Consider the following 144,179-nt stretch of genomic DNA (forward strand, 5'->3'; position numbering starts at 1 on the left):
AGAAGAAAAATAATTCCACGAAACTCACCTCCATTGTGGGTAATTACTCAAGTCTTAACTTCTCTCCTCGTTTTACCTTCTATTTTTAATTTTTCACAGTCTTCTCATGGTTACTTTTTATGGTCAGTTCAGAGTTTTCAGCTGTAATCTGCAGGTGAGATAGACTATGGAGAATTTATTCCATTTTGGCCAGTGCCAAAATCAATACAAAACTTTGAAGCACGTAGCAATTCTTGGACCCTCCCAAAGACGAGGGTGTTGTTAGATTGCTTACTAATCCCTAAGCAAATATCTGAAAGTCTAGTTGTTTCTTTTCTACTACAACTGCATAGAAATAAATTTAATCCCCAGATTATTCCCCAACCAACTTTCTCTTAGAGCAAAAGATGGAGAGATGGTCATATTCTAATTGACCTAATCTATTCGGTAAACTGAGGACTAAGGGAGGAATAGGATTTAGCCAGATCACTGGAGGGAGAAGAGAATTCTACACTGCCCTTGAGTTTGACAGGGACTCTCTGGAAGGCGAGTCCTCTGTGCTTTGTGTTCATGCATTTGGCTGGATCTCCACACTGATGTATGTTTTCATCTCTAGCAAGTTCAGATAGCAAATGAAAAGTGCATATATCCTACCCAACATAATAAAAAGAGATTACTTTTTTTTAAATAAAATAGAAAAGACAACTGTACATAGTTAACACTCTCACCACTTAAAAAAAAAAATAATGCAACCAATATATCCCCTGAAGGTAAAATGAAGTTAAACACAGTGAGGTTCAATTGATCCTCCCCATTCTAGAAGTCAGCAGGATAGGAGCCCCCTCAGCTATTAGAATTCCCAAGACCTTGGTCAGGTTTGTGGCCTGTTCCTGGTCATCTGGGTCCACACCAAATGAAAGGTCTGAGAGGGGAAGTGAAAGGGCACGAGAGGAAAGTACAAATGAGGGCACTTTGGGCGACGTCAGTAACGCTTATTAAACCACAGTCGTAATCTAGAAACCCCCCTCTCCGGCCCCGGGGTCAGTTTCTGTTGTCATATATAATAGTCAGGGGTTCAACAAAAAAGTATGAGACATATCATATGGCAAAAAAAATTTCAGTTTGGACAGACAAAGCAGTCTTCAGGGCCAGATTTGGATACAACACAAATGTTAGAACTACCAAAGAATTTAAAATAACTATGATTAGTATGTTAAAGGCTTTTATGAAACATGTAGACAGCATGCAAGATAGGTAATTTCAGGAGAGAGCTTATAACAGTAAGAATGGGTTAGATTAGAAACAGCGGGGAGGGTACAGCTCAAATGGCACAATGAAGGGCTTGAGGGACAGGGATGGGGTTGGAACGTTTACTGAGCAGCGGCTGCCTCCCTCGTTCATCCACAGCTCCAGGATTAAAGGGAACGCTGCATTTTTCTGCGCACTCCTTTTTGTGTTTGTGAAAGAGGAGTGCGTGGATGAAAAAGGGATCTCAGGCAGGATGCGTCATTTTTGATAAAATCAATTGAACCACCACAAAACCTACAGAAGCAGCCAGGATTTGGCGAGGATTACCCGGCGCCTGCCCGGGCCTGGAGGGTCCCATTCCCCCCAAGGCTAAGACATCCTTGTTGACTGCGGAAGCGCAAAGCATCAGTGGAGGGTGCGGGTCTGCATCTCGCCAGAGCAAGAGAAAAGGTCAAAAGGCCTCGATCTGTAAATCAGCACCTCCTTTTCCAACTGGTATGGATTCAAATCCGACCTGGAATCCACTGGCTCAGGGGCGCACCGCCACCTCCTCCCTCCTGGGGTGGAGGCGGCCTAGCCCACAAGCCTGCAAATAGGGCTCCATCTCGTCCCACGTCCAAGGCCCTTTGCACAACAACTCTCTGGCGCTGACTAGTGACTTGGATCTCCTGTCGACAACCAGGAGAGGACAAGGAGTGTATTCGAGGGGCAGTTTGGGCAGACTCTTAATCTGGGCTTCATAGAAATAATCTGACATGGAATTTTTTTTAAAGACATGGAATTTTTAAATTAGATGACTATGTCAGGAATTCTACTGATGAAAAAATAGTTGTTTGGATTGAAGTTATGGCCTCATGGCTCCCCTATATGAAACCCCTAATTCCAGAACTCGTTGCTATAAATTACTTAATAAGAAAATGCATGAAAGAGTAAAGACAAAGTAGCAAGTTTTGTCCAAAATGACTTAAAAATGTCAGAGCCTGGAAATGAGTTAAATGAATTTGGGTTATGTAAAATTTGAGCACATTTCTACATGAGACGTCTTTTTTCATAAAGAAGTAAATATCATTATCTTAAGAATATATAAAGATAAATTTATTTCAGACGGTCTTACTATGAACAATTTGTCTCCTCTTTCATGAATTTGATATTGTATGCTTTTCTTAAATCGATTCGATTATTTGTATTTATTCTTTACCTGTTTAGAAAGTTTTCACTGTATTGATTGCTACCTTTTAAAATATCAAGGAATTCTATCTTTTCACAATAACTATGATTTTTTTCTGTTAAAAAATCAATGTGTCTAGTAAAAAATGTAAGTGGTGCTACAGAAAAATATTGAATCAAAGATAGTAAATAAAGACTTAATGTCCACGGATCAGGCAAAAGCCGTTCAGGTGAACCCCTCCAGCCCAGAAGTCCTGGCCCCTGAGCAGAGGTGAGAAAAGAGGGCTGCCCTCAGACCCTTCTGCAGGTCTGGAGACTCCCAGCCCCAGCCTCTCCTCGGGTTCAAGGGCGCTGCATGGAGTCCCCGTGGGAGCTTAGGCTCTGCCCAGGTTCTGGCATCATCGCTGCCTGGAGCCGCCTCCTTCCCAAGAAACCCTCCCTCTCAGAAGAAGGCGTACATTTTCAGGAGAAGGTGTTCCAGCGGCGGCTGGGAGCGTCCAGGGCCATCGCAGGGGTCAGTGGGTGCCCGCCCGAGGGAGGAGCGCTGGGCGCGGCAGCGCTCGGGACACCCGGATCCCAGGAGCTACGCGAGGGATGCGTGCCGCCCCTTCAGCGTGCCAGATCCCACGCCGGCCTGGGAAAGATCTTAACTTCTGTCGGGCCAGGGGTCCCCGACGCAGGGAAGGGAATTAGGAGGACGTGGATGGCCACGGAGGACAGTCATTTTCCAGGATGTGAAACGGGATGCTCTTAAGGAGCCCAGAAATCTTTTTGTCCCCAAGTGCCTGGAGGTGCCAAGGAGTCCCGGATGTCCCTTAGGACACTGGACGCGGGACTGAGATGATTCGAGTGTCAGAACAGAGGTCGGGTCTGTGGGCGGTGTCTGCGTGTCCTGGAGATATTTGATACTGGAAGCAGAGGCGCGGGACCATTAAATTGGCGGGGATTCGCCAGACCTTTGTGGCTGCGACCTCAGCTCGGGCTCCCTTATCTAGCTCTGCCGGCGCCTAAACCCTGAGGGTTCCGCGTGCCTTTCTGCTCTTCCTGGGCGAGGCTCCAGGCGGGCTCCTTTCCCAGCGCGTCCCGCAGGCACAGGGAACCCCAGGGAGACGCCCGCGCAGGGCAATGTCCCAGGCGAGGTGCGGCCGGCAGGGGGCAGGCGAGCGGCGGGAGGGTGCTCCCAGCGCAGGTCTTCCTCTCCGGTAAATACAGCGGGGATTTCCTGATTTAAAAAACAAACACAACAATCTCTGACTATAATACTGTTTATCTTAATCTATTTCTTTAAATAATAATCTATTAACAAGTGCTGACTGCCATATAAAATATGAAGGAGAAGAAAACTTATGCCAAATGTTGGCAAGGATGTGGAGGAACAAACTCTTGTTCATTGCTGGTGGGAATGCGACATGGTACAGCCGCTTGGGAAGACAGTTTGGCGGTTCTTACAAAACCAAACATGCTTTTGTCCAGCAGTCTCTCTGTTATTTGCACAAAGGAGTAGAAAATAACCCTACCAAAAACCTGTACACGGATGTTTGCAGCAGCTTTATTCATAATTGGTAAAACATGGAGGCCACCAAGATGTCCTTCAGTAGGTGCAGGGAAAAATAAACCATGGTACATCCAGACAACGGAATGTTACCAGTACTGAAAAGAAAGGTGCTAACAAGCCACAAAAAGATGCGGAGGAATCCTACTGCATACTACTAAGTGAAAAAAGCCAATCTGAAACGGCTACATGCTGTATGATTCCCACTTTATGACATTCTGGAAATGGCAAAACTATGGAGACAGTAAAAATATCAGTGGTTACCAGTGGTTGGGGGAGGGAGGGTGGAGCACAGACAACTTTCAGGGCAGTGAAAACACTCTGTATATACTATGAAGGTGGATACATGTCAGTAAACATTTATTCAAACTCATAGGATGCATAGCAACAAGTAAGCCCTAATGCACACCATGGATTTGGTGATAATGTGTCAATGTAGTTTCATTGACTGTAACAAATGTACCTCTTCAGTGCAGAATGTTGCTTGTGGGGGAGGCTGTGCATGTGGGGGGGGGGGCGGCAGGCAGGTTATGGGAATCCCCTTATTTCCACTCAATTTTGCTATGAACTTAAAACTGCTCTAAAAAAGTTTAAAAATCTATTTTAAAAAAATTTAGAGGTTGCCTTTAGAAATCAAGTGTGTCAATGGCCTCAAAATTCTGGCCTATTTACAATAAAACATCCAAAATAATGATTTCCTTGAAGAGACAATGAGATTGAATATGATCAGTTAAAACAAAATCAACTTATTTTTCATATGTTTTTAAAAATGCATAACTACATATTTGCTTGAAAAATATCACCCAGATAGAAGTCATTGTTAATCTACAATATTTTCCAGTCTCCCATTGTTGCATCTTAATTTAATATTTTCTTAAGAATGTATGCCCCAAATGAGAAATCTAATTACTTTTATTCTCACCAGTCTTCCAGAAACAAGTAGTTAATATTTAAATACTGCAACAATAGAAAAAATAACAAAGTTAATTTAAAAAACCAGTTTCTTTTAACTAAAAAAACCTTAATACTAGTTAAAGATAGAGAAAAAAAGACTTCTACTTCTTAAGATGGAGTAACGGAGACTGGGTTCACCCTCCTGAATGATGCAGAACTGCACGAATTTGTGTCTTATAGATACATACCCATGTTATAATGAATACATGAACATACACACACACACAAATGTGGAACACCAGAAGTTACAATTACATGGGTAAGTATGACTTTTTCTTGTGGTATAAAACCCTTTTAAAATAACTGATTATTTAATCAAAAATCGTAACAGTGTTATGAAGGTTTCATAATTATGTAAATGTGAAATATATAACAAACGTTAAAAAGTTTGGGAGAGGGGAGGGTGTAGCTCAGTGGTAGAGTACTGCTTAGCTTTCTGACCTGACCAGCGACCCGGATACATTGTACAGTAACTCAGTGTGTACGGGGCAGTGTGAATGGTGTGAGCCCGTCTGAAAAGTACAGTCATAAAATGATACATGCCACATTGTTAAACCCCGGTTGCCACTGGGTGTCAAAATTATTGCTTTGTTTTATTTACTATTTTTATTTGGCTTTTTAATTTTCTTCTTTCTGTTTTTCTTCTTTCTTATTCATGTTTTCTTATTTTTATAAAAATGTAATCTATTTGTCTCTTTTTAAGGTTCTTTTTAAGAAGTGAAAGAAAAAAAATAGACAACAGGGTTTGGGGAAGCGATCCCCACTGACCAAGTATACTAAGGTCGAAGCAACCCTGACATGAGTAAACAGAGAGGGAAGTAGAACTTTGCTGCAGCAAACCCTCCCCTTGTGGGAACGCAGGCACAAGCCCTTTCTCCAGGTCTGGCTAGATGCTCACCGAGAATTGCTCTCCTGATTGCCCTCCAAGCATTAAACACCAATGAATTTAAAATATCCACGGAGGGGGAGGGTATAGCTCAGTGGTAGACTGCATGCCTAGCATGCATGAGGTCGTGCGTTTAAATCCCAGTACCTCCATTAAATCAATCAATAAACCTAATTACCTCCCCCCATTTAAAAAAATTAAATTAAAAAAATTAAACATCAATGGAACCCAAAATCTCCAAGTATCTATATTGTTAAATTTAATTCCACAAATTTGATGATTTGATTGGGCTGAACACTCAATATGTTCCAGGTAAGATTTTGTTTACAAACATTGTCTTGAGCCTCCCAAGCCCTCTCTGGGCCAGAGTTATGTTCCCTTGTTACTAATAAGGAAATAGAGCCAGTGAATTTTAAAACACTTTCTAGAGGCCCTCCACCAATAAGTGGCCTCCTTTAACTTTCAGACTCGAAAGCACACATTTTAACTTAAGCACATAACAATTTAAAGTATTTGAAGTCAGGGCAAACACTTCCATAAGCTTCACTTTTAGTAGAGGCCTGATCTTCCAACAAAAGGTGGGTCAAATTCAATTATCCAATTCCCACTGTAAACATCCAGACCCACTGCCTCTCCCCTCTTCTTCCATGCTCTCTAGTCTGAAATGCAGTCGTTATGACATAATGCATTCTAAAGCATATTTACCTGCTATTTTCAGATTTTTCTGTTCTCTTCTGGACCCAAGCTACCTGGGTCCAGACCTGGTAGGCTCCCAGGTCAATTACTTAATAGCTGTGTGACTTTGGACAAGTTGCTGACCCTCTCTGTACCTTCTCTCCTCCTTGGCAAAGCTTATTATTTGTAATAATAACAGGACCTCTTTCTTCAATGGATTGAGATAATTAAATTAGTCAATGCTCAACTCGTGCTACCTTCTTCATCATTTTGTTTCTCACCTACACTGATGTGGGTTTTTTGTTTGCTTGTTTTTGCTGATGGGGGAAGGTAATTAGATTTGTTTGTTTGTTTGTCTGGAGGAGCTGGGGATTGAACCCAGCACCTTGTGCATGCAGAGCACGCACTCTACCACTGAGCTGTACCCTTCCCCACTGAGCTGTACCCTCCCCCATAGTGTTTATTTTTAATGCACTCAAAATCTGGTAAAGTAACTTTCCCCTTACGACTTCTTTTCAAAAATTTCCTGGTCATTCATGTACCTTCTCCCATAATGATTAGCTGAACACATTTTTTTAGAATCCCTGACCCATAGAAGGCTGAGAGCCCATCTAGATAGCCTCCTGAGAACCTCTTCTTCACCCGCACCCCTCTCTTCCCTCCAGGGAATTACCTTCATCGGACAAGTTCCCCCGAGGGAGTCCTGCCCTACCCGCACTGCCCCATGAAGGCTTCTTGAAGGCCCCAGGGTAAGCACCTCCCGGGAGATTTGTCAGATTTGTCGAATGTCTATCTGCATAGTCGGGGTGCTGGTAGCTGTTGGAGTCTCGTCCTTTGGCTCCTTCTTTGGGTTCACAGAACTGTTGGGAGACAGATGCCTGACAGAAAAAAAAAATATCTGACTTCCTGGGTAGACTTACCTGCAAAATGAGCAAACTTATTGTATTAAAATATTAGACAATAAAAGACAAAGATATTAAAATGATAGTGACACTCACAGAACTCCAGTGGTCACTGTTAAGAGTGTGAAAGAAGGGGATGTAAGCAGCGAAGCTGACACACAAAAGTACTGCATGTGGAGATTCATTGTCGTACAACGGAATCAAGTTACAGATCCTTCTGTCTCAAGGATCCCTTGTTCTACACTTTTGAGCCACAGCCAATGCTGTCATCCTTCCTGTGCCTAACCCCTCGCCGCTACTCATCTGCTCTCCCTCTCTACAAATTTGTCATTTCAAGAAGTTTTGATAAATGGGAATATATAGTATGAAACATTTTGAGACTGACTTTTTAACTCAGCATAATTCCCTTGTGATCCACCTGAGTTTTGCATGTATTTATACTCTGTTCCTTTTTATTGCTGAGTAGTCTTTCATGGTATGGAGGTACCATGGTTGGTTTGACCGCTCACCCATTGAAGGACAGTTGAGTTGCTTCCAGTTTACGGCTATTGTGAAGATAAACTATATACTATACACATTCATATATGTGTGTGTGTCTGTGTTTGTGCAAACATAAACCTATTTCATAGCTCCAGAATAAATGTCCAGGAGTTCCAAAAATGGGTTGTAGTTTTGTCAGAAACTGCCATCCTCTTTTCCAGACACACTGTACCATTTTGCATTCCCACCAACAACGTGTGAGTGATCTGGTTCCTTTACATCCTTGCCAGCATTTGGTGGTGGTACTATTTTAGCCATTCTGAAAGATGTGCTGTGACATCTCACTGTGGTTTCACCGTGCACTTCCGTAATGGCTAATGATTTTTACTATATTTTTCTGTGCTTATTTAAGCATCTGTATCATTTTCAGTAAAATGTCCATTCATGCCTTTCGCCTAGTTTCTAATTGAATAGCTTGTTTTCTTACTGTTGAGTTTTTAGAACTCTTCATGTGTTCTAAATTCAAGTCCCTTGTCAGGTATGTGGTGTGCAAAATGATTTATCCTAGTCTGTAATTTGTCTTTTCAAAATATCTACAGGGTCTTTCCCAGGGCAGAGTTTTTAATTTTGATGAAGTCCAATTTAATTTTTTTTTCCTTTCTGTGGATTGTGATTTTTGTTGTCAAGCCTAAAATTTTGCTGAGCATTGGCTCCCCAGGATAGTTTTTCTTTTTTTTTTTTCTTAAAAGTTTTATAGTCTTACATTTTGCATTTAAGACTGTGATCCATTTAAGTTATTTTTTGTACAAGGTGTGAATTTAGGTCAAGGTTCATTTTTGTGCCTATGAAAACCCAGTTGCTCCAGCACCATTTTTTGAAAAGGCTATTCATCCCCCTTTGATTGGTTTATGCACCCTTTTAAGAAATCAGTTGGGTATTTGTATGGACCCATTTTTTTTTAATAAAATTAAAACTTAATATTTATCAGTTATGGAAGTTTAGTATTTTTAAATAAAACATACTTCTGAAAATAGAATAAAACACTTTCCCAGGTCTAATGGGCCAATATGCATAGTGCTGCTTCCTTTAAAATATTAAAATGGAAAATAATTTAAGCCACTAAAATGATCAGCCAAGACTATACGTACTAAAAACCTATTGAGTTATATTGCTTTTTTCTATACATTAGAATTTGTTTTAAAATGCCCATTATAATCCTTGAATAAACAGTGTCTTAGTTCAGCGGCTGAAATTGATGCACTACCGCCACCTGGTGGAAATAACCTCCTTTTACAGGCTATTATTAAAAACACTGAAGGTGTGTAATCCTTGCAGGAGCCATTTTCTGCTTTCTCAGTTTCTTAAATCTGTTGTAACTTCAGATCTTTTTTCCTTTCTTAAAAATAGTCGTAGATGTTTGCCTCAAGAAATTTTATTTGTGGTGATATATTTTAATAGATAGTTTAATTTATTAAATAATGTGTCAGATATTAATCATTCTGATTAAAATTAAAACTACAAGCAGAATTTTTTCCTATGAAAATAAAAGTTGATTCTAAAAGTTATATAAACATTAGAAGTGTTAAAAAATATACCAATTAATCTTGAAGAACATATTTTGAAGGAATACACAATCAAGTAATATTTGACAAGGGACTGAAGAATACTCAATGGAAAAGAGAGTTTCTTTAATAAATGGTGCTGGGGAACCGTGTTCAATATCTTGTAACTTATGGTGAAGGAGAATGTGAACACAAATATATGTATGTTCATGTATGACTGAAGCATTGTGCTGTACACCAGAAATTGGCACAATATTGTAAACTGACTATACTTCAATAAATACACACACACACACACACACATATATATACAAGAAAAATCCTTTTAAATGGTGCTGGGGAAATTGGACACTCACATGTAAAAGAATGAAACTGGACCCTTGCCTCACACCACTCATAAAAACTAACTAGGAATGGATTAAAGACATAAATACAAGACCTGAAACTCCTAGAAAAAAAACACTAATAAAAAGTTCCTTGACGTGAGTCTTGGCAGTGATTTTTTTTTTTTTTTTTTTTTTTTTTTGGCTATGACACCTAAAACACAAGCAACAAAATAGAAAACAAGTGGGACTACATCAAACTAAAAAGCTTCTACACAGCAAAAGAAACAATCAACAAAGTGAAAAGACAACTACAGAATGGGAAAGTATATTTGCCAACCATGTATCTAATAAGGGGGTTAACATCCAAAATATATCATAAACTTAACAGCAAAAAATAATAACAACAATAATCAAATTAAAAATGGACAAAAGACTTGAATAGACATTTTTCCAAATAAAATATATGAATGACCAACAGGTACAATATGAAAAGAAGCTTAACTTCACTAGTCATTAGGAAAATGCAAATCAGAAGCCATAATGAGATACCACCTCATGCCTGTTAGACTGGCCATCAGCAAAAGATAAGAGAACAAGTCCTGGCCAGGATGTGAAGAAAAGGGGACCCTTGTGTCCTGTTGGTGGGATTGTGAACTGGGTACAGCTACTGTGGAAAACAGTACAGAGAAAGAGATCAGATTTGTAGTTACCAGAGGCGGCGGGTGGGGAGCAGGGGGAACTGGAAGAAGATGGCCAAAAGCTGCAAACTTCCAATTATAAAGAAGTACTAGGGATGTAATGAACCATACGATGTAGTTAACACGGCTGTGTGATATACAGGAAATTTAAGGGAGTAAATCCTAAGAGTTCTCATCACACGGAAAAACATTTTTCTTTCTTTTTTTTTTTTTTTTGGTGTAGTCTATTCTACAATTTTGAAATCCCAGTCTATCCCTTCCCACCCTCCACCCCCCTGGTAACCACAAGTCTGTATTCTCTGTCTGTGAGTCTATTTCTGTCCTTTATTTACGCTTTGTTTTTTGTTTGTTTGTTTGTTTTTGTTTTTGTTTTTTAGATTCCACATATGAGCGATCTCATATGGTATTTTTCTTTCTCTTTCTGGCTTACTTCACTTAGAATGACATTCTCCAGGAGCATCCATGTTGCTGCAAATGGCATTATGTTGTCGGTTTTTATGGCTGAGTAGTATTCCATTGTATAAATATACCACCTCTTCTTTATCCAGTCACCTGTTGATGGACATTTAGGCTGTTTCCATGTTTTGGCTATGGTAAATAGTGCTGCTATGAACATTGGGGTGCAGGTGTCATCCTGAAGTAGATTTCCTTCTGGATACAAGCCCAGGAGTGGGATTCCTGGGTCATATGGTAAGTCTATTCCTAGTCTTTTGAGGAATCTCCACACTGTTTTCCATAGTGGCTGCACCAAACTGCATTCCCACCAGCAGTGTAGGAGGGTTCCCCTTTCTCCACAGCCTCTCCAGCATTTGTCATTTTTGAATGACGGCCATTCTGACTGGTGTGAGGTGATACCTCATTGTAGTTTTGATTTGCATTTCTCTGATAATTAGTGATATTGAGCATTTTTTCATGTGCTTTTTGATCATTTGTATGTCTTCCTTGGAGAATTGCTTGTTTAGGTCTTCTGCCCATTTTTGGATTGGGTTGTTTATTTTTTTCTTATTGAGTCGTATGAGCTGCTTATATATTCTGGAGATCAAGCCTTTGTCGGTTTCACTTGCAAAAATTTTCTCCCATTCCGTAGGTTTTCTTCTTGTTTTATTTCTGGTTTCCTTTGCTGTGCAGAAGCTTGTAAGTTTCATTAGGTCCCATTTGTTTATTCTTGCTTTTATTTCTTCTAGGAGAAAATTTTTGAGATGTATGTCAGATAATGTTTTGCCTATGTTTTCCTCTAGGAGGTTTATTGTATCTTGTCTTATGTTTAAGTCTTTAATCCATTTTGAGTTGATTTTTGTATATGGTGTAAGGGAGTGTTCTAGCTTCATTGTTTTACATGCTGCTGTCCAGTTTTCCCAACACCATTTGCTGAAGAGACTGTCTTTATTCCAATGTATATTCTTGCCTCCTTTGTCAAAGATGAGTTGACCAAAAGTTTGTGGGTTCATTCCTGGGCTCTCTATTCTGTTCCATTGGTCTATATGTCTGTTTTGGTACCAATACCATGCTGTCTTGATGACTGTAGCTCTATAGTATTGTCTGAAGTCTGGGAGAGTTATTCCTCCAGCCTCTTTCTTTCTCTTCAGTAATGCTTTGTCAATTCTAGGTCTTTGATGGTTCCATATGAATTTTATTATGATTTTTTCTAGTTCTGTGAAATATGTCCTGGGTAATTGGATAGGGATTGCATTAAATCTGTAGATTGCCTTGGGCAGTGTGACCATTTTAACAATATTGATTCTTCCAATCCAAGAGCATGGAATATCTTTCCATTTTTTAAAGTCTTCTTTAATTTCCTTCATCAATGGTTTATAGTTTTCTGTGTATAATTCTTTCACCTCCTTGGTTAGATTTATTCCCAGATATTTTATTACTTTGGGTGCTATTTTAAAGGGGATTGTTTCTTTACTTTCTTCTTCTGTTGATTTGTCATTAGTGTAAAGAAATGCAACTGATTTTTGAACGTTAATTTTGTAACCTGCTACCTTGCTGAATTCTTCAATCAGCTCTAGTAGCTTTTGTGTGGACCTTTTTAGGGTTTTCTATATATAGTAACATGTCATCAGCATATAATGACACTTTTACCTCTTCTTTTCCAATTTGGATCCCTTTTATTTCTTTCTCTTGCCTGACTGCTGTGGCTAGGACTTCCAGGACTATGTTGAATAGGAGTGGTGATAGTGGGCATCCTTGTCTTGTCCCAGATTTTAGTGGGAAGCTTTTGAGTTTTTCACCGTTGAGTACTGTGCTGGCTGTAGGTTTGTCATATATAGCTTTTATTATGTTGAGATATGTTCCCTCTATACCCACTTTGGCGAGAGTTTTTATCATAAATGGGTGTTGAATTTTATCAAATGCTTTTTCTGCATCGATTGAGATGATCATGTGGTTTTTGTCCTTTCTCTTGTTGATGTGATGTATTACACTGATTGATTTGCGTATGTTGAACCAGCCTTGTGTCCCTGGGATGAACCCCACTTGGTCATGCTGTATAATCTTTTTTATGTGTTGTTGGATTCTATGAATACTTTGAATATCTTATTTCAATCTACCCAAATTTAGAGTAAATACAACACTATCTTTATCCCCTTGGTATTTTCTATCATTAAAAAAAAAACACTTCACCTTCTTTTCTTTCTTTTTTTTGCTTTTTTTTTTATTGCATCTGTATGAGATAATTGATGCTAACTAAACTTATTGTAGTAGTCATCTTACAAATATGGATTTTTCACCTTGAACTTATGCAGTGATATATGTCAATTATATTTCAATAAAACTGGGGTGGGGAAGCAAAGGATGGGAAGTTATGTAAACCTATTTTGAAATCATTTAAAAACTCAAGGCTTTGTGCTAACAAATTCTTAAACATGATATACATGTATTTTCTGATTAAGTTATATTAAAATTTTTTAATTAAAAAATAATAATAAAGTCTACCTTTTCGATAAAGCAAGGCAAAGGCTTCTTGGCCAGTCTGGATGGGGCCTGTGAACACCATGCTCAGGGACCATGTGGTGGATGAAGTAGTTCCTGTGTGGCAAGAATTGTCTGCATGGCTTGTTCTGAGTAGGGTTTAAGATTTCTGGGGCAAGAAGCAAGAAAAAAGTCAGTGTTCATCCAAGAAGAAAAATGTCCTCTGAATTTTCCTACTTGGATTCTGTGAACTCAAGCCTGAAATGTATTATAACATAACTACTTATTATAATTATTATAATAAATGTTAACATTTGAGTAATAATATTGCCAAATATGAAAGGGAGAAAGTACTGTTTTACCATGACACGTTTTGGGAAATAGAGGCTCATGTGTATAAGCCTCTCTTCCAATTAACCTTTCAGGTTACTTACCCTCAAATCCATTCCATTAAAAAATACGTGTGTGCTAATTGAGATATAACTTCTAACCCGACAGAGAAAGACAGTGGATCTTGGCTGAGTCCACGGTTTCTGGCTCAAGTGACTGTGCCTGAAACGTAGGAAGGAAAGCAACTATCTTTTTTCCTTTTTCTTCTTTTTAAACAGCATTGTTGAAGCATGATTGACATACACTCAACTGCCCATTTTTAAACTGCACAATTCGGTAAGCTTTGACATGTGTATACGTGGTAAACACATCACCGCAATCAGTATAGCACACACCCATCACCTAAAAGCTCCCCCGGCCCTCCACGTTGCTCTTTGCAGGCAGCCACTGATCTGCTTTCTGTCACTAGAGACTAGTTTGTATTTTCTAGAACTGTATATAAATGGGTCAATCAGCGAATGTTGCTTGCAGAATAGAACCTAACAGATACCAAAAGCTGGGCCAATAATGATGTAGGTTACAGGTGATACGGTGCACAATGGAAGTTTTTTTTTTTTTAAATACAGCAGTATTTTGTTATACTCTGTATTGCAGATTAAATTACATGGTACCTCATTTTTTTTTCTTTTGGTATAAAAAACACTAAATTATACTGTGGATATGAATGTCAGTGCCTTCATACACTTTTAGTTATCATATTTCTGAAAATTCTTACTGATATTTATCCCTTTAAAAAGAAACACCAAAAGAACCCTACTTTGATAGAGAAGGAATTTGAAAATGAAAAAAAAAAAGCCAAATCAACTTTTAAAGGACTTTTAACTGTTTAGAAATATGGAATAGAGAATAATCAACTTCTAAGACATCCAAACTTTTCCACACTGGAAATAAAATTGTATGAAATTATTATTACTCTAAGTTTGTAAATATTTGCAAATTGGACACAGAAGTTTGCAAAATTGTCGGTTTACATTTTTTATCTAAATTGGACAGATTTGGGTAACTCACTCTAATTTTCTCCTCTAGTGAGGAGTCTCTCTAATTTTCTTCTAAATGTATACAATGTGTATATAGGATTGTGTGTATTGTGCTTTTTCCACCAATTAAAAGTAGACTGAATGGGAAGTGAATTGCTTTGTCTCTTCAAAATGAATGGAGTTGCACTTCAGTTAAATTCCTGTCTAGAGTCTGCCACCCAGGCTTTGTGAATGAGGCAGACCGGGATTCCATCCAGTTCAATGGCTTGAGCCCCTAACAATGACTTTCCCGATCCAGAGATCATTCTGTGAAGGCATGCTACCTGCTGCTCCCCGGAAGAGCCGAAACCACTGAATCCCTGTCATTTGACGTCTTCTAAATACAGGACTTCAAAAAGTCAACAACATGAGTAAGTTGAGAAGAATAAACCCTCACTTTTAATTAAATTTTGCACAGTTTGCGTAACTGTATTCTTATAGGACAAATGCCAGTAACTATAAATCCCTACCCACTAGGGTATTAGTAGAAAAACCCTCAGTTCAGGTGTCCTGAGGACTGTCTTGTCGGCTGGGTTTCTGGTTCAGGCCCTCTTCCTTTGTTTGATCTGTTTGTCCTGGTACTCTGGTCTCCTTCTGTGTCCATATGATATGCCCTAAGCTGGCGATAAAACTGTATCAGAGCTGATATACTAATTGCAGAGGTGATTGTAATAGAAGATTCACGTAGAACAATTTAATTGAATGTTGAAAGGCTCACAAACTTGCAAAAAGTTGCAATCTAGTGCAAAGATTATTTCTTTTTCCAAAACCATTGAAGAGTAAGTTGTTGACCCCAAAACCATGACCACTGAATACTGTAGCAGGTATTTCCTACAAATAAGGGATTATTCCCACATAACCACAATACAACCATCAAGGTCAGAAGTTTAACACTGATGCCTTCCTGTCACTTTATCCTTAGACCCTAATCCGTAGTTGCCAGTTATCCCAATAATGTCCTTTACAACAAAAGCATTCAATTCAGAAGCTCGAGTTCCATTTATTTGTCATGTCTCTTTAGTTCATTTATTTCAGAACAGTTCAAATCTTAACTTTCACACCCTTAATAATTTTGAAGATGAAGGGCCAGATATTTTGTAGAATCTCTTAAAATGATTTTGTCTGTTTCCTCATAATTATAAATAGATTATGCATCTTTGGCCAGAAAGTCACAAAAGTGGTGCTGTCTAATGGTGCATGATTTTGATGGACCCATTATTGGTGATGTTTATTTAGGTCACTTGTTTAAGGTGGTGTCTGCCAGGTTTCCCCACTTTAAAGTTACTTTTTCCCTTTTGATTTAAATATATAAGTGGCTAGGTATTTGGAAGCTATGGAAATAGCATATTTCTCATTAAATTTATTCAGTTATTTATTATTATTTCAATTTATTCATTGATAACCATTTGGACTCATGATTTCCAGTTTTATTCAGTGAGTTATAATTAGCTACATGCACTGTTTATTTTGATGTCAAATTATCCCAGATTTGATCAATGGCAGTGCCTTCAGGATGCTCTCCCTGTCCTTTTGTCATGTCTCCATCATTTCTTGAGCATTTCCTTAATTAATGGCACAACACGATGTTCCAGACTTATCTTGCATTTCCTGTGCCACAGCTCTGGAATAAACCATTTCTCCAAAGATCCTTGATCCATTGAGTGGAAAATGATATTTAGAAGCCAAGATATAGAAGATTAATGTGTTCACTGCTACTGGAATATGGTTCTGCCAGGTCCTCTCAGCAGACAAAGCTGAAGAACATATGTGTATATGTTTTTTGTTCGTTTGTTTTTTTAGATTCCACATAAGTGAGATTATATGGTATTTAACTTTTCCTGTGTGACTTACTGACTTACTTCACTTAGCATGATGTCCTCAAGGTCCATCTATGTTGTCACAAATGACAAGATTTCATTCTTTTTATGGCTTAATTATATATATGTGTGTATAGATATATATATGTGCGTGTATATATATATATGTTTTCTTTATCCATTTATTCATCGATGTACATTTTAGTTGCTTCCATATTTTGGTTACTGAAAATAATGCTGCAGTGGACATGGGGGTGCAGATGTCTTTTCAAATTAATGTTTTTGTTTCTTTGGCTAGATACAGAAGTGGAATTGCTGGATCATATGGTAATTCTATTTTTAATTTTTTGAAGAGTTGTCATTACAGGTGAACACCCTTTCCCAATGACTGCAAAGCAAGTATCCAAAGCAATTTTTAAAGTCAAAGGTGAATAGTAATCACCTCACTCTAAATTCTGAATTTATAGATGAGTTTTAAATTTGATTTCACCAAAACTTATCAAATAAGAAAAGATATAAAATTTAGGAAAGCTGATTGCCCAAGAGGGTAGAGTCTTTCTCTTTGGCTGTATTTTGATGGGGAGGGGGTGGGGGGTTTCCTACAAGCCAATAAATTGCAAGGACAGACTCTTTCTTCTCTAAGTAATATAGAAAATGCAACATTTTGATGGTAAGATGCTGGCTTTAGAGGATACCTGCTCACCACACGAAGATGACGAGGAGAATGACCTGGATAACGGTCCTGGGATCTATCTTTCCATGTTGATTGGAACTGATGCTTTTTAAATCTTTTTGAGGAGAAACTTGTGACAATTTCTACAGTTGGCTACAATCACCCTTTGATTTTTTTGGACAGTTAGTCCACCTTTACTTACTTACTTAGTTCCAAGGTCTTTTATCGTATTTTCAATATCCAAGCTACACTAAGATATTTTGTTCCAGCTTAAAGGAATTTTTATAAAATATGCTAATAACATTCTTATTTATGAAGAAAAGAATTTAAGGAGAAGTGAATTAACTGCCTCTGTTGATGTATGGCCAGCCCACCCAAGATGGCCGTCCTCTTGCTCTCTGTGCATCCCCTGTTCGACCAGGGCCTGCTTCACCTGCACCCTGCTAATGGGACTGCCTTCCTGCATTCCTGCCCCAGGCCCCAGCTGGTGATTGTCCTTATCAAAGGGGCAGTGAGGGGTGTGTCCTTCTGCTGGTTTCCCTGGTAACTAATGAGCCAACCTGATGCCTTCTGGCCACACACAGTGGGGAGTCACTCCAGGACCTCGTGTCAGACCTGTAAGCTCCCCCACCTCCTAAACCACCGATGTCTCTGTCACTACTCCGGGCTCTTTCTCTGGTCCTGAAGCTGGGCCGGTACAGGCCTCGTGCACCTGTGAGGTGCAGCCCAACGGTTTGTTAGAGATTTCCTTTTGCTCTGGAAGAATGACCTGTGTTTTCGGAAATGGGGTAAATTGGTTGTTAAAATTTTGGTCTCCGTGAAAGCCAGAGAGCATCCACGGAGCATTATCTCACACCCCCTTGGACCGCACCGTGGGACTCCTACCCTTTGTCTCTTCTTCCCTTGATCTTTCTCACCCTCTTTCTCTGTGTGAATCAAAGTCAGCAATAACTTCACCACTCGGCCATCTGAAAACCTCTTTCACTTACTCAGGAATAGCCTTACTTGATTGGAGCCAAGAAAAAAGAAAAAGGCATTCTGCGTGAGAGCAGGTCGCAGTGAGAAGCCTGGCAAATGTCTGTCATCCTTTCTTAGGGTCTGAGATTCAGAGAGCAGAGAATAAGCACCGCATCGTAAATACGGGCAGTGCAGTTTAGGGAATGATAGGGTTGAAACTTATTATGGGTGGGGCTTGCAAAATGGGACTTATATTTTATATAATTCTAATATACAATTCTATCATTATGAATTATATTGCCTTTGTAAAATAGGAATTATGTTTTATACAATTCTAATATAGAATTCTATTATAAATTATACTGCCCTTGGTCACTCTAGCTGGTCAAGGAGAGGTACCAGTTAATAAGAGAGTCTCAGCTCACTGGAGTAAAAACATGAAATAATATCAGCTTTTCCAATAACTGCATCCAATTATAAAATTGTTGAATTCCCTTTTCTTGCCATTGTGTCTTGTTAGCAAGCCATGGATAGTACTGTGGGAGAAGGCCAGGAATTTTCTCGGCCACTGGCCATTTACTGATGCCTTCTCCATCTGTAGGCATACGGGTGTACCGCACTGGCACTGGGAGAGCATGGTACCACAGCCGCCCTCTGGTGTTGTCTGCTTCTTTGTGATGCTAGTGGCCTCTGCTGATGAGGTTGTTTCCTGGTCTCTGTGCATTTGGTTTGCATGTGTGTCCTTAGTCTCTTCCCTTGAAGGGAGGTGAGGTTCAAAGGCTAGATCAAGCAAGTTTAGTTGCCACTCTAAGGAATCTGAATTTCATTTTTTAGTTTAATGAGAAAGCTTTGAAGGATTTTTAATAATAGCGTGATCTGACTGCCACTTTAGGAAGCAAGCTCCACTGAGTCAAAGATTGTCACTACAGGAGCAACACTGGGGGAAGAGGCCAGTTAGGGGTCTGTTGCAGAAGTCTAGATGAGAGATGACTGTGGTTAGGGTTACATGAATACTGACTGGTGAAGCGGCTGGATTCATGATATATTTTGATTGCAGAAGCAACAGAACTTTTTGGTGGATTGGATGCCAGGTGTGAAAGAAAAAGAAGAGTGAAGGGCCAGAGGTGCACCAAAAATCTACATGACAGCCATTAAAACCACTGCAGAAGGTGGGAGAATATGCTCAGCTGGGGACAATGATGGGAATAGAAAGCAAATGATGCAATCAGAGGGTAGCAATGTCAAAAGGGAACACGCAGCGAATAATGATGGCAAAGCAAAGGTCCATCCTTCCTCTCTGACCCCATGGGTCTTTATGAGACTCATTTCTACCTCCCCATGAGGTGGGAATTTTTTTGGTTTTAGGGAAAAAGGTATCCTCATGTAAAAATAGGAGGCAGGTAAGATGGAATAGAGAAAGGGCTATAGGAAGAAAGCTCAAGAATCTAGAGAGATTGACTCATAATCTAATGATACTGAAGGTACACAGGGACTGAGGATGTAAATGAGGACAGGCAATGGGAGTGTTGGAAGAAAAAGCACGAGGGGTCCCCTGATCCTAGCACTGTTAGGTAAAGGCTGTCATGGAAAATAGGCTGAAGGTACCTGTTAATGGTAAGGGATGAGGAATACTGAAAAGGAAAACTTGGTTTAAAAGCCAAATAGTATAGCTTACCAGTGCCAAGGTTCCACCTGGAATGTTAGCATCATGGTACACACACCTGGATGGATAGGAGGACAAGAGTTGGGGTCCTCTCTGTTTTACCCTTTACCTTGGTGGGTCTTTTCTAATTTCTACATTTACTGTTGAGTAGAGTAATTGTGACATCAGAAGGAAGTCATCCAATCATGGTTTTCTGCTTTTCTTTTAAAATTTCTTCTCACTTACTTTTAATAGTTTTTTATACTTTTCCCCCCTGTACTTCTGTCTCACTTCTCACCTGTTTGGTAGGTTATGGTATACCATACAATATCCTAACATTCTAACATCTTTTTTTTTTCTTCTTTTTTTCTAATGTCTTATTTTAAGTTTGAAGCTAATTTGGGCGGGTTTTGGTGCCAGGATTTTAGAAATACTCAGCTGGAATGTGTCAGTTGTCATGAATCTCAGCCATCATGACATCAACCTTTCACGTTTTTGGAAGGTGAACACCGCTGTGTGGATGACCTTGCAATATCAGTAATGGCATCATGTCTATATCTGTACAGTTAGCATCTAGATGATCCCTTTTTTGTGAAAGATAAGGCAACATCTTCAGATAAAACATGAAATTTGACACTAGACATTATTTCTTCTACATTAAATCTTAATTATTGGCGTGTTTATTAAGAAATTGACATACCCTGCTTTATTAGTACATACGTTTTCAGACGTTGCTGTGACCCATTTGTTGGTGATTTGAACTTTAAAGTTACAAGAATGCCTCTTCTAGGATGTGAGAAGTGGTGGGGGGAAGATTATATAAGAACAGTTTAACTTTATGAATGGAGAAGACAGTGAGTTCTGTCTTGCCCTTGTTGACTAAAATAACTGCACAGCCTAAAAGTTGAGAGTTATGTTTTATTTGGTGGGAGGACTCGAGCCGGGATGACAGCCTCTCAGATCGCTTGGAGGGACTGCTCCAAAGAGATAGGGGAGGAGCCAGGATATATAGGAGCTTTACAACAGACCAGGTAGTTGGAACAATAAAAGGTTACTTGTTATCTAAAGAAAACCAGGCATCTCAAGTGAAAGAATTTAGTGCTTTTCTATGTATGGGAGGAAATAAACATATGGGCTCATCAATTTCATTCCTTTGACAAGCACCTAGCTATCTAGGGCCAGTCTCCTGTCCTTTCTTATCCTGAGTACCCTCAGAGTGCACCATTGTGAGTGGCTGCAGAGGCTGGGCTGCAGGCTTGTCTTCACTGGGGGGTGGCAGCTGCAGCTGATGACTTGATGGCTTCAGCATTCTTTGCCGATGTGGTTTACAGTATTTTTTGTTCACACTCTGAATAATGAGCAAGTCAAATGTGTTAAACAGCTTCACTGAAAGATTGATTTTCCAATACTAAAAGTTTCCTATGCATTTTTTAGCTTTGAAGACTGAAAGTGGTTGGCATAAATCAACAATGTTGCTTTGTAAAGTATGCTTTCTAAGATGCAAATATCTTCTAAGGTGCTAATAATTAGAAACTCTGATAGCAGCCTTCTGTTATAAGCTTAGCTAAGAAGATGGAATAATTCATCTGTATCTATATTTTAAATAAGGCCAAAGACTTGCTGAACCAACTAACTGGACTTTTTATAATGGATTTTCAAGCTAAAGATGGCAGATGCCACCTGTTAAGGCAGCGACAACCTTCACATTTAAGGTAATACTGCTCCTTCTTAGGACTTCTTACATTTAACTCTTACATTTTTTATTACATTTTAATAATTCAATACTTGCCTTCTCATTGTGTTTCTCATTGTATTAGGAAGGCCACACAACACATTGTGTTATACTTCCCTTTGGACTAGGAAGCCTACAGGCTTCCTAAAGGCAAGAACCATATCTTCAGAATTTTTCACAATGTCTGGAATTCTATAGCCTCTCAATAAATACTGAATAAATCAATAATCTAATTTTAATTCGGGAAGATAAATCAAATTGGGAAACTGTGCTAATTAATACACTGATTTCTTCTATTAGTCAACATTTAATTAGCTATAAAAATTGGGACAGTAGTAAAAAACAAATTTCACAAATAATTTAGGCTTCTTTTTTTTAAACATGAGAAAATCAAGCAAAATTTAATCACACGTATACGTGAGAGAGACCCAAAAGAACTGAATAACCACCCAAAATGGCCAAAACCCTTTCTGTAAATACCATCTTTAGCTAAAGACAAAACAGAATGTTGGGACTGGTGGTTTGGGACTTCAAAGGGAAGAAAGGCAATTCACACTGAGATAGAAAGTAAATGTTTGATTGAAAAAATGTTTGCTGGGCCGTGCAGAGACGATGGGACAGAGAGGAATTTTAAGACTTTGTTAGCCCCCTCCCTTCCTACCACACCTAGTTCGTACTATACTATCTACAGTGACAGCTCCAATCCAGGAACAGGTCCTCTGTCTACGTTCTTTTAGGCAGTTACAGGGAAGATCCATTTATTCCTGAGTCTTTGAGGTTAATTGTTCTCACCTAGAAATAGTACACAAGCCAAAGAGTCAGTTTGGGGTGGCAAATCTTACTCTTCTACAGTCCTGCCTTTGAAACATCTTTTGAGAAGTTTCACAGTCCACATGTTGAGTTGATAGATTGCTTTATCTCTTCAAGCCACTTTCTTAGTTCTGACAATAGGTCAGATCACGTACTTATTTCAGGAGAGCAATCAAGTATTTAATCAGATGCATTTTTATTTCCAGAGAGCAATCAAGAAATAGATGCATTTCTAGAGACAAAAGAAAAACAAAGGTTAATAGTTGAAGCACATTGCAAACCCGGTGTCTGAGTCCAGAGAGTTGCCAGTTGAGAAGATTTCTACATGTTACTTAGGGTTGAAGCGTCTTTTGTAGGTTGAGATGTCTCTCATGATGTCATCAGGTGTTCAGGTAATGTTCTGAATGTTTACACAGCGACAGGCACAGCGAGGGTCAAGCACGGGCTATTGTGGTGAGCTCCCTTGCGTTTATATCAGGCTGTTCAGCTTCAGTTTGTAGGGCTTCAGGGAAAGGGCAGCTTTAGTTCTCAATGATTCTGAGTGAAAAGTGGGAGAAAAATTGTTAATGTTCGTTTGAAGAAACAAGAAGAATTCAGGACTCAGTCTAGTTTTCAGATGAAAGAACAAAACCTCAAAGCTGATGAACAGAACTTTGAATCTCATATTCATAACTGTGTGTTACAATTTCTACTGAAACACAATTTTTTTCCCTTCTAAAATCAGCCTCATTTCTACCAAAGAAAGCCAAATTAAAACGAATTTGTTTGCAAAGTAAGTTTAGTTTCATTAATATTGCCAGATTATGTACGTAAGTCCAGGAAGAATAGCCATTGACCACATAGGCTCTTTTAAACCCTCTGCTGGAACTTCTCATAAGGAATCTCCAGACTGAATTTTTAATAGCCTATCAAGGCCAGCAAGCCAGGCCACGGATTTACCATCAGACCTGTGTGTAGTAGTATCCATAGATTTGGATAAATTTCTCTCTTCTTGAGATTCCAAACCCCAAATATCCTGAGGTTCTTGCATCTGCCAGGAAGTGACCTTCCTTACTCACCTAAAGCTGCTGGGAACCTGTAAAGCAAGGTACCTGATTTTCTAAGAGAATTTGTGTCTCCATAAAGTCAATGTCAGTTCCTTAAAGCTGTCTGGTCATATCTCATTTGATGCATATTCTCAAATATGACATTCTAGTCGAAGCCTTGGTAATATAACGAACATCTCCAATTGTGTCCTTTCACAAGGAGAACAGATTATTAATGAATTTATGTACATAGCTATATTGACATAAAAATAAGAATACTCAGTATGACTTTCCAAATTCTGGAGGGATCAGGTAGGGAGAACAAAGATAAATGCTTCAATTCTGCTTACAAAAGTGTAACTTACCAAATTGCTGTATGTCACTACGTAAGAGGAAAAGTTTCCTCATATCTGGAAAATAAAGACTAAAAAGCCAGTAATATTTCAGACGAAAGTCATAAAAATTATAATCATCTTTATCAGTTCATTCAGTCATTGATGTAACTAATTCTTCTTGCTCTTGGCCTTTTGTTACCCGTTTTAGGAAGCCATCAGTTTTTACATTTCAGTTCTCTAATTTGTTACCTAGTTCGGTGGCATGGCCTGAAGGTTATCAGAAACCTACCTTTCTCCTACAACACTTCTACAAAAGTCCTGAAGGAAAAAAATGTCAGCTATGCCCATCAACAATTACACTGCAAAAAAAGAAATCAGACTTTTCTAGCAACTTGTTAGGAGCAAAGAAAAGTGCCTTTGTTGCTGGTGGATCCAACCGGTGTTCCAGGTTCTTGTCCCGTCCCAGAAAGAATTCAGGGACAAGACTTAGAGGTTGAAAAAAGTAAAGTAAGGATTTATTAAAGAATAGACAGTTGAGTCTCAAGGGGAGAGCGGGCAGGCTCAGGTGAGTGGCTGCCCACAGTTTCTTTGGCAAGTTGATTACACAGGATGTAAAAATGAATGGGCGGAATATTTACTGGGGAGGGAAGAGCCTGATTATCATCCCAACTCCACCTTCCCAAAGGGAGGAGGGATTTTCGTCCTTATTTAGTCTGGATTGGAAGTGTCATGGCATCGGTGCATGATGGGTACTTCTGATCTGCAAGGCTAATTTTATTGAAATGAGGGCATAATGAACAAAAGGTTACATTCGGACGCTGGAAATTCCTGCCTTTTCTGACCTTTCTTTGTTGGTCTCCAGGCCAAAAGGTGTGGCCCCTCATCAGCCCAAAGATTCCTGCTTTTCTTTCTCTGCCCAGGGACCCCCTGGTGCTTACATGATGTATGTTTTCCTGCATTTGGCCTGTGCCCCTCCTTTCTGCCCAATTCCTGCCCTTTGCTTTGTGTCCCCCTTTCTCTGCTCATATCTAGCTATCTGCCTGCTCTAACACCTTAAGTAAGGTCAGTATGGCTTCAGACAACGCAGTGTAGTTGGGGGTATTACCAGAGATGCACTATCCTCTTCATAGCCCCTCGGCAGACAGCTTTGCTCTGGCTGCGAAACTGCTTTCAGTCAGATACGGGGAATCCGTTAGTGGATGCTAAAGACTTCCTCTAGGCTGAAATGGCTGAATGAAGAAGGTGTCCTGTTTTGGGGGGCCACCATCTTATAAACCTTCTTATCTCTTTTAAAGAAAAAGTCTGGGATAAACATGATAGATAGCAGGGGGAAGCAGGGAGGGTGACATTTGTTGAATACCTACCATCAGTTATGGTGCAAGGCACTTTCATGGTTAATATTAATTTGAACCTACAACATTCCAGTGAGGTAGGGGAAAAGCCCAGATACAGAAGAAGAAACTGACAATTACAGAAATTTGGAGGCTTGTTCAGGGAAAGGAAAACAAAAGAACCCAATCCCATCAGTTCGGATGTTGTAGGTGGCTGAAAAGCACGTGGTTAAGGAGCAGCCAGGACCAGAAATGCTCCCCAAGTGTGACCAGTTAGAAATTAGCCAGAATCTGGCAGGAAGGTAATCAACACGGAAGGAAAAGCAGTAGTTAAATGCATTTGCTGCCAAAATTGAGCAGTTCCTGGAAAGAGGCTGGTAAGCAGAGTTTTTCAGGGAACACTTCGGGACATGTTCAGCTGCTCCTTCCCACCCCAGGCTGACTTTGTCCAGGAGCAACAGAATGGACGTTGCCGGCCAACAGGAAGATTGTCTCCTCCCCTTGCAGGGCTTCCTCTCTCCCCTCCAAACCCCCCGGGGCTCACAGGGGCCAGGAGTTTGGGGCCGATTTCCACTCGCTTCTGGACGGAGCTGGAGGGCAGGGGCGGGGCTTTGCGCCCGGTCGGCGGCGGCCGAGGTGGGCGGCGACCTGGGCGTCCCCCGCGTCCCCGGGCGCGCGCTTTCCGCTCTCCCGCGCTCCCGAACCTCGCACCGGCGGCCGGCGTCTCACGCTCAGCCCCGCCGAAGCCATGGCCAAGTCCAGGGGTCGTCCGCACCTGTGGATGTGCTTGGCTGCAGCGCTGGCCTCTTTCCTGGGCGGATTTCTGGTGGGTAAGTGTACCGACCCGACCCCGGGGCCGGGGCCGGCGCCGCCGCCCGCAGCCGCCCCTCCGCGGAGGAGCCGGGAGCCGGGGCTGCGGGGCTGGGCTGCGCGCGGGGCGCCCTGGCCGGCCGAGCGCCCGGCCCGGCGAGCTCCGCCGCTTCAGCCTTCCTAGTAGAGGGTGGCCGAAGTTCAAGTGTGTTAAATGCGCACCGCCTGCACGGTACTGTTAAGGGCGGCTGCAAGGGCAGTTTAGAGTTGCCACTATCCGCAGGGGTGAAAAAGGTGATTTCACTTCCAAGCATCGTTAAGGAGGCAAAACTTGTAGCGAATATGGGCAGCGCTGCAAAAAGCTGCCGTTCCGTAATCATTTATCACGTAAATGTTTGTGGAATGCTCCCTGTGTGTGAGGCGCTGCGCTCTGACCCAGACCCCGGGGGGGAACAGGAAAGCCAGAGGCCCGTGTGATGCGTGACACGTGGGGAAGCGAAAAGCTACCCCTCCTCCAGACTCCTTTAACCGGCTCAGAATTAGCAGCAGAATTGTAAGGTTTTCTGCATCTGTGTGACTTTTTTTTTTTGTTATTGTTGTCAAGCTCACCATGATGTATTTCTCGGATAAGGGCTGTTTGGGGGGGGGGGCTTCTAGTTTTGTAAAGTCAAAAGCAGTTATGTGTGTCTGTAGTGTGCATACGTGTTTGTATTCTCCCTCCAGGCTGGCTTAGTAAGCCTCTCAAAGAAACAGCCACTTCAGTGGGCCCTCACCAAAATGTAAGGGGCGAACTGCTGTCTGAGATGAAAGCTGAAAATATTAAATCATTTCTTCGGTAAGTTTGTTTTGCATATTTGATGTTAAAGTGTTTAAAATATTGCAGAGAACTGTATCAAAACTGACTATATTCATGTGAGTAATCTTGTTTGTGTGAAATTACATGATAATACATAAATTCATGGTTGTTGAAAATGTTCCTTTATATCACTCTTTAGGTAAAATCTATTTGAATGTTGCAAGAGTAAGTCTTCCCTAACTTAATGTGCAGAAAAAGTATCTGGTTGCTTTATTAAGAGATGTTTCAACTTCATGTAACTTTGGACTGCAACTGAATGTTATTCTTTGTTCACTGTGCCAGGGTTTAATCTGTGATTTTATTTAAAAGTCATACTCTGTCAGGAAGATTAAGATGGTTGTAAACTCTGATTTAGAGGAAAGGAGATTAAAGCTTCATATTCTGTCTGCCACAAATTAAACCTTTATCCCATGTTGCAAACATAAGTAACACAAATAGGACAAAATGAAAACAAAAGAATCAGTGGAAATCTGCCAGTCTCCTAACAAGAGAAAAAATAACTTTCAGGGGAGTAATTATGAACTCCTTAAAGGCAGTTACCATGACATTTATTTTTATATTCAGACTCTTTCAGAGGAGTATCATAAAAAGTTTTATTGAAGTATAATTTACATAAAATAAACTGCATATAAATCCTACAATTTGGGAGTATTGACAGATGTGTAATATACTCATCAGAACACCTCCTCAATCAGAATACAGAAAATTTACAACATGCCCTTTGCAGTTTATTTTTCCCTTCCCTCCCTTACCATGGACTCCTTTGCATTTTCTAGAATTTTATATAAACAGAATCATACAGTATGTGCTATTTTGTGTCTTCTTTCTTTAAAAAAATTTTTTTTGAGGGAGGGAGGTAATTAGGTTTCATGATACCTTATTATGGTTTTAATGTACGTTCCCCTTGTGGCTAATGATACTGAACATCTTTTTCCAGGGCTTATTCACTGTCTGAAAACCATCTTCAGTGAAATTCCTGTTCCCGTCTTTGACCTGTTCTCTATTTGGATAGTTCCTTTTTATTTTGTTTTTTCCTCTTGTCCTATCGAGCTTTGAGAGTTCTTTGTATTTCCTAGATACAAGTCTTTTGTTGGCCTTGTGATGTACAGATATTTTTCCCAGTCTGTTATTTGTCTTTTCACATCTTAACAGGGTCATTTGCAGGTCAGAAGTGTTTAATTTTAATGAGGTTTAATTTATCAGTTTTCCCTTCTATGGATCATGCTTTGGGTTCAGGTCTGAGAACTCTGTGACGCGTCCTAGATCCCTTTTCTCCTCTTTTTTCCCATCGCCACATTTTATAGTTTACGTTTTACATTACAGTGTATGATTCTTTATAGAGCTAATTTTTGCATAAGGTGTCATGTTTGGCTGAGGGTCATTCTTCTACCTGTGGACGTCCAGCCGCTCTCGCCCCGTTTGTTGAAAGGCTGTCCTTCTTCCACTTAATTGCTTCTGCTCCTGTGTCAATAATCAGTTGGGCATATTTGTGGGAGTCTGTTTCTGGGCTCTCCGATGCTCTACTGATCTTTGTGTCTTCTCTCTGCAGCACCACACTGCCTTGATTATTGAAGCTACGTGGTAAGCCGTAACAAGGCATTGACTGATTCCTCCCACTGTGTTCTTTTAAACAATTGTTTTAGCTATTCTATATCATTTGCCTTTTAATATAAAATATATAATAAATATGTATATGTCTGGAAAAATTCTTGCTGGGATTTCGATAATAATTGCATTAATTTTATAGAGCAATTTAGGAGTGCTTGGCATTTTTACTATGTCTAGTCTTTCAATCCATGAACATGGTAAGTCTCTCCAATTATTTAGGTCTTCCTTTATCAACATTTTGCAATTTTCAGGATGCAGATCCTATACACGTATTGTTATATTTATATCAAACTATGTCATTTTCTTTGCAGCAAATGTAAATCATACTGTGTTTAATTTCAGATTTCATATGTTTGTTGTTAGTATATAGAAACACTGTTGATTTTGCGTCCTGTGACCTGCCTAAACTCATGTCCTAGTTCTAGGAGTTTTTGTAGATTCATTAGGATTTATTTTCTGTGTAAGAAATCAGGCCATCTTCAGTTTTATTTCTCTGTTTCCAAACTGTATGCCATATGTATATGCGTTTGTCCCTGTTGTGCTGATTGTAATTCCGATACTGTGTTGAATAAAAATGATGAGAGCAAACATTCTTTCCCTGTTTCTAATCTTAGCGAGAAGCAATCAGAGTTTCACCATTAAGTCTGATGTTATCTGTAGTTTTTTTGGTAGAAACTCTTTATCAGGTTAAGGAAATGCGCCTCTATTGCAGGATTGCTAAAAGGGTTTTATTTTAATCATGAATGGGTATTTGTGGGTTCTGGCCAGCAGAAGTCCCACCGAGACAGAATTACTCGAGACTGTGGAAAAAGTCAAGAGAGCTAGAGGGAGTTGGGAGCCAACTCCACGAGCCTCTCAAATGCTCCCACATTTATTGTGTGCAATCAAAGGAGAAATCACTAACAGTTGTGTAATGGAATGCAGGAATTTAGGGAAAGACAGGGTGGGATGGAGATTGTAGAAGTCACTAAGAGTACAAAGGCTTTGTTTATCTTTAGGGAAGTCACGGGGAGAGGGGAACGAGGTACATTCTTATAGATACCTTAGAGCAGACCTCCAGACCGGCCAGGTCCCATCCTGGGACAGAAGACTATCTAACAGCAGGCACGCCCAGTGTTTATAGCTGAGGGCCTGGGTTGCAATGAGCAGAGTGCTATCTAAAACCTCACCTATGCGAGCAAGGCATCCTCTCTGCTTTTTACGGCAAGAAGACCGGAGTGCGGATGCACAGGCACCTGCTTGCAAGGCAGTTATTGAGCACATTTGTTCTTCTTTAAGGAGACAAGCGGCTGGGGTCTGTTACAACTTGTTAACCCAATCATGGGCTCCCACAGGTATTAATATTGTGTCCAGTGGGAAAAAATGAAAAACATGAGAGCTGTGAGTTCTGTTTTATTTGGGGCTTACTGATGACTGTAGCCCAGGAGATGGCCTCAGATAGCTCTGTGGAGCTGCTCCGAAGAGGGGGTGGGTGGAAGTTGGTACACATGTGGTTTTGGTGAAGGGGGTACGTACAATCAAGCACACATCTCGGCAGACAGTGACTGCTGGTCATGGGGAGGCTGCTGCTGGTCATGAGGAGCAGATGTCTCCATTAAGGATTTTAGTGCTTCTCCAGCTATGAGAAGATGCAAAAAATTGGGTTCATAAAATTTTCTCCTGAAAACATCTAAGGATTGTTAGGCCTGGTCTACCATTTTTCCCAGAGCATAGAGTTCCTCATTCCTGCTCTCTACCCTGAATTCCTTTCGGGTGTGTTGGAGCTAGGCTACTGCAGTGGCTAATGACCTAGCCCTTGGAGTGCTGGATGGTGAGGGACACTCTAGTTGGCGGTTGTCAGGTGGTTTTTCTGCATTAATTTATATGATCACAAGACTGTCCTTATTTTCTTCCTTGCTGGTTAATATGTTGATACCTTTATTTCTTTACTGATGTAAAGAAATGGTGTTACAAAATGCTCCAGGAATGTGAAATCGTCTATTTCCCCCATTAATTCCATGAAATTTTGCATTATATATTATGAAACTTATTTATTAGGCATACGTACATTAATATTGTTATGTGTTCAAGACAGGACTAACTTTTATATTTGTGAAATGTCTTTCTTTATCTTTGGTAATAATTTCTATCTTTAAGTCTATTATATTTTGTATAAATTAAGCCACATCAGCTTCCTTACACTTACATTTGCATGATATATCTTCTTCCACCCACTTACTTTTAAAATAAACCTTCAGTAGAGAGCATATAATTGCCACATGCTATTTTATTAATTTTGGTAGTCTGTGCCTTTTAATTTGAGAATTTAGTCTGTTAACTTAGAATGTAACTATTGATATGGTTAAAGTTAGGTCTGCCACTTTATTCTCTGTTCCCTTTGTTTTTGTTCCTTTACTTCTTATTTTCTGTCTTTTTTTTTTTTGGTAGTGAGGAGAGCATTTGAAATTTTATTTCATTTCAGTTAATCTTTTGACTATACCTTCTTGCACTGATTTTTTTTTTAAGTTAGTCTTCTAGAGATTCCATTATACCTCTCTAATGCTTCACTCTAGTTTTACAGTTACTGTTGTACCGTTCAACATAAAATACAGAAAACTCACATTTCTGTTTGTCCATTTACCCTCTTCTCTACCATCCTTTATGTGATAGCTATCAAAAATATCCTATATGCATACAATATAAAACCTCACTAAATAATGTTATAATTTTTTTCTTTGAACAGTTATATGTCTTGGAAACCAATTAAGAGTTAAATATCTGAGAAATATAAAACACTATTTTTGTTGTTGTTGTTGTTGTTATTGCCAGTGGTCTATTTGTTTCTGGCAATTTAGGTTATCCTATGGTACTTTTATTTATTCTGAATAATTTTCTTAAGCATTTCCTGGGTCTGGTGGTGACCAAGTCTCTTAGTTTTTCTTCACCTGTAAAATCTTCATTTCACCTTAATTTTTGAAGCACGTTTTTCTTGCATATAGAATTCTAAGATGACCTTGTTTCTCCTTGTTTCAGAACTTTGAATGTTCTTTCACTGTTTTCTGGCTGGTATTTGCATTCAGCGGAAAGTCCACAGTCTTTTAAGTTAAATACCACACGTCTTTAATTTTCGGCAGCTTTACTGTGTGCCAGGCATAGTTTTCTTCCAGTTTATTCTGTTTATGGCTCTCTGAGCTTTTTGACTGTGTAAACTTACGTCTTTCGCTGCTTTTAGGAAGGTGGTGTTCATTATTTCTTAAAATTTTCTGCAGCATTTTTTCTCTTCTCTCCTTCTGAGACTCTAGTCAAATCCAAGAATCAAATGAACAAGGTGACCTGCATACAGAATAGTGTATTTCCTCCCCGTCTCTGTCCTGTGATTTGATGAGAGCACAGAGTTCCGTCTTACTTTCGATGGGTGAACTAGAGTGAACTCTCGTAAAGAGGAATGAAAGCAGCTATACTGTTCTTATGAAATCTGAGCTTGTTTATGATGGAGGCACATCAGATATCAGGAAACCAAAATAAAAATGTCTCGTTTGAGCTGCTTGTTTGGAGAGATAGGGAAAGAATCTGTAGGCAGTAAGATGGATGTCGTTTGAAGAAAGACTCACTCATTTCTCATGCAATACATTATAAATGGCAGATTGTCTAATTAAATGAGACAATGCTTATATCTAAAAATGTTCAAGAGAGCAGGTAAAATTTAACACTGTTGAACTCTATCTGCAACATATCATGATGTGTCCAAAAGAAGTCACCTAGAAAATTACATCAGGTGTCCGAAGCAACAAGTGGTGATGCTCTTGACCTAAGATTAACATTTATGTCTGTTTATTTTAGCCCTGCTTTGATGTGTAATACAGCACAAGGTGATAAGCTGTGTATGAATAGTGCATGATGTTGTCTTGTTGGAGTTGGGTTTTCTTTCCTTTACATCCAACTGAAGATAGAAATTGCACACCAAGAATGATGACAAGAATAGAGGTAGAGTGAAACACACTGAATTAGAGGCCCAAGACTTTAGTGAATGACGAAGGAGTGACCACAGTTTTGAAAGCACCTAGAAGGCATGGGAGGCGGTGGCTTTTGGTATGAGCTTTAAAAGAGTTGTTATTTTTGGACAAAGAAAAAAGAAAACCATTTGAAAGAGCCAGTGGAGCGGAAGAAGGACTCCTAGCTGATCATCCGGCCCTGAGACACGGGGGAGCATGTGGAATAAGAGAGCTTGCTGGTGAGCAGGGTCCTCTCAGGAAACCAGTTAATGCCCGGAGTCAAGCAAACATTCAGAGAGGGCCCTGAGGCAATATAATTGTTGATAGAGTAGACGTTTATGGCCAGTGAAAGAGTCTTGGAGGGGAAGGAGGGATTCAAGATTGGTTTAAAGGGATTAATGGAGTGGGAGCTGGTTTCTCCGCAGCCACTTTCTTGTTGGCAGGGCCACCATTGATCGTGGTCGCCCTCCCCCGGGAAGGCATGTGTTCAGTGAGGGTTACCTTCCTTGCAGCCCGGGAATCTCTTGACTGGTCCACAATCCAATCATTATGACTTCCTTCGGGCAAAGGTTAGTTTGAGAAGAGGTATATGGCCCCGTTGTGCCTGATGAAGTGGGAAAAAAATTGAGCTGAGACCCTCTATAAAAAGGGTCTGTTTTCCTCTGTTAAAAGAAACAGAAGAGGAAATAGCTGTTCTTGTTTGTACTTGTTTCTCCTGAACATCACAGCATGAGTATGTGATGCCTGGAGCTGCAGTGTCCAACTTGGGACCATAAGGACAAATTCAGTGAAGTTATACCCTGGTGCTCTTTTTTTTTTTTTTTTTTGCACCTCTGTATTTCATTTCCGTGGATTGCCTGTAAGATGACAGGCAGAACTTCTTACTTCCATCTTAATGTCAGGAAATACACTTCTCCCCCCCCCCCCCCGATTGTGAGAATGCTATTTGCTCATTATAGAAAATAAAACAATAATGAATTATGTAAAGTTGAATTTAAATAGCCCTAGCTGCTCTGGCTTTCCTAAACCTATAAAATAACTTCTGTCTATAAACACATTAATACCTTTTTTTTTTTTTACAAATATTGCAAGATACTAAATATCAGTAACTTGCAGTTTTGATTCAATGATGTAGAAGTGGAAAGCTTTACAGAAGAGAAGATGCTTGAGGAGTCCTAATGGTTGGTTAATAGCTTACAGGTGGGAAAGGTGAATGACAAGAAGTGGTGATACAGGGAGATTCATGTAAATAGGATGATATTTACATCTGAGAGAAGACCTTGTGCAAAGGCTCAAAAGGTGGTCAAAAGGTGGAGACGTGTTGGTATATTAAATGATACAGAGCAGAGAAGTTTATAAGGTGAGTGATGGGAAATGAAGTGTCTCCATTTGAAAGGATGGATCAGATAGAAAAGGCTGAGATGCCGCGCTCAGTGTGAACTTTGTAATGCAGGGTGGAGGGAGCCACAGAAGGGTTTTAAGCAATTCATTGATCAATATGATCAGATCAGTGATTTAAAAAGAAAAGAAAACTCGCAATTTCTCAAGGTGTGATGGCTGCAACTTTCAGATTCTAGCGTTGGAATTTAATAGAAAATAATGAACAAGTTATTTAACTACTCTGTTTCCTCATTTGTAAAATGGGGACAGTGGGAGAAGGGTTGTGAGGAAGAAATGAGATATACCCGGTTAAGATCCTGGCATATAGTAAGTTTTCAGTAAGTACTGATTTTCCTTTTACTGCTGATCTTACTTGGCTGTCCTGTGGTTGACAAAAAAAGCAATTTACAGATGTATTATTGCCATGCTTATGGAGGGAGGGGGTTTGGGAAACTTGTGTTGAAGTATTGTTCACCTCAAGCAAAGTGGATTTCATTCAGAACTATGTGAAGTCACTTAACTGTTTCAAGTCATTTAGACCCAGGACCAAGAGAGCAGTGCCCAAATTCAATTCAGCCAAACTGTATGGTGTAATTCCTGGAGAACAGGCAAGAGCTGAGCACCAGAGAATATAAAATAAAAATGCGTGGACTTTAACAATTGCATGCAATAGGATGAAAACAGCTCTAGAAATGTATGTTAACAAGACTGCCTGGCAAACCTGATCTATTCTGAATTTTCTGAATGTATGTCGTCTTTTACCTCCCACTTTTATTTTCATCTTAGTTCTTTTACAGCACTACCTCATCTGGCAGGGACAGAACAAAATTTACTACTTGCCAAGAAAATCCAAACCCAGTGGAAGGAGTTTGGACTGGATTCAGCCGATTTGGTTCATTATGATGTTCTCCTGTCTTATCCTAACATGACGAATGCCAACTATATATCAGTCATGGATGAGCATGGAATTGAGGTGATGCAGAATTGTTGGTACTTCTTGTACTTTATAACTCCACCTTTTTATGTGAATTGGATTTAGGGTCAGGTAAAACTAGAAATTTGATAATTTATTTTATTTTTATTTATTTATTTTTTTACAAAAGTTAATAAGGTGCAAATGAATTATTTGGTGTTTGCTATGTGTTAGGCACAGGACTAGTCGTGAGGCCAGAATGAAGAGTAGGACATGGTTTCTTTGCTTAGATAAAGTCAGGCAGACATTGGAACACATTTCAGATCAATATGGTAAGTGCTAGTGAAGAGGGTGACTAGGGTTCTCTACGCAGAAAAAGGTCACTCAGCGCTGCCTGGGAGTTAGAGAAGGCTTCCTGGAAGAGCTGATAGGTGAGTCATGAGAGATCCTAAGCCACATGAAAAAGCAAAGGTAAGAGCATTCCAGGCAGAAGAGAAAATATTGGCAAACGCTTAGAGACATACTGTTCAGTATTGTTGGGGGAACTTAAAAAGGTTTTCTGTATTTCAAGAGAGTAAAATACACAAAGTGGGCCTAGAGATTATCATACTAAGTGAGGTAAGTCAAAGATCCCACTTATATGTGGGATCTAAGTAGTAGAAATGAATTTATTTATAAAACAGAAACAGACTTACACACATAGAAACAAATTTATGGTTACTAAAGGGGAAGGGCAAAGGAGGGATGAATTGGGAGTATCAGATTAACCGATGCACACAACCATGTATAAAATACATAAACAAGGATTTACTGCAGCACAGGAGACTACATTCAATACCTTGTAATAAACTATAATGGAAGATGATTGAAAAAAGAATATATATATATATGAATCACTTTTCTGTACACATGAGACTAACACAATATTGTAAATCAACTATACTACAATAAAGAAGTCATCACGTTGTACACTTTAATTATATTATAGCATTGTCAATTATACCTCAGTAAAGCTGGAAAAAAAAGAATTCAAAGTAGGCTATGATAAGAGAGAAACCAGTATATATGTTTTGGGGATGGGTCATAGAAGGACTTATACTCTGTCCTAAGGAGCTTAGAATTCAACATCAGTCAATGGGAACCATTGACAAATCCTAAGCAATGGAAGGATGTGGCAGGGAGGCATTGTAGGTAGTTTGGACCGTATGCAGGTTAGACCTGGACTACGCAAGGGGCTGAAGTTGGAGTCTTAAGACAATAGACCAGTAAAAGATGATAAAGCACTGAGTTGGGATGTTAGCAGGAATGAGGAAGAGGGATGGATCTGAGACATAGCTAGGAAGCAGTGTTAGCGGGACTTGATGAGCGATGGACTGGAGGAAGGAGGTGAAGACAGAGTTCAGGATGACTCCCGGGTGTCCGGCGTGGGTGGCTGGCGGTGATGCTGTTCATAGTGGTAGGGAATGCAGACCCAGAAGCACCTGGGATGACAGAAGATAAATTCAAATTTAGATGTATTGAGTTTGGACATGCAAACTGAAGTGTCTCAGGCCCTTAAATATACAAGTCTGGAACTGGGGCTTCATAAGTATGTTAGCTATGAATAATATTCTGAGAGTCAGTGAAATCTCAGGAAGTTTAAAATGAGGCAAGCAGTGGACTGGGGATTTGAATGCATTTGAAATAAAAGGGGCCCACAAAGAAAGCTGAAAAAAAAAGTTGGAGAAGGAGGGGAATCATGACAGTGCCACCTTTGAAGCCCTGTTTTTATACTTAAGAGGGGAACTTCTAGTTACATGAGATTGCATGCACTTATAGACGTTTCTACTACTTTGAAGACAATAATAATGATAAACCTCATTCTCATCATTGCCAATGGAATTTATCTATTTAATTATAGAACCTCATTTCAGGATACTTGCGGGCAAAGTGCATTATTCTTTTTTTTTAATTGAAGTAATAGTTGATTTACAATATGTTAGTTTCAGGTGTACAGCATAGTGATTCAGTTATATATATATATGTATATATATATATATATATACACACATACTTCAGAGTGTTTTCCGTTATAGGTTATTATTAGATATTGAATATTGTTACCTGTGTTATACAGTAAATCCTTATTGTGTATCTATTTTATATATAATAGTGTGTATCTATTAATACCATGCTCTTAATTTAACCCCCTTCCCACCTTTTTCCCTTTGGTAACCATAAATTTGTTTTCTATGTTTATGAGTCTGCTTCTGTCTTGTATACAGATTCATTTGTATTATTTTTTAGATTCCACATAGAAGTGATATTGTGTAATATTTGTCTTTCTCTGTCTGACTTACTTCACTTAGAATGATATTCTCTAGGTCCAGCCATCCATGCTGCTGCTGCAAATGGCATTATTTTATTCTTTTTTATGGCTGAATAATATTCCATTGCATGTAGGTACATATATTTCATTGTGTGTGTATATGTATATACCTCATCTTCTTTACCCAGTCATCTGTTGATGGACACTTAGGTTGCTTCCATGTCTCAGCTATTGTAACTAGTGCTGCTGTGAACATTGGGGTGCACGTATCTTTTCAAGTTAGAGTTTTTGTCTTTTCCAGATATTCAGCCAGGAGTGGGCTTGCTGGATCATATAGTAGCTCTATTTTTATTTTTTTGAGGAAACTCCATACTGTTTTCCATAGTGGCTGTACTGGTTTACATTCTCACCAACAGTGTAGGAGGGTTCCCTTTTCTCCATAGTCTCTCTGGCATTTGTTATTTGCAGCCTTTTTGATGATGGCCCTTCTGACTGGTGTGAGATGATACCTCATTGTGGTTTTGATTTGCATTTCCCTGATTAGTGGTGGTGAGCATCTTTTCATGTGCCTGTTTGCCAACTGTATGTCTTCTTTGGAGAAATGTCTATTTAGGTCTCCTGCCCACAAAATGTGTTATTCTTTAAAAATGATCTGGACTACTTCTAACTTGATGTGTTTCAATTCTTGCTAGATTTTCAAAACATCATACCTTGAGCCACCACCAGAGGGATATGAGAATGTTACCAATATTGTACCGCCATATAACGCTTTCTCACCCCAAGGTGTGCCAGAGGTAAAATAAAAGACATTTTTTATTCAACTCTTTAAACCTTGCTTTGTTATATAAAACCTAAGTAGAAGACCAAAACCGAGGAGATTAATTGGATCATACATGCTGACTCATACTTTGTTCAGTGATGTATGTACTGTCCATAAAAATAATTAAAAAAAAATAAAAAGAAAAAAATAAAATAAATACATAAAAATCAGACCCTGATGAAACAGATGCCACTCTTTGAAGTAACAGAGAAACTGCTGAACATGCCTTTAATTCAGTAAGGGCAACAGATACTTTTACAAGGTTTTTTTCTTTGTTCATAGTCTTTGTTACAGATTTATAGGTCTGATTTTATAGATCATATTACAGAAGTTCTTAAGTCAATACCATGGTTGGAAATTAAACATAGTTAGAATTTTTTAAATTACTTTTATTTATCCGGTTTCTGTGGTTCAGTGTACACTGATAATTTCTTCATAACAGAACACACTGTTTAAAATGTTTTATATATTGTCCTTTTTTGTTTTTTAAACTTTGAGGATACTGAAATATTTTTTAAAGACTTAACACAGAATTAGCATGTATCTATTTATTAAGCCCAAGACAGGGAAGATAACTTTTGATGATGCAGTATTGTGGAACAAACTTATTCTTTGGTTTTCTCTTTAATTATAGCAGTATTATATATTTTTTGTTTAGTTTAATTTTTGTTTTCCTACAGGGAGAGCTTGTATATGTGAACTATGCTCGTACTGAAGATTTTTTCAAGCTAGAAAGGGAGATGAACATCAGCTGTACTGGAAAGATTGTTATTGCAAGATATGGGAAAATCTTCAGAGGAAATAAAGTATTGTGTTATTTACTTTTATAGAGAGAAGAAGATAAGATATAAGCTATAAATATAAATGATCAGCTTGCATTACAGTTTCCAAAATTGCTTTAGATGTATATAAATTTGCTGTTTTTTTTGTTGGCACAAAAAATCCTGTCACATACCTATAAAGGAAAATTATTTTTAATAATTTTATTACCAAAGCAATATTTGTTTAATTTAATGGAAGGAGTTTTATATAAAGTAAAAAGTGAAAATTACCCCTGCATTGCTCAATTTCATTGCCCACACGTAATCAATTTTAACAATTCTTTCCAGACCTAGTTCTATGAAATATGAATTTAAATATGTGTCTACTTACTCATTCTGTGAATAACTTATGTTTTTTTTTTTTTTTTACAAAGAGAGCATCAGGCACTATATGCTGCATAGCTTCATTTTTTCACTCAGCAGTAATTCAAGGGCATTCTTCCACACCCACACGTTGAGAGCTGCGCAATGAAATGGTGGAGTGCGTGGGTGTCTAGATGCATGCAACCTGGGTTCTGGGCTGGTCTGGTGTCCCTATTCTCTACAACTTTTACTGTGAACAAGTTACTTCTTTGCCAGTGTTTCCTCATGTATGAACTAGGAATGGTCATGATAGCACTAATCTCAGAATCCTCATTAGAATTAATCGACATTATGTCTGAAAGCACTTAACATAGTTACTGGTGCTTGGTAATTTCTTGATAACTGCTTATTGAGTAAATACTTTGTTATTTTAGATGGCAGCATAATATTTCACAGAATTGATAAGCAGTTTATTTAATCATTCCTCTGTTGACAGATGCCTGGCTTGTCTTAAATTTGTTACTATTATGAGTAATTCTGTTGTGAACATCTTTGTCCCTGTGTACTTGAACCTTTGTGTGAAGAGTTTTGTAGTATAGATTTGCTCCTAGGGGTTGAATGGCTAAATCATAGTGTACAGTTGACCCTTGAACGACACGAGTTTAAACTGCCTTGGTCCACTGATAAATACAGACATTTTTGAAAAGTAAACACTGCAGTACTACATGGCTGTTGGTTGGTTGAATCTATACATGCAGAGGAATGGCAGATATGGAGGGGCGGCTGTAAGTTATACTCACATTAACCTCTGCATTGTTCAAGGGTTTAATTGTATATTATTTCAAAAGTTTAATAGGCATCAACAAATTGCACTTCAAAAATTTGTGACAGATTGTACTCTGATAATACAAGAGTGCTTTCTGAGGATTGGAAAGTGTTTGAGTTGATTGGGACTGATGGTTAGCTATCATTTGCTACAATACTTCTGGTAATGAAGAATTCAGTATCTTACAGGATTGATTTTCCTATTTGTGGTCAGTTTGGATTGTTAGAAAAGTGTTTGCAAAACACTTTGGGCAATGTTTCACACACTACAACTGTTCTATGTAGAAGTGTAAATTATCTCCACACAGAAAAGGCAGTAATTTGTTTGGAGTTATGTTGAATAAATGAGAGTTGTTAGGTCTACCAAGAGAGAAATTATATTCAAGGCAAAGAGAAATGAATGTGTAACAGCATGATAAAAAAGCAGCGTGTAGGTTTCCTTACATTATTAAACCGATTTTCTATTAGACAGGTAAGTCAATCATCTGACCTTTCTACACTATAAATTGCACGTTACCCCCACAGGTTAAAAATGCCATGCTAGCAGGAGCCATCGGAATCATCTTGTACTCAGATCCAGCTGACTACTCTGCCCCTGGGGTGCAGCCGTATCCCAAAGGATGGAACCTTCCTGGAACAACAGCCCAGAGGGGGAATGTGCTAAATTTGAATGGTGCTGGTGACCCGCTCACTCCAGGCTATCCAGCTAAAGGTAAGGGATGAGCCCTTTTAGAAGGCATATAAATAAGCATCTATAGAATGACATCAAAACTTTGTGCAATTATATTTGGGATTGCTGTGGCTAGGAGTTCAAAAGCCTTTCTCTTGTATGACTTTAGTTTTAAATTTTCCTGAGGTGTGGACATGGAGAGGAGAGGGGTCAGTTCAGTTCTCTACCTTTAGTAAAGGTTCAGAAACACAGATCCTCATGTCCAAAGTAATACTACTCTTAACCAAACTAGAACTTAGGATTCCTGAATTGCCCAGTGGTTTTATTCTTCTCTAGATCACACAGTTGTATTTTAAAAAATACCGATGAGTTTTTATTGTGTGTGTTATTTAATATGTAGAATGTGAAAAGTTTTGACATTAGTGTAATCACTTCCAAGGTTAAGAAAAGAACATATCCATTACCCAGAAGTTTCCTCTCATCTCTGTAAAGCTTTCCTTTAAACCCTTCCTACCTACTTCCTTGCCAGTCCCTAGGCACTCATTGATTTGCTTTCTGTCAGCATAATTATTTTGAGATCTATGTATGTTGACATCTGTATCGGTATTTCATTTCTTTTTTTTGCTGCATAGTATTCCATTGGATGGATAATCTACAGTTTGTTTATTCATTTACTTGTTGGAAGCTTGGATTGCTTTTAGTTTTGGGGATATTACACATTAAGCTGTTATGGGCAGTTGTATGCAAGTCATTTTGTATATGTATGCTTTTATTTCTCTTGAGTAAATACATGGAAATGGAATGGCTGGATAATGAGAGATGTATAACTTTTTAAGAAATTAAATGTAATCTTTCTCTGTTAAGTAGCTGTAGGTTTTTAATAGTTTTTTTTTGCATCTGTGCATCAGTTTTGCATAGATAGTCATGTCATCTGCAAATAAAGACAGTTTTATTTCTTTATTTCCAATCTGGATTTTCTTTTCTTATTGTAATGGCTAGTGCCTCTAGAATATTGTTGAAAAAAGTTGTTAGAGTAGATATTCTTACCTTGATCCTGTCCCAAAGATTGTTCCAGTCTTTTTCCGTTAGCTGTAGGTTTTTAAGTAGATTCTTTTTGTCAAATTGAGGAAATCCGCTTCTGTTCTAAAGTGCTACAGGTTTTTATCTTAGCACATTTATCAGTACATACTGGATTTTGTCAGATGCTTTTACTGCATCTACTAAAATGATGCTTAAGTTGTTATTATTTACTTTTGTTCAATTATACAGATTGATTTTTGAATATTAAACCAAAACAACCTAGGATAAACCTTACTTGGTCACAATGTATTATTCTTTTATATATTGTTGGTATATTGTGGGATTAGTGCTAAAATTTTATTAAGAATCTGTCTTTAGTCATAAGGGATATTCTTCTATAAGTTTATTTTCTTGTAATATCTCTGTCTCATTTTGGCATCAGCGTACCATTGGCCTCAGGGAATGAGTTAGAAACTATTTCATCTTCATTTTTCTGTAAGTGTTTATATAGAATGGGTTTGATTTTGTCTGTTATGTTGGTAGAATTCTTCAGTGAATTCATATGGGTGGGTCTGACATTTTGTTGGTCAGAATGTTTTAAACTACCAATTCAATTTCTTTAATAGATGTGGCTGTTTAGGTTATCTATTTATTCTTTGTTTGTTTTAATTGAAGTATCATCAGTTACAATGTGTCAATTTCTGGTGTACAGCATAGTGTTTCAGTCATACAGAGACATACATATATTCATTTCCATGTTCTTTTTCATTATAGGTTACTACAAGATGTTTAATATAGTTGACTGTGCTATACAGTATAAACTTGCTATTTATCTACTTCATATATAGTAGTTAGTATCTGCAAATCTCGAACTCCCAGTTTATTCTTACCCACTCCCTTCCCGCCCCTGTACAATGGAATACTACTCAGCCATAAAAAATAATAAAATAATGCCATTTGCAGCAACATGGATGGACCTAAAGATTGTCATTCTAAGTGAAGTAAGCCAGAAAGAAAATAGAAAAATACCAACAGCATAGTTTAGTCATGCATATACACATACATATTCCTTTTCATATTCTTTTTAATTATAGGTTACTGTAAAATATTGAATATAGCTCCCTGTGCTATACAGAAGAAATTTGTAGCTTCTTGATTTTACATATAGTAGTAGTATTTGCACATCTTGAATTCCCATTAATCCCTTCCCACTCCAAGGTTATCTACTTTTGAGTGAGCTTTGGTAGTTTGTCTCTTTCAAAGGTTTTGTCCTTTTCATCTAAGTTGTCGAATTTATGGGCATACAGTTTATAATATTCTGTTTTTATTCCTGATATTGACAATTTATACATTTTTTATTCTTTTCCTGATCTGTCTTGCTGGGGATTTATCAATTTTATTAATCCTCTCAGAGAACCACCTTTGGATTTCATTGATAATCTTTATCATTTTTCTGTTTCCTGTCGCTTAGATTTCTGCTCTGATTTTTAGTATATCCTTTCTCCTGCTTATTTTTGCTTTATTTGCTCTTTTTCTAGTTTCTTAAGGTGGAATCTGATGTCATTTGTTTGATATCTCTCTTTTTTTCTAAGATAGGTATTTTAATGCTCTATACAATTCAATTTTGGCTGAAAGCCAATGTTCGCATTAGGTTTTAAGCCTGACAATACTTTTCAGTCTTCCTTTAAGGAGATTATTGTATTACTGTTTGAATGACATCTTTATAACTTACTCCCAATATCTCATAAATTCTTTAAAATTTTTTTTTCAGTTATCTCTAGTTTCAGAATCTGCAACATATTTTCCAGGCATCTGGTCAACTGAAGCTTCTCTAGATATCCTTGAAGAAATAAAATATTCTTGTAAAATTTAAGAGAATTATATGAAATGTCAAACAAGTTTGTAATATATAATTCCTGTAATTGATTTTACATTAAAATGTAAATGATTTAATTTCTTACTGTTGAATTGAATAGACCATATTAGGTAAAATAATCATTGACTTTGGAGAACTTTAAATTTTTAATATAATTTCAAACATATAGCAGATCTGCAATGGTAATAAAAGAAATTCCTTTATCCCCCTTGCTCATATTCTTCCTTTGGTTTCATTTTATGCTGTTGTCTTTTTTAGAGTATACGTTTAGACTTGATGTTGAAGACGGAGTGGGAATCCCCCAGATCCCTGTGCATCCCATTGGATATAATGATGCAGAAGTATTACTACGGTACGGTTTTCTCATTGGATTTGAGAATGAAATACTTTACATTAATACGTCCATTTTCTCTTCTAAAGCCAGTGTAACCTAATTATGTTAAAAGTAACATCTTGTACCAGAATTACCCCTGCAGAGCACATCTTTTTATTCTCTAAGAAGAGCAGTCAGTTTAGTGACTAAGAAATAATAAGAAAACATTGCTGTGTTTGCTACAAATGAAAGTCTCCAAAGCAAAACTATGTCCAAAGATAAAAGTACAGATTTGAGGTTTTCCAAATAGTTAGATTTTCTTAGATTTGATACTTGTATTTGACCTGCATTTTACAAATGTGATCATGCCCACCATTTACTGGATATGTGACCTTGTACTGGCTACTCAGTCTTTCTGTGATTCAGTTTCCTTCTCCATAAAAGGAAGAAATAGCTTCTCCCTGATAGAGTTAGTGTAAGTAGATGAGGTCATGTGTGTCACTATCTATAATATGATACACATTCAAGTAAAGTTTGCTCTTATTGTATTCAAAACTGTTGTTCCTTTTCAGATTTCCTAACTTCTACTTTTTAATGTATGTCCCAATACAACTTAATAATTGCTTTATGAGTGGCTACTGTGTAATCAGCAGCTTCTCTAGAAAGTAATTTCTTTTCCTTAACGCAGTCATGAAATTCGTCTGTTTGGAATTTCCTGGACCTCATGGAAAGAGGCTGATGCTTCCCGTTGTCCCTCTCTGTTTTGTTTTTTCCTTAGCTCTTGTCACTAACACAGGAAGTGTTTTCCTTATTTTATCTCAGCTATCGCTCTTGCCCCCATGTAAGCTCCACGAGGGAAGGGAATTTTACAGTACTCGGCACCTACTAAATCCTCAGTAGACACGTGTTAAATGAGTGAAATACCTCATCGTCACACTTTATGATTCCTTCTGTCGTGGTGCTCAGCTTTTTTCTGTGATTTTCATTTTCCCTTGACAGCTACCTGGGAGGCGCTGCTCCACCAGATGCGAGCTGGAAGGGAAGCCTTGATGTGGATTACAATATCGGACCTGGCTTTACAGGGCATGGTTCTTTCAGGTAATGTCACATCACTTCAGTATCCTGGAAAAGTTTTATGTTTAATGAAACAATACCTAGATAGGTCTTCTGCCCAATGTATTTTGTTTATCTTCTTTTTCTCATTTTTCATAATAAACAATTGATCTTTTGTATCACTTAAAAAGTTCTTATGGATGGATGTATTAAATTCTTATTCCAACAGCGATAGCACATTTGTTTCGTGGATCTTAAAAATTACTCCATTTGAGTAACACGTTTAACGTTTTAACTTTCCTTTTCAACTAACATTTTAAAACAGTGTTTCAGGTAACTGTCAGAAAGCTATGCATGCAAAACGCTAGGTTAACTTAAGGGAAGGAATAGAAGAGAAGAGAGAAAGGAGCCGAACTTTGCTGATCACTTCCTGTGGGGGTGGGGTAAATGGTTGGAATGGGTGAGCTCTTAACTGTGATAAGGCTCGATGCACTTATCATTATAGTTATTATTGTTATTAACCCAGGACAGCACTGTTGTGGAGGAGGAATAATCACAGAATATGTGTTCACTGAGCTTAATTTTACAGAAACAGTAAGATTTCCACTGGATCAAGATCGGCAGGAAGCGCCAGCTGCAGAGAACAGCTTGTGCAGAGTTGGGAACCAGCATGGTGCAATCAGAACTCTGAGGAGTTCGATTTGCTTGGAATGTAGAGGGAAATGGAAATTCACACTGATGAGTCAGAGAAGATGTAGCTGTTTTTGTTGAACTAGAATCATTAGATCGGTCTTGTTTGCTAACTATTCACCTTAACAATGTGAATTTGGATTCTTAGAGTATTTTTTAAGTTCTATAAGAATTTGTTTTTAATTTCACGACTTTTAAGGTATTAGTTCAAATTTATTTCATAGGAATTTTAGAAATATTTTATGTAAGTGCTTATTTAACTTTGTAACTCAGAATGGAGTTATTTTAACATAAGAGACTTTATTATCTGATTTATTAATACCCTCTAGAGGGACACCACAATGAAAAGTATAGGCCTTTCTGACTTACCGACAGACACATACGGACACAGAGAAAACAAAGAACATGTAGCTTCAGTCACAGTTCAAAAGTAAACTCAGAAACAGAAAATTTCCCTGGTAAAGATATCAAAAAGCTGTTCACATGCACCTTGGGCACAGATCCCTTAATTTGATTTATGCTCTAAGTGGATAAGTACACAGAGTTTTAAAAAATTGCTAAAAACAAGATTCTCTCATTTCTCACCCAAAAGAGATCTTGATAATCAATTAATCCATTTACAGAGATTACCAAATGACAAGACATGAAACCAAATTCCCAAACATTACCACCACAAATGGGGAATAACTTACCTGCCATATGCAAACTAGAAACATAAACAAAACCCAAAATAAGGAAAAAATTAAATTAGAGATACAGAGATTCAGCCAAGATGCAGTTCTGTTGCAGCTTGGGGTTTACATCTGAGAGCCGAAAGAAGACTCGTCTGGGTTTAAGCTGCCCGTTCCTGGTTCTTCAAGGTGAATCCATTGTACAGCTCAGTGGGCCTTCCAAAAATGATAAACTATGATTTTTTTTTAAAGTAAAACCATAATTCTCATACAAATATAAAATGAACATATATAAACATTTTATTTAATGTATTAGTAAGGGAGCTGGATAGGAGGTACTCAATTCAATGATAGCAAAAATGAACTTGTTAAGAATGTAGAAATGAGGGTGGTGCATAGCAAAAAAACTGATTTCTTCCACACTGGGTGCGGGGAGTCAATTGAACGTTCATTAGACGAATTGTGCATTTCAGTGGACATGAAGTATTTGTATCACTACATTTCTGCAAGTGAAGTTCTGTCTCTACAGAGTTGTAAAATAGTCTAGTCAAAGACAGTGATAGGCAGAGGTAACTCTGATGTATGAGTGAAGGTTTTTTTCAATTTTTCCATGCAGGAGTATATTCATTCATTTCACAATGGTTTATTGAGCATTTACTGTACCCCTGGCACCATTCTGGGTACTGGAGGTTCAGCAGTGAACCAAACAGGCAAATACCTCTGCCCAGTGGAGCCTGCATTCTGGAGTTCAGTTTATTTGAAATGTGATAACAGGGCAAACAAATACAGTTGACCCTTGAACAACGCAGCGGTTGGGGGCACCGGCCTCCTGCCTGTGTTGAAAATCTGCGATTACTGTACAGTCAGCAGCCCTCTGTACCTGAGGTTTCACATCTATGTGTTCAGCCACCTGCGGATCATAGTACCATAGTGCACTTTTAGTGAAAAAAATCCTCGAGTGACTGGACTCACGCAGCTCAGACCTGTGCTGTTCAAGGGTCAACTGTAGATACGCCTTCCAGTACTTCTGGAGTCTGATACTGAAAACTAGGAAGATGTAAGGGTTAAAGGTGTGGATGAACTTCTTGGAGAGTCTGAACAGATGGCCCATATTTATTTTCATGTTTAGATTAAAACGTATTTTTCCTCATTCCTCATTATTATATTATTCTTTTCTTAATTTTCTTCATTTAGTGAATTAATATCAATGAAATTGGTAGCTCTTAGGTCTGTATATTTAGAAACACATGCTAAACAATATTTTTTTTTTAATTGAAGTATATAGTCAGTTACAGTGTGTCAATTTCTGGTGTACAGCACAATGTCCCAGTCATGCATATGCATACATGTAATATTTCTGCTTTTTGCTGTTAAATTTATCTCTCAGTAGCAAAAATAGACCCTTTATTTAATGTCTTAAAATGCGGCCCCCCCAAAAAAAACCCCACCCTGATTAATTTTTCCCCAAAGGCATTAGTTGAATATTGGACATGAATTAAATATACATTCAGAAGAACAACATACTTTTGGAGGGAAAAACCAGAATCTGCAACTTCACAATATATAGGTTTTGACTTGTTAGTTCTTCCATTCAAAAATGAACCACAAATTAGAAAATTCGGGGATTCCCTGCCCGCCTCCTGTGACCCCACCAGAGGTAAAAACTTACTTTGTTCCCTTGTGAAAAAGAGGCCCAACATTTTCTCATGTCATTTTGGATTTATGAAATGTGAATGACATTTTTTTTCCCTGTCTTTCTGAGCTTTATTGTACTTTCCCAATAATTCTAATTTGGTTAATTGTAATTTGTGGTGAATATTTAAAAGGTAGGCCCAAATCTGAACCACAGCAGTGATGGCCTGGAAAACTTTCATCGTATTGTTGTCTGATATATTTTAGCAGGCGCTTTCCAAATTGCCTTTAACAATAGAATTTATCATGTTTCGTATAGGCATCGCTCAGTCAGCTCTTTAACACTGTACTTATAGACCACTTAAGTAATGTTGGAAAAAGATACTGAGTAGCAGGATTAATGTAACTACAAAACACATGAAAAACAGGCTTCTTTGTCCTTTAATAGATAATGGTCTCTCTGCTTTATTTTTGTAATTATGTAGGGTATAAAAGTTGTCGAGTAAATACCCAAGATGTTGAATATAGAATATTTTGAACTTTAAATACCAACCATAGAGCTTTGAGGAAGGAAAAATATAAAATTTTGACATAGGGTTTTTAAAATTTGACCTTAAGGTGCATGCTTAAATACGTAGGAATAAAATGTTACAATGTGTGCAACTCACTTGCAAATGGTTCAACAGTATTAACAATGACTGAATTTAGGTGGTGGTTATATGGGAATTTATCATCCTATTAAGTAGTTTTCTGTACTTTTGAGATTTCTCATAATAAAACATTGGAAGGAATCTGTTAGGCATAATGCTCTGTGAAGTAATTTGTTCCCTTTGTGAAATTCTAGGAAGGTTAAAATGCATGTTCATAACATCAATAAAATCACAAGAATTTACGATGTAATTGGAACTATCCGAGGATCTGTGGAACCTGGTGAGTTGGTGAATTAAAAAAAAATTTTTTTAAACATTTTTTTACAAAGATTACAAGAGAGAAGGTAAATTTTAGTCAACTCTTGATTATCCTGGTTGATATGAAATAATTAAATTGGAAAATAAACAATGGTAAATTCTAAAAGAAGACTCTACCTTATGGTGTTGATGGTTTTCCATGGAGGAAACTCAAGCAAGAGGAAGTTTAATTTAAAAACATAAGTTACTACTCTTTATAATGCGTTCTAAGTCATAGTTCTTTTGGACACCTTCTTTTCCAGACAGGTACGTTATTCTGGGAGGTCATCGGGACGCCTGGGTATTTGGAGGTATTGACCCAACTAGTGGGGCTGCAGGTTTGCAAGAAGTTGTCCAGAGTTTTGGAAAGCTGATGAGTAGAGGTAAATAATGTTTTTTTTGGAAAATGATAACAAATAGAGACTCAGTGATTTTTCCTTTTAGTCAGGTGTGTACCTAACTATATGTTAACAATGATTACAGGCTGGAGACCTAGGAGAACTATCATTTTTGCCAGCTGGGATGCAGAAGAATTTGGACTTCTGGGTTCTACAGAATGGGCTGAGGTAAATAAGATGGAGAACTTACTTTCTTGGTCAATGGGGAGCAAATATATGTGTCTCAGGATAATCACAAATGGGTTCCATTATCTAATATGGCTTTAATTTGGATAAATACTCAAGAGAATTTAAGAAACAGAGTTTGTTTTTGCTTTTACATCAGTTTGGCAAAACAATAATCTCTTAATTACTGGGCACAAACCAGTTTTTTCATTATTGTTGAAATATTTTAGTTTCTATTTGTATTTGTTTTGTGAAAAATAAATAAAATCTGTAAGCTCAGAAAATAGTCAAGCCTAGGAAGCTGTTTCTGACAAGTGAATTAACTGATCTAAAAACTGTACAGATCCTTTTGGTTAATTTTCAAGCTTCTGAAGCTTCCTTGGATTTCTTCTATCTAGGAAAACAGAAGATACTCTTTTAAGATGACTATACTTTGATTATAGTTTCACCTTTACGGATTCCATATAAAATTGTAACCATAGGTATAGTCTACCGTCTACAAAAGGGCCTGCGTGTTGAGTATAATGCAGTGATTCTGTAAATTGAATTACTTTACAATTTCAGGGATTTATTTTCTCTTTAGTTATGATTAATTTTCACTTGTCACTGTCTGTTAATGCTTTAACTTTAAGTGTCTCTCCTAGGCTCCCTTCTTTCATCTTCTTCCCTTAGGCTCTCTGTCCAGTAACTCTAAGTTCTTAAATGTGCCAGGTAAGCTTGTGTACTTTTTTAAAGGCAGCTGCACCAAAAAGCACCTTCCTTTGACCACCCTCTGTTTTGTTCATCTAAGTCCAGATTTTATAGAATTGATTTAAAGAATGTCATGTATTTCTTGCCATTGTGTCTGGTTTTTAAAATACTTTCCTTCTGACTCATTTCCTCATACTTTAAAATAATAATATGAATCAAATAAGTATGGGAATAAAATCACACAGTTACTTGTATTACCTTTGATTCCATTTATATTGCAAAGTCTTATTACTACATTGGTGTTATGAATATGCATTTTGGAATAGAGTTATTTAGATGAATCAGATCTCATTCATTAAGCTCATTTACTTTTAGAAATATGTAATTTCTTGTGAATACATGTATATATAAGTACATGTCTCTGTTTCTAGAATTTAAGCAGCTTACAATACAGATAAAATAAATCTAAGAGATAAGATAATATGCCTTGCATTAATTTTAATACATGTGGGTTGAAAGACAATTTCAGTATTGTTTCCCATTTTCTGCCAGCTTCTTGATCATATTCAGCAGCATATTTACCTTCTTCACATATAGTTAAGGAATCTTCTTTATTTCTACTGTAACTCTGTTGTAATGGAAACTCTGCCTCTGTTTATAGCAGAGTCAGCTGTCATCTGGCCCCTGTGGGCAGGTGCAGAGGCGAGAACCCTCATTTGTGGGATAACCACTCACAGCTTTAGATGTTTTTACTGTAGCATGTTCTTATAAGGTCACAAGCTAGAGAGAGAGAGGAGAAAAGAGTTCTTTCTGCATATTCCCATCTGTGTGTGATGACATTCGTCTTTCTCTGCTGTATCTTTCTAGGATGTGTGTGTGTGTGTGTGCGTGTTCGTGAGCGATACAGAAATAATTTTGTCTCTTTCCCAATATCCATCCTTCTCTCCTTCTGGTTTTTTCCCTGTCCTCCCCTCCTTTTTTTTTTGTTATTTTTCTGCATCAATATCTTTTCTTTCAAAAAAAATTTGGATACATCGAAATCTCCAGCTTCTGTCTTTTAAAATGATAAATTTGCATGGGTCCCCAACGTCAAGGGGGTCTCATACTTCAGTGTATGTAAGGATTGCCTTTTAAAAAATATGGATTTCCAGGCTTACTTTGAGCAGTTCTTATCCAGTAGATCCAGGGTGATGCTGAGAATCCCCGAGCCTTCCCCCTTCATGCTCTGGTGCAGGGGATCAGGCACCACACTGTGAAAATAGTTTTCCCCTGGGTCTCCCAGCTTTTGCTATGAACAGTAGCTACAGCATCACTAATGTTTTTCTTTCTTGTTTTAATTGCATTAATATTGTCAGCCAACCAGTTAATAGCATTTTTTTAGAAATTAATGGTGAAAAGCATAGGTATTTGATTTATAATGGTATTTGCAGACCATCCTTTTACTGAATTAATTTGTTTATGTTGTTGATATTTCCACAATTGTAAATGGTGTGAGTTAAGTGACAGCTTTGCTTCAACCACAGGAGAATGTGAAAACACTTCAGGAGAGAGGGGTTGCCTATATCAACGCAGATTCATCCATAGAAGGTAAATTTTATTTCAGATTGTTATTAAATAGTATACCAGCATTTAAGTCTATCGACTCCAACTTGTAAACTATCTAAGATTATCCTCTTTCTGTAAGATGCCTCAATATCTCCATTTTCCATTTTACCAGAGAGAAAATCATTAATGATTCAAATGAATCAATATGATTCATAACTAAGCTGTTGGTCCTAATTTCCTTAGTACATTTACCGTTTGCCTATCTTGGTCTACTACTTAAAACTAGTATTTAATCACATTCTTCCTGTGGAGATATTTTTAAAATTTGGGCTACAATGTTTCATACAGAAATACTTCCTGTATGTACTGGAACAACTTTGAAGTAAGCCAAGACTATAGACTTCCTTTTGACCCTGACACGTGGCGTGTGTATCCCTAGGCTTCCATTGTATTTTGATTATTTCTAGACGAGTGTCCCAGGACACTTAGTAGTTTCTGACCTGCTCTAATCTAATGTCTTGATACTGAATTGAATGAATGAATGAGAAATGAACATTGTGGCCTTACCATTTCTTTTGCCAAAGACCCCCTAAGTGCTACGGCTGTGATGAACAACGACCCTTACTAGGACTGTGGGAGCCGCTGCCTTAGCAGCAAAGTCTGCCTCTGCCGTCTTCCATCCTGAGTGTGTACATAAGCCTCTCTTACTCCTGAAGAATTATTTCCACCTTTTTTTTTTTTTTTTTTTAAGTTTTAGCCAGACTGTCTATCTACCTACCTACCTACTTAGGTATCTATTTTAAAAATGTATTTGTTTTTATTGAAGTATATTTGATTTATAATGTTTGTTAGTTTCAGGTGTACAGCAAAGTTATTCAGTTGTGTGTGTGTGTGTGTACACACACATATATATACACATATATATATTCTTTTTCAGATTCTTCTCTATTATAGGTTATTACAAGATATTGAATATAGTTCCCTGTGCTCTACAGTATGAACTTGTTTATCTATTTTATATATAGTAGTGTGTATATGTTAATCCCAAACTCCTAATTTATCCCTCCCCTCACCCCTTTTCCCTTGGGTAACCATAGTTTGTTTTCCATGTCTGTGAGTCTACTTCTGGTTTGTAAATAAGTTCATTTGATCTTTTCTTTTTTTTTAAGATTTCACATATAAATGATATCATCTGATATTTGTCTTTCTATCTGACTTATTTCACTTAATGTGATAAATCTCTAGGTTCCACCCTGTTTTTAATTCTCCAGGAATGATGCCTTCAATTTGAAGTCTGTTATATCTTGTTTATAATTAGAGAATAAAGTTAGAATTAAATATAGGTTGGAAATTCATTTGGAAGTATTAAAATACTCTGCTTTGTTTATTTTTCAGGCAATTATACTCTCAGAGTTGACTGTACACCCCTTCTTTTCCAGCTGGTGTATAAGCTGACAAAAGAGGTATGTAAATAGATCTGCCTTAATGTTTTCTGATGAGTACATAAATGAATACCTCTTGTTTTCTAAATTTACTGATATTTAAACTATTGACAGACATAGCTGGTTTGTATAAATAACAAATCAGAACAAAATCTTTAATACACTACTTATGTGACCTAACTATGAAAATAGTAGTGCTAGTCTCTGTTCTAATAATAGTTCTTAATAATCGTGAACGTTTGTTGTAATGTGTAGGGTCTATGGTTTCACGTGGCAGAGTCATTTTGATCTAACAGGAAGAACACTGAGCTGGGATGGGAAAGCCTTGGCTGTGAAGATTGCCTTGGCTGTTCATTCATTCATTCAGCAAGTATTCATCATGTGGTTACTATAGGTCAGGCCCTATGAAATGAATTCTAGTGATAAAAGGATACAGTTGCTTAATCCAAATACTTTGTAATATAGGGAGGAGACAGACCTGTAAATGAGGAATCATACTTCCCTAGAACATGGATACTGTATACAATGGAGAATAATTATGGAAGAGAGAAGCTAAAACCCTGGGGTAGCTGGGGAGGTTGGGAAGCATTAGAGGGTGTTCACGGAAAAATTAGTGGTTAGCTGTAAAATGGAAGGATGTGAAAGTAGGGGAGCAGGTTTCCCAGCAGAGGACACAGGACCTAAAAAAGATGTGGTTGTGTGAAAGAACGTATTTCCTGACCTGTAGGTAATGCAATATGACCTAAGCATAACGTATTGGTGAAAAAGCTGGTAAGAAATGGGGCCCGACAGACAGGCCCAAATGTTCATAAATCTGGTGATGGAGAAACTAAAGAATCTCTAACAAGCTTGTACGTTATCATATTTGTTCGTTACAAAGATTACTCTGTGTCAATGCGGTGAACAGGTTAAGCTGTAGTAAGTCTAAAAGCAAGATGGAAATGATTCCGCATGCTTATTTGGCACACAGGGATTTTATAACTGTTAGTTATTGATGTTAAAAGTACTCTGAAAACTGTAATGCACTCTGAATCACTAAAAATTATGTAATCTATTCGTTGAGTATCTATGTGCTTTATTTAAACAGTCCCCTGTTACAGAATTTAACTATAGAAACGTTTCTTTCAAGTAGGTATCACTTGGATGACAGTGGGAAGTAGGCATCCCCTCTCTGTGGGTCCTGTTTCCCAGTCGCCCTTTGTCTTGCCCTGTCCTTTTCACTGTCAGTGTCTTTAACATCTCCTTCTCCCAAGTGAGCGTCCTCTCATTGGAATGTCCTATTAAAAACATCTTATCTAAAAGCAAACTGTAAAGACAGTCCATATGGGAGAATCCTTCTCAGGAGATGCATTTAATCTCTGTCCTATAGAGGAGGCTCCTGCCTTTGATCGGAGGGGTAGTAAGAATTTAAGGCCAAGATGGAGAAGTTTAGGTCTGTCCCCTTTGTACAAAGGCAGATGCTTATCTGTGGCCATACCAAAACCCAGTAGAAAAAGGAGACTTATCCGCCTGTAAACAGATGATTATAATTTTATCACCCTGAGTGTGTTGGCACAAGCCATGCTGGTGACCTGGGGAGAGGGTGGGGGTGGTGAAGAGGGCTGAGCTTAGAGGGAAAGGCAGCTGCCTGAGAGAAGCAAGAAAGGAATGTGAGGGTGGGAATAATGGGGGAGGACCAGCAGTTGTGACCGTGTGGATGGCTGAGACAGACGAGCTGATCCAGGCTGCCCAAGCCAAAGACACACAGCTCTGGCTGGTGCTGGAACCGCCAGAGTGTGAATCCAGAAAGTGAGGAGGATTTTGCAGGTAATTCAGTCTAAGCAGGATGGAGGCATTGGAGCCGGGTCTCAGCTATTCCAAGTGGGCAGGAGCAGAGGAGAGAGCAGAGCCCAGTCATCTGGCTGGAAGTGGGCAGAACATCCCAGCAGCTCCAACAAGCTGGTGGGGAAGGGGAGGCCTCGGTGGAGCATCAAGACTGATTTTAAGCTGAGGACCTGGTGTGCGATGATGAGGGAATAACCAGCCAGCTCTGTGAAAGGCCTGAGATGGTGTCGGGGGAGATGATGTTAGTGTTACGATGGGCGCCTTTATCCTCATTTCCATGTGTGAGAAACTGGGGCTTAAAGGGGAAGCAGAACACCGAGAAAACACTGATCAGTACATACATATAAACTACAAAAAAAAAATATGCAGTATACTGTGTACATGTATTACCATGCAGAATATGTGTGTGCAGTCAAATTGTGATAATTCTACCTGATAAAACTGAAAAGAAAAAGATTTCTCCTCACCCCGCTTGACCGAAAAACCAGGATTTATATTGACAGTTTCAAGCTTAGCTTCTTAATATCTGTCGGTTGCCCCAAGGCCTCATTGTAGGTCATCTTGGACAAAAGCAGTTTACTAAAGTAAATATTCTGTATCTGAGGATTTCCCCCAGTGACTTCCCAGTAAAAGACATCTGAGGTGCTAAACATTAAAGTGATGACACGTGTTAAAAATCTGAAACGCTATTAAAAAGTTTACCAGAATAAGCAGGAGTTTTTTTTTTCCTAGGGACATGGCAGAATTAGAAATAAATGAACAAGAATCTGGGCTGGATTTTTTTCCTTGCCATTTGTAAGAGCATATTTCTCTATAAAGAATATGATACTCAAATGTACATATAGGTAAAAGTAGAGGGCGATATTAGCTAACGTGTGGTTTTACATTGGCGTAAGTTCGGTGGTTCTGCCTCTCATTCCCAGTGTTTGACTTACGCTTCCAGATCTCCAGCCCCGATGATGGTTTTGAGAGTAAATCACTTTATGAAAGCTGGTTGGAAAAGGACCCTTCACCGGAAAATAAAACTTTGCCCAGGTAAATTACTTGTATGTATGTTTTCTACCAGAGGAGCAATTTTTGAGTTTTCCTTTGCCCCTTCTTTCTCCAGACATGCAATTCTCAGATGTCTCAATAATTTGAGAGAGCAGATACGTCTCGTATTGCAAGTTTTTAATAAAAAGATTAGGCGTTATTTTGCATTCTTGCATAAAATTACATTCAGATATGTATTAAATGCATGAATAAATATAACTTCAAATGATACTGATAAATTAAAAAGACAAATGATGGATAATTTCTAAATTTACTAAGGGGCATTATCAGTAGCCATCAAATTATGTCTACCTGTAATTAGTTTAGATTTTATGCAAATATTAATTTATTTTTTTAGTTCTAATTTATACAACAGCAGTGTTCTTGGATTTGTATTTGTTTTCTACTACAATACTGTTTCTAAATCCAGCAGTTGATAGCTTAATTCCATATTCCATATTAAGTCTTGTGAAAGTTTAAACATATTTCCATTATAAAAGTTTTAAATGCTTAGTCAAAAAAATACCCGAGTAGAAAAAAGGTTTAAAAACATCCAAGATCTCAATCTCAAAAACATGTCTAATAGTTTGGAAGTATATAGTTAGGTTCTTACTGTATATGTAATTTTATATTCTGTTTTACTGACTTACCGTTTTTTTTTTCTGACTTACCATTTCTGAATGAAAATTTTCTGTGTCATTACGTTGTATTTATATATATGTATATAATGTATATATGTACGTTGTGGCTTTTTAATTATAGGTAAAGAAATATATTGTAATTAGATTTATTAGTGAAATAAACTGAGGCACATTTAGATTCTTCATAATCTTAAATATAGGCTTTCTCATGGCAATTTTCTTAATAGACAGTAGTTCTCTGAAGGCAGATCATATCTTAATTGTTTTTCCCTGGAAACAAGTGCCACAGATGCTGCCGGAAGAGAGCGTGGCTACCAGGCTGCCACATTTGGTGTCACTGCCCAGCTCTGGCTGTAGTCATTGCGGATTTGTGGGTTTATCACACCCGTGTCCAGGAGATGATAGGAAAGTGTCTTGAGGGTGTGGAATATACCTTTTCCTAATTTTTATAAACATGCCATGCAATTCCCTGCAATTCTTGGGACAGGATTCATTGCCCCATCTGTTTAACTTTATTCATGCATTTGTTTCTTCCTGTGCGTGTGTGTGTGTGTTATACTTTACATTTAGAATCAGCAAGCTGGGATCCGGAAGTGATTTTGAAGCTTATTTTCAGAGGCTTGGAATTGCTTCAGGCAGAGCCCGTTACACTAAGAACAGGGTAAGCCACTTTGCCGTTTTGGACACACAGCACCTCATCCACAGTGATTTTGCTAGGAATCCTGTCATTTAGTCGTTTGGCACGAGACACTGGGTGGATATGTGTCCTGGGAAGAATTTCAGGGATAGAGATAGACTGCAGGGCCCGCTGTACATGGGCTGGGCAATAATTTGGATTGTTTTGTGAATTTTCACTGCCAGGGTGTTCAGTGAAGTGGTGGTTGACAGGGTGGTGTGAGGTCCTCAGCTGACTTTACGGTCAGGATCGTGTAGGAGTGTAGTATGTGTTTACTGAAAAAAAAAAATCTGCGTGTAGGTGAACCCCTGCAGTTCTAACCCATGTTGCTCAAGTGTCAACTGAATAATCCTTCAGCTACGTCGATACTTAGCTGCCCAGAACTTTTCATTCCCAGTCAATTGATAATTTAAAACTGTGTTGATATGCAGATTGAGTATGTGCTCCTTAATTTTAGTTATCAGATAAACAATAAGAAAAAATTTCAAGAAGCAGTAATATGAATGAAGATTATGTGAATTGTAAAACGAATGATGGTAAAATTTTAACTTGGCGTACATTTGGTGATAGGGTTTTAGTTAATTAGACTTAACTTTTTTTACTCCATTGTAAGAAACTTGGTGCCATGTGGTTGTATTTTTAATGCATTCATTTTATGATTCTATCAGATATTATCATTTGAATATTTAATGTTTGTCTGTACTTGTCCCCCCTCTCCCTTTTTTAAGAAAACAGACACTTACAGCAGCTATCCAATGTACCATACAATTTACGAGACGTTTGAATTGGTAGAGAAGTTTTATGACCCCACGTTTAGCAAACAGCTTGCTGTGGCACAGTTACGAGGAGCACTGGTGTATGAGCTTGCAGACTCTCAGATCATTCCTTTCAATGTTCAAGACTATGCAAAAGCTTTGCAAAACTATGCAACAAGTATCTACAATTTAGCTAAGAAACATGACCAAGAATTGAGAGACCATGGAGTATCATTTGGTAAGAAGTGGTGGGGCAGATATCTTATAATCATTAAGTTAGAGCTTTAAGATAACATCTCCTATTGTCACTAATACATAGTATTTCGTCCTAGAATGCATCCATGCCTCATTTATTAATCCTGACTTCTAGAAAACAAAAACCTTAAACACCTATTAAAAATGTGATTTAGTTTGATATCTGTAGGATGATCCATTTTGCTAAGTTGCTGCTACAAACATTGGGTTGGTAAATATTTTCCTTATATTGCTGCCTTTAAAAATATATTTATTGTTATAAGAACAATACTGTAAAAATATAACAATATTACACAAAGATTGAAAAGTAGAGAAAATCAATTCCATGCGTATATGTATTAGAATTACCATTATTTTTACTGCATGTATCTTAGCGTTTATCTACGTGGAGGACTTTCCACAGTTTTAAGCATTCTTTCTTTTGTGTTCAGCCGTTTTGTGGCTGCTGTTCCACATCATGGATCTCCTACAAAGCAGAGATGAAACAGAGTGTAGTGTAGGGTAGGAACTTGGAGCATTGGGTCTGGAAGCAGTTTCCTGGTTCAAATCCTGGCTCTAATATGTAGTCACTGTGTGACCTTGGGAAAGTTACTTAACCCCTCTGTGTGTCAGTTTTATGATGAGTGAAATAGTAAATATATATATTTGTTGACTGACAGTGCTCATAATGTTAGCTATTACTACTGTTTTATTATAACCATTTTCTTTTATTGTTCTGGGAGTATATAATCTTAGTATGTGCCAAAATTATCAAATGTGTACTGAGTGCCTACTGTGTACCAAGTGCTGTGTCATGTCCTGGGAGGCATAAGGAAGTTTAAGAAAGAATCACTATCCTCAAAGAGCCTGACATCTCACGGGAGGAAGGAGAAGCCAGAATGCCAGGGGTGCGCTGGTCACTGGCGCACAGGGAGCGCACAGGAGCACCGGGAGTCACACAGGGGCTCAGTAACGGCCTTTGAGCATAATTGCATAAGAATTGGTGATTTTGGAAAGTTAGGATGAGCAGCAGGCCGTAAGATCAAGACATAAAATGAAGCAAAGGAAATTGTGCTTACATCGATATGATCGGAGAATCGCCCGGGGACGGGGGAAATGAAGAGAGATGGAGCCCTCAGCAGAGCCTGCCGCAGGCGGGCTTCACAGTCCCGTGCCGGCCAGCACCCAGTTCTTTTCCTAAGTGCCCCGTGTATTTTTGGTGAATTAGCTTTTATCAATTTGTGCAAGTCAGAGTCCAGTCAAGAGACAGATGACAGTTACAGGGCAGGACTCCCCTGGTGCAGGAGTCCTTGCAGACTTTCTGAGCGACCGAGGCTGCTCTTGTTTCTCCCTCATAGTCTCAGACTCTCCATCTCTGTTGCTGACTGTCCGTCAGCATTAAACCTTCTCACATCTTTTCCATCTTAGAAACATTTCTCCTACCCGACGTGCCCTGCTTCCTTCACAGCCAAAACCTTCATCTAACGTCAGCCAGCAGTCCCTCAGACATTGTATTGAAGGAGGAATGAGGAACGGAAGGATGGATAGATGGATATCCAGTCCCCACTTCCTGCCTCCACTTCTTTACCTGGCTCCACCATGCACTGCACGGTCTTGTGTCCCTGCTCACTACTGCAAGTGCCCTTTCCAAAGCTGTCATTTACTCGTGTCACTAAATCCCAGGGACGTGCTTTGATTCTTCTCTATTTTGACTTCGGTGCTTCATTTGAAATTTAAAATTCCTTCAACACTCTTTTCCCTTAGCTTCCATAATATCTACTATTAGATTGTTTGATTTGTATGTGATTTAAAAAACAACTATGACTGTATCTCAAAGAATCTCTAGACCCCAAGAGATCTTGTTTCGTACACTGAATGTACTTAGGCTGAACGCACTACTTCCTTGCTTTGTGACCTGATAGAAATCCCATGTCTGGAGCCATGATGCTTCATCTACAAAATGAATATTGTATCTCCTGCATCACAGGATTAATGCAAGGAACAAATCAATATCATATGGTAATGTTCAGTTTAGAAAAGAATGAAAATGATAAACAGGTTGTTGTAATAAAAAAAATATGATATACTGAGAACCTAATCCTTTTCCTTAGAAATTTTGTAAACTGAAGATTGACTAGGGAGGAGGGAATAGCTCCGTGGTAGAGCGCGTGCCTAGCAAGCGTGTGGTCCTGGGTTCAAGCCCCAGTTTCCATTAAAAATATAAATAAAACCTAATCACCTCCCTCTTAAAAAAAAGTATACAGTGCTAATGTCAATTGTGCCTTAATAAAACTGGAAAGAAAAAGAAATCAGCTCTTTAAAAAAAAAAAAAAGATTGCCTAGACCAAACTGGGTTCTAGTTCTCAGAGTTTCAATGTATCAGCTTGTCATAGGTTACGCTTTAAACAAGCTCTTAAACATACTGCTTAAAAACTGAAATTGGCATTGTTTTACTCTGTAATAATTACAGGAACATAGCTCATTTATAGCTGTATCCAGTGGCTGGCATGTCGTCTTCATATAAATATGTATTGAATGAATGCTGGTTTTCAGATAAATTGAGTTAAAAGGAATTTATGTTCTGGACTCTTGAAATTCATTATTTCAATTTTTGCCATTTTCAGTTTTATACATTATCTTTGTTGCAATACTTTCTAATAATTTCCATGAATCTGTAAGAAGACTCAGTAAAAAAGTGGCTTCAATCTCTGTTCATCCATAAACAACCTGGAATGGGGAGGGAGGGCAGGAAAATGAACCTTTGAAATCACTTGTACTTACTAATTTCCCTTCTACTTTTTAATTTTTTTAAAAAGATGCCTTATTTTCTGCTGTGAGAAACTTCTCAGAGGCTGCATCAGATTTTCACAGAAGACTTGCAGGAGTTGATCTTAATAAGTAAGTTAAGTTTCCCTACTGTTTAGAAAGCAGCGTGGTGACTGGAATGAACTGTGCACACTCGCAGAAGCACTGAGCGCTGAGTCCCTGCTGCTCAGGTCACGGTCTGTCTGTCAAGTAGCACCAGCATTAGCTGGGGAGCTGTTAGGAAGGCAGAATCTCAGACCCCGCCAGGACCTGCTGAATTAGAACTCTGCACTTTAACAAGACTCCGGGTGGTTTGTATTCACATTAAAGTTTGAGGATCATGGCTGTTAAATGGCAGACTAAAAACTCACCCCAAGACAAGGGCCAAAGTGACATGTCTTTAGGACTTTGTATGATAAGGATTCTGACTAGAGCTGTTAATTCCTAAGTCTGTGGGTTTAAGTGCATTTGTAGCACATTTTACTCCAGTCCCAATACTCCTGTGAACAGTGTAGAACATTTTTTTTTCCTATTACTTTATTTTTGCATTAAATTTAACCTCTTGCCACTTTTACATTGAAAAATAATTTAAAAGGTATAACTGAAGGGATTATTTAACAAGCATAAGTTGTTCCATGTAATAGTCCTTGTCACATTTCTTTCTTTTTTCAGATACCATCAGAATAAGCTCCCCCCGTCCTATACAGGCAGAAAGCTGTGTCCGTCACTGGGAGGGGCCTCTCTCCCCCTTGGGTTGTGGGACAGCCCCGGGAACCCATGCAGCCCCCCAGGGAGCTTGCAGACTCCAAGTGGGAAAGGGCCTCCCTGCCCATGAGGTGCAGCTGTCTCCCTCCTTCCTTGCAGGCTCCTGCGTCTTTCCCTCATTCTGTGCTGTTCAGCCTTTATTCTGCTCCACTCTTCCACAGCAGAACGAAACGGGGTATCAGGAACAGCTTGATGGCCCGCCCTGTCTGCCTTTGCAGGAGCCTGGCTTTCCTCCTGCAATGAATTACAAGTGCCTTTCAGTTCTTTCTGATCAGTCTGTGGTCCTGAAAAACAAAACAAACCATTTTCCAATAGTTCCCTCTGCTTGTTATAAAAATTAGAAAGATGCCCCTGTTGTTATAGGTAGCTTATCATATGAGCTTTACTGTGTGTTTAATACGCATTTTCTTTAAAAAAAACAACAACTATGATTTTAGAAGATTTTTTATTTAAAGATCCAGTTCCATGGTAAGGGTTTTAATCATCTGTTTGTTATTCTCAAAGCCCCACTGCTGTGAGAATCGTGAATGACCAGCTGATGCTCCTGGAAAGAGCATTCATCGATCCCCTTGGCTTACCAGGGAGGCCGTTCTACAGGTAAGGGAGCAACAGGTGTTCCAGTGAAGGACACCAGATATGTCACTGTGACCAAAACCAGCATACCCGAATCTGTTTGAAATTCCTGTGATCTGCTGAGTGGAAAGTGGATATATATATCCGGAGAGAATGTGGGTAAGATTATGCATAACATTATAATTTGTAATATCAGAAAAATCAATTTCATATTATTTATTGCTTTGATGCAGGTGTAAATGGGAGGTCATAGTTGAGAAAGAACTCTGTAACAAAATCTAAAGGCCACAGCGTTTTAAAGGGGAGCTCAGAGTTCACGCGGCTTAGCCTTCTGTGTGGATCTTTTCTGCAGGGTCTCAGAGTTGTACCAGCCACCGTTTGAATTCTCCAGTGGTGGGAAGTTTACTACCACATGAGCAGGCTCACTCCATTTTAGGATAAGTCTACTTAATAGAAAGTTTTCTTCATAAAGATGTAGTTTCCTGTCATTTTCTCCCTTTGAGTCTGTTCTGTTCTTCAGAGTCAAGTAGAATAAGTCTAGACCTATTTCCATATAACATTTCAGGTTTCTGAGGATGGTTGCTGTAGTGTTAAATTTTGATTGCATTTATACACACGTACACATATATTTATTCATTCATTTGTGCTTACATAAATGGGATCATAGACCACTTTGCAACTGCCTTTCTTTGGTAACAGTTTATCATAGAGGTCTTTCTGTGTCAGGATGTACAACTTTAGCTCTTTTCACCTGCTGCTTAGTGTGCCATCGTATGGCTCACACGTGTGATTTTTGTTTTAGTCCCTGCTGACATTTTAATTAGATTTTTTTTTCCACAAGTACTTAGTGTTATGAGAAGTACTTCTATAGGATGTCCCTCAGTCCTACTTGAAAATTTATTTCAATATCTCTATTATTGATATCCAGGATTTCAGAGTCAAAGTATAAGCATATTTTAAATTTGATTAAGTAACTGCCAAAGTGCTGTCCAGAAAGACTGCAGTTTGAAAAATATGTTTGGAACTTTTAAATAAGCATAAAGATGATAATACTCATTCTACAGCCAGGGGAGGGGAGGTTCAAGGTGGCCATGTCGGAAGATCCTGAACTCACCTCTGGCAGACACACCGAATCTCCAGCTACATACGGAACATTTGCCTCTGAAAAAGACCTGAAAGCTAGTTGTGCAGCTCCTGCACATCAGGCAGAGGAGAACGAGGCCGTATGGAAGTAGGCGGGGAGGCTGAGACCCAGTCTCCCCGCAGACCCCACCCCACAATCAGGAGGGAGCTCACAGACCCAGAGCTTCTCCCCAAGGAGTAAAGGCTTTGTACCCCACATCAGGCACCCGCACCTGAGAGACGAGTCCCCCAGATTTCTGGCTTTGAGAACCAAAGCTGCATCCGTAAGACCAAAGGGCTTGAGTGAACTGAAACGGCTCAGCCTGAAAGGGCTTGCAGGGGCTCACTTGCCGCAGGGGCTCACTTGCCGCAGGGCCCAGCCCAGAACAGCCCTTGAAAATGCTCCCAGATTTATGTGAGAGATTCACTTGTTGATCTTAAGGCGCAGGTTGGAGGGGCAGGGCCCTGCTGGGGTGCTCTCCGAGATGGAGGCTGGTGGGTGCCAATTTCCGCTCTTCTCTGCCTTGCTAAAGCTGGTGGGCACCCTCTTTTTTCCCCCTCCTCCTCCCTGCAAGTAACAGTCTTCATGCATCCTCTCTCTGAGCTCCAGAGCACCAGCATCTCCTGGAGGGGGGCGTTTATGTGTGTCTGGTCCTCTGGTTTTTGCATCTGGCGTCCTGGGTTTTACAGCTGCCACCCAGGAGACACCCCTTGATGGCTTGGCTCTGGACGTGGGGGATGGGAGGCTTGTGATCCTGGGTCCGCCGGGGCTGTAAGAGTCGGGGCGATAGTTCTTGGCAGACTGCCACCCCCAAGGTACTGCACAGAGAGCAGACAGAGACACACCCCATCCTCCTGAGGAAGAGGCTCATGTGATTGTCCAGGAGCTCTGGCCTGAGGAACAGGCTTTTATTCTGACAACTTCTAGAAGCCTGCTTATTTGCTCTCGGGGACAGAGGCTGGTGGAAGCAGTCTGCGCTCTCCCTCTGCCTCGCTCCAGCTTGACCTTGTCTCAGAAAGGCGCTTACACCCCTCTCTGGCACCCCAACTTCTGAAGCTGGGGCCGGGGACATCTCCATGGCCTGGCTTTGCTCGGGGTCCCTCAGGACCAGAACCTGTGAGGAGAGAGCCCTTAAACAGCTCCACCCACAGACGCAGCACAAGGCAGCGGATCCAGGAGCCATCTTCCAGGGCCGGATTCTGGGTTAAACGCACATCTAAGGATACGTATGTCAGAGGTATGAGAGGGACCTGGGACGGCAGGTGCTGTCTTCATGCTCCTCTGCCCTGCTGCAGAGAACCAGCATCTCTCTGGGGGAGTCCTGACACGTGTCTGATGCCTCAGGTTTCATGGCTGCCCTGCAGGGGCTGCCCCTTCATCCCCTGGCTCTGGTGGCCGGTGGGGCTTGCCTTCCTGAGTCCCACGGGCCACAGCAGTTTGAGTCAGTGCCTGGCAGGTGCCATCTCCAGGTCACTGCATAGACCGCAGAGTGGAACACACCTCTGTCTGTCTGTACGAGACCTGTGTGCTTGTCCTGGAACTTCGGCCTGAGGGGCAAACTTCAGGCGAGTGCACGTCTAGAGGCCTGCGGAGCTCCCCTCAGGGAACACAGGCTGGAGAACGCCCCCTTTGTACCTTCCCTCTGCTTTGCTACAGCTTGCCAGTACGCACCAGAAAGGAGCTGGAACATATGTGACTGTCACCCAGGGGACATCTCCACGTGACCTGGCTCTGGTGGCCACCACGGCTTACTCTTGCAGTCCTACAGGATGGTATATATTTGGATAGTTAAAAAGCTGCTGCCTGAGGGCCTGACTTCCTGGCAGCCCGGATCTGAGATACTCCCCTGTGGTGCCCTGACGGGTCCTGGAGCACACTCAGTTGTTGGGAGCTATTAAAATTAGGTGGCTTTGAGAATTACAAAGTTCTGAGAGATAATCAAGAGCTTGGGAAAGGTCAAACAGTAAGGTTTACCTACAGGAGGCTCTCCATCAAGACTGTGTTCATTTCTGTGCATTAGATGAAACAGCCACCTCTCCCAGAGTCTAGCAAAATGAGAAAACACAGGAATGTATCCCCCACTAAAAAAAGATAAAACCTCAGGGAAAAATCCTTAGAAACAAAGATAAGTAATCTACTTGATAAAGTCTTCAAAGTAATAGTAAAGATGCTGCCAGATGTGGGAGGAGAGTGGATGAACACAGTGAGAACTTCAAACAACAGAAAAATGCAAGAATGTACCAAATAGAAGTCATAGAGCTAAAGAAAGAACACAGTGACTGAACTGACAGATACACTAGAGGGGTTCACTAGCAGACAGGATGAAGCAGAAGAATCAATGACCTGGGACACAGGCCGCGGAACTCACACAAACAGAGCAACAAAAAGTGCAAAGTGTCTGAGAATGTGAAGACAGCCTAAAGGACCTGTGGGACGACAACAAGCAAAACACTCGTGTTAGAGAGGTCCCAGAAGAAAGAGAACAGGCTGGAAACTTGCTTAATGTGGGGAAGGAAACAGACATCCAAATCCAAGAAGCTCAGGCAATTCCACAAGACACCCATCCCAAGTCAAACTACAATGAAAATGTCAAAAAAGGTAGAGATGCGAGAATCTTAACAGCAGCAAAGGAAAAACAACTTATGTACCAGAGAACTCCCTTAAGACTGTTAGCAGATATTTCAGCAGGAACTTTGCGATCAGAAGGGAGTGGCATGATGTATTCAAAGTGCTGAAAGAAAAAAAAAATTCCAACCAAAACGAGGAATAAAAATCATACAATCTCAATAGACACAGAAAAATATTTAGCAAAATTAAACATCCACTTATGATTAAAAAGCCTCACCAAGCTGGATATAGAGGCAATGTGTCTCAGCATAATATAGGCCATTTGTGACAGACCCAAGGCTACCATCTTACTCAGTGGTGAAAAACCGAAAGCGTTTCCTTTAAGATCAGGAACAAGGCAGGAATGCCCACTCTCTCCACTTTGTTCAGCACGGTATTGGAAGTGCTAGACACAGCAACTGCGGAAAACAGACGTCCCAATCAGGAAGAAGTAAAACTGCCACTGTCTGCAGAGGACATGGTACCACATATAGAAAATCCTAATGACTCCACAAAAAAAAAGCTATTAGAAATATTGAACAAATTCAGTGAAGTGCAGGACACAAAATCAATACACAGACATCTATGATGTTTTTATAAACTAATAATGATCAGGAAGAAATTAAAGGGAAAAAAACCCCATTTATAATTGCATCAAAAAAATTAAATACCTAGGAATAAATTTAACCAAGGATGTGAAAGGACATGTGCTGAAAACTGTAAGAAGATGCAAATTAATGGAAAGATACTCCATGCTCGTGGAGATGGAAGCATTAATATGTGAAGCTGGCCACAGTACTCTATGTATTTATCATAAAATCATAAATAGTGTTGAGATTAGTAATGAATATATGGATCAGGAAAATTTGTACATATTTTAAGATAAAATGTTTCTCCTGTGGAGTATATTTTAAACATTCATCTTAAAAGTTCAGAAGTACAAGTATTTATTACAGAATTAAAAAACCCGGTTGAAATTAACTTACACAAACTTAACTGAATTGTGGGTAATGCATTAAAACTGGTACAACAATGGCAATCAAATAATATTTCCTGTAAGATAATACAGCTATGTCGTTTAAAAAGCCACTACATTTTTGGTGGTTGTTTACAGGGTCACTAGAAAACTAACAAACATTCTGTAATGTAATGTAAAGAGCATTAAATAAAGCTCACTTTTCTTGTAAGCATCCAATAAGGTGCGCAGCAGTCTTCAAAAGCTGCAAAGAATTTGATTATGAAAATATAAAACATTTGCATTATTGTAACGCAGCACTTACTAATCACTATGTACTGAGGGAACCGTTGGAAAAAATGGGATCTCAACTCTAAATGCAGATGGTATTTCAGATATTTTCATTGTGGAGAGTGATGTGTTATCCTGATACACTTGAAACCTTAAAAAACTAGACCAGAGTTTGAGTTGTTACAGAGCTAGAATAGTTTAAGCTTTCATGAAGGGGTGTTAGAATTGATTACGTGGTGTCTGTTGTCTGAGCTCTTTTATAGCTGTCTGCTTCTTACCTGAGAGAATTATTGAAAGGATTTAGCCTCAGAACAGTAGCTAATATCTATTGAGCATTTATGAGCTGTCAGTCTATATGGAGTGGTTTCCGTCCATCATTTGATTCTCACAATAATCAGCTGAAGACAGTACTATTATTGTGCCTCTTTTCAAAGTTGAAGAAACAGGCACAGGGAGGTTAAATAACCAGTGTGAGGTCACAAGGTAAGTATGACAGCATTCTGATTTTCAAACACAGGCAAACTGGTTCCATAACCCTAGTCACTACTCTAGGCAAAGCCTGAATCATTACACACAGGGAACAAGTTTAAAGAAGTCAGGTAATTTGTCAAAGGCCACAGAGGTACTAGATACCTGGCCAATGAGTCAAACGAGCTTTATTTTATTCCTAGATCTATAATTTTATACTAAAGTCTCCCTTTGCAGTTCTCCAGAAGAGGGCACGTAGACTAAGCAATTCTATGACCTAAGATCTCAGCTTGTAGTTAGATTGGAATGTAAATGTTTATCACCATCTCAGCACATACATTTGTTTTAGCAAGAAGGAGCCATTTGAGGCCATATTGAAATTTAAAAGCCAAGAGCAGTTAGTCCTGATATACTTTGGAAATTCTAGATTATTTCTTTGATCATTAATACTGATTTATAGAATTCCAAATTGTCTCACACTGTAGATTTACATCTTGAAGAAGCTCTAGGATTTAACTTTTGGATCTACTTCCTGATAAGAGGGTTTAATAAAATGTCCTTTTCAGGAAGGCAGAATTCCACATAATGGGGAGAGTGGCTTGATCTCTTGAACTACTTATGAGATGAAGTAGGTCATCAACTGCAAACTTTCCTGCTAGATCAGAAACTAAGCGTGTCCTTCTGGGCAACCCAGATACAGCCATTTAACCTTTGTGGAATAGGCTTCATTATACTTACCATTTATGATATTTGGGGAATACAAGTTTCTTTACTGCTTTTTAATGTCTAAAGAGTACTGGGAGCAACTGTCATTCTTGTTGAATCTCTAAAAAGCAACACAAAATAATTTTTTAAGTCTCTTCTCCCTTATTAAATATATCCACGAGACATACATGTTTTGTGGATGTCTGTGGCTGGCTAGGCAGTCAGAGGACTAATGCACGTAACTAACAGGAAAGAATCTACATTAGTCCAACTGTGTGGGTTGGCAACATGATTCATGAAATGCTTCTTAGTCTGCTCCTTTCTTTGCTTACAATTACACGACTACCTAAGTATCTCAAACCAATTATGCGTGTTTTCATTTTGGAGTAACAGAAGTAAATGACTGCAGACATTGAATACTTAGCAAGATGTGGTCTAACAAAAGGGAATGAGTAAAGAAAAAGCATATGAAATGTTAGTATGTATATTCTCTTTAGCTCAACCTGTCCTCTTTATGTTTTTTTCTACTAGGCACATCATCTTTGCTCCAAGCAGCCACAACAAATATGCTGGAGAGTCATTTCCTGGCATCTTTGATGCTATGTTTGATATTGAAAATAAAGCAGACCCTCGTTCAGCCTGGGCAGAAGTAAAGAAACAGATTTCTATCGCAACCTTTACAATTCAAGCAGCAGCTGGGACTCTGAAAGAATTGTTATAGTGAAGTGTCAGCCAAGTGGTCATCCATTAAAAGTGTCGCTGAAAGTCTGAGGGTAAAATCCTTCTTTCTTTTTGATAACTCATGAAGCCAGAGTATGCAGAAATCTTGCTTTTTATGTCATGTTTTGATTTTAGACTTCCACCTTGTTCATCTGCAGACAGATTTTTGGCTTTTAAAAATCTGTAACTTCATCATCAAAGTGCTAATCTAATAAAACAAAGCAAAAAGACTTCAACCATATGGTAGAAAGAGATAAAGTAACTGAAAATTCCCTAAAATAAATGCGGCAAGGAACTCGAGCTCTCAGACCTGGCTGGTAGGAATGTAACACAGTTCAGTCACTTTGGAAAACAGTCGGTCAGGTTCTTATAAAGTTTAATATAACTCCAACATTCTACTTCTAGGTAATTTCTAAAGAGAAGAAAAAACGTGGTCACTGAAAGACTCTTACATGTGTGTTCATAGCAGCTTCAAGTGGAAATAACACAGATGCCCATCAACAGATGAATGGATAGATTGTGGTCTGGCCACAGTGGAATACCACTGAGCCATAAAAATGAAGTAATTGCCAATACGTGTAATCTCACTGGCAGACATTGTTGAGGGAAAGAATCCAGACACAAAAGAAAGCCTAGTATGTGATTCTGTTTATATGAAGAAGCAAAGCTAATCTGTGACCGAAGTTAGAACAGTGATTGCCTGGGTCCAGTAAGGGGCAGGGAGGAGGCCTGCGGCTAAAGAGGCATAAGTAAGCTTTCTGGGAAGATGGGAGTCTTCTGCATCTTGATCTGGGTGATAAATACACAGGTATATACATTTGTCATCCTAATCAAACTGTAAACTTAAAATATGTAAAAATTATACCATAATAAATTTGATTACCAAAAAAAGGGGGGGGGGGCGTCTGGCAAGGAAACTGGAATAGCACACCTCTTGTGAAACCACTGTGGAATACAAATGGTAAGGAAAAACTGAACACTGTACTTTCGGTAACGTCAACTGTATTGAATAGTCTAAGTGATGGGTGAAGAAAATACAGTTGACCCCTGAAGAACATGGGTGTTAGGGGCGCTCTGTGCAGTCGAAAGCCTGTGTGTAACTTTATAGCTGGCCCTCCATACGCTTGGTTCTGCATCCATGGATTCAGCCAACCATGGATCATGTACTACTGTAGTACATGGTGAAAAAAAAATCGGCGTGTAACGGGACCCATGCAGTTCAAACCTGTGTGGTTCACGAGTCCACTGTTGCCACAAACCTTCGTACTGATTCCTATTGAGTAGAAAAGTGTATCAGCAGGTGCAAACTTTCATGCAGAGCCTAAGACTCAGAATTAATGGGCAAAATAAGATGAAAGCTTCAAAAAGCACGGTTGTTCAGTTACTTAGCTAAAGAGTTGAGAATCAAAAATTAATAAGAAGTGACAGCTCAAAATTTGCAAGGAGAAACTACCCCTTGTTACCTGTGTTCGCTGACCAACAATACAATTTAATACAAGAGTGGGAGTGTCTACCTTGGGGACAAACATTTCCTATATGTTCAATATTAATAGGTGGTGATTCCCCATGATATATAAGTGGCCTTGACAGCAATGACCCTGAATCAGCAGGGTAAGTTTTAATATACTCTATTTGTTTAACTTAAAGAGGCAAGAGTATTCTGCTTTAAAGAGCAATAAAATGTTATTTATGAAGTATAAATTCATAAAGCATATGAAATGAGAGTTTTGTAAAATAATTTATTTTAGCAAATGTAAAGACTTAACTTTATTACCATATTACCTTAGCATACACTTTATTTTAGGGTAGAGCCCTATGTTGCAGAGAGAACACTGAGTTACGGTGCTAAGTCACACTTCTCTACTGTCCCAGCTGAGGAAATCCCTACATGTTCGGGGGCATCCGTTTCCTCATGAGTAATGATTGTTAAGTTTCCCTCCAACTCTATTATTTCATTTCTAAAGGAGATGCAACAAAAGTTTATGAATCTCTTTTACGTTCTTCCCAGTGGCAGCCTTCCAGAAGAGACGTATGTAGCTAAAACGGCATGTGTGGGTTGGAAACACGAGTCTGGAGAAAAATAGTAACCTTTGCAACTTACTGTTTAATTGGTAATTTTAAAAAAATAATCTTTGATCAAGAGTTGATCATGAGAATAGAACAAGTGATTATGTGTCATGCAGTGTAATAAACTCAGAGAATATGTACTACCACACAGAACATGTGTTTGAGCTATTTTTTAAAAAGTCTTCCCCCTAGGGCTATTTTATCTAGGAGATGCTTTATGTAAGCCACTTGGTAACCCAAAGCAAAAATCTGGAGTGGTCACAAAATGTGAAAAAAAGAGGCTGAGCAAATCATCATGGAAAACCACCCCTTTACAAAGGGAGAAACAGGGAAAAGGAAACAGGGGATATAAAACAACCAGAAGGCAAACAATAAGATGGCAGCAGTAATCACTAGAGAGAAATGAACTGAATTCACCAATCAGAAGTCACAGATTGGCTGGCTGGATTAGAAAACAATGACCTAACTATATAATTTCAGCTCTAGAGATACACACGGGCTCATGGTGAAGATTCAAAATAAGGCTATTATATGCAACCGAAATCCAAACCAAAGTGGGTAGAGCCATACTTAGACAAAATAGACTTCAAGCCAAAAAAATGATACCGAGAGACAGAAAGGTCATTATATGATGACAAAAGGGTCAAGACATCAAGAAGATAAAACAATCAAATATATGCACACCCAACATCTGCAACTTAAATGTATTAAGCAAATACTGAGAGATGTAAAGGCAGAAACAGACAATGCAATCTTAGTAGAGGACTTCAACACCCCACTGACAACAATGATCACTAATCATCCAGACAGAAAACCAGTAAGAAATGTTGGAGTTAAACCACACTCTAGAGCAAACGATCTTAACAGACATGGAACATTCCATCCAAGAGCAGCAGAATATACGTTCTTCTCAAGTGTATAGGGACATTTTCTACGATAGGTCATATGATATAAAAACATCTCAAGAATGTTGAAATCATACCATCTTTTTAGACAGTAATGGTATAAAGGTGTAAAACTATAAATCAACGACAGGAAGAAAGCTGGAAATCTTACAAATATATGGGCACTAGACAAGACACTTCTAAACAATAGAGAAAAAAATGGAAATGAAAAATTTTCTTGATACAAATGAAAATGTAAATACAACCTATCAAATCTTATGGGATGCAGCAAAAAGCAGTTCTGAAAGTTTATAGCAATAAGTTCATATATTAAGAAATTTAGAAAAATCTCATAAACAACCTACCTTTACACCTCAAGGAAACAGAGAAAGAAGAAATTAAGCCTGAAGTTAGGAGGAGGAAGGAAGCAGTAAAGATCAGAATGGAAATACATAAAATAGAGACCAGGGGGAAAAAAGAAAGACTTAAGACCTGATACTTTAAAACTCTTAGAAAACATAGGAAAGGACCTGAGCATTGGTCTTGATGATGATTTTTTGGATATAACAACAAAAATAAAAAACAAATGGGATTACATCAAATTAAAAACCTTCTGCACAGCAAAAGATATAGTTAACAAAGTGAAAAGGCAACCTGCAGAATGCGAGAAACTTTTTGCAGATTGTGTATATACAAGGTTTAATATCCAAAATATAGAGAGAATTCATACAACTCAGTAACAAAAACCCAAACAATTTGACTTAAAAATGGGCAGAAGACCTAAGTAGACATTTTTCCAAAGAAGATACAGATGGTCGTCAGGTACATGAAAAGATGTTCAGTATCACTAATCATCAGGGAAAGGCAAATCAAAACCACAGTGAGGTATCTCTCATACCTGTTAAAATGGCTATCATCAAACAGACAAGACAACTAGTACTAGTGAAGATGTGGAGAAAAGGGAACCCTTGGTACATTGTTGGTGGGAATGTAAACTGGTGCAGCCACTATGGAAAACAGTATGGAGGTTCCTCAGAAAATTAAGAATAGAAATACCATCTGATCCAGCAATTCCACTTCTGAGTTATTTACCTGAAGAAAACAAAAACTAAGTCAAAAAGATACGTGTACCGAAATATTCATTGCAGCATGATTTATAATAGCCAAGATGTGGAAAAAGCCTTAGTGTCCACTGATGGATGAATAAAGAAAATATGATGCATATATAATTATTCAGCCATAAAAAATGGAAGATATCCTGCCATTTGTGACAACAGATAGCCTTGGCACATTATGCTAAGTGACATAAGTCAGACAGAAAAAGACAAGTACTGTATAATATCACTTATATTTGGAATTTAAAAAAGCCAAACTTGTAGAAACAGAGAATAAAATAGCGGTTATCAGGGGGTGGGGGTGAGGGAAAAGACTATTGTTGTTTAAGGGTACAAATTTACAAGTAGTTAAAGCAGCTCTAGAGATATAATGCACAGTACAGGGAATACAGACAACAGTATCATATTACAGTCATCAAACTTGTTAAGAGAACTTGGTCCAACTACCAAAAAACGGGTAACTGTGTTAGGAGATAGAGATGCTAATTATTACTGCAATGGCAATCATATTACAATATATAAATTATCAAATTAACATGTTACATGTCAAGTATATTAAAAAAAAAAAAAAGAACACCAGTCTACAAGAGGGATGAAGACTGATTTGTATCTTGAGTCCTTTACACCCAGCACAGGACCTCCTTAAGTCTCATTAAGTATCATACTTACACAAATGCGGAGGGAACATACAATAAACTCCCATTTATCCAGCACCCACTCAAAAAATCATCCCTCAGAAAAAGAAAGAAACAAAACAAAACTTTCTTCCTCTAAGCATATCCCATTCTTTGGTCCGTATCATGAATGAAAGATTATTTTTCATAAGGCTACTTGTAAAATAGCAAAAACATGTTTTGCTTGTCACAAGGTATATTGCCTGTTTTATTACTGACTTTTCAAATCAAATTTAAATAAGCCATACATTTCTAATATAATGCAATAAGTTAGTCATTAAAAAAAATCTAAACAGGTTGCTTACTTTGTCTAATATAAAAGGAAACCAATAAAAAGTATGTGAAATATATGTATGTACTTTAATTTAGAAATTCTAAAGATTTACTCTAAAGAAAATTTGAAAGAATGCCAATGTATGTGACAAGGGTGCTTACTGAAACATTTTTATCACAGAAAACAACTAAATTAAATATTCCACAGTGGGGAACTGCTTAACTTAGAATAATAAATAATCATAAAACTGATATAAATATTTTTTATTTTCATAGTAAGTGGTCTGAATTATTGTTGAGTTAGAAAAAAATGTTGATAAAACAATGTACAAATAACACCACAAAATGTCAGCAGTGCTTATGTTGGGGCGGTGGGCTTACACTCTGTATTTTTCTGTATTGATTTAATTTCTTATATTGGAATATATCCCTTTTGTAATAAAAACTACAGTAAGGTGGTTTTCATTTTGAAGAGAAGACAGTATAGAAAATTTTAAGATGCAGTAAGTTCAAAACCAGAAACCTCTTATGTTTTTGTATTTTACTAGTCTTTCTATTCTGAGGATGTAACACTCATTTACAGATGCATACATGGGCTATTTTAGCATTCTTCTTACTGAGCTCAGAATTTCAAAACTATCCATTGATCTTCAAACTTTCAAGTTTATACACGGAGATAAGATAGAAGAAAATAATCAGTTCGCCAGTCCTAACTGCTGAGGTGTAGAAATGAGTCTGGCAAAACACTAAATGTTAGAAATAATGACAACACTGTAATAGATTTTAGCCTCTGTCTTGTCATTGCTCTTTACGTTTAGTGAGTCATTTGCTCTGTTTCCTTTCTTTTCAGTGACTCCGGTATCCATTCAGTTCTTCCAGTCCCAAGTGCAATTTATTCTAAATTCAGACCAATAATATCCTTCACTTAAATGATGCAAAAATTTCCTTAGAAATCACCCAACTTCCTTTCCCCTATTGTATCACAACTATAGTAACTTCAGCTCATGCGATCGCTGCTACTCTATTTAGGAACTCTTCAGTAGGGACTTCCACACTCCCAGGAATGACACAGTAGGGATTGGCAGGCAATCGTTCCAGTTGCCAAGTAGGAAAAAAATAAAAGGATTATACGCAGAGTATTTTTGGAGATACCAAAAAGTTGCAGAAGCAGTGAAGACTGAATGTACTGGAAGTCCTGCCTGGATACCTGAGAGCAACAACTGTTTACTTCCCTGGGGGCATCTGCCAGTTCTAGGCCTGGGCTAGAGATCAGCATGGCAAGGCATGTTTCTGGGGGAAGCCCGGCAGAGCTTCTGCTGGCTGGCTGAACTACCATGATGTACTGGAATCTAGAGGGGCCTAAAACCGAGGCTGAGATGTCTGCTTAGGGCCACTGTAAGAGCGAAAGCTTGGGGGCTAAGCAAACTAACAAGAGTTAAGGTCCTTAACAGGCCGTTGCCGTCTCTCAATCCAGGCCTTCTCACATCCTTGTCTTTCTCGGTCGAACCCCTCCTCTATTTGTCTGGTTAACTCCCACCCATTTTCCTTCAGGACTCCGGTGTCTACCCCTCCAAAACTCCACCTAAAGTCTACCAAACACGCTCTCACAGCAATCCTTTACAGGTTTATCTTTCGTATAGTTTTAACGATCTCTTGTCTTCCTTGGAAGCAGAGGCCCATGTGTTTGGTCAGTTATCCCCAGCACATAGGAAGTAATTAAAAAATGTTTTCATGAATGAAATCAAATAATTAAGCAAAGGGACAGCTACCATACTGAAGATGCTCACAAACCTCTATACCTTATCAAAAACATTAATACAATCTGAAAATTTCATACCTACCAACTCAGAACAATCCTTTCGGGAGAAAAAAATGCTAAGAAACCTGAAGCTCAACTAGCCTCAAGATTACCTGGTGAAGCATAATAATATGTAAAAAGATCACCATGGTAGACTACAGATCTCTCTTTGGAAGAAGTGTCCTATAGTTCACAATTTAATAATTTTATGTGTGGTTCTTGATTCATTAAAACACTCTAAAGCCCAGGTTTAAAAAGGCATCTTTCCCTGTAATTTAATGGCATATCTTCCCTCACTTTTCAAAATGAAAACTACTGTTACACAACTACTTTTCACCTGCCTGAAAAATGAGACTAGAATTCCATCTAATTAAATACCTTTCAATTCTGATTTTCACTATCCCCCAGTTCCGAGGCTGACCACAAAAGGCCAAAAAGTGGGCAGTGGCCCAATTCCTGGGAACCGCTGCCCCCTCCCCCAAACAGTTGGAATAATCCTCCCACTTGTTAGCGTATGAAATTACTGAGTCCATATAAATGAAACCCCCCCACACCCCAGGGCCACTCTCTCTTTCCCAGACCACCCCACGCCCTGGGGCCACTCGCCCTTCTGCGATGGACCACATTCTGTCTGCATAATGTCTATCCCTGAACAAATCTACTTTCACTTTACTATGGCTTGCTCTTGAGTTCTTTCCTGTACGAAGCCAAGGACCCTTACTGGGTGGGGCCCGTCCCGGGACTTGCCCAAAACCTGACCCATGACTATCCTCTCACACCCCATTTTCCTGCAACAGTTACAGGTGGTTTAGGTAAGCACACTTGGGGTCTAAGTGAAAACAGTCCTTGTCAGTCTTAACCTCAGTGCTTGCGCACTCCTACTGCATGAGGCAAAGAACAGGGATTGTCACCGTTTTGGAATTAAAGATGCCCTCAAAAGTTCGGAACACTATCAACTTTGCATCCTCAGTTAGTCAAGTGGTGTATTTACATTACTGCCTATTCACTTCTGATTTCCAAATCCTGAGAGCCAGGTAAGGCCTCACTATAATCATCAGAACTTACCAACAGCTTGGTCTACTTCACCTGGATATTAAAAAGATTCCTCAGACTTACAGTCCTTTATGAAAAATCACTTCCTCCAACACCCTTTTCTTTAATATATTCCCTATCTTGCTTAGGTGCGTCTTCTGTTCCAAAGCGTAGACCTGACCCTTGAAATCTCACCCTCTAATCCCTAATGCCTTTCAGTTCAAAACACATTTACCTCCCTCTCTTCCGACTGCTTGTTATATTCTATGCCCTCATCCTAACTGGTCTTGCTTTTTACATCATGTCTAATCGCAACTTTCATTAAATTGACCTTTCTAAAAATAAATGCAAGCCTTATTACAAATATATGGAACAATCTTAACGAAACAAGTGAGGGGGAAAAGGTGTTAACTAACTCTAAGTCTGTAGTCTAGAAATGAGTAAGACTAAAGGCCACTCCAGGTGACAGACCTGTCTGTCATGGGACATTAGCTTAGTAATTCTGACACTGCTGCACATGCGTACTAAAACTGAGCAAGCCGGTGGACAGCAGATTTTTTTGTGTGTGTGTGTAACTGTTAAGAGTGGGAAGTTACAGATAAGCAAGGAAAGGAGGCTGGAGTGACCTGTGTGGTAATAAATTAGTATTGGAGACGTAAGTATGAACTCATGTTTACCTTACTATATATACAAATAGTTACTTACAGAAATGTTTATAGATGCGTGTATAGACAGGTGAGCATATACACATGTATTTCCTTGCTATCAGCTTGAGCCCACCCAGACACAAAGATACGCTAGCAACATGCACACCCAACATCCAGATACTGGTTTTCTAGTACCTTTCTCTAATAGAAAGAACCAAGGAGAAATGACTGAAGCTCTTGAAGTGCCAGGAAGTCAAAGTGCTAAAAAACAAACAAAAAACCCCAAAGCAAACCCACAGTGACAGGCCAGGGGTATGACAAAGGACTGCACAGGAGCAAACCAAAAGGCCGTAATAACCAAAGCTGGACAAATCTGAGAAGCAAAATAAAGTAACACAGGATTGTATTTCAAAGTACAAAAAAGAGTCTATATCAGTATAAACAAGTAAACAAATAAATAAATCAGGACAAGAGGCAAATCTCCCATGCGCAAAAATTCTCAACAATTTATGTAGATACTCCACCCTTCAGAGGTGGAACGTAACTTCCCACTCCTTTTCAAGTGTGGGCTGCACACAGAAGGAAACGAAGGCTAGAAAGCAGGACAAAGAGTAACTTTACAGTTAAAAACTGACATAAACACTACCTTAGCCGCCGGGTGACCAAAATGGTAGGCCGTGTTGGCTGCACATACCCTTAATGCCACCAATGAGAACGGCATTGTACCTCTGTGGTTTTCTTTCTCAAAACATGCTAAATTTAATTCTAAGAAAAACACCAGACAAATCCTAATTGGGAGACATTCTACAAAATACCTGACCGGTCCTTCTCAAAATTCAGGGTTTTGAAGAAAGTCTAAGAAAAACTGTCAAAACCAAGAAGGAACCAAGGACATATGACTAAATGCAATGTGGTATCCTAGAAGGATCCTGGAACAGAAAACAGACACTAGGTAAAAACTAAGGAAATCAGAATAAAGTATGGACTTCAGGTAATAATACTTATCAGTGCCGGCTTATTACTTGTAACGAGTGTACCTCACTACTTAATAGTGGAAATGGGGTGAAATATATGGCAACTCTCTGTACTATCTTCACAATTTTTCTTCAAGTCCAAAACTGTTCTGAAACAAAAAGTTAATTTGAAAAAAAGTGATAAAAAAGACAACAAAATGCAAGCCTAATTAATTAGACTTCCATGCTGCTAGTGTTTTTCAGTTTATTGTACAACCGAATAAAATGTAAATTCTTCTGCAAACTTCTGACCTCCACTCTCAAGAATTTCTGATTTAGTAGGTCCTATAGGTTGGGGACAAAGAATTTGCATTTTAACAGATTCAAAGATGCTGATAGTGTTGGTCTAAAAGTGGTATTTTGATAACCAAGGACCTGGCTTAGAAGATGAAAGCCAAATTTCAAATGATCCTTTGCTCTCTGTCCCATGTTTACAATCTTACCTGTCTTTCTTATGCAGATATCTTATGCTGCAGACTTAAGATTGTTTTAACCATGTCTCATATTAATGGGGGAAAAAAAGATAAGTTTGATGCTGTTTCATTACAGTTAATCTAACACAGATATGAATTCCTATCTATGAAGTCACTATCAGAGTGGCAATGGGCAACTTCTTTTTGACCTGGGGATTCTGAAACTTCTTTGGAAACTGTTTAAAGAAACCAGAGACCCTAAGAGCTGTCAAATTACAAATAGTGAAGTTTTAAATCCAGGTATTATTATAAGCAAAATCATACAGACAAAAGAACTACACACGTTATTTTACAAATTTATTTTCTAACAAAACATATCAAAGTAAAACTTGTTCCTGATAACTAAACACAGTGTTACTAGTTTTCCATGCTATGTGACAATGTTTTTTGGAACCCATTAATTCAACTGACAGACATAAGCAGCATATAGTTAAGAGCACAGAACACAGGGCCAGGGTGCCTGAGTTTAAAATCTCTACTCTGTACTCAATAGTTCTGATGCGAGGCAAGTTCCTTAACCTGTGCCATTACTCAGTTTCTTCCTTGTAATACAAAAACAGAACCTACCTCAAAGGGTTGTCGTGAGGATCATGTCCATATTCATAAAAGTCCCTAGAACAGTGACTGGCCCATAAACAAGTGCCACATGTCTTGATATTTACAAGAGCCAACCAACATGCCAAGTGCTGTACTAGAAAATGGGGATGTAACAGTCAACCAAAACACAGTCAAGGTTACACGCCATCTTTAAGAGGACAAAGACATTAACAAGTTAATCATACAAATAAAATATTAATAAATATGGAACTGCAAACTGAAATGAGCATTACGAAGAAAAGGACCACAGTATTTTTTTAAAGTTAATACACTCACCTAGTCTCATTTTTACAGGAAGGGAAGGAACTGTGAGTTCAGGGAGTTTTCCCTCTCCCAGGCTTAATCAGTTATCTTACTTCTATTAGCAGTCTTAAAAAAATAATTTCACAATCCAATCATTTGGATACTGTATTTGCTTAGTCAAAAAGGAATGGCAAATTAAATTATTTTGACACATACTCTTTAAGCAACATAAAAATGTCTTCAATAGACATTAAAGGTGGACTACTAAATTGGAAAACTAAGTCATTAATTAGTATTTAATAAAAACATGTTCTTTAGAAAAACTGTTTCTGAAGGAATTCTTCACAACTAAGAACTCTATAAATACTTAAAATTAACAACTATGCAAAAGAAAAACCTTTGCAAGCTCAGTATTTTAGGAATAATACCAAATGTATATAGCACCAGGCATCTACACTTAAATAAAAAAGCAAGCCATGCAACAACTCCAGACGAGTTTCGGCTGTAAAATACTTGGGCAGTAAGTAAGAAGGCAGTCAAGTAAAACACCAGCTTCCTACTCACCCAACAAACAATTAAAAGAAATGAAAGGAAACACCTATTAATAAAACTTAAAAACAAGCTGGACTTAGCTGGCATTTTAGAACTGAGGCTAGGGTATTATGACACAGGTAAAAGAATCAAATAGTTACCAAATATGAATGCCAGATCAAAATAATTACCAAATATGAATGCCAGATCAAAATAATCTGCAATGAAACAAACCAAAAAAAAAAAAAATCTGTTAATCTTCTAACAGATAACTTAAAAGTACCTGGCCTCTTAAAAAAAAAAAAAAAAAGTTGAGTCCATACCTAAACACTCTAAAATTGACACCAGACCTCATACCTCAAAAGGGAGCTTTTCGTAATTTATTTAATATGGACGGATGTATGACATGCGTTTTCAGGCTGGGGAATGACTGACGTTTTTTAAAAAACAAGGGTGGTAGAGCAGTAACCCAAAGACACCTTAAGAGTATCTGCAGGAACTCTTTAAGGTTCACTTCACCCATGGATGGGTGAAGAACTGTCTAAAGAAAACCAAAGTTTTACTTAGTAAGAATTAAAATCTCTGGCATAAAATATAAATTTAAATAAAATAGATCATTACAGTACTTTGCCAGTATATGTTAAGTTACAACAAGAAGTTACATTATTGACCTATAAACATTTATCTATGATAGGTTGACTTCAAGTTCTATTTTTAATGGTTTATAAATTACTGGCTTTAATTATTATCAAAACACTAGGGTAGGCCTCAAGAACTACTCTTAAATACTGTTCCACTAAAAATAAATGGTCAAAATTAATGTTCTACTTTAGTTAACAGTATTGTACCAAGGCTAATTGCTACCTCTGCAAATGTTCTATGGTTATGTGAAATTTTATCATAAGGTGAAAATTAATACAGGATATAAAAAACTCTACTTTTTTGGTTACTCTTTTGTAAATCTAAACTTATCTCAAAATAAGAGGTTAAAAAAATAAAAGTTCAACTTTTTAGGACTTTTCCTCCTTTACACTAGCAAATGTGCTAGGCAAGAAAAATCATATTTTGTTTCCCATGTTGCGAAAGCTGTCAGGTTAGTTACCAAGTGTACAATAACTCTAGCTTTGACTGCTTTGCTATAGCACTTTGAATGCTCAGAAAGACAAAGCATTTATAGAGAAACAGCCTAATAAATGTAACAAGCATTTTTAATTTTTTTTAATAGATTTGATAAAGTAAGACTTAGTCTACTTAATTATAACTGTGTCCCTGTATGTACGACTCTAAGATAATTGTCATTTAGATTTTTACTTGGGCAACAAATTCAGAGGTTTATAGGAATAAGAAAGCAAATAGAACGGTCACTAGTGTAACCAGACTAAACACTTAAGGGATGTGTGTGTATAAATAAAGGTCAGTGCTTTGTAACTAACTCTTAGACGAATGACACACTTGCTTTAAATAATAGTTCAAGGGCACATAACATTAAGATCTTGTTTAGGGGAAAACAAGCCACACGAAGGAATCATCAAAAAAGGGTCTGTTCATCATTACCGCAAATCAAATCAAAGTATTAATCTTTCTCCTAAATAAAAAACAAGATTTCATGTCTCCAAATGCACCCAGGTCCTAAACTACGAAAGACAACTTAAAACATCAACCACAACCCCAAGCACTAGAAACTTACATACTCTGTTTGGCTCCAATTTTCACTGCAGAAATTTCTTGCCATGATATTTTAGTGTTATGAAAGCTGGCTGCCAATTTTTCTGTCTTTATTTGTTACAGAGCTAAACAATTAAATAATTACACGAGCACATCTAACAGTTAACTGCTAAACATAGTAGACTGAGATTAACTAACACTGTACTTCTGCAAACTTGTCTTTGTAAGAAATCCATTAATACCAAGAAAAAAAAAAAACACTCAAGGAGTTTTAAGAAATAATCATTTTAATCTATATAAACATAATTCATACCCAAATGTATTAAGTTCTTTTGCCAGAGTTCTGGCCTTCATAACACGTCTTAATTTTAGTTTTCTTTGTGAGCTCTGCACTGCCTCAAAAAGTAACCATCCTTTGATGGGTTCAGTGAGCACAAGCCATCAATTCTGTGATACCTACATTTAATCTTGTACAATATATAATCACTGTATCACCTAGAACTGTCAAGCTGTTCATGAAAGCCTAAAAACAAACAAAAACCCCAAAAGACTAAGCTATTTTGTTCATTTAACATGTGATAGCTCTCATAAAGCAAAGCTTAAACATTTGCTTTTCTGATACCCTAATGTATTTCCATAAGCTTTTAAGCCTACAATTTCACAGATATAATTTTCCATTAGGGAGGCCAAATAACATATAAAATTTCTCTTTGTAACTAATAGATGATTCTAAGAGGGTGTAGGCTATAAACTAGGTACAATTCAGCCCGCTGTACAAAGTCCTTATAATCAAGAAAGAGATGTTTCACATTATAGCTTAGTCTTATAAAATGGTGACTTTTAACCAAATTGTTACCTGTATAGTCTTAATTATAATGTTTCCTATACTCTTAAATCATACTGCTTAGTAATATCAGTACTGCTGTAATTTTTAATCCAATTAAGTTGTAAATGAATTCTAATTTGTTAATCAATGCGTATATTCCCCTTTAACTACTTACTACACTACCTCAAGTTAATACCCCCACAAAACGTAGTTGTCCCGAGCGGAAAAGGCAATGCAGAGCTTCATCTCTCCCGTAAAGATTTTCAAGTATTATAGGAACACAAACTCATGAAAATACAAATTGGAAACTCGATGTTCCATCTTTAGTAATTATGGAATAAAAGAGATGTAAAAACACATGTTCCTTTACATTTCTCTGCTTAATGTTAACACTACGAAATACTCTGCTACGAGCTATTTTCTAGCTTCAAGTATAAGACACAACTACAGTTCTATTAATGAGGAGAAACGAATAATCAATCCTAGGTAACTCAAAAGGAAGGTGGGAGGCACAAAAAGATAAACTGACTTTGGCTTTTAAGAACCTACTGTAGACCCTGAAATGCCAGATTCAACAACAACAACAAGAAAGCAAGAGCACAGCAGCAAGCCACCACTTCCCCGCGTGTTTACAATTCTGAAGGTGGCAAGAACTTTTTTCCTTCTCAACTCATTCTGTTGTATCTTCTTTCTGTTTTTCCTGCTTTTTGGCCGCAGGCAGTTCCAGGTTCGCCCACTGCATAGGTTCAGCTTTTCTCATGGTGATCTCAATCTTTGTTGCAGTCATAGTCACATAACTTCGCTTCACGTCGATCACCTGCGACATATGGAAGGGAATTACAGTACGCCAGGCGGACTTACAGCGCGCAGAGGCGAGCATGCCCAAACAACAAACAAGACCTCACGCCTCTGCCTGTGCTCACTGCCTCTGCTAACAGGCAAAACCCAAGCTTCTGAGGCCACTTCTATCCCGAGATTTAAACTTTTTTGTAGGAAATGATGGTAAATTATGTATTTATGTTGCATCAATGCTTACTAAAGTACTGCCTTTTATTGTACAAATGGTATTTTAAATTTTAAGAAAAATTCTGCTGGATTCTTAATACTTACACCCCATAATTTCACATTGTGATGAAATTCCTTCTCTCCTTCAAATACAATGTGTACATTCAACTAAAAAAGAGAAAGTTGATTTACTGATTAAAACCGAAGTAAACATTTATGATATAAAACACTGATAATAAAAATAAGGAGATACTGATAAAAATCATTTAAACCGTTTTAAGGAACTCTCAATACTGAACCACTTTTATTTGACAAAACCATTAAGAGTAAAGAAAAATTAACTTGGCATTTCATAGTGAGAACTAAGCACCATTATTATTTGATAAATCTTCTAAGCTACTACACAATCTCCATAATGCTTCAGAAATTACTACATAGAAATTTTCTTTAAAATAGTTTCTGTGAAGTAATTTCAAACTATTTTTTCAAATGGGAAAGATGAAAAGATCTTAAAAACAGCTCAGATAAGATCAATATTATATAATACATTAAGAATAATGTATAAAGATAATTTTTACTCAAAGACATCTGGTATACTTACCAAGGTACTATTTGCTACAACTTGACTAAGTTCTGGAAGTGAATTTTTAGCATATACTGAAATGGTGACTTCACCCCCAGTCTGATGCCAGTCATGTCTACATGGAACAGCTTTTTTTCCCTGTAATGAAAAAGAAACAACGAATTTACAAAGTACCACATAATTAATTTCTTAAGAGAAATTCGACCCATCTAAATTGAAGAAAAAATTATCATGTACAACTGAGCTCTCAATGTTTTTAAGCACAAACAACTTCTAAAACTCCCATCAAGAAGTTTAAACAATAAAATAAATCACAATACAAAGAATCTTTACAGTTTTATGATCTGAGAACATTTTTTTTCCACCAACTTTTTTTTAGGGCCACAGTATTAATACACCTTGAAAAAAAACAACTTAAGAACTACTACCCAATTCTGACATTCTGCAATCCACTAAGTAGGGTCATAAAAACATTCTCTCAAGACTGAAGTAAGAAATCCATTTGCTTAGCAGGATAAACCAGACTACATCTTAACCCCATGCAAAGGAACCTTCTATTTATTTTCTACAATTTGAAATATGGGGGAAAAAAACTGACTAGTTATAACTATCTTCTGTTGTTATTGATTACTTTCCTCTTATAATAATATACTAAAAAAGGTGAGAATTTGTGGAAGCAATTTTTTGATTACCATTATGGAAATAATTATTATCTATGAGTGGTATACTGCTACATTGATAACTATTTTAAAGAGGTGACTTGTGATTTATTCTACAACTGAGAGGAATTTAATGCAGGAAACTGTGAGATACTACTGTTTTAAAAAGCATTATTTGTATTTTCATAGTTACACTAAATTTAAATTACTTCTATCATTTACATTTTTTGCCCTTAGCTACTAGCTTAGACTCTCAATATTTGATAACTACATGCATTAAAAACTTTTTTAAAAAGTTTCATCAAGGGTCATACTCTAAAAACTTTTTGCAAATAAAATAACATTTTATTTTTTCAAAGCAAAACTTTCAAACTTTTGGAGAAAATACAAAGAGATCTTATTTTTACTAATACAACAATCCTAGAAGTTTTGTGGTAGATAAATTATTGTAACTTAATGCATATATTTATACTTTATTTATTTATTACTGTATTATTTATTTTGTTTTGGCAGTGGTGGGGGGAGAGGTAATTAGGTTTATTTATTTTTAGAGGAGATACAGGTGATAGAACCCAGGACCTCATGCATGCAAGGCATGCATTCTACCACTTGAGCTATACCCTTCCCCTGGATATATTTATAATACCCAACCCATGTGTTATAAAAAGCAGAAACTATAAAATATGCAAATGTAGACTAAATGAATTCCCAAAGTAATTTAAATATAAAGACACAAACTGAAAAGGTTCATTGTCCTGGGGTTATTAGCATCAATACAGCACATACAACTAATTTAACATAAGATACATTAACAATAGTTAGCAAACACTTACTTAGCAATAAATTGCTTGCCTTCTTAGAACTTACTGAGATTTTGGGGGATTATCTGCATAGTTACAAGGCTTTTAAAAATGCTGTCAGGGAAGTAGGAAGGGATGCTTTCCCTTTTCTTTTGATAAATTTCCTGGTAGCTAGCAGAGGCTTTCAAAACAATTCCAATGAAAGAAGTCTGCAACCCTCCTCTTTGGCCACTAGGTGAAGTATTTGTGCATCTGTAAATAGTTGAATATTAAGTAGCCAAAAGAGAATCTGAGGTCTAGATTAATCAAATATATAAAGAGACTTCTAAAAAACAAAAAGGGGGAACAGGCTATGGAATTACAGAAAAAAACGCTTCAATTTTGGCAGGCTTAGATATTCCACGAAACCCTACATATTTGCATCAACATACACAATGGCGATTTTGATCAAAGAGCAGTGTGCTTTGTGAGCTTGACTCAGATAAATTTAAGTTTTCAGGCCCATGAAATTTTACCATGTGAGGGACAGAAAAACTGTTTTTAAAATATTAAGACAGAATAATCTCAAATCTCTTCAAAATGACTCATATATATACACTCCAATGCACTATTTTAAAAAGGCTACTTACAGCATCCTTTTTAGTCCACATGTGTTTTCCTGTTGTACAACCCTCTTGGGCTAAGAATGTATTAAAATCAGAAGTTTTTCTTCTACAACAGCTCCAGTATTTCATCCTTTAAATTACAGAAAAGTTTGAGAAATAAAATCTCACCTTAAATTAAGTCCAAAGTATTATAGTGATAAGTGACTTAAGAAAAATCAGTAAGTGTGCAACTTGAGTTATCTTACAAGTATCTAAGTTACTATACAGTTAAAACTACAAGACTAAAAGCTTTAACACCAGAATGCCATTTATTATAGCAATTTTGGAGTTCCTGAGGAAGATGCCTACAACCATCACAAAGTCCAAAGGAGGCAGAGGACGATTTTAACACAGCACTGTGGTTCTATAACCTACAGTGTAATATACTGAGAGGCTCTCAACTGGGAGCTGTGGAAAAGTATGAGTTTTCTCAAATGACACAATGTTGGTGGCTTAGTGCCCCAGGAACCCAAATTCTAGATGTCCTACAATGCCCTGGACAGTTCTTCAAATAAAAACCTATTCAGCTCAAACAGAAAAAGTATGACACTGTTAGTAATTAAAGGAATAAGGAAAAACATGAGGTTTGAATCAAAATGACCACTTAATTGTAATCTTGTTTGTTTTCCCATGTGTAATAAAAGACAACACCCACATTTTGAGGTTAAAGATTATATGACCATGTAAGTAAAATACTTAATATTGCTGCATGACAAGTAATGTTTAAAGGCAAATTAATATTTCTAACTTCTACCATAAAGTTTTTATTAGTCATGAATAAGTTACCCTTCATGGAAAATAGGCACTCCAGCATGATATACACAGACTTCTTCTAGACTCTGTGGACCCTGATACGTCTAAAGAGAAAAAGGAGGAAATAAATTAGTTTCACATCTCAATGTTATATTTCACACATATCTGTAGTATTGGTGACCTCTATGAACTATGAAAATGCCAATGAGATAATAACAATTTCCTAGAACATTCACATATTTAGCCCAGGCCATTCCAATAAGGAATGAAAAATGATTCCTTTTTGGACATACTTAAGTTTCAGTTCCCTGTGAAAAAGGCAAACAGAAAAGTAGGCAATAGCATATATTAAGATACTTTCAGGCTTCTGGTTATGAGGACACATCTGAACATACTCAGGTATATTCTATAAACTTACAGAATACTGAAACCAGGGTAGCTCTCTAAACAGATACACAGTTATAGCATGACTTATATGCACAGTAAACTCTGTGTGAACATTATGAATTAATATGGAAAATCTAATATGCAATTCTGAAAGCTCTACAGTGGTCATTTCTTATCCCTACGAAGGGAAAAATGAGCTGCAGACCTATATATATATCCAGGGTTTGTCTGGAAGATCCGGGCCCCATTGCTGCTGTAGATGAAGGTTCTACAGATGAATTCACAAAAAGTTATGTTAATAAAACACAGATGCAGCCAGTAGTATATTTTCTGTCTATTTTGGCATTTATAGCAACCACCTAAAAGTACAGAAAATAAAAACTCTGCATGTTTACTTTTCGTAAGTTCAAACTACTGGGTATGTATATCTCTTAAAGATATTTCATAAGCACACAAAACTCAGTATGTTAAATTCTGAACTTATCATTATTGCCCCCAAACCTTCTACTCTTCTTCCCATCTTATTTGATGGCACCATATCCACTGTCTAAGCAAAAATTCTCTAAGTCCTCTTCAGTTTCTCTTTACCCTCTACCCATATGTACTTATCACAAAATCCTGTCAATTTGACTTAAAAATGTCAGCTAAACTTCCTCATGATCACTAGCAGATAGGCAATGAAACTATGCTAACTGGTTCTAATTAATTTCTCTGCCTTCAATTTCTGTACTCTACTAGCTAATTAAAATATGTATCACTCTCTTGTTTAAAGTCTTTTAATTACATCTACCTCACATCATATACAGTTATACAATAAGCAGTTCCAGGTAGTTTGCACCTTTAAATGTGCCTGTATTATGAGAAAATATGCATGGCTCTGAAATAAACAGATTTCTTACATAGGACACAGAAATCCCTAGTCATAAAGGAAAAGCTGGACAAATTGAATTTCATTAAAATTAAAGAGCCTCTGTGTATCAAAAGCCATTATTAAGACAGTGAAAAGGTACAGCGTATCTCTGACAAAAGACTTGTAGCTAAAATGTATAAAGAATTCCTAAAATTAAAAAGTCAATAGAAAAGCAGATAAAAAAGATCTTGGACTTTCACAAAAGAGAATATCCAAATGGCTAATAAACATACAAAAAGGTAGTCAACATCATCATCAGGAAAGTGAAAATTAAAACCACAATGGGAACACTTCACCAGAATGGCTACAATATAAATGACTGATATTACGAAGTGTTACCATGGCATAGAACAGATGGAATCAGCCTCATTCACTGCCGGTGACAGTGTGTAAATACAATTACTTTGTACAACTGTGTGGGACTATGTGCTAAAGCTGAGTTCAGACATACACAGTGAACCACCAACTTCATTTCTAGTCACATGCCTAAAAGAAATACGTGTATGTATCCCAAAAGTCATGCACAAAAATGTCCATAGTAGCATTAATCAAAAAAAAAGATTAAAGAACAGTACAAAGGAAAACTGGCACATTCAAGCAATGGCATGTTTTAAAGTAGTGAACATAAATTACAGCTACATGCAACCAAGATAACCAACAAACATTTTATTAAGCAAAGGAAAACAAAAACAAGAGTATCTATTCTATTATTTACTCTATTCGCATTAAGTTCAAAAGTAGGCAAAACTAGGCTATGTTGAATGAGAGGAGGCAAAAGGAGGGCTCTGCTTTGTGAAACCCCCTTAAGCTATAAAAATTAATTTACATGTAAGTTATATTTGAATGAAAAACTTAAAATTTCTTCAACAGCCTCCAGGACCTAAGGGAAGTCTAACCTTTGAGCACTATAAAAGCCTTTCAGGATCTAACCCCTACTCATCTCTTTTAATCTCAGCTTTACATCAACAAGCTGTGCACCATGACTACTGCGTACTTTTGCCTTCTGTATACTACTGCTGCATTACCTTTGCTTGGGATATCCTTCTCCTTTCTGTCCTTTATAGAACTGACATTTACTTCTCAAAATTCACCTGGGACACCTGCTCTCTGATCTTCCTCCACTAACCTACCGCTTTCACCGTCTCCCTCACCCCAAGAATTAACGACTCTTTTATCTACTGCTTCGACCTCATACAACTGTGAATACCTGCTCAGTCCATCCCTAAATGAGCAAGGTGATCTCAAATGTAGGAAACTACAAACTTGTCCCCACCCCCAACTCCATTTTCTCCTTCTCAGTTAACGCTGTACCAATCACCTCCATGCTTCACCTGCAGTTCATAATTAGCAAGTCCTGCTAATACTGCTGAGTATCATTCGTTTCACACGTGTCTGTCATGTGCCAGGAACTGTTCTAAGCATTCAAGATTTAGCAGAGAGCAAAACAAAATTCTTTCCTTGTAAACCTTACATGAGTGAAGAAAGGGAAGGGATAGTTAGATGGGACAGACTGCAAGCAAAATAAATGTGCAGAATAAGAAGTGTGTTGTAAGGTGGTTACTGCTGTGGAGCAAAAACCAGAGTGTGGAAACACTGGAGGGAATGCAACGTTACACAGAGTAGGTAGAGAGAGGCCTCACGGACATGTCTGACTACATCCCACATTTACCACTTCTCAAAAACATACCCCACTGCATGCACCTCCACAACAGCATCCCAGCTGGTTTTCCTTCCTGATTCCACTCCTGCCCCATTAAAAGTTCCACTTATCAGCCAAAGGTATCTTTCAAAAACCCCTCCCTCAAACAAATAATGGCTTATTACACTTAGAATAAAGCCCAAACCCCTCACTGTGGCTTGTAAAGACTCCACAATCTTGCCTATTTCTCTTACCCCTACTTTCACACCCTTGGCCAAGCCCACTGACCTTTCTCATAATTCCCTGAGTAGTCAAGCTCCGAAGCCTCTACACATACTGCCCCCACATCTACCGCAAGGTTTACGTAACTGATCTGCGACAGTACTTACATTCCTGATTTAGTGTCATCACTTCATGAAGGACTTCCCTGACAAGCCTATCTAAATAGCTTTACTCTATCGCCTTGTCTGCTTCATTTTCTTCATGTTTACCTGAATTCTTAGCACTTAATTACCTATTGTTATCCTTCCCTCACTTCAAATTACAGCTCCACAAGAAGAGAGATTTTTGCTTTATTAAACACTATAATCCCAGCCCTTAAAACAATGTCTGGCACATAGCCAGTGTTCCATAAATGCTGACTAAATTAGAATTACTTATTCCTATGATATGGTGCTCCTCACAGTGTCTCTTATCCATCCACACTCACAGCCTCGCTCCACAGCACAGTGTCCAACATATAATAGGCACCAAAATGTTTGTTGAATTGAGTCATTAAATTGTACTCTCTTTTCTCAAAATTGAAATTTTACTTTTATGACACAAATTTTACAATATATACCTTAGAACACCCTCCATTTTTACATGCAGTCCCAATCTTAATTTCATCACTGTCTTCTTCTAAAACGAAGAAAAAAAAAATCAAATTAGAAACATTAAAACAGAACACTTTACTGCAGGTGACATTCTTAAAAGGTAACTTTTCCATAAAACAAATATTTAAAAAATAATCTAAAATAAAATAAAATAAAATAAAATAAAATAACCATATCTACATCCTAAAAAAAAAGAAAAAATAATCTAAACACAAAAAACACTGATACTTTAAAACAATTCAGGTAACTAAGTTTTCCATGTGACCTTCTGGGTATCATATTTAAATGTTAACAGGAAACCAACTACTGTGAACAGGTCTTCCCTATAGCCTCAGAATGATAACATAATATGACACATTTCTATTCTACAACGTAATATTACATCCAATAAATAACCTTGTACAAGAAATCATGAAAGAGGACTTTTCTCCCATGATACCAAATATAGATCAGAGAATACTGAATATATTTTATATCACACACAATGAAACATACACAATTATCAAAGAAATTTAACTCACTGTTAAAAAGTAATGAGTCAGGAAAGAAAAACAATTTTAATTAACATTTGATTTTCATTTTTAATGAGGACATAATGGAATAAATCACATACATATTCTGTGGTATTACTGGCATTTAATAAACAAAAAAAATCTTCACTGTAACATGCTACTTTTTCATATTTATATACAGTGAACTAAACTGCTCCTGTCTCTTTTAGATAATTAATTGAATAGAAAAAATTTTAAAATACAAAACAAATCTTACCTTTCTTACTCTCTTCATTCCCTGATGACAGTTTAAGTTTATCAAGTGCTTGTTTTAGGGAGGCAGATATTTTTAATTCCAAATTTGTCATCGGTTCATCTGGGCTGGAGAATTTGGAAATTTTATTACCATTACTGATGTACCAAAATATTTCTCTGTACTAAAAATAAATATACTTAAGGGCCTACTTATGAAAAAAGCTGAATGCCTCGTGAACCAAGTTTTTCTCATTAGAAAGTATGTTACAAATAACTGCTATAATGTATCTACATTTCTAAGTTTTAGTGGAAAAAATTAATATCATAATTAAGTCTCAAATAATCATGCTATTGTCACATTAAATTATAAATCAGTAGGGTTAATGGGAAGGAAGTAAAGACTAACAATCCAAATTTGTCAAGATAAGTAACTCCAAGGAAGGGTCTATGAAGTACCTCTACATTCCACGCCTAAGTAAAACAATGAGCATGGAATAAACAGGCAATAAATACGTACTAAGTGAATCTACATTCCTACCGGTGGAGAGCGTTCCCTTTATGTGGACACTAGTATATGCATCTAAAAATTCAGAATCAGTTACTTCACAAGGCAATTTTAGTAGGGTTAAAAAAGCAGTAACAATATCCCCTAACATTTCATAATGGTTAAATATTATGTGCACAATTTGTTTAAGGCCATAAGTACTAAGAATATTAATAAATGCATCAATAAAACTATATACTCATACTATATCCTTAATGAAAACATAACTACTGACATAAGAGACATTAAAAAAAGTACATAAAAACTTATATCCTCATAATCCCTACAATACTGACAAATGAATTTAGGATAAAATAATTTCTCATTTTCTCTTTAGTGAAATTAGCTCATTATTTAAAAAAATTTGACTCATATTGTCAATTATAGTAGATTCCACTGTAATATTTAACAGTGAGTCATGCCAGAATTGTTATCTTTTTCTGATAATTTTGTTTCACTGGCAAATAAGCCAGCAAAACACTTGATAAAACCTCTCATGATTATGAATAAGGTGGAAACAATAAAGTCATCCTAAGTAGTTTTGTTAAATAAACATCGAAAAGTTTCTTAGGGTTCTTAGCTTGGTCCAGTATTATTCAATATGCTATAAATTTATTTGAGTAAGATCAATAAAGAAAAAGTGGGAAAAACCATGAGTCTATAGTGTGAATAGAAATATGAATAAAGCCGTACTTGAGGCCAAAAACTATCTGGTTTTTATGTCCTGTATTTTGGTTCTAAAACAATTCAATACTCAAATACAACATGAAGAAAACCTTGTCTAACAGTGGTACCCAACATGCATGTGTGGGGATGTAAAACAGAGTCTAGTAGATCAGAAGGTGAGTATAAAGAATGTCCAGTTCTGCAAAATGAACAAAAGGTATTTTAAAAGTACTTAAACAGATCTGACATCTAAATCAAATACATTAAAAATTTATCAGTAATGAGATTAACAGTTTTCAAGCAACTGAAAGTAAAAGGTGAGTGGACTAAGCTTGTTTTAAGTGGCAAAATATGGACAAAAGAGACAGAATTTGGCATAATACAAGGAAAAATTATATACTGACCTAGTAAAGATAAAATAAACTGCTTTAAATAAAGTTGTTCTTCACTAGAATTATCTGAAAGGATACTAAATATTTTTCGACCAAGAATGTCCTAAAAAATATTCAAGAAACAGTGGCGGAATGGAAATAAAACCTCTAAGTTCTTTTTCAGCTCAAACCCATTCCCTGAATAGGACAATTCCTTTCTCGAATTCCACTGTGCCATGGTGAAGACACAAACCAAGGCACAAGGAAGAGACGTGGCTGCCCAACCCTGAGCATAACTGTGATGGTACAGTGAACAAATCTGCAGTGAAGGTTTTTTGTGTACAGGCTCTCAAGTTAAGGGGGAATAAAAAGGAAAAGTATTATCTAAGAAAAACCAAATGGTTCAAAAGTTAGCTACAAATGGTATTATGCAAAATCATAAAAGGAAATACCAGGAACAAATGCTTTTATTCAAGTGTGACAAAAATATACGACTGTATAAAGTGTACCTTGGCCTTTTTATTGCTTCTACTGGTTTAGGGGCTTGAATGATGTGCTCCTGAAATCTGGGTTTTAGTTCAGATAGTTCTTTCTTCTCAGAAGTCTTGACCTCAGGTTTGACAGGCTCCGGTGGCTTCTCACTATTATGCCTCCCCTTCGTACAGCCCTGTTAGTGAAAGGTGTTCATTCACTGAGTTATCCTATCATCTATTTCACATGTCATGACAGACAGTTTTTCAGTTCTTTATTAATAAACTCAATTGTATGTTTTCTCCACTTTTAACACATTGACTTATTTTAAGAAACTAAACACAGAACTCTAAACTTACTAAGAACTCCAAACTTACTATATATGTAAATGAGTTCTTACATATGAATAATGCTTGAAAAAAAAAGCCTTTGAATTACACTTAATAAATATCTACTTTACTCATTCTATTAAACACACAGCATAAACTTGTTTACAGGAAACAAATTCTGGAGATCTCACAAAGAGAATTCTAAGAGGACACTAATGAACTCATCTACAAAAGAAACAGACTTGCAGATGTAGTAAACAATCTTATGGTTACTGGGGAAAGGGGGTGGGAAGGGATAAATTTAGGAGTTTGAGATTTGCAAATGTTAACCACTATAAAAATAGACAAAAAACAAATTTCTTCTGTACAGCACAGGGAACTATATTCATTATCTTGTAATAACCTTCAATGAAAACGAATATGTATGTGTGTGTGTGCGCGTATATATATACTGACTGGGACATTATGTTGTATATCAGAAATTGACACGTTGTAACTGACTATACTTCAATTAAAAAAAAAAGAGAGAATTCCACAAATTATTTACACAAAAGGGTCTCAATTTGAGCCTCAGTTCTCCTACTACGCTAGCTAGAGGATTAAATAAAACAAGAGTATTTCCCACATCTGGAAGTTGGTAAACATTTAATAAATATTAGCTACCTTTTCCATATTCCACTGAGTCATACATACATTTTAACTTCCCTGAAATCCTAAGATCAATGGCATGTCATTTAATTAACAACTTTAGTTTTCTTTATTAACGGTATATAAAATAATGGTGCATCTCAATGGTATCTTAGATACGATAAAATTTGCTATTCCTAACTGAAAATGCTTTAAATTGCTGCATATAGCTTCCTTTTTCTTGATGTTCTTTTAAGACTGACTACTAACACCAAAAACAAACCTAAACTGACAAGTGGTTAATTAGTATTTTGGAACTTTAAATTCTAAAACAGATATTTCTTATTTTAAAGGTCATAGAACAGAGCTTTTAAAAGAAAGTTACTATCTGTAAGTTAACAGGGACTAGTCGATAGGTGTCCAAAATCAGTCTCCTCAAATTCGGAGCTCCCCATAATATGTACTTTTTAGGAGACAATCTAGAAAAAAATATTAATACTTACTACAATGCTTAAAAAATCAGAAAAATCAGTTGTTCGTCTCTTACAGCAAGACCAACCCTAAGAAACATAAAAGGGAAAAAAAATGAAAACCATCCACATGAAAACCACAACCCACTAAACACTGTATTGCACTTATCTCCTTGAATCCCAAAGGGACCTGCATGTATATAACATCATAGTTTTAAAGTGTTGTAAATAACTCATCTTATCAAGTGATATGATTTTTAGTCTTTGATTAAAACAAAACAAAATTAACTAATGTTAAAAGTGATTTGTGTTATAGTCTATCATGAAAGGAAGCTCTTGAAAATACGGAAACAAACTACTTCTGTTTTCAAGAATAGTATTTTATTCTAGAAGAAAAAGATATTATCATTTCTAAAAGCATTAGATACTTTAAAGGATCTATGGAGTAAGTAAAGTGCTATACTTAAAAAATTCAGTAAGTTAGAGACAGTAATCATCATAATTTAGTTTCTAAGCAAACTCAGCATAGCTGTTCCTCAACAATAAGTACTCTATTTTCAGAATAACACAGATTAATTAATATAGCAGTCTAAGCACAGTTAGAGATCAAGGTTAAATGATCTTCTCAGTTGGAAGCACACAAATACAGACACTGTACTGCAGTGTGTGGTTTCTGAACAAAGTATCAAGTGGTTAACCAAAACATGGCTTTAAATCGTTGCCTACAATCCCAATGGAGTATAGAGAAGGAAGTAAAAAGGCAGCAGTCTCAAGGCTTGCGATGTCTAAGAGCCAGCTTTGCATGAGTCTATCTGGGTTTCACTGTTTTACTCAATACATGTATGCATGAAGAATTTGGTAGGGACTTTTTTCACAGTATGTAAATTTTTAAAAGAAAATGTTAAATATTCTGTAATTCAAATTTTCCTTTACTTTAAAATTTAGTTTTTTTTACTCTGAATAAAGATATAGATGGAAAATTACTATAAACTTAAATAGAAAGTTTAATTGGTGTTGAGAATATAGTCACTAGAAAAATTATTCTATATGGAAAAAAAGCTTTATTGTCTTAATCCTATATGAAGAATTACATTAGGTATTCTAGGAATATTGGGATACATACATGATACAGACTAGCTGTTCCCAAATGCCATTCTGGTATCTATGGTAGTTCCCGTAAAATGTGTAAAGGAAGGATAAATTTAAGTATGTGAGTACAGGGTTGCCAACTGCCTTTTCTTAAGAAGGACTGTCCTCTTCCTTCTGCCTCTTCTAGTTGGAATATTAAAGTGGTTTTTCTTCTGTTAATGTAATGTAACTTCTTACTTGGTTAAACAGAAAACTGGCAACAGTAGACACTACACTGATTTACACATTTTGCCTGAAATCTACCAGGTTGTGAAATTCAGTGGTCTTGGAAAGTCTAGGTCTTGAAGAAATGGTTATAGAAAACATAAACAGTAGAATTGGAGCAGAGAAACAAAATTACTTCAAAGTGAAATCATTAAGACAAATGAAGTAATTAACATTTGGGTGGTAAGAAGAGCAATGGGCTGAATGACTAGAAAGTCGGTGATATCATTACTAGCAGCAGCAATGTTGGAAGGTAGGCTATTTTTAGAATAAGTTCATTTCAGAACTCCTTTGTGGTTGCCAATGACACACGTAAATGGAAATAGGTTGTTGAAGTCATTGACACAGAAGTGACAAGAATGAATTAAGGACAAGAACGAATGAACTGAATGGGAGAAAACAGGAAGCCAAACACTGAGAAGTTTAGCAAGCCCATGGTTAGGGGATAGGAGGAAAACGTCACAGGAAAAAAAAAGTACAAGAAAAACAAAGAACAAATGGCAGTCCAGGAAAGATAAAATCCCCTCACCCCAGCAAAAACACATATTCTCATAGAACCACAGCTTCTATCCCCATAAAAGTTTGTAAAGAGGCTAAAAAGATGTTAAGGAGGAGTCAGGTCTCAATTTGCCCCTTTGATCATTTGTTCTGTTTTTCATTTAGAACCAGATTAACGTAAACTTGTTATCTATTTGTACATTATTGTTTACACTTGGCTACCTAACAGTTAAACACAAAAAAGGTCCAACTACTCTATGAAAGGTAAAATTAGAAGTCCAAAGGGCATTAATAACATTTAAACACATAGGGTAATGTTCCTTAGAATACCTAAAACCATGGCAGCCACATTTTCTTTTGATATATACAATGGAAAATGTACCACATTATCATAAATTTTAGGAGATCAATAAACCCAACACAAAAGACCCAGTCAAACAACATGTTATTATTTCTCTAATTCTTCAGGACATCAAGAAGTACAGGCAGAAAACAGGGGCATCTCTCTTCTATACAGAATTTTACTCTAGACTTACATGTCTATCTTGAGAGTGGCACTGTCAAGTGTTCATAACAATCTTTCATAAAATTCAGATCTGCTCTTATCAGACAGCAGCTTCTTGATATATTGAAAGATTAAGATTAAATACAATTGCTTTTATTCCCCCTCAAAATTAAGAAAGAGAAGAAATGAGTGGTATAGAAAATGAGAGTTAAGATAGAACTGAATTTTGTAACTGGAGAAGCCCTTAAGATCACTTTGCCTTTAGTGGAGCACTTGCTTAAAGCACCCCAAAATAGTCATTAAGAAAGCAGAAAGTCACCAGCTGAGAAAAAAAAAAAAAGACGAAAAAATATTTAGTATTATACCTAGGAATTGACTCTACAAATGAGACTGAAATGTATCAAGTTCCTACCTTTAATGCATCATGAAAGACTGGAACACCTGGGTGGTATGTGCAAGCATCTGGTCAAAAACAAGAAAGAAAAAATATATACCACTTTATAATGAAGAAAAGTCATTATTTCCTTCAGGTGTTAATCCTTTTTCCATACACAGACAATACTTAAAAATTCACTAATGCTCAAGTTTGATGCATGACACACACCACTTAACATCGTATTAAAATAGTAAAGGTTAAAATTCTAATTTTGAGTATGATAGTTATACAAAAACAGAATAGTTCAAGTATGACAAATTATATTCTGTATTCCGCTAATCTTTGCAGTAAAGTTTGTTTAGTACCATCATCTTCCAATTCTGTTTTTACAAAAATACTATCAAACTTAAGTGTTCTTATGTGCATTGATCCATAAAGGTTGCCCAAGAGATCACCTAAAAAGGTATTTTGGAAGAACAGGTTCAAAAATTAAAAAAACTGAAATAATACCTAATTGCTAATTTAACTTTCTTAAACAGGTGTCAACTCCTAGATATAAATCTCATTAAAAATAAGTTTAAATCCTATGATGTATTTTCAGGCTTGTCACTGATTGTTATTCTGTATTTCTCTACCCTGTCCACACTACACCATCCATTTTCCCTTAACCCTCATGAAACTGGGCTTATTACAGTTTGTAATATGGGATATTACATTAAAAAAACAGGTAACAGGCACATATTCCCTAGATAAAACCATGAGCTCAGAAAAAACAGAGGTCAGCTCCACACCAATGCAATTTTCTTATAAGGTTACTTTGCTCAACCTTTCATATTTGCTTAGCTTTCAACTGTCTACAACCTCTGGTTTTTGGTGTTGCATTAGAATGATTAACTCCTGGGACTTAAGGGAAATCTCCCTATCCTTGCATTAACAGTCAGTATGGTTTCATTAGTTAGTAACCAAGTACTAACATACATAACACAGTAACTTAGTAACACAGATACTATGCTAGCCCCCAGATGAGGAAGAAGCTATTAATTCAAGGCAGTAGTAGAAATGAGGACGGAAAAAGGAGGTTCAAAGCAGAAATGATTATGCAGAGGAATATGAAGTTGAGAGGGAAATCAAAGCAGAGAACAGAGTATTTTCTAATACCAAATTTACATACAGTCCAAGGCATAAAATGCATAATGTCTGACCCAGGAAGAGGCATAATCACAATGGACAGTTCTGGCAGAACAGCAGCAGGAATGAGTCAGGTCTTATCCATACAACTGGTATAAACAATTTGAAAATCACTGCTTTCAAAAGTAAAGAACAAGCAGATGGACATTTTCCTCTCTAGTTTGTCTTTATCATGTTTGCCAGTTTTGCTCAAGGTAATATTTTATGTCTAAGAAGCTACAACACAGTAAGAGCCAAGGGCTTTTTAACACTGGGTCCGACCAGGGCTCAAAGTCTGGCTCTAGGTAGTTGTTTCAGTTTCCCCACACGTGGGGACTGAATAAAATACTGTTTGTGAAGGGGTGCTTCTTCCAGAATAGCTGTTTAACATATGCAAGTTACCATGTCTCAGTAAAATACTCAGTTAGCTTTCGTTTCAAACGAAAATGTCCTAACAGCTAGCAAGGGAGTCTAAATTAGTCAATACACAAGGTCAAACCTCTCCCATCCTATAAAACATTCTCCTAACCGACTTCACAGTTTGCTAACAGCTCTTTTTACTAACCCTATCCTCATTTTCTTAACTTTCCAGTCAACCAACTTACTTGGAGTATTTATTCTAAGTCTCTAAAATAACACTAATTTTGCTAAAGCAAATAAACTTTCAGCAGTCTTAATGGACCTCCCTGCTGAATTTAGTACCGCTGATGCTCCATCATTGAGACCGTCTCCTGCTCTGGATTTCTGGGCTTCCACCATCTCTCCTTTCCCAGGCACAGTACCATTTCCCTTGACACAGAACTGACTTAAAAAAAAAAAAAAGAAAAAGAAAAAGAAAAAAAAAAGGCCATACGCCCCCCTTTAAAATTAAGCTGGTACATACATCCTATAAACAAACAAACTGTCCCATTCAACGAAGCCTCAGGCTTTCCCTTTAATATTAAAGTAGACTATGTGCAGACACTGCGGCCATTTACTTTTTTACATACGTTACCAACATCAAAGGGCTCTGAAACCCCTCATTTCTCGATTTTTTAAATCCATTTAAATCTCAAAGTTTTCTCCCTGAACTTTATATTGTCATAAAAATGTGACTGAACTTATCTTTTTCTCATAATTCTGCCAAAGGTCTTGGCATTTTAAATGATGTCCCCAATTCACCTGTGCACCAGGACAAATATTTCAGACATCTCAGAGGAGAAAAAAAATTTTAAGTATCAATTTTAATCGCCTACACAATCAGGAGCCATGTCCACCATATTGAACTATGCTTCCCTATTAAACGGGTATAATAACGTGCACTTCACAGGGTTATTGTGAAGATTAAATGGGATAATGTAAAAAAGCGATAGACCAACGTGTGGCATGTAGAACACACACAACAAATAGTCGAATTTCACAGAGTGTCGTTACTTCCTACAATATTTAAGGAATCAGCTCACTTCTTTATCCCATTCCCCAACCAAAATTCAAATCCATTGGTCATCTTCTGTTGTTCACCGAGCCTAGTCACTTTCACTTTACATCCTTAGGTCTACACCTATGTGCTGCAAGAATGCATTCAATCCCTTAATGCTGAAGACCGCATGGTACCAAACTAGGGAGACCGCAGCAAGACCCGACAAATCCGGCTACAAAGTATAACGAATGTACCACCCACCTGGGCGGATGTATCAAAACTTTACATCGTAAAGATACAGAATAACTTTTCTTCACCAAGAACAAACTTAAGGTTCAAAGAGAGTGGGTCGACTGCACAAAACGACAGCAGGCTTGTATCAGGCAGATAAACTTCTGCATATATAAATACAACAAGGCCGAACTTAAACGCCAGGATAATCCGCCCCCTGCCAACCCTCCTGTTTCTGTCCGCTGCCCTACACACAACACACAAACGCACACAGCAAATCAACTGCAGAGCGAGCCGGCAGCACCTGGTTAACTTTTTATTCCCCCGACACACACAGCGCCAAGAGAGCCCAGGAGCACTTCTGATTCCCCCGAGTCAGACAGACAGACACAAAGACACCCCGACGCGAGCCCAGGAGCACCCGGTTAACTTGACTCCTTCCAGACGCGGGCGGGGGATGGAGCCGGGGATGAAGATGTCCCACCGTCCAGGCGGACGAGAGCGCGAGCGGACCACCCGGGGAAACACGTGCGTCGGCCCGGAGCCGGCGGGGAAGCGGGCCCGCGGGCTGGGCGGCTGCAGACGGAGGCGTTCGGACGCCGCCGCCCCCGAGCCCGGCGAGCGGCCCCGCGCACACCGCGGGGAGGCGGCGGGCGGCTCGGGACGGGCCCAGGCCGGGGGCGGTGCGGTGACGCCTCGCGGGAGGACCGCGGGAGGACCGCGGGAGGACTCCGGCTGCCCTCGGGCCCGAGGGCGTCCCGGGGAAGAGGCGGAGGGGCGGGCGGGCCGGCGGCGCGCTTCTCTTACCGTCGGAATTGGTCTCGGGATCGAAGCGCTGGCCGCAGCCCCGGTTGTAGCACAGCAGGGCCATCGCCTCACGTTACGGGTCAGGCTCAGGCGCCGGGAACGGCCAGACGCTGCCTTCTCCGCTCCTCTGCCGCAACCACCGGTCTGCCTGCTGGGGCGGCTGCCGGCTTCCGGAAACGGCCAGTTCCGCTTCAGGAACCTTCGCGAATTTTCCGGTCGCGCAGGCGCAGAGGCGATGGGAAGAGGCGGCGGCGGCGGCGGCGGCGGCGGGACGCCGCGCACGAGCGGGGGGCTCCTCCAGGTGGGTTCCCGGCGGGTGGCGGCGGGCGTCGGGGATGCCACGGGGATGTTAGCGGAAGAGAAATCTCAAAGGCGGGGAAGGAAGGCGTCCGAGGCGCTGGCGCGCTCTCCGGGTCTCGTCGCTCCTTATTGGCTGTTTGTATCTCGCGCAGCAAATCGGCTGCCCTGCCCTCTCCGGCCGGCAGCCCGTCGTCCTTCTTTTGAGACTATAATTATACCCAGGGCATTGTCCATCTACTTGTTATTGGCTGCCTTAGAGTCAGTGTAGAGTCGTACAGTATTTCCGAATCCTCTGCCTAGTAAACGGGGAGAGGAATGGTGGACGAATCTCCCTCTGTCTCCGCTGTCCTGTTCGCAGAAGTATTGAAGAAATGCAGGCGTCGGGAGCGGTTTCAGTAACGGAGTAGCTGAGGTCGTATCACGTGGAAGATGCAGAGCACTTAAAAATCAGAATATCAAAGAAAAGTGTTGATCAATCACAGTGCTAGAAATGATGGCCCTTGCTGTAAAACGCTGGGGTAATTGTTACTGTTTCTTATTAGGCTCCATTTAATCAGTTTTCGGTGCTTAATTCTGCAATCCTGGAATCACTAGTAAGATTTTGTCAAGTGCATCGTAAAATTTGTAGTGATAACACTAACAGGCACACGCAAACAATCTTAGCTCCAGCTTGTATATTTCCCGAACTTGGTGTATTTGAAATAAAAGCAAATGCTTCTTAATAACAGGTATATCCTGAGCCATCAAAATAATAATACCAGTATTTCTTAAGTAAAAGTATAAAGCTATACAATGTTTCTAGCGAACTCAAGTCTGTAAATGAGCCTCATTTTTCCATGTTCCCTTCCTCCATACCTAGAAGTGTTACATTTTTATGCAGTAATCCCAACGTACATATGTACAATGTTGCATTCTCCATTTTACGTAACGTATTTTTCTATTTGGTTTCATAACCACATTATGAATGATGTAGTATTCTTTTGAATAAATACAATATAACTATTCTTTAATCTCACCAACTTTATTGTACGTAAGCTTCAGTAATCAACCTATTGTATGTTGTTTTTCTTATTTTGGGTTTTTGAGAAGTAGTAGTACTGGAGTGAAGTGTGTGGACTGACAGTGCTGGAGTAAAATTTATGGACTGAAAAAAAATGCATAATGGAAGAGCTGTGAATTGAGTTTTATTCAGGGTCTTACTAAGACCATAGTCCAGGAAACAACTCAAATAGCTCTGAGGGACAGCTCTGAAGAGGCAGGAGAAGCAGTCAGTATACATATGATTTTGGCTGGGGAATACATACAGTCAAGCACACATCTCAATAAAAGATTACTTCTAGTTAGGAAGAATAAGTAGCTCAGTTAATGGTTTTAGTGCTCCCCCCACCCCAACCCCCTGCCCCAACCCCATGTATGGGAAGATGCAAGAATTTGCTTTTATTAAAATTCTTCTTGAGATAGCTATCTATCTAAAGGGCGTGTTTTCCCAAAACAGAGTGCCTCATCCTGTTCTTGGTCTTAATTCCTTTCAGGGTGTACTGCTGGCCAGTGACTAGAGTGGCTAATGACTTGATACTTGTAGAACTGGATGGTGGGCAACTTTCTTTGCTTTAGAAAGGCTTAAGCCTTTTAAACTAATTTTAAGATTTTAAAGGTGTGTATTGTCAGCTCTTTCCAAAAGGTGGTATCAATTTCCTATTTCACCAGCCATGAATGTGAGGAGGAGAGATGAAGAGGTTTAGAAAGTTTTGGTTGTTGTCAAATCCATTTTCTGAGTGTCCTAGCATCATTGTAACATTAGTAGGTTTATTAGTAACCTAACTCATTTAAATGGTTTTAATGTTTATTGTCAGTTTTTTTCAACTATAGCATTTAACAACCCAAAAATAATAACTGCTTATAATAGATAATTTGAAAATACAGAAATGTCTTAAAAACAAATCTACAATACCTCTACTATTCAGCAATAAGTATTGAAATCACTAAAATAACTGATAAAACTATTTTCAGTGTTTTTTCCCTCCTAGGCAAGTAATGGTATAAATGGTAAAAAAAAAAAAAAAAAAAAAAAAAAAGAATTGGAGTCATAGTCTATATGGAAATTTATGTTCCTCTTTTGAGTATTTTAACAAACTATAAAATTAAATTATTCCTAGTAAGAGGAGAAAATACAGAGTACATTCTACCCCACTCCCAATCACACTTCCATCTCCATTCCTACACTCTGGTACTGACGACCAGGAAGTGTTTGAGAAACTTTGTGATGGTAACGTGCACAATTATAGCCTTTAAATCCAGCCCCACCCCAACCCCACCGGCCTCAGCCAACACACACATACTCTTACATTGTATCTTGAGATTCTTCCCATGCTGTGAAAGCAGTAAAAGTGGAGCTTTGGGAGTCAGACCAGGATTCCAATCATAGCTCTGCAATATAGTAGCTAAAAGACTGTAATCATTTCTGGAAATCTCTCTGGGCTTCAGTTTTCTCTTGTGTCAAATGTAAATGATAATAATTCTGTAGAGATCATGTAAATGCTGCTGGTAGTAAAAGCATGGAAATCACTTGTAAAGCCCTCAGGACAGTGCCTTGTGCATGGTAGGTACTCAGTAAATGAAAACCATTCTTACTTTGAAATGTGCTACAGAAATAGTATGACTAAATGGTACTGAGAAATAAATGTTTGTTGTTTAAGCCATGTGGTCTATGGTGTTTTTGTTATATTAGCCCAAACAGACTGACGTAAACAAAAAGACCTAAATATGTTAACATAATACAATTGTCAATTATGCTTGGTGGGAAATGGATGTGTATTGTATTACTCTCATTACTTTTCTGCATTTAAAAATATTCTTCAAAATAAATAATTTTTGGTAAGACATAAAATTGTATCCATCTACAAAAAATGGATTTAACCCATTGTTATTTAAAAATTGTAGCAGTATTTTTACAAACAGTTAACATTTTCTTCAATAGGGAAATGATCACTCTGGAATTTTTCTTTATACTGTTTTATTTTTCTTTGAAGCACATATACCATATAACATGTATTTATATACATTTGTGTGTGTGTTTGTTTCTATGTTTATTATATTCAGACTACAACATCAGCTTTTCGAAGGGCGGACTGTCGGTTCACTTCTGTATCTCTAGGCCTAGAACAGAGCTATTCAATGTCAACATGACAAACAAATGTGAAGGCATATATAATTTTAAATTTTCTAATAGCCACAATAAATTTTTTTTTAAAAAGTGAAATCAATTTTAATGGTTTATTTTATTTATCCCAATGTATCAAAGCATTTTCTATGACCCAGTAATTGCTTTCCTTCACACTCATAGTAATGCATACACAAGACATCAAGGTCTAGTATAAGAATGTCCAGAGTAGCACTATTTATGAAAGTCAAAAACTGTCAATAATCAAAATATTAATTAACTATAAAAAGGTAAGCACAAATTGTGGAATAGCCATTCATTGTAGTAGGACACGAAAATGGGGATGAATGTTACAGATACAATGAGATGGATGAATTTCATAAACACCATGTTGAGGGAAAAAAATCCAAAGGGGAGAAAAATGCAGTGTAATTCTACTAATATAAAGTTTAGAAACAGGTATAAACAAGCTATTATTTTAAAGATGTTTAAGATGATGACTATGAAGAAAAAATTAAGAAGTCATAACCACAAATGCCAGGATGATGGTTACTTTTTGGGAGGTGGGAGGGAGTGGTGATCCAGAAAAGGAATGGTTCTGAGGTACTCGTGTATTTCATTTCTTTAGGCAGTGGATGCTCACTTTAAAATGATTCATAAAGCAGTGCATTTATGTTTTATGTAACTTTCTGCTTTACTATTCCCATATCACAAGAATCTGAGGACTAGATATTTAAGTATTTGAAATTTCTATGGTAATATAGCTTTTAAATATTATAGCATACTTTTTTTATGCAAAAGATTAACTGCAATGATATGAATACCAATTTTGTTGAAGCACAGCATCATGGCACAGTAAGAAATCTATGAAGCAGAAGCAGACTTAGGCTTAGGGATGGTACATGTGTAATTTTATTTACTTAGGCTGTGCTGTGATGGTGGCTAATTAAAGTAGAAATCTGATTGTCAGAATTTGTAAATATTTTTTACATGGAATAACAACTGAATTCTTTTTGTGATGAAGCCTATGTTGAATCAAAAACAAAAAGACCTCTTCATAGTAGTACCTGTTTTTCTTTTTGCTTCCGTGCATCAATCAAATTTTTAAAAATGTCCTGAACTTCTCTCACTACTCTGTAAACCAATATAAACATCCTACAAGAGTATATTTTGTAAATGATTCTTCCAAAATTTGGCTACGTTAAAAAAAGTAAGCTGAACATCTTACCTTTAACTGAAATAGTTTATACGTTTGGATTACTGAAAACCCTTCAGCTTTTGAAGTCCTTAGAAAATTACAATTTTAAAAAACAAAGATTACAAATAAGAATACATTGAAATTTATCCCAACAAAGCAAGGGAGGAAAGAAAACATGGATAAATAATAAGAGAGACTAGAGATGATAAATTTGTATACTAAAAAATAGGTTTATGTTTATACTCTTTAGCATGTGTGCATGCACGCACAGACACACAGAGTTATTTGAAGAGTACAAGTTTCCATAGTGTTACTCACATTTGAATTTTCATGTAGGCTACAATCCTGATGGAAGTAATATACTAAATTCTCATATCAAAATTGTGAAGTACTTTTTCTTATAATAAATTCTCAATTATTTGTTTTTACTTATATTTAAATTCCCACCCAAGATGGAGTCCTTACTAGTTTCAATAGCATCACAAAATGAAAGGTGAGAATCCTACACGTTTTGTGCCCCACCTCACGTTGTCTTGGCCCACCATTTTACCCCAGTCATTGTGGGTGTAACCAGATGACATCTCATTTCAGCTGCATCACAGAGCTTTCGCTCTCTATTCCCAGACTTCTATGGGGCCGACACGTCAAATACCTGAGAGAAAGCAGTCAGCCCTTCCGATGCTTACCAAACCCGAAAGCGGGAGGAGTACGCATGTAATGGTGCAGCCCTTGACCAGTTTTCCAATGGAGACTAATGGATGAAGTGCACCCGATTCTGCATCGCAGGTGGACAGTTCTGAAATGTATTCTACCAGGCTTTTTAGAGGAATTCAGCCCAACTACTTACCGCAATAATCCTTCTGTGATAATATATCCTAAGATTCTCCTCCCCTTCTCTTCGCAGTTTTTCACTCCTCTTCTTTGGAGAAACTTCCTAATAAACACTTTACCAGCTTTTGTCTCCAGCTCTGCTTTTGCAGAGGACCCAGGCTGAAACAAATTGAAATATGTTGAAATGTGTACATTCGTATTGGATGTCTTAAAAACTAAAACCTTCAGAAATGAAATTCATCTTATCTCAGAATTTTATGGACTAAATACTCTATTAATAGGAAAACAAAAGACAACTTTACAGGCTGGAAGTTTGAGGTTGTCAATCAGGAAGAATGATTTCCTTATGCAATAATTGCTGGCATTTCCAACAACTTACATTTTCTTTATTGTCTAAAATGCAAGCCTTTCTAAACAATTTTAATTTTCATTAAACAATGGCTCTTTTAGATGGTGCATGTGAATGCTAAATGATTTATTTTGCTCAGATTTGAATAAACTAACTAAAATTTTAAAAATTTGTTGCTTATTCATTTATTTGTAGCCCACTTTTCTGTAATCTTATAAATACAGAAATAATCACTGACTTCTGGTTTCTAAATTCCTAATTCTACATTTTTTCTGAAAAGAAAGCCCATTTTGGATTATTTTATCTAAAAAAAGATAAAAAGTCCTTGTAAACTGAAAAATCAGTTTACATGAAAGCAGCAGAAGGAATACTTTTAAATGTTAAGAAATTTATTTTTTTTTAAGACAAAAACTTAATCATGGATAATAACAGATTCAGTAAGTCTTGTGAAGCTTAAACATTTTTATAAAATACATTTTCTCCCCACAAGGTGGCAGCAAAGATTTACTTTAGAATCACGGGACAGTCTCATACCAAATGATGTGCAGCTTTAAAAGCTATAATGTATAAGGAATAAGGGGGATATTTGTTACTATTCCTTGGAGGTACCACTTCATCAGAAAGGTTCTATCATTGGTGGCTGTAGTTTCTGTGACTCCTTATACTAGTGGCCTCTCTTAAACACTCCACTTCCGTTTCATTTTTTAATATACTTATGGATTAATCTTAAATTACAAGTCTGAATATGTCACTCCTTAACTAAAGAAATCTTCAATAATTCCCTAAGTCATATGGAATAAAGAATAATCCTTTTAGTTTATTCACTCAATTCAGTAATGATATTCTATTTACGAAGCACTATGATGGGCACTAGGAATAGAAACAAGATAATGCATCGCAAGTATGTAGAGATATAGACCCAGCAAAGCATTTACCTAGAGAAAAGTATGGTTTGGGGCTGTTGAGGGACAAAGCAAGGATGACGGAGACAAGTGAATGTGACAATAGTCACCCGGGTCTGAAAATCAGGGGAAAAAACTGGGCTAGACAGAGCAGTTTTGGAATCATATTGAAGAGCACATAAATATAATTGGTGAATTTTTAAATGACTTTTTAAAATTTATACATGATAATTGCAAAATATTTTTTAAAAACTATAGAAATAATTGATGCGAAATTCACCCAGAATATCTGCCTGCTAACATCTAGGTATGTATTTTTAAATTTAGCTGACACAGACACAACTTTTATGTGCATACTCTAAATGTCTGTCTCTCTATATAACAGATCTTAGGTGGGTCATCATACACATCCTGTTGTAACTGCAAGTCACTTAACAATAAGTCACAAAGGGGGAGGAGGAGGGGACAGCAAATGAGACTGAAACAAAAGGTCAGGAAGCAGCCATAAGTATCAGGAGAATAGTGCTGTGGATGACAAGAATTGAACGACCTCCAGAAATGGAATAATTTAGTGTCGAATTCTGCGAAGTGATTAAATGAGAAGAGGACTAAGAACAAATAATTGGCTGGATTTGGCAGTTAGTATCCTGCTGGTGACCTCTGCTAGAACAGTGTTAGCCTGACTGCTGTGGGACAAATGGGATGAGATGCGAAGGGGTGAACTACTGTGAGAAGTCTCCTTTCAAAACACAGGATGGTTGCTCCATAGAAAGTCTGAACAGAGGAAGTGTTTAATGATTAGTTTGTTTATTTTATACGGAGGAGATTAAACATGAATATTATTTGTGAAGAAACAACCTGGTAGACAAAGAGAGGGCTAAAATATAAGAAAAATAGGGAATAGTTAATAAAACAGGATTCTGGAAATGGTCAGATGTGATCAAAACCAGGTGAAGCATCTGTTTATATATGGAGAGAGTATTGCTTTTTTATTTCTCTTAAGACGTAACTCAATTTGCTGCTGCTTTGAAAATACAAACTTCAGTCTTATTCAATGTAAAATATATATTAGATTTGATTTGCTGAAAAGGAAATGTATTTAATTTTTGTTTTGTTTCTCTTTAAGTTTTCCAAAGGTAATTCTAAAATTTTGTTAAATTGTTTGTTTAACCTGTGATTTTTTATCAATACATAAGAAAAATAAAATTAAGGAATATAATAGAGAACAGTTGGATACCAATATAATAATCAAAAACAATAAGAAGAGCCAAGATTTAGAGCAAGAAGACCTGACATTGAGTCTAATGTATAATGTTGGGCATGCTGCCTTACTTCTCTGGTTCATATACTTTCTAACCTAAAAATAGGTCACTGGGAGTGTCAGTTGAAAAAAAATTTGTGAAAATGTGTTGTGAGCCACAAAGTCTTGTAAAAATATTAATAAACTTTTTTAGAAGCATTCATGTAAAAGTATATCACAATTTTTATTTAAGAAGCTTTACTGTAATTACAGTATACAATTCTAAGTTTCACAGATTTTGATATCCAATTCTACAGCAATTTGCTTCTTATAACTAAGCACATGTTGACACAAAAAAGTGCCCCAGCGAATGTTTATTAAATGAATTAATAGTGAATAGTCAGTTTTATCCTGAGTCTTACCAAAATAATTTATTTTTATTTTTAAAAATCAGAAGGTCTTCACATTTTAAATATAGATACAGAGCATTTTGATATCTGTTTTCAGCTAATAAGTATTTAACTTTAGATTTTCATGCTAAGGTCATTTTACCTTTTGTTCATAGATATAAAATATTTTAATTAGAGTTACAACAAAAATAGATTTTTTTGTGTGAACATATTTTAGGGAAAATAAAAATATATTTGGCTGGATAGATGTCATTATGTCAGTTCAATCTGTTGACCAATTTTCTTTACATAACTAGCCATTCACAATTTTGCCACTTTATTTTAAATTTACTGAAATTATTCTTATTAATAATCTTTTTAAGCAATAAAAATTTTAAACCAAGTATTGATCCATTTATTGTTTTTTATCTGTATAAAATGTTATCATTTATAACTCATACTATTGGGAATTTTCTTTGGTCACCATTTTTTCTATCAAATTCAATGTGCTTGCATCAGATTTTATATATCATAATGTTATACTTGGAGTTTTATCTATTTAAAAATTTATTTGTCTTTCTTACTTTTAAGAGTCATAGTCATCAAAATTTCAAAGACTGAAAGTGTATATTTATTTTTTGTCTAACCTCAGAAACAGTATAAAGGACAATTGCCTTCAGATAACTTTTTTTTTAAATGGAAGTACTGGGGATTGAACCCAGGACCTTGTGCATGCTAAGCACACACTCTACCACTAAGCTATACCCTCCCCACCTTCAGATAATTTAAAATTAAGCTAACGTCCAGGGCTGGTTTATTGTATGGATAAGCCAGTTCTTTAGTTTTTTAAGTCATCTGTGTTCTAGCAATGTTACTAATTCAATGTTTCACATATATAACGTACCTTTTCTTTTCTTAAAGTCTGCAAAGTGAGTCAGCTTAATAGGTATCATGTAAGTAGACATTTGAAAATTATATATTTGGTCAATTATCTGTGGTTCTGAATAATATATGCTTTTGCTTTTCTCCATTTCTTTGAATTGGTGAGAATTTCAATTATTTTATGGGAAATATTAGTGTAACACTACTCAGTTGGTCATGAGATAGTTGAAAAAGAGTTCATAAAAATCAAAGCAGAATATGTTTAGAGGACTGAAGAAAAATAAGATAATATTGTAACATAAGAACAGAAAGTTTAAATAAATATAGTTTCAGGAAAAATGTCCTAATATTAAACTCATGCTATGAAATACCTTCCCATGGGAAGTGTGAACACTTCAGTTATTCAAAACCAGCCTGGAAATAGCATTAAAAAATCTACCCTAGGGAGTAATTTTGTACAGTGGTTGAGCCGACTAGGAGCCTAATAGGCCTTTACCTTATCTACTTGGTATGAGAAGTAAATAGCAACTTTTATAGAGTACTTGCCATTGCAAAGTAGAAATTAAAAAATAACATGACCAGCAGAAGTAATGTGATTCTTTTAAAAAAATGCAGTCACATTTTACCAACCTATAAAATACTAAGAGTAATGATGATTTTCAAAGAATTTGGAAAATAAAAAATGTTATGAAGTATTGTCAGGCTCTATTACATATTTTATTCACACATACTACTTCTCTGGAAAAATAATTCTATAAGCTAGAAAGTGGAAAAGAAGGGGAACTAATATAATGAAGAGGAAAAAATAAATGAGAAGGAAAGCAGAAAACCTCTGTTAGGCCCCCTGAAGGGCTTCAGGCTGTAATGGGACCAGTTCGAGGAGTATTTATTCACCCTAAAACAAAAAAGGAATCCAGATATTTCTGTTTCAAACGTGTTAAAGAAGTTGTGGGAGTTTGAGATTTGCAAATGATAACCTCTCTATATAAAAATAGATAAAAACAAGTTTCTTCTGTATAGCACAGGGAACTATATTCAACATCTTGTAATAACCTTTAATGAAAAAGAATATAAAAACGAATATATGTATGTATATGCATGACTGGGACATTGTGCTGTACACCAGAAATTGACTGACATTGTAACTGACTATACTTCAATTAAAAAAAAAGTTAATACTCTCTATTTTTTGTGAATATTGATTTTTTTTTTACTGGTGACATTATCTTTTTAAGACCTCAAGGAAAGGATATTTGGCTGGTTAAACTTTTGAATCTCTGTTTCATATTATTTCAGTTCATTTTTTATCATTCAAAATAAGAATGTCTGGAAGACAATGACGTAAACTACAACTCCAGAAGTTAAGGGTACAGTTGACTGTTGAACAACATGGGATTGAACTTCGTGGGTCCATTTGGTGGATTTTTCAACAGTAAATACTACACTACTACACGGTCTGAGGGTGGCTGAAGCCACTGAAGGTATGGAGGGACCACGATACAGAGGTGCCTACCATAGGTTATACTCGGATTTTTGACTGTGCAGAGGGTGGGCACCCCTACCCACCCCCACCACATTGTTCAAGGGTCAACTGTAGTTCAATCAACATATATTTCCGTAATATTTATAATATTCCATATTTACTTAAAAATTTAGGGCTCTTTAAAAATAATTAAAAACCAACTAAATAATGCCTAAACATGTGCATGTTTATGCTTCAGTTGAGCCACCTAAATACGATTTCTTGACTTTTAATAATAGCTGAGAACATGGGGTTGTTTTGCTGTTTCATGTTCATTACTACATGTGGCACCAAGAACAATTTACTTCGTATCTTCCAGGCTCTTTACCTTAAATAATGGTCACAAAAACTGAGGTGAATATTCTCCCAAGTTTTCAGATTAGGAAAATGAGGCATAAAGAAGTTACTTATCACAGCTGGTAGGTTGCAAAGATGTAACGTAATGAACAATTTTATGTAAGGAACAATTTTTTTTTCCCTCCAAATTCCAATCTTTATTATAAATCACCCAACATAACGACATACAGGCGTCATTTTTTTTTTTCTTCTACAGAAAACACATACTTGAGGCTTATCTTGTAGTTTTATCTTCTAGATTCCAGGCCCTGAGGCTGTCAGCTATAGGAACTCTGGAACCACCATGGATCTCTAGACAGCGTGGCATGGGCTGAATGACCCCCACGAGGTCAACTTGACAGCTTGACCACTGAGTCTTACAAGCTAGCATGGACTTGGGCGGACAGACTTACAGATATCTGGGCAAAGACCACCTCTCCACTAAGGAGATCAAAGTCTTCTTGGCAGCCACTAAAATCGCTGAATTCTCATGTTAAGAGAGATCTTGATTATTTGGGGATTCTCCCACCTTTCCTTCTAACCCACGTCCATTTCAGGACTCACCAAGACAGAAGAGGGTAGTGTCTCTGGGGGCCATGATTCTGACACGGCCAGCCTCAGCCCAGTTAGACTCTTGGTGCACGTTAGCAGATGATAGATTCTCACGAGACAGTAAGATCCACAGGAAGTGTGAGATCAAGGCTCCTCATCAGAGAATTTCTACATCTATTGCTCCATGGGAATGGTTCTGTAAGGAACAATTTTAAAGGGAAATCACTCTTGTATATTGCTAATGATGATTTAAATTACTCCTTACTATGGTATTACTTAAATATATAAAAACACAGAACTAAGTATATATATATATTTTTTTGTTTAAAGCTCTCATGTATTTGTATAAGCAAAACAAAATGAAGCAAATAAAAGTAACATTACTAAAAATTAATTTAATGTCATAAATGAATGTCTTGTTCAAAATAAATAATTTCCTTAGGTTGAAAATGGTACTGACTTTTTAAAAAAGGACTAATTTTAGTTTGCAATGACTGTATGTGATTGTGATAACTCAGGTCTCTGTAACTTTTTTCTACTGAACTACTTTGAATACCTTGTTCATTCAATACACTGACGTAGTTGGCCTTACTTGGCACAACTCGCTAATTATATGTAAATGGTCATATATATATGGTCACTTTCTTATTAGACTCTGATGATGAAAAGCTCTTCCTTGTTATATCATTATCATAAACACAAACTGGGGACTGAGTTTATGAAGCTGTTTATTCTTAGGTTTAAGATGATCTTCAGGTGATCTGGAATACACTTATGTTAAATATCTCGCCATATAAATTAAACCATAAAATTAAAACAACCCTTATATACAACAACCCCTATACATACATAAAACACCATAAAACATAATTTGGGAAATGCTGATCTTGAATCTTTCTATTTAAAGCTGGCAGCATAGTCTTTTGTGAAAATATCTGCCTAAATGTATCTATAGCCTTTTGAAAAAATGGGTAGAAATGGGTATATGTAATTTACCTACAGGTATTGGCTTTTGTATAATTAATTTATTCTGAAGGGTTTATATGAAATCCTTGTCACCAGATTCTGAATTCTAGTTAGTACTATAATGTTCATCTAAGATAGAACATAATGCATTTTGTATTATTATTTAACCAGAATTCATGGAATATCTACTGCATGCTAGTTTTGGAAGTGAAAATAAAATTAACACTTGGTCCTTGGCCTGGGGCAGTTTATTAATCAGTTTAGAAAACAAGACATTCACATTAAATTTTTAATATCAGTAGCTATCATTTATCAAAAGCTTACTGTTTTCCAGGATCTATTCTAGTTCTTTACATGTATTAAATTATTTACTCAAATAACTTTGTAAGGTGGGTGCTATTTATTATTTCCCTCCTTTACAGAAGTAACTAAAGGGCAGGAAGTTCAAGTAACTTGCTCAAGATCCCACAGCTAATAATTGGTGAGGGGAGCATTCAGACCAGGCAATCTAACCCAATAGCCCGTGCCTTTAATCCTTATTCAGCATTGTTTCCTCCAAAAGGAAATTAGTAATCATTCAGTTTGTTGATCAGAGCCAAGCTTTGAGTCAATTGGTTCTACAGGTTGCATTTTACCATCTTATACCCCCTTGCCAATTCAGTCAGTAGATTAACACAACCATTTTTAGAAATTCTACAATTGGGGGAATTATTTGGTTATTATAGTGGCCAAATTCGATTACATTTTAAGGAAAAAGTTCTACTACCTAAACATTTTCAACTTTATTTTGGGAGGACAACTGACCCTTTTTTGGACTGCCCTGGATTGGGCTGGTAAAAGCATTGCATTTAATAAGGAGATTTTATTTCTTGTCTGGCCACGTTGAAACATAAAAAAGAAGCAGGAGAACAATGTATTACAATCAAATAAACCTACTAGAGTTGGAAATTATTTGGCTTATATTGATACATTTTAAAGGTTGTTTCTATATTCAAGTCAAATTTGACTGTTGACACTTTTACATTCATAAATTAGTCCATTCAGGGATAAAAGTAGTTTTTTGTTTTGTTTTAGTAAGGTCAGTAATAACAATAGTAGAACTTAAATTTGATGAAATCTTTTCCACTAAGTGCATTTTTACTATTGAGTAAAAAATTCCAAATACAAAATTTAGTTAACACTTTGAGGGGGGGCTTTTTCTTCCTCTGAGTCTGAGCCATTTAATTAACAGCATATACTATAATTTTATAATTGCTTGTCCTCATAGCAACTAAACCACAGAAACCAAATGCTTGCAGAGTAATATCTTAGTTACTCTAATAAAAGTTTCATGTTCTTATTGTTTTCTGTATCTATTTAATTGTTAATATAACAGTGATGGTATACAAATGTGATTTGTTTGGTTATGATCCTCAGAGAAGAAATGGCATAGATTTGATCTTTTAAAAGATCTTTTAAAGGAATTACTTATTTCAGTCATTTTAAAACCAAAAGAAAAGCAGCTTGCGGGCAGAAGGAATAATCAGAGTGATGAAATTAGAGGAGAAATAGGATGAGTTTCAATAAAATGTGAACATTTATTAACTGATCTATGTATGTTTGCAGCCTGAAGCTATATATCAGAGTTTTAGTTACACATATGCATAATATGTAAATGTTTATGAAATGATTTTAAGTTACATAGCTTAAGCAAGCAATTGTTCAATATGTTTACTGATTCTTTGAAATTTTAGTAATTTAATCAGCAACATTTGGTTAGGGGCATTTTTAATTCATTGAGAGATGTACTGTCTCCACATTTTAACATTTGGAAGTTGAGGTACATTGTATGATCCTTGTTACATTTGTAGCCTCATTGCCAAAACTTGGTAAAGCAATAAGTTGCCATGTGGTCCTCCCCCTGCCTATGAACTTACCTATATAGGTGCATATTTATTTAATTGTCTACTCAGGCAGGTTATTTACAAATTGGTAACCAAACAGAAGATTGAATCTGAGCTTAATCTGGAACCATAGCTGTATCCCCAAATTCATAAAAATTACTACAATGGGATGCAACATTAAATGAAAAATATTCGGTTCAGAAAAGCATAACATAGATCTGTAGGATGAAAATTTATTATAAATTAGGCAAATATTTGTTGCTAGAGCATTATCTGCATATTTTTAAAGCATCAACCAAGTGATTTACAGGACTAATTAGAGAAAAAAAATACACAAGAAGATAAAGCTTCATTTTATTTTGTCACTGAAACATTTGAAAAAAGGATTTCTGGTTACATTCCAGGCAATGCAATTAAAGTTAGGAGAAATTGCCAAATCTCTTGGAACAGATCACAGAATTTTCAAAGCTAGCAAAGGTTGGTGTGATGACTCATACATCACGAAAATCTATCGTTCAGATACTGAGCATGCAAAGTTCAAAGGCTTCCAGCTGACTTCCAAGAGAAGCTGTTAACTTCCAGGGATACAGAAATCCTATAGAGAGAAAAGGAAATCTTGAATTTAACTAAATAGGAAATACAGAGGAAATCTTGATATCCTTTGATATGCCAAAAATTATACAGTCAATCCTAAATGTGCTAAAGCAGGCAGGTTCATGAGCATAGAATACAAAAAGCAGTATTTCTCTGTTATGTAACTGCATATGCCTGGAAGTGACTCAAGAGAAGCTTTGAAGTCAGAATTATTATGAATATCCCCACACTCCCCAGGGGTAGGAAGACTTATTTCACAGCGCATGTCCAAAGACCTCTAGCCTCTAAAAAGGACGTCTGTCTTGTCTCCTAAATCCAGATGGTAATTCCAACAATGAAAGTTAGACCTAGAGCAAGAGCTAGGGTGAGAGTGAGAAGGAGATGCTGAGAGAAGAGTGAAGTAATAGTTGAGAGTCTGATAGAGGAGCCAGCGAGAAGAGGCTGAAAGGAGGCAGGCAGAGAGAAGGGAGGAAAACCAATGGAATGCAGTGTCGTGGAAGCAAAGCAACGTGAACGATTCAAGGAGGGAGGAATCCACCATTAAATGCTGCTGAGATACTGAGTGGTGTGAAGGCAGAAACGTGTCCATGGAACTTAGTTCTAGGGAGCGAACTGAAACTTAAAGAAAGTGGTTTTCATGGAGTAGTGGGGTAGAAGACAGATTAGCTTGGTCTCAGAAGTTAATGGGCCAAAAAAGTGGAGACTAAAATAACTTCTCTGATAAGTCTAAATGTGTGAAGGAATGAGCTCAAAGAACACTGGAGATGAAAGTTTTTTTTAAATTTATAAATGAAAGAATTTAAAGATAAATTAGTAGATAAATTAATAGATTAATTCATTGTGGTTTAAATTGCAGGTTATGACTCATTAGTGTGTTGCAGCATTAATTTAGTGAGTGATGACCAGCATTAATAAAAGAAGGAAAAAGAAAAGAAGAAAAAAATACCAGGCTCAAGCATAGGAAGTAAGATTAATCTTATTTTATAAAATTTTGGGGGTTTTTGGTACAAATTGTCAGCTACAAACCACAAGAGATGTACTTTGTATATTTATATGTGAGACTTACATATCGTGTATATATTACATAAAGTAAGCACATAATAGTCTATATGTATCATGTGCATACATTGGGTTGCAATGTAATGCATATATTCATTGCTGTGGGTCATAGTAAAGAGAAAAAAAAATACTCTGAAAGTGAAAGCATTAAATGTCACCATAGATTCTGAAGAACACGGGAGGAACTGGGACTTAGGTTACATATAGAGAAATTGTCCTTCAAGAAGAGGAGAAATGTGTACTTTTTTTGTGTCAGGAAGGCAGGAGGAGAAGATGGGTGCACATGCAGGTTAATGACAGATTTGACAGCATAATGCTGAAGGAACTCCTGCCTGATGGCTCCCATCACTTGACTTAATATGATGTAATAACTGCTAAGAGTGAAGGGTATAGACAGAGTATCACAGTTGGTAAAGAATAAGGAAATTCACAATACTTTTTATAGAAATTAGATCAAGAGGATTAGAGAAGTATATGAAGACTGTGTGTAGGCGAGGTTGTTGGTGGAATTTGTAGGAATGCCAGTCCATTTACGAGTGTTTAGCCATCTGAGGGTGACACAGACACAGGTAACAAAGGCTGTCGGATTCAAGGTTGGGGTTTTTCTCGTTGAGGCTTTAAAAGAGCAAATGGACAAGGGAGGTTAGTGCATTGGTACCAAGATGATTGAAGTGAAAGGTTGTAGAATCAATCAAAAGCATAAGAAGTTTGATATTTTGGAACAAGTGGAGAGGTCAATGGAGCTGAAGGCTCAGAGATTCAAGAACAGTGAGAGTTGGGGCTTCTGAGCAAGCAAAAGGAAATTTTCATAAGAGGATGAAATGTCTGTGACTTTTGAAGTGGAAAGTTTTTCAATGATACATTGAAAGGAATTATACTATTGAAACGAAATATGCTATTAATGAAAGGACATCAGGGCACTATTACAATGTGATGTTGGATGGATTGTCCATGTAGACATTTCCTGAGACGATGGCAGGAATAGAGAAGGAAAGGAATACCCTGAGCTGTGTACCGAAATCTTGAATGAGATGAGTTGGTCAGGAGGTTGGTAGACGAAAACAACAAAGAACAGGCATTTTTACAAATGGCTGGAAGAGCTTCTGTGGAGCAGGGCAACAATGAGAATGCAAGCCCCTCTTCTAACCCATGAGAGGAAGATATTGCCTGTGAGTCCCAGCTCTGGACTCAGACGGCCTGGATTCCATTGCTGGGTAAAGTTACTTAATCTCTCTATGCCTCAGTTTCACATCTCTAAAATACGGATAAAATCCTTACCTCATAGGATTGCTATAATAATTAAATGAAATAAACTTATGAAATTCATGAAATAAATTCATGTGCAGTATACACATACTATACATAGGAAGTACACAGCAGATGTTTGCTATTATTATTGGCTATGATTTCCTAGAACATTAAACAGTTTCTACTTGGGAGAACTGTAGACGGTTTCTCAGTAGACATCCATTTTCAGTTAAAGTGATGTTTGGGGAAGCCGGTGGGGCTTAGGGATTTGCTGGTTTTATAGGGAGTGTTCCAGAGAGCCCAATGGAATTGTCTTGGAGGGGAAAGAAGCATGGGTGGGATGGCAGGTGTGGGAACAGATGTACTGAGAGTCACAGAGAACAGAGCTAGGGATAGCTTAAAGAGCTTACATCTTCACAGGGCCACTGCCATAGTGGTACCCCATCCACAAAGACTCCGCGCGGAGGCTGTGACAGGAGGCAGGACATGAAGCACTGAGTGAATTTAGTACCGATAGTCTTTTGAGGGAGGAATGACAATTTTTGCCTTCACAGAATTCATGCATCTGTGATCTGGGAGGTCTTGTAAGTGTGGGGTGGGGTGAAGTATTTCCTTTCCTCCTGGTGTCATCAGCCACAGTGAGAGCAGCTGTGACTGGGAACTATGGGAGAATGCGCACAAGCCGCATAGTCTCTCACGGAAGTACGAGAGATGCGCTTTGGCCGTAACTTCCACACGTATTCAGGTGGGAGAGCGCCCATCACCCCAGTCACTATTGTTTCCCGATTTCCATCAAGGTCATCATCACGACCTTAGACTACTGCTTACTTGTTTACTTTTTGTTTGTTTATGGACTTACATTTGAAGTCCAAGAAAAGCAGTGGTTCTCTCTCTCTCTTGCTTACCGTAGCATCCACAGTGCCTAGGCTGCCCCCGTTATTTTTAAATGGAGAAGATTCTCCATTCCTCTCAACCCCGAGGACTTATATAATTCTGGGGGTGGTATGCCTTGGTCTGATATGTGAAGTTACTTTGCCTTATAAAAATATCACATTGCTGTTAAGTGCCTACAACTTGGGATAATTTACCATTTTGAATTTGTCTTTCTTCTGATACACAAAGTGGAATCATGATGAGTGACTAAGCACCAACTAACGATTCTGTTGTGCAGTAGTGTAAATAATTATATTCTGTCTACATTTAGAACCATTTCTGTGAAACTTGATACATTTTGTTCTTTTTGTCAAGTCCTCAGTGAGGCAGGGCATTTGGTTCATCCAAGCGTCCCCTGCTTGAAAAGTGCTGTACTTGAGAAGGGGCAGAGGAAGTACGACCACTTATGGATGGTTTCTTCGCTAAACTGGACTCTGCTCTGTAACAGCCCCCTTGGCTTTCTCTCATGGCCCTCAAAATGAATTAAAATTAGCTTCAGGGTTGGAAATATCCAGATGCTTCATGAAGAATTCAGAATCTATACCATTTTTGGGGGGAGAGAAATGGTTAACTGGAAACCTTTCTTCAGTGTAAGTAAACAGACATTTCAGAAAGCACAATTTTCTGAATAATAATAAAGTGCTACCTTTATGTAGATATTTACTGTGACAGTCCTAAGGAATTGCAGGTGTTTTCTGATAGCAAAGATTATATTTAGCATTTTTAAATTAAGTATCTGCCAAGATTCTTCTTTATGATTCACATTTGGCAATAAGATGACAATGAATATTGACAATTCCTATCTTTTGTCTTAGACTCTGCTCCACATCAGTCTAGTTGGTTCGGTTCCTTCAGAACTTAACAGGGCCCTGCACTCACTGTTAAGTTCTCTGCATTCACTCCTCCCCTGTTCTAATTTCAGTCTGTATACATATAGTTTGTATCTCTCTCCTCAGATTCAGATTCATATATCCAATTTTCTTCCTGACATATCCACTCAAAAGGGCCAATGTTGTCTCAAATTTAACAAGCACAAGAACAGATCTATTGATTTCTTTATTCAGCAAATCCAGTTGAAGTCTTTTCCTTACAGTGTTTGGCACTACCATCCATTCACACTCATAAAGTGAAGTCTGAAGTGTTTTTCTTCATTATTCCCATCTATCCCATTAGGAAGGTCAGTCAACTCCACTTTAAAGACATGGTCACAATGTGCCCACTCCTCTCTTTCCCCTTCCACCCATCAAACCAAGTCACCATCATCTCCTTGTAGATTACAGTTAACCCTTGCATAACCTGAGGATTAGGGCCTCTGACTGTGCACAGTAGAAAATCTGAATATAACTTTACATTTGGCCCTCCGTACCCATGTTCTGCACCGCGGATTCAACCAACCACAGATCGTGTAGTACTGTGGTGTGTATTTATTGAAAAAAAAAATCTATTTCAACTGTCTTTTAACTGCATTGCTTTCAGCTTTTGTCAAGCTCTCCTTGCCAGAGAACGATTGCTTTTCTCTTCCAATTACTTGCTCTAGTAGAAATCTAAGGTACAGCTCTCCTGAGCCTGGCCCAGGTCAGATGGGCATCGCAGATCAGACAGCCGCACCAGAGGGAAACATTGCTCTTATCTGTCAGGAGCAGCTTTGCGGTTCAAGTAGGGGCAGCCCAACCCAACCCACAGGGACAGGGAGAAGGAACACCATTCCCTGAAGGAACATCAAGGCACTGTTTCCAAGAGGTGAGGAGATGGACTTTGGGAAGGCTAGGCTAAAACAATGCATGTCCACCACTTCCACTGCTGTCCTCCGACAGTACATTCTACACATATCAATATGCTTATTTTTAAAACTCAAGTTCTGTTGTTTCATTACCATTTAAAACTCGTTCACAGTTCTCACTGCATTTAGAATACATTTCCAACACCTTTTAATGGCTATAAAGCAACGCGATATCTGGACCCTATTCATTATGCAGTCTCATCTCGGGCCACTTTCTCCCTCACCCACTTACACTCTCAGATGAAAGTTCTTTTTACGGCAGAATTCTTTCCCCACTTCCGGGCATGTGCACGTGCTGTGCTCTCTTCCTGCAGATGTCTTGTGCCTAGTCTTGCTGTCCCATTACTAATTATCCTTCATGTCTCAGCTCAAACGTCACTTCTCTAGAGAGGTTTTCTGTGCCTACTCATCCCACACTCTTAATTTTCTATTATAGAGTCTTTTTTTTCCTGTTTATGTGTGCCACAAGCCCTGAACATCAGTTTTTAGTGCATATCTTCCTGGATGGAATATAAGCTCCATGAGAAGAAGGACACTATTTAAAAAAAATTTTTTTTTCAGACTCAGAACTTACTGCCATCTCTCTGGGTTAACATAGTCCGAATCACTAAATCCCTAAGGCTATTTATGCCATGGTTCATTTTTGATATTTACTTACACATTCCTGGATACCTACAATGTTGTGAGATACCTGTAACATCTAATTGCTTTCACTATTAATGCTTTATAATGCTAATTCTATATCAGCATTAACAAAGTTCTCTAGTTAATTTCTTAAATAAAATAACTTTCTGTCTTTAAAAAAATACCTTTTTTGAAAAATGTATATTACTTTTTTCTCTCCCTTCCTACATTCCATTCCATTCCCCAACAATGTAGATCTAATTTTACCCACTTCAAAATCAATACGTCCTCTAGTTACTGTATCTTGTAAGCTTTACTTTTTTGGTTCCTTGACATTTTCAATAGCTTGCAAGGTCTCAGTAGGTCATATTTAGAGACTAGACCACAACTCATGAAAACATAAGACAAAGTGACAGGATATCTTTCAAAATACCAAATGTAGAAGGAACAGAATACAAATGTTTCCATTTGTGCTTTGGAATAAATTCAACTAAGAAGCATGTAAACTAGCAGTATGCAATGTACAGACAATATCTGTAAATGTGTCAGGGAGAAGAGGCTAGTGATGTTTCCACTGGACTGAACAGCATGCTTATAGTCATATAAGACTTTTCTATTCCCTTTGAGAGGCTTCAGACTTTATTACTTACATTTGGGGTATAGAGAATATAATTTTTGTTATGTGGTATTATAATGTTAGTAAAAATTGAATAATAAAATGTTTTTGAATGAGGATTAAGTAATTTATCTGGCATTAAAAACTTGTAATGATGAACCAGAGAATAAATTACTTTTTAGAAGTGGATATATATGTCAACTTACTTTTTTTGACTTAAAAGTTAATGTGAAAACTATTACTATAATGTAAAATATAGTGCTATTGTTAATGTTTGTGTGATATGTATTCCTCAATTGGAAATCAAATTGTTGTTGGGGCTATGCCAACAGATGTGCAGAAACAAGTCTAATGGGATAATCTTGGGAAGGAATGAATAACCCGTATCCTCAACAAGGTACCAAGAATTCTTGCTGGGATGCAGTCAGGCACAGGAATTAAGGGAACAGACAGGCACCATGAGGGAAAAACGGGTATTCAACTTCACTGATAATAAAAAGGGGTTTTGTATGATAGATTTTGTCCAGCTAGTTTTTTAAAGCACCTTTTCACTTCTTCCAAAGTAGCTGTATATTTGCTAGGAGGCAAACCACCTATTTGTGGTCATTATATCTGGATCCTTACAGTTCATAGAAAGTGCTTCGGATGGTTCAGATCTTATCAATAGCTTAGTACTACAGGCCTTCATCTGATGATTTTAAGGGATCTCAAAGATAAAATCATATAATCCTCTAAAAAAAATTAATAAGCTTTATCTAATGGAAAAGAATCTGAAAATACATGCCTTATATATGCATGTATAACTGAATCACTTTGCTATACACTTGAAACTAACATTGTAAATCAATTACACTTCAATATTCACATATTTATGTAACTTTTAAATGCTTCCATGTTGATATGAGAAGCCTGAATGTTAAATTATGCACTCTGTAAATATCTTGATCTTTTAAGATTGTTTTCTCAGAGTTTTGCTTAAGTTTTGTTTTGATTTTTTTTTGGTTTTGATTCCACTTACTTGAAAGAACTCTTAGACTTTTGCTGCAGGACATACTAAATAATGGAAGAGTGAGTTATGGAAAGCAGGCAAGCAGGTTATTTTATTTTGTTTTGCTTTTGCTTAAAATGTGAGCTTGGGAGTTTCCCAGGCACTTAAATTATCCTATGGACTGCTTATCCACAGATGTAAAGTGTCTAAGACAGACACCCACAAAAGCATTCACATTGTCTTAATATGTCTTCATCTTTACCTGTAATGACCAATGTCATGTGCGGTGACAAATTTATATTTATTATCAGTAGCCTAATTTTCAATTCTATGATCATATTCAAGGATATAACCAGGCGGGTAAGGTATGTAGACCCATAATAGTCCCCTCCTCAAATATAGCTTTTTTCTTTGTGACCTGGTGAACACTCAATCACTTTTCATACTGGAGCAGGAAATGGTGACATTGTGACATCATTTGTATTTAGGTGGTAACATCACAGTGTATTTGATATGTGATCATATGAAGTTGACAAGTCACTACTTCCTAAAAGCTGTCATGGCAAAGGGAGGAGACTTTGGGAAAATTCAAAGCTTCCTTGGAAGATAAATTAAGTCTTCCACAGCCTCCTACCTCCAAGTATGAGTGCTAGAAGACAGAAAAAAGTGTATGATTTCACCTTTGGTCACACTCATTGCTGGTTGAGTAAAATATTTTCTTTGGATTGGTTTTAATGACTTTGGAAAGTACTGGCAATGTACATTACAGTTCCAGTGGTCTAGCTTCCATTACTATGGTCTGGAAGGTTGAATGCTTGGAATGCCCATTTAAAAGGACCTAATGACCCTTGAAAGATGGATCACTGTTTCTGGTTGAAATTATATTTTAATGGAATTCCAGCAAAAAACAATATGCATTTTAATAAGCTTCATGAAAGTGACAACATTTTCAAAATGCAAAAGAAATAGCAAAAGTGATGGCAGTGTTTGAACCAGAAGTTGAAAGTTCTGGAATGACGTGACAAGCTTGAAAGTTCTGGAATAACACGACAAGCTACAGAATGTGTAAGTCGTATTCTGGCTTTAGCTTGATAAAAACAAAGGAGTTTTCAGGACTTATAGTCAGGGTCTCAGACACACAGGATGTACACTATTAAACAAAGGTTACCCTAACCCTGGGGTGAAGGTGGTAGGGAAGCGTGTTGGGGACAGACAATGAAGTAGGAGAGAGATGAACTGCATGTGTACTGTAATGGAACACAGATTTGTGGTCTGCGAGTAATGTTTTAATTATTCTATTTTTCCTGCTCTATCCCCATTATCTCGGCATGTGTTTAGATCAGGAGTTGGCAAACATTTTCCATAAAGGGACAGATGGTAAATATTTTAGGCTTTGCCACAGGCCATGTAGTCTCTGGTGCAACCACTGCCACTGTAGCCACAGATAAGACATAATAAAACGGGTGTGACTGTGTTTCTACACGATTTTATTTACAAAAATAGGCGACGAGCTGATGTGACCCACTCCTCATCTAGATTCTTACTCACCAAGTTAGATTTTTGCCTGGACAATGACATTAGCCTCCTTCCTATTGGTGAAGAAGAGTCTTTATATCTTCATTCATTTATTCAAGAAATTTCATAGGACATCTAATATGTACCAGACACCATGTCATACATGCGATACAGGAGTGGAAAAGGATAGCTGACTTTCTTTCCACAAGAAATTTTTGTCAAGAAACAGATGATCAATAAACAAAGGAGCAAGTAAACAAGATAATGAAAAATCGTTTTAGGTATAACAAAAGAAATACATGCTATAATGAGAAAGAAAGTAATTGGAGGTAGAAATTCAACTTTAAATAGGGTTGTCAAGGAACGCTTTCTGAAGAAAGTGACATTTAAGCTAAAACCTGAATGATGGAGAAAACTAGCTGTATCACGAGCCTGGGGAAAGAGTATTCCAGGAAAGCGGCATAAAAAGTATAAAGGCTCTGAGATGGAAAAGTGTTTGGCATATTCTGAGAACAGAAAGGAAGACCATGCACTTAGAATATTGGGTATAAAAATGAAGTTGTAGATAAAGACAGCAGAAGATCAGGCAGTCCCTTGAAGGCCAAGATAATGTATGTGGAATGTTTTCTAACTGCAATGAGAAGCTGCTGAAAATGTTTTATGAGGGAAGTAACAGGACGTTATATTTATTTTAAAAAGTATTCTGTCTGCTAGATAATGAATGAAAGGGAAGAGGCACGAGTGGAAGTACGGAGATTAGAAGTATCTGCAATGGTTCAGATGAGCGATTCTGAGAATGGTTGTAGTGCAGAGAGAGACCAGAGGTTGGATTTGACATGCATTCTGAAATACAACAGTAGGAATTGCTAATATATTAGCTGTGGCAGTAGGGGAAGCGAGGAGTCAAAGAGAACTCTTCGATTTTTGAATAGAACATTTAGGGGGCTGGTGGTGATGTGTACTGAAACTGGAATGAGCAGGAGAGAAATGGTGGATGGAGGCGGAGGGTGGGAAGGGATAGATGGGATTTCAAAATTGTAGAATAGATAAACAAGATTATACTGTATAGCACAGGGAAATATACACAAGACCTTATGGTAGCTCACAGAGAAAAAAATGTGACAATGAATATATATATGTTCATGTACAACTGAAAAATTGTGCTCTACACTGGAATTTGACACAACATTGTAAAATGATTATAAATCAATAAAAATGTTAAAAAATTCTGCTTTTGAGATTTGTAGATACTAAGTACTATATATAAAATAGATACACAACAAGTTTCTACTGTAGAGCACAGGGAACTGTATTCAACATCTTGTAGTAACCTATCATGCAAAAGAACATGAAAAGGAGTATATGTGTGTAAATGTATCACTGAAACATTACACTGTACAACAGACATTGACACAACACTGTAAACTAACTATACTTCAATTAAAAAAAAGTAGATTAAAAAAAGAAGAAGATTAAAAAAAAATTCTGCCTGGGTAAATTGGGTTTAGAACGTCAATGAGAATTTAAGGAATGTGTACAATGGGAAAATTGAGTATGTGTTTGTGATTCAAGGTAGAGTTCCGAACTAAAATTTTAAACTTTTACTGGGATTAGCACGTAAATGGTATTTAATACGCTGGGTTAGGCATCCGCTTCTGGGCACATGGAGTAGAGGCCCAGATTTACCCACACACCTTAAACAAGTAGAAAGTAGGACAAAATACAGGAAACAATGGTTTTTAGAAATTGAACAGCCAGCATCTGAGAGAAGGAAAACAAATGAGGTGAATCCTAACATTGATCAGACTTTCTGCCGTAAGAGGATCTGTAGGATGCAGTGCAGGGAGAGGGGACCCAAACGGAGCTGCACGGTTTCCCTGAGCTGAGAAAACAGAGTAGAGCATGCAGAGAGAAATCTATAGGTCAGCGCAGCGCAGAAGAGAGGAGAAATGCGGACAGGAAGGCAGAGTGCGAGAAGCTGGGTGGTTCCCCTCCAGTCTTCAGCTGGGCACCGAGCAGCACTTGAGGTGAGAAAACTGCCTGACACTGGCAAAGAGGCGTAAATCCCTTGTTCCCCTCTCCTCCTTCCAGGTGCTAGAGCTTACAGTGGAGACACCTGGAGACACAACAGTCAAGTGCTTGAAGTGAACACTGTCAGTGGTAAGACAGGCTGGTATCACGTACCCTCCCATACGATGCGCTGAGAACCGCACTTCCCTCTGTGGTATTATTTCCAGAAATCTGTAATACCAGTGTAATTATGAGAAGACATCAGGCAAACCTAAAGTGAGGGGCATTTTACAAGGTTCATGACCACAATTCTTCTGAAGTGTCAAGATCATAAATAGTAAGAAACGACTAAGGAACTGTCACAGATCCGAGGGGACGAGAGACATAACCACTAAACCCGATGTGCTCTCCTGGAACAAAAAACAGACATCAGTGGAAAAGCTGGGGAAAGCCAAAATAAATTAGTAGTGCTGTAGTGATGTCAAATTCTCACTTGTAATAATTATGCCTTGGTCATGTAAAGTCTTAACATCAAGGAGAAGCTGAATGAAGGGTATAAGAGAAATTTTGGGGGCAAGGAAGGGCATAGGTCAAGTGGTAGAGCGCATGCTTAGCATGCATGAGGTCCTGGGTTTAATCCCCAGCACCTCCTCCAAGTATAAATAAATAAATAAACCTAATTACCTTCCCCTCATTAAAAGAAAAAAGTGAGAGAACTCTCTCTACTCTTTGCAAGTCTCTTGTAAAGTCAAAAATTATTTCACCATCCTTTTTTTTTTTAAATAACAAAATTAAGACTTTTCAAACAACAGAGCACTAACACATTGCTGGTGGGAGCATCTCTGACTACAGACACACACACAAACCACTGAGATTTACTTCGTCCTTTAATATAAAGGTATTGGGGATCCAGAGTGGGCCAAGCACAATGGAGTTTATAGAAGCAAATGGAAGATACATGCTCTTTTAGTCGCCAAAGGGGATTATGAGTGTTATATCCGTGAGTAGAAGATGACTGAGAAAGTTTGAACTTGCAATAATGGAATTGCTCAGGCATAAGTGTCTTTGAATCATTTTCAGAGTCTGATTATCTTCAAGGTTGAGGTGTATTGGGAACACCAAGATTTCATAGAAAAATAACAAAACTATAGCTGAAATACTTCTAATCTCTATATGTTTGTGCAAGAATTCTCTCTCTCTCTGTTTTTTGTTTTTTTTTTTTTTACTGGTCTTGGATGATCACATGCATTGTAGGCGTCTTCACTGCCTGAGTGCGTTTCTGGTTTGATTCGAGTCAGAGGCATAGGTATTAAGGCAGGCGTGGCCAGGTTTCCCAGGTGTCCGCTGAATATTGTTGATGTATTAATCAGTATTAATGCTGTGAAATCAGTATCTGTGTATATTCTGTACCACTTCCATGTTCCTGTACAGTGCCTCCTATTAAGGAACACATTCAACACAGCTACTTTTCTATCTCTTCTCAAGGTATTATTAAATATATTAAAATAAATAGACTGAATTTCAAATGAGTGAAGAAAGAGGTTATTTACAAGATTTGTATGCTTCTGGAGTCCTCCTGGGATTTTTTGCTGGCAGCGTAGCCTGTAAATATTTAATATTTTCCAGAAATTATCCTCAGAGACTCAATCCATTAACTCAAGTGCATGCTATGAAAATAGATTCATATACTATTGACAGTATGTGAACAGAGGAAGGAAAGAAAATGAAATGATTTTTCTATCAAGGGCCATGATTTAGTCATCTCTGTGTTCTATAGATTTAGTTCAGTGCTTGACAAAACTGGATGTTCTAAATTAAATTTTGTTGAAATCAGTGAATAAATGAATGAATATATCATCCAGGGTTTTATTTAAAGACCTTAGAGCATCACGACCTTTCCTTTTATCTCCTGGAATATCTTTAGTAAAGCCGGTTTCTAGTGCTGTTAAACTATTTCAGGAATGTTCCCCATATACCAGTAGATGGCAGTCTGTCTTCACTTCTCCTCTTCCTTTAACAGAAAAAAGGAGGCAAGAGATTGAAAAAGAAAGGGATGGAAATGAAAACAGATAGAGATAGATTTTTAAATTCAGCACATTGTGTTTATTTAATTTTTATGAATGGAGTTTTAAAAGTGAACTGTTAAGCAGGGAAAATTAAAAATATGTCTTAAGTTAATTGGAAATAAGTCATCAAACACAACTGACTTTGTGCTAGCTCATCAAATTTCATACCAAATGTGTTACATTTTGATTTAATGACACTGTGTATTTCCTTCCGAAAAATAAGCTCACCATTAGCCAGATGGAATGTATGGTTTTTCCAGGTAGCGGTCACTTAGTTTCTTGCCAAGCTGAGTACTCCAGGTGAGGTAGGCTTCAGTTTTTAAGATTTTGGGACTCCACTTTGTTATCAGTCTGGTACCTTGGAGAGTGCTTAGGGAACGCTTCAAACTGCTTTTGTCTCCAAAATGCTTAAAATTTGTTGAGCAGCTTAGGATGCTGCAGACATCCGGACAAATGCATGCCCTAGCGCTGAAGCGTAATACGGAGAACGGCCCCAACAGGACCTCATTGTACACTTCCAGAGATTCCCAGTATGTGAAACACATTGATGCATCCAAATTGCATCTCTGCTACAGTAGTTGCTAGGGAGCCAACTGAGATCACCAATTTCATTTCCTTTAGAAAATATCTCTACTTGAAACCTGAGTCATGAGTTCCAGAATAATTTCCTCAACACTTCCCTTCATTACATTCATCGTCCCCCCATCTACTTCAGCTCTCTCACAATGACCCCACTCCAATGGGGGAAAAAACATGACTAAAGCATGGGAACAATTCAGAATTTTAAATATTTCCACTTGAATTTTTGGTATCCTCTTATGTAGTCTATTTTACAATTCGTCAACAGTTAAAAGCACAATCACCTTAAACATCTTTCTAATCTACAACCATTGTTAACCACAGAACACAGGTCATGGGAAAAATACATTTTTCTTGAAGATGGGTGTCTTCTCACATATTTCTCATGAAATCAATTCCTCGCAAATCGACTGCTGTATGGATAGTTTGTCTAATTATATATTGTATCCAGATCTGTATTTTTATTTAGCTGTTAATATTTAGGGAATTTATAAAACTAACTATACAGTTATAGTAGAAATAGAAGATGGAAGGAATAATGTGAACAAATTGCAAAGGACACAGAAAGACACTTGCTGTTCACAATGAACATATGTATTATATGTGTTTTTCCTTGACCTGTCTGTATAAAACAGTCAGAATGCACACAAGACAACCACTGCAGATACACACTCTATTACAATTTTTGATGTTTGGGTATGTTTCCCCAATAGACTTTGAGAGTTGAGGGCAAGAAATGTTCACATTAATTTATTCATGCAAACATGCTTTTATTGCATACTTAATATTGGACATATTAAGTCATATTTATTGCATATTTAATATGTGACAGGTTAGGGATAAAATAATGAATAAGGCATAACCTCTGCCTTTAAGAAGCTTAAAGGATGTAAAGGTAAAGCAGACACAAAAAATAAGGTAAAAAAAATCATTAGTGAGGAGGATAATCCATGGTGGTTGTACATGGTGACTATTTTTTTTAAAAACAGATCATTTTGGAATCTTAGGAAACTTAGCAAATAAATTATCTGGAAGGGGAGGGACCCTTTAATATGTGTCTATTCATACATGGATTATAATTAAGAATATTATGAAGCAACACTTAAGCGTATTATAATGTATGAAGTTCTTTGAGGTTTAAATTTAACTTAAGAAAGGCTCACACTCATAAATCTTTTATTGACGATTATCGTACAATGGACTGCAGATACAAAGATGAATAAAGACACAGTCTTTGCCCTTAAGAAATTTACAGTGAAAAGGGAAAACTAGACTCATAAAAATTAGAGCAACAAAACATCAAAGAAGCTGAACTGAAAGAAGCATGCAATCACGTATAGGCTACAGTGGAGAACAAAAGGAGAACAGCTCTGTCTGTGAGGTTGTGGAAGAGAGTTATTTATATGAAGCTTCCTGGAGGAGGTGACAGTTACACTGTTGTGAAGGATGTGTAGGAGTTCACCAGGTTGACAAAGTTGGGGAGAAAACTAGTAGCTGATAAATAATATGTTTAAATGATTGAAAACTTCTCCTACCATTAGATGTAACAATCGCTAAAATTCTTGTCAGAGATACAAAAGTGAGTCAACAAACAATTCTTATATAGTAACCATAAAACCACAGAGTGATATTATCATATGATATACTATGTATTTACAGTAATATGATGTAGTATGTATTTATTTGTACAAATTACTAGACCATGAAGAAAACATGGACCAAGCAGATATACCCAAGCATTGACTAGTATTTAATTGTTAAGCTGCCTGAGTGCTTTGGTAGTGTGCTCTGTCACAAGCAGACATGTACATGCCTGGATTTAAATAAAGGCCAGTGTCATAGCATCAGCTTTAGAGCTAATGACATATTTACAAAATTTCAAACATGTGTAATCATGAAAGCAAGCTAACATTCTCTTCAAGGTTTATACAAAAACACATTATTATACTGGAGATCAGCAACAGGTGAAACTCTGGCTTATAACACAGTTTAATGTTCACTTATTAATTTCTAGTTTAATTTAGGTACTTAAAATATGTAAAAATTTAAAGAGATATTTGCAAACTCATACTCATAGCAGTATTATTTGTGCTAGTCAAAAGGTGGAAGAAACCCAAATGTCCATCAATGGATAAACGGATAAATAAAATGTAGTATATAAATGCAATATATACATACAATAAAATATTATACACCCCAGGGAAGGAAGAAAATTCTGACACATGCCACAACATGGTGAAACCTGAGGATGTGATAAGTGAAATAAGCCAGTCACAAAAGGACAAATACTGTATGATTTCACTCAGATGAGGTACTTAGAGCAGTCATTCTCATAGAAAGAAACAAAAGGTACATTGGGGGTGACCAGGGGCTGGAGGAGGAGTTGTTTAATGAGTATAGAGCTGAATTTTGCAAGATAAAAGCGTTCTGGAGATTTGCACACCAGTATGTTTATACTCAACACTACTACATTATGCACTTAAAAACGGTTAAGATGGTAAATGTCATATTTTGTGTTATTTTACCACAATTAAATACACACATATATTTAAAAATTAAGCTAGAATAAAAGACTGATGGAACCCCTGCAGCCACTCTGGAACACAAATTAAACACCACTGATTTACTGCATCGGCTCAGAGGTGAAACCCTAATGTGGAGAACCTGACCAAGTGGCCCACGTGTGCCTCGGGTGTTTGTGCTAAAGCAGGTGTAGGGCTCTCTGCACCAGACTCTGAGTTCAGAGTTCTTTCTGTAATAAGACACTTTCTTTAAATCCCACTTTGTCCTCAAGAAAGTCTGTTTCTATTACTAGCACTCCTACAAATGAAGGAAATTAGTACCTATTATGTCTGCGTTGATTTTTCCTTTGTTCTGGCAGATGGAAAAAATATTATGTTTGACCCTTCATTTTGAAAAGAATGCTAGAAAAATGCAGATCCCGAAGGAGACATTTCATATTTAAGAAATACATGAATTTATTTCCATATTATTAAACGAGTTGTTTTTTAAACTTGGCTATCTTCGCTTCTTGTGGTATGAGCACTAGTACATTTGCTAGATTTCTTTTAGGTTAAATTGTGCTCATAAACTTCTATTACAAAACAAATGAACAAAAAATGAATTTTATATAGGGCCTGACAATTATTGTATGAGAGATTTTATGCTGTTTTAGAAATGAATGGCACACACATTCCACAATACTGCATCTTGTAAAACTAAATGGCAGAAAATTAAAAACAGATTGAGAACATGTTTAAATGAAAAAAAAAACAAAACAACCCAACCCTTATACTGCAATACACTTAACCAAATATAGATTAACTCTGGGAAAACCTATAACCACTGCAATTTGCTTAGTTGTGTTCATGAGCCATGATGTAACTAGGACGAAGTCTGCAATTATGCAAGTAGTAAATGTAACAGCATTCCTTGAAAATCAATTGTACATGTCATGATATAATAGCATATACTTAATTCATTCCATAGTTACATCAACAACTGTATTTGGATTTGTAAAGAAAAGCACTTTTTTTTTTTTTTGCCTTAATGGTAAGACTATTATTAAGCACCTGCTAAATGTGTTACAATGCACGAAGTGCTTTGAGGCTTAAAGTTGACTTAATAAAGGCTCTCCCTCAAATGGTTAATGGAGGAGAGAGACCAGAAGTCCTTAACAAAGATTCTGTGGTGACTTGGTGAACAATTTTCTCGGCACCCCTCTTTCATTTACTTTATCTTTTGTATATTTTTTGCTTCTTCTCCCGCCCTCCTGCTTTTCCACTTTTCGTATTTGATCTGATGACCTATTGTCTCCCTCCTGTCCATCCTTTTCATTTTTGTATTCATGTACTAATTATATAGCTTTCCCTTGATTTACAAATGTTTCCTTTGTTCTCTGTGACTGACTGTAGGAGACAATTAAGTATGTGAAGAAATTAAGGGAGAGAAGAGTGACCAGTGGTAGTTAACTGTAACGTCACTGAAAAGATGGAGGCTTTTGATTTTCATCATAAGAAGGTCACTAGTTACCTTTGCTGTCTAAATAACTGTATTTGAATATAACACTGGGAATAGCTGTTTAAGGAATGAATTTGAAAGTCGGAATCAAAAAACAGATATTTACCTTTGCTTAGATAATGTAACAAAGAAATAGGAAAGCGATGCTCTACCAAATGTAAAGAGCAAAACTAAATCTACGTTTTTCTAGAAAAATTAATTTCAATGAGAAAAATATTTGAGACATATATGTTTTAGTATGTCTGATTCTAAGATTAGTGCTTATAGTATATGTTTCCCCCAAAGTAAACATCTAATTATTTTTAGAATCTAAATCTCCTCAAGGTATGATAAATTTCCATTTCCTCAAAATGACGTAGGCTAAAGAATTTTGGTTAACGGACAGTTCTTCTTAACTGAGGCTTTCCAAAGAGCTCATATTTTGCACTGGATACTAATGTTTTGAAACTTCTAACAAAGAGTTAAGGTTTATTAAATACCTCCAATAATTAATTACCAGTTCCTTACCAAACCTTCTTAAACATTGAAAGTACAGAATTAGAATTCTTCAGGCCTGTTTTGTGTTCCATCATTCTTTAAAGGTATAATAAATTTAATAAGAGAATCATAGATATATTTTCAAAGAAAGTGTATTTATAATTATACAGTGGCTTTGTTAGCACACTCCTTCTTTACAATTATCTAGTGCTTTTGTAAAACACTATGTACATTCAGCTCTGAAGACCTTGATTGCAGAGTTAAGCTTGTTCCTCTTTGATTTCTTAGCATACTTCTTTGCATACAGCAAATAGTAACTATCTACAAAAATACTGAATTTGTGACTTCGGGCTTTTCGTTCTGACGCAGGAGAGAGGCTAAAATCCTACAAATCTACCTACTAATGGTATTCTGTCAATCTGATACTACATCCAAACAGGATCAATAAATATTTGCTCTCACTAAGCGTTGGGCTGCACCCCACAGGCCTACAAGGCCTGTACCAGCCCAGCTTCAATACCAGACAAAGAGCCCGGAGTCAGTGACAGAGTAACCACGCCGGTGGTTTAATGGGCAGGGGAGCGTACACGTCTGATGCAAGGTCCCAGAGCAACACTCCACTGTGTGCGGCAGATGGTGGGTACAACATGGCCTGGCGGCAGCCTTGGCTCCCAGAGGTATGGGGAAGATACCAGTTATAGGGGAATTGATGTCAGGTGGGCTCACTTGTTACCAGGGAAATCAGCAGAGGGTCATGCCCCTCACCACCCCTCTGATAAGGACAATCACCAGCTGGGGCCTGGGGCAAGTATGCAGGAAAGTTGCAACGTCAGTAGGGTGCAGGTGAAGCAGGCACTTGTTGAGCAGGGGATATACAGAGAGCAAGAGGATGGCCATCTTCAGTGGGCTGACTATATGCTAAGAAAGATATTGGAAACCAACCCAAACAAAGAAGCCCTTATCGACATTAACCTAAATTGTTGAAATACCTACATCTGGAATTTGTGGCTCTCAGCCTCAAGAACACGCTAACATGGTTGAAAACTATTCAGAGAAAGTACACAGCTTTCACTAGTAGAGATCAAAATTATAGGCTTTAATTTGACTGACTCTACTTATAAAACGGTATCTTATATTAGAATCGAATAAGAGACCTAGAGAAGAAAATCATTTGGGGCCTCATTTTCCTCTCATGACGTTAAGTACTTACGTGACATGTGAAACTGCTATTCTAGGCAACACAAAGGAAAGACAACAAGAGAATATTTACATTCCTGTGATTATAATGGTTCCACAATTAAGAGTCATGTTGGAATGACAGCCAAATAGAAGTGGGATCACTTAAGTAAAAATCTACACATCCTCCACGTCTTCTCATGATTATATGCGCTTCTCTCTTTATGTTTGCTGAGGAGGAGAGAACAGCCCAAGCTATTCAGCTATTTAACTATGATTTTTGCGGCTAATTTCCCAGGAACGTAACATTTATGAGGTTTGTGATGACCAGAAAACTTGTAAAACATGTTTGTTATAGGTTATTGTATTTGTTCACTCAGCCAATAAAACATTTTTTAATAGAAAATTGAATTTTCTTAGTTAAGCTATACATTAATTTATTAGCTCTGAGAAAATTAACTCACTGCTCTATAAATGAACCCCACCATTATGTAATCAATTCAACACCATGTGTGGGTTTTCTGGTTAAAAAGAACATTTTGACTAGCTCCCCTTTATAGCTGCCAAAAATCAGTGTTGCCTCTGACAGATCTAATTTAAATACAATGGGAAGCTTGGAGCCTTTTACATGTGTGACAATGGCTTAAAATAAAGGACTTTTAGTTAGAAAACATAAAATCTGGAAGTAGTAATCACCTGAAATTCATGAAGATGATGAATAACGTTAACATTGACTTATTTACTTGGAAACATTCAATCTTGAAAGAATAAACCTGAGAGAAATGGGGAATATATAAGTAACTACTAAAAGATGCTGAAGGCTTAAAAATAAATTAGGTCAAGAAGATTTTAGTTAAGTTAATGACAGATGAAATCAAGATTAAGGTAAGGGAATATCACTAAATTTTTGAGTTGGTATTACCAGAAATTACTGTTTCTTCATCAAAACATCTTTAGATGCTACCATCAAAGTATTATTGGATTAGATAAGTTGAATTATTCTGGCTAGTATCAGAGTTCTGTGTATGTAAGAAATATGCCAAATGTTTGCAATTAGATGATGATATTTATGATGTTTAAAGAATACTCTTTTTTTTTTGAGATGGAGGTAATTAGGTTTATTTATTTCTTTACTTTTTGGAGAGATGCTGGGGATTGAACCCAGGGCCTCCTGCGTGCTGGGCATGTGCTCTGCCACTTGAGCTATACCCTAGTCCCCTACAACATTTAAAAAATATTCTAACTTCTACCTTCAAACATGCACTGTGTAGAGTCTCCCTTTCTGTTTCAGGCAATATCATAACTTTCTGGTCACTTTTGGCTAAAAAAAGAAGTAGAGAAAAATTTTAGTCAGTTGAATATTTTAAGTTTATATTCTTCTCTCTGCATAACTTGCTAAACCTCTGCCTGACAGTCTCGTTTTAAAGCAGGGCAAAAGTTCATCTCTTTAACTCCTCTCCTGTTTTTTGTTTTTTGTTTTTGGCTAGGATCAGAGAAGGGAAATGGGCAGTCATCTTTTTCCTTAATTAGTGCCTTTGTAATCTTCTTGACAGTTGGTGAGATGGGTACAGCCGGCACTTAAATGGCGATTCTTTTACGTGGAACGTGTGTGAGATCATCACGGATTTTGGAGGATTTCCCACCAAACAGTTCCAAAATGTGAAAGCCATTCTCGTCATACCTTCCTTCAGCTCTCTCTACCCGCAGCATATCATTTCTTCTGCTGCTGGCAGCAGCTTCTGAAGTGGCCTCCCAAGCCTGTTTACCTCCTAACCTGGCTTGTGGGAAATTCCCACACCCTGATCATGCCGGACAGTTTTGAGTGTTGGATGTGCCACTGCTGTCTCCACACTTCACCTTGCACGGGCTCTCCACTTCTCTCTGCCCCCTTCACAAGTGGTCATGAGGGCCATAGGGAGATGTTCACCCAGACGACCAGATGCCATCTTGGTTTTTGCATGCACCCCAATGTCTTTAAGTAGTTCTCTGAGAGCCTCCTTATTGGGATGAGAGGAACAACCTTTATCCTCCCCGTGTGAAGGGAGGATGTGTAATTTTACTGGGATATCTACATTTCCTACAATTCTATTCATGGACACTTGTATTTCCTTTTTTTTTAAAAAAACTCTCTTATAGTCTTGAGGGGTACCAGTAAGATTAATCGTGTCTCTTTGTCTTAGTTAAGCCCCCCGGAAGCTCTGTTTAGGATGACTGTGGTGGTGCTTGGATGCAACTCAAAAGTAGCAGAAAAAGTCAGAATAACAGTCAATTACATATATACTTAATCTTCCAATGTATTTTTTTAATTCTTCCCCCTTCCCAATTTTCAATTTGAAAAAGGTACTCTTCTTTAATAAAATATTAAAGATTTTAGAATCATCCTGTCCTCCATGCTTACTCTCTTTAAACCTGCAGAAGACTCATCTATCGCTTAAAATTCAAACCCTTTTAAACCAATTTCTTATGAAATTAATTATTCATTTAAATAGTTCTCAACTTCTCCATCCTGGAGACCTATGATTACATTGTGATAAAAGAAGAATAATTTCTATAACTGTGAATATTATTATAACTAGTATTTATTTAAATGGTTGGAAGGATTGTAGTTTCTCTCTTTCTCATAGACATGTAAGGGCCAATACAGAGTATGTACATCCATGGGAAAAAGAGATTAAATTCATATGGAGTTCAGGTCTAAAAGTTTTTCATTAATATGTATACTCATTTCGTCGTAGTGTTCAGAATGAAAATACCTTCCCTCTCCCCTCAAAAAGAGCCTATTTCTAAGGAAACTAAGCTAAGAATGTTTCTTTTATTTAAAGATAAATTCTTTACTTTGAAAAGTTAAATTTGATAGCTTATTAAAAATTCAGTTTGTTAAATCTGATTGAAGATTCAGTCCAAAGCTGTTTTGAAAGACGAGTATTTTAATTTGCATGCTGTAGTTTTCTATGCATCTATTTTATGCAGCTGTCTTTTAGTTTTGTGAAATAGTCAAGCAATTGTTGATAGGTGTGTTGAATTTAGCAAGACTGCCTTCCTTACTTAAATGATCTATTTCCGTTAAACTGCCAGTTAAAGATGACCTCATGCTTGCTGACACATTATTAGCGATTGATTGTTAAAGGAATGTTGCTACTTCCTTATGCTGCTTATTCTGCTTCTTCATATATCATATTGACCTTATTTTTTGTCCTCTGCACATTTTCTGTTTTCTTTGCGAAGGACACAAGATAAATGTTCATAAAACCGGTTATGAATTATATCACAGAAAAAAATCCAAATATGAATTAGCAGCTTTACGCCTATCAGAATTTCTCTTCTAAAAATGTAAACAGAAAAAAAAAAAAAGCCTCCATTTTTTAGGTCAAAATTTTCTCTTATTTATGGCTACCATTTATTTTATCTTTGAGTTACCACTACAGCATACTTAACAATAAATAGTTTTATATTTTTCTAACATTTTATTGTTATAACATGTCATCTAATAGAAAATATTTTTAAAGTTTTCAATCAAGTTAGTAACATCTTAAAATGATTCAATTAGTTCATTCACCCTTCTATTCGACATTTTTTCCCTCAACACCTGCCATGTGCCAGTATTGAGCTAGATCCTGGCCATGTGCTGGTAAACCAGAGACAAGCTCTGCATGACAAACTCATCAATTATTTGGTGTCAAGGAGGCAAAACACATACACTCTCCCAAGAAATCACTATAGTTTACTTGAACTTCTAAGAAAAATCTAGTCCAATATAGCTTTTCAATTATGATAGCTTTGCTCTTTAAAAAGATCCATGCTTACAAGTGAGGTAAAAGGGACGCTTGAAATTTTATTTTCATGAACAGTTTGTGACGACTATGAACAACAGGGGATGCATGTGCCACGCCTTGTGCCCTTAGGATGAAGCCTGCTTCTCCAATCTTATGAATCACTGCTCTCACTCTCCACTCATGTGCCAGTCTTACTGAAGTCCTTGCTCCCGAACACGTTTTATTCCTTCTTGTGTTTGTCCTCTGAGTGTACTGTTCCCTATATTCTCTATATGCCCTGCACTTTCTCTCTGCCTCCCTCCCCTACAGAGCTAGCATGTCTCAGTTTAAACTAATGCTATGGTGCCCAGAAGCATCAGTATTACCCAGTCTTGTCAGAAACGCAAATTCTCAAGTTCTGCCCCAGCCCTATGGATTCAGGATCTCTGAGGTGGGGCCCAGCAATCTGTGTTTTAACAAGCCCTCCAAGGGACTGATGCACATGCCCAGTAACACTGAGAAATACTGGTTTAAACTTTTTTTTGAAGGTCTTCCAAAACCCTCCACAGATGAGCGTGTCTGTGTTTATAGACCTCTTACGTATATTTCTAACAAAGGGTCAGCAAATTATAGGTCCCAGGGCCAAACCCAGTCTGTAATGGAAGTCATTGGAATAAAATCACCCCCATTTGTGATGTCAATGGCTCTTTTGAGTTACAACTGCAAGATGCAACAGAAGCTGCATGGCCTCCAAATTCTAAATTTTTTTTAGTGTCTGCCCCTTTGCAGAAAAGAAAAATAAGGCTAATTCCTGCACTGGAGCATAGCACCTATTACACTGCATCACCGTCAGCGGTTTGCTTACTATCCTTTATTGCCACGCACCCTCTGAGTTCTGGGATGCACTCACCCTCGTGGAGCTTGCACTCTGGTGTGGGTGGGATAGACGGCGAACTAATAAATATTATTTCCCTTATTCAACAACAGGATTGGAATTGGGTATTGTTCTCTACAGTGTCTCATCCGGTGTCTGGTCCATAAATACTGTTAATTAAATAAATTACCAAATGAATGAATGAAAATGTGCCACAGAGTGACAGGAAAGGCAGTTCTGTCTGTACATGAGTCAGAGTGCATGTAACTGACTTGTCTAGGAATTATTTTTCTTTTCCCTGTTCATAGCTAATATCCTGAGATTCTACATTCAGTGAGTCTCAACCCTCATTTGGCGTTTGATTGCCATAAAAAGTGTTGCGGACTTCAGATAATATTAAAACATTTAACTCAACTTAAAAAAATTTGAAGTAATACATCCTTTTACAAAAGGAAGCAAGGTTCATATATGTAGTATGCATACATGTGAGTGAGTCACGACATATTTCTGCAACTCCAACCATTGGGAATTACCCCATTCTACCTTGCTATGGTATTTTAAGCTGTAGGCTGTAGATATGGAAAGATACTTTGGATTTTGGTTGAGTTGTTCATTATTCAAAGTATCAGGATAGGCTTACGTAAAATAATATTCATCTGTATTGGGAGAGTAGCCATTTTGCTTTATGTTGTTTACATTAAGAAGAAATTAATCTCAAATCACTACCAATTATATTACAATCACACTGATGGTAAAAAAATTCTGATTCAATATATTACTTAGTTCATCAGCAAATTCTATCCAATATGATCTATCCAATACGATGGTAGAATTTTATTCTATTTCATCTGTATAAGATGCAATACAAATTGCTTACAAAAGTAAATCGAGAGCTTTAAGTGGTTAGTGACTTTCAGATGGAAATAAGGAAATCGTGGACACCTAAAGATTTCCCTGCCTTTGGAACCAATAATTAACTCTACCTATGAAGTTAGAATAAATATCCAGCCAATAAACGTACCAGATTATTTGTACATTAAAATACCTACTTTGATTTGTTTTACAATCAAGATAAAATTGAGGATATATCCAATGTAATTTCCAAGTGGCCATTTCTAATTATGTGACCCAGTACTCAGCCTATTCGCAGGAAGACCCCAGCAGCAAGATACAGCCCCTGAGGCGAGGGAATTAGGGAGATTGAGTGGCTTGGCCCCCTATCAGGCACATGGGTATTCAGCACAAAGTTACAGATATAAAAAGTACTTAGCACAGGGCGTATCAGACAGTAAACACTGAAAAAATTATTGCCATACTATTAACCAGAATCCAAAAACTGACTTTCGAGAGGGACATGTTTTTTGATTCACAGATGAGAGATAATGTCCCAGAGATCTGCTCCTCTCCCTCAAAACAAAACAAAACAAAACAAAACAAAACAAAAAACAAACTCATGGAGTGGGTATCATATCTTTTGAGGTAATTCATAAATAATAGTTAATATCTGAGAGATAGAAATGGGAGGCAGTTCAGAGACAGAGGCAGGCGAACTGTACATTTCTGCCGCCTTCTCCTTTCCCTTAGAATTACTCATTCTGAGTGGAGCAGCTTCCAAAGAAAAGTGGGCCTGGAAGGGGAGGACAAGGTCTTGTCTTTGCTGAGATCCTGGCAGGAAGCACATGTGCAGAACTTACTTCTTATCTGGACCAGCTTAGACCCTGGATACTACAGAGAGGATCTCTTGTTCAACTAACTAGAGCTCTGTGCTTCCTGAAAAGAGGCCAGTCCACTGAGATCTGTGGAGCACTAGCAGAAAGCCGGTACCTGCCCACCCACAGCTGCTGTAAGAACTTACTAGTTCCTCAGGTCCTCAGATAGCTCCCCAAAAGCTGAAGTGTTCTCTTTCCCTCTTTGACTAGAAAGACATTAACCATTATAATTTATGGGAGTAGAGGATTTTTCTCTTTCAAACTCAATTAGTGGCCAAATAAAACTCAAGCTGATATATCTCCTGCTCAGAGAGCCAGAGACAACTTGTCTCCCACCAGCTGTGGGATTAGCATCACTTGGGACTGAAAGCAATAGGAGAGGAACGCATTAAAGAAAGAGTGCCTTTGGAAAGGGATGTAGAAGGTCTAAACTGACGAGAGAAAAATGATAACGGTAATTTGATCAAAATAAAAAAAAAAAGTATGGGAAAATATAAAAGACAAAACAACCATGTATAATGGATAGAGGAATTACTGCATAAATTATGCTGCATCTGTGTTTTGGAAGTTTATGCAGCATTAAAGAAAATTAATACAAGCTATGTAATTTGATCTGGAGATATTTCTATGAGGTACTCATGAAGAAAAAAGCAAAATGTAGAAAATTATGTATAATGTGATCACATTTTTATAAAATAAACAATGGAAAATCTAGATGATTATGTCTGTGTGTGCAAATATATATGTTTGGTTTGTGTATGATTACATGAGCATAAAGAAAAATGTAGAGTAATAAATACTAGATTTCTAACATGACTTATGGGGTAGGGCATAGGGAGAGCTTGTGTTGATGGGAGATAATGTGGGTGAAGACACAGAAAGAAAGGGGACTGAGGGAGCAAGCAACATGGGAAAAGGATAATCAACAGTAATTTGATCACATACAAGTAAAAAAACAAATAGGTCATTTCACAAAAATTTAAAAAATACAATTAAAATAATTCAAATACTTTTATGTGAACAAAAGTGTTTTTAAAGGAAAAAGTGGGGTGGGCAGAGGTATGCCAGACAAATTAAAATTGAAGAAAAGCAGGAGAGGCAAAGTTGTTATTAGACAAGTTAGGAACTTTAGGTTAAATGGGATGAAAAGAACATTGTGTAATAATAAACAATAATAAAATACAAATTTTTAATGGAAAAGGACAGTTATAACTTGCATTTGCCAAACAACACAGCAGCTATTTATATAAAGGCAATTTATTAGAAACACAGGAGAATTTGATTTAAAAAATTAAATTAGGATATTTGGGTTCACATTTATAGATTATGCCAAATCAGTTAAACAAAAAGAAGTTAAGATGGGAAGAAATTGAATAATATAATCACATTTGAGTGTTGGGGGGGGCGCAGGGGGAGAAGAAAGAGAGACAGGGAGGGAGGGAGAGAAAAGACAGAGAACTTTGCATCTCACAAATAGGACGCAATTTTTTTAATGTCGATGGAGTATTTTTTAAAATCAGTCTTCTGCTTGCTGACAAAGAATAAATGAAAACATTTTAAGAGATTTTACAGGTCACATTCTCTGATAGTTAATCTACTAATCTAGAAGTTCTGAAAAATCAGCTACTTAGAAATTAAGAAGCATTCTCTTAGCCCCTAGATGAAAGAGGAGCTCAAAAGTGAAACTATAAACTATCTAGACAACTGTAAAAGGAAAACTCTTTACACGAAAACCTATGGGACACAGCTAAAGCCACTGCCATAAAATTTTTAATATTTTAAATGGTTTTATTATTAAGTAAGAAAGTCAAAAATTATGGGAACTTAGTACTTATCTTGAGAAATTAGACAAAACAAACAGCATGCTAAAACAAAGCAGTAGAAAGAATACATAAAAGTAGAATCTGAAAAAATGAAATAGAAAATAAATAAAAAAGATAAGTCTGAGAACTATTTAAAAGATCAATAATATAGACTGCGAGCTTAGTTAAGCAAAAAAGGGAATCAAAAAGACATGGTGATATA

The 144,179-nt window shown here is 37.3% G+C and overlaps 2 protein-coding genes across 2 annotated transcripts; one reads left to right on the forward strand and one right to left on the reverse strand.

The window, feature by feature from the left end:
* The first annotated feature begins 25,773 nt into the window (after window positions 1-25,773).
* On the forward strand, window positions 25,774-74,449 carry NAALAD2 (N-acetylated alpha-linked acidic dipeptidase 2). Its single transcript, XM_031460533.2, has 19 exons — window positions 25,774-25,900; window positions 26,604-26,715; window positions 34,482-34,668; window positions 37,609-37,710; window positions 38,417-38,542; window positions 40,211-40,397; window positions 43,510-43,603; window positions 44,564-44,662; window positions 48,455-48,540; window positions 48,821-48,940; window positions 49,041-49,123; window positions 51,334-51,397; window positions 52,751-52,818; window positions 55,565-55,656; window positions 56,865-56,955; window positions 57,699-57,963; window positions 60,776-60,857; window positions 62,034-62,126; window positions 68,783-74,449. Exons 1-19 carry the CDS (start codon window positions 25,819-25,821, stop codon window positions 68,970-68,972), a joined length of 2,223 nt encoding a protein of 740 aa, XP_031316393.1. The 5' UTR covers window positions 25,774-25,818; the 3' UTR covers window positions 68,973-74,449.
* A 4,782-nt stretch (window positions 74,450-79,231) lies between these two features.
* On the reverse strand, window positions 79,232-101,834 carry CHORDC1 (cysteine and histidine rich domain containing 1). Its single transcript, XM_031460535.2, has 11 exons — window positions 101,625-101,834; window positions 98,057-98,106; window positions 95,322-95,378; window positions 93,901-94,058; window positions 91,833-91,936; window positions 91,031-91,089; window positions 87,287-87,357; window positions 86,486-86,591; window positions 84,416-84,535; window positions 83,920-83,982; window positions 79,232-83,626 (listed from the first exon to the last, which is right to left on the reverse strand). Exons 1-11 carry the CDS (start codon window positions 101,686-101,688, stop codon window positions 83,480-83,482), a joined length of 999 nt encoding a protein of 332 aa, XP_031316395.1. The 5' UTR covers window positions 101,689-101,834; the 3' UTR covers window positions 79,232-83,479.
* Window positions 101,835-144,179: the final 42,345 nt, after the last annotated feature.

The sequence above is a fragment of the Camelus dromedarius genome, chromosome 12 (genome assembly GCF_036321535.1).
Source record: "Camelus dromedarius isolate mCamDro1 chromosome 12, mCamDro1.pat, whole genome shotgun sequence".
Taxonomy (NCBI): domain Eukaryota; kingdom Metazoa; phylum Chordata; class Mammalia; order Artiodactyla; family Camelidae; genus Camelus; species Camelus dromedarius.

What these genes read in the sequence shown, in the direction of transcription:
- NAALAD2 (XM_031460533.2), top strand. Translation starts at nt 25,819, where the DNA reads ATGGCCAAGTCCAGGGGTCGTCCGCACCTGTGGATGTGCTTGGCTGCA. An exon ending in GAAAATAAAACTTTGCCCAG is followed by an intron (nt 55,657 to 56,864) that starts GTAAATTACTTG and finishes CTTTACATTTAG; the next exon opens with AATCAGCAAGCTGGGATCCG. An exon ending in GCAGGAGTTGATCTTAATAA is followed by an intron (nt 60,858 to 62,033) that starts GTAAGTTAAGTT and finishes TTATTCTCAAAG; the next exon opens with CCCCACTGCTGTGAGAATCG.
- CHORDC1 (XM_031460535.2), bottom strand. Translation starts at nt 101,688, where the DNA reads ATGGCCCTGCTGTGCTACAACCGGGGCTGCGGCCAGCGCTTCGATCCC. An exon ending in AAAATGGAGGGTGTTCTAAG is followed by an intron (nt 87,358 to 91,030) that starts GTATATATTGTA and finishes TTTTCTCTTTAG; the next exon opens with ACGTATCAGGGTCCACAGAG. An exon ending in TGTGGACTAAAAAGGATGCT is followed by an intron (nt 84,536 to 86,485) that starts GTAAGTAGCCTT and finishes TTTTCATTACAG; the next exon opens with GGAAAAAAAGCTGTTCCATG.